We start from the raw sequence: 144,179 nt of genomic DNA, 5'->3' as shown, positions 1-144,179 counted from the left end.
CTGCTCATACAGCGCAGCCTTGGTGCTTGTGTTGTGCTGCACAGTCCATTGGCTTCGGGATAAAGCTCACAGGAACTGCACCCTGCGGCTCCCACCTGGTGCTAGTGATGGCTGTACCTGCCTCTATATAACAGAGCAGCAAGAAGGTCTCATGACAAATTCTTTCCTGTCTGATGGTATAAATGGAGAATAGAGAAAGCAAAATGGAGGAACCTTATTCCACAGATGAGATCAGCACAGCATGCCATGAGAAAATCCATCCAGGGTCCATCTATGCTGTGCAACCATGGGGCCCTCAGAATCTCAGGTGACATAAGATTTACTTGCTATCTATATTTCTCCTTTTATTCTTCCTTGTTAAAGCAGCTCTTTTATTAAGCCATTTTTTTGTCAGAGCTTTCTTTCTGAGACCAGAAAAAGCCACTCTCTTTCACCTCACTTCTTTCAGCTTATTTCTCACTCGTGCAGAACTGGCCAAAACTTGGGCTACAGTAGAGAAGGTCCCTTGGGTTAGGCTCAGTGTGATTAAATACTTGGATGGAACTGAAGGTATGAGAGAGATTTGTCTCTCTCTAGGGAATGGTAGGAATGGAGACGGAAAATCTGTCAAGTACCATGCTGAGGGGGCTTTGTGAACATGGACCAAGAGGCCATGCACAAGCAGACAGAAGAGCCATTGAAGAAGAGCAGCTGTCCAAAGGTTGCATTATGTAGACTAAGGATGTGGTTAGTGAAAGCCATGGTTACTCAGCCAGTGTTGGATATGGAGCTCAGATGTCAGCCCAGTCTGTTCAGTGCTATTATTTTTGCTAGCCTTTGTCAGAGGGATTGTGTGTGTCTATGTGTGTGTGAAATCCCAGCACTAGATGTTTTAACATTTTTCCAAAGAGAGAAAAAGAAATTAACCAAGATAAAGTGTTTACAACGTGCATTCTTGCATGTGGATTTCATTCAGCATTATCCCTTGCTCCTTTCTATTTATCTACTGAAAGACTTTTATTATGGAAAAACCATTTCTGGCAACCCTATGAAGACTACTAAAGAAAGGGTGAAAGGCAACAAGAAAAGTTCTGTTTAGCTGTCTGGAGGTGGTGTTGTCAGTCATCTGTGATCTTTCAGACATGCACACAAAAGTGTAGGAAGACAGCAAAGATAACTGCAGCTCTGCCTCTGGTGCCAATTTGAATTTGCAGCCTCATTGCTGGAGGTGAAGACCATTTCATGAGACCAGCCACTCTGCAGAGTAACACATTGGATTGAATTGCCTTCTCCTGAACCATTGCTTTTAACTTGCCTTCAGATCACAACCTTAAAACAGGGATGGAAAAGGTGAAATAACCCAGTCTAAATGGTAATAACCTTATGAATCAAAGGTAAAAGGAGAGAGAGAACATGCCATAAGCAGTGTAATAGCACTGGAAATCTAAGGAGCATAACCATGATAAGGAATGGAAAACATCATCTGATTTCTTCTTGATGGTGACCTGGAGGTGGGGAGAAGATCTGTGTACAAAGGAATGGAACCGGAGACAAGTTGCAGAACCATTTCCCACTCTTACATGAGTGTTTTGTCATCTGATGGTGACTTTGAAAGTATGTGAAGACCACAGACTCAGCTCTCTCTCTGTGTCTGCAGAAATCTCTGAGCACCGTTGAGCTGAAGCCAGAGTCTGGAAATGTCTTCCTAGATTTTGTGCTCCCAAAGATCAGGGGGAAGCTCTTTCACAGCCTCTTTTAAGTTGTGTATTTCCCCCAAAGGGCTAAATGACCTCTGAGTGAACAGCATTCAGGTGGCCTAGCGGGCTCTTCATGCATTTGTCAGCCCAAAACTCATTATATTCTCGCATCAGCTTCCTCTCTGAGCTGTTCTGTTCAGTTACCATTGCAATTTATGCCTTTATAACAGCATTCGCAAGAATGCTTTTAGTGCATTAAACCTAAGCAGCTCCAGCTTCAGCCCAGCTTTTGTTGATCCTTATAAAAAACTTACTAGAGCAGACTGATCTGTACTTTTTTTGCTATGGAAAATGTAAGCAGCCATGTCTTTGCACAGTAGGGACCAACTAAAGCTTTTGAGAGTAAAGTTCTGCACCAATCGTCTTTGCAACCGTTGACACGATTTGTTTCACAGAGGAAGTAGGAGTGGGTTTCTTCTCTAAGTTAGGAAGGAAATGAATATGCAGCAGCCTGTCTAATGGTGGGCCATACAATGAGTCGAGGATGGAAAATGTTTGGTTGAAAAATGAGGTTGAAATAATGAAAAATTAAGTAGCTGCGTGCAACCTCTTTTTGCATTAGAATGCAAGTTACCTCCCTCTGATTGCAGCTGAGAAACAGAAACATCTGTCACCTTCTTAAAGGTTGCCAGCCTGCCTAGCACAGGGATGTTGTGGCAGAGGAAAGGAGCTGCCATATTTGGGATTCTAAAAGTGATCACAGAGAATTTTGGTCCCTGGCTGTTTCAGGGAGGTAGCAGGGCCTATACCAGTAAAAATCAGAGTGCTGCATAACATGTGAAGAATGAAAGGCCCTCAAGAAACAACTTTCTTGTGCAGGTGGGTAAATCCATAAACAAGTTTTCTCTGTGACTCTTCTAGGAGTCAGACAACATTCTCCACTGTATGCAAAGAGTGCTGCAAGAAATTATTTTTGAAATCAGACAGCAATAATCCTATAGGAGGTGTTTCTCAGCCTGCTACTCATGTCAGTCAGGTCACTTTGTCTCACAGGGCCCCAGTCTCTTGCTCTGTAAACAGAATAAACTGTCAGGTTTCTTTGTGGGTGGTTTCAGCTTTACCTGTGTATAGCTTATAAAATAGTGATCCCTAATTTTCCTTTCTTAAGAAGTGGATTAGTGTGCTATCTCATTCATGTCAGTCCTGTTAATGAGGCAGAGGATTTATTTTATTACAGGCGATCATAACAGGCCGATTGGGAGGTAGTCTAGGGTAGAACTAGGAAGAGCTTCAGAGCCACTGACTCATTCTTGAAGAAGTCAGCTCACTGAGTGCTAGCCTATGAGAGGGGGACTGGCTGTGTATTCATTCACTCTTTCCATTTCCAGTTGTGTATTTCCATTTCCAGGGTTTGGTTAGATGGCTGTCATGATGGTGGAGGCTTATTCAGGTAGTCAGGATATGGCTTTGAAAAGCTGTAGGCTTAAAAGCATTCTCAGAGTGAAGCATGTTTTGAACATGGTGGGATTATTAGCAGGTATTGCTTATTTTTTTCCTTAATCATACTCTTGTAACAAACTTTTATTTTGTTATCAACCTATTTTTAGCTCTCTATATATGCATGCAGGCTCACAAACACCTTAAATGTCACATACAAATGGAAGTGTCATTTTTCCTATCATACTGACAGCACAGCTGGTGGCAATCATTCCAACTTCAAGCCAGCTAGGGTCAGCATAGTTAAAATTCTACCAAGAGTAGACCAATAATACCAAGAGTTTATTAAAGAAAGATTCATAGCAACAGCCAAAGGTTTGCAGAGACTACAGATCATTGGATCTCCTGTGAATTTTTGTTTATTGGAATGGAGCCTTCATGTCTATTAACTCTGATCATTATAACAGTTTCCTATCTATGCCATTTTCTCATACACTGTCCCCAAATTTTTCAATAATCCCAATATCCCTTTGCAAAGTTAGCTTGCTAACTCCACTAACTGGCAAACAGCAGGAATGTAGTTAGGAGAAGTTTAATAGCAGTATTCAATATTAATATTCATATGTGGATTTTTTTCTGGTTTTATCCCTCCTTATGAAATTCAATTTTTCGTAGCTCCTGAAGTTGTTCTGCAGCATGATACAGCACAATATAATAGGATTCACTAGATGTAATTAAAATCTCACAACTCTGAAGTCAAACCTCTTGCAGAGAGATTGCCTCCCATTTCTAGAGACCTATTAAACATCCACAACAGCAAGCAGACTGTTGGCTAGTACAGATTTCTGGGAAAGAGCTCTAATCCTAAACCTGTTACTGCCTCAGACCAAGGTTCATTGGCCTGCCAATGACTTAGCTGGCTTTGCTAACATGACACTCTCCCAGTTCACAAGCACACACACATTCATGGATGTGGCCCCACGGATGATCATGGTCCCTCTGCCTACCCAGCACCCCTTCCCCAGCCCTGGGCCCCCTAACTCGCCCCATGGGTCCTTGATTTGAAAACTTGATATTTTTTCCAGAGAGTTGAAAAATCCATTTCATAGAATCATAGAATCAGCTGGGTTGGAAGGGGCCTCTGAGATCATCAAGTCCAACTTTTGATCCAACACATTATGGTTGCCAGACCGTGGCACTAAGTGCCACAGTCAGTCTCAAAAAGCTCCAGGGATGGTGACTTCACCGCCTTCCTGGCCAGCCCATCCCAATGTTTGATTACTCTCTCTGTAAAGAATTTCTTCCTAATATCTGATTTAAACCTCCCCTGGCAGAACTTAAGACTATGTCCTCTTGTCCTACTGAGAGCTGCCTGGGAGAGGAAAACCCCCACCTGGCTACAACCTCCTGTCAGGGAGTTGTAGAGAGTGAGGAGGTCTCCCCTGAACCTTCTCTTCTCCAGGCTGAACAGCCCCAGCTCCCTCAGCCTCTCCTCACAGCACTTGTGCTTGAGTCCCTTCACCAGCCTCATTGCTCTTCTCTGGACCTGCTCCAGCCCCTCCATGTCCTTCCTGAACTGAGGGCCCAGAACTGGACACAGCACTCCAGGTGTGGCCTCACCAGCGCTGAGTACAGGGGAAGAATCACTTCCCTGGACCTGTTGGCCACACTGTTCCTGATCCAGGCCAGGATCCATTGGCCTTCTTGGCCCCCTGGGCACACTGCTGGCTCATGTTCAGCTTCCTGTCAATCCAGACTCCCAGGTCCCTTCCTGCCTGGCTGCTTTCCAGCCACTCTGTCCCAGCCTGTAGCACTTCAGGGGGTTGTTGTGGCCAAAGTGCAGGACCTGGCACTTGGCTTTGTTGAACCTCATCCTGTTGGAATCAGCCCAACTCTCCAACCTATCCAAGTCCCTCTGCAGAGCCCTCCTGCCTTCCAGCTGGTCAACGCTCCCTCCTCAACTTGGTGTCATCTGCAAATTTGCTGACGGTACACTCAATCCGCTCATCTAAATCATCAATAAAGGTTTGCTAGCCTTCTCTTGGTCTTGATCTCCTCAGATAATTGGAAAAGTGATAACCACAGTATGCAGAGCCAGATACTAAGGAATCAACTACCTTTTATTGTGTATGCATTGTTATCACAGACAAAAACTCACAGCCATCAGAAAACCCTAGACTTTTCTGTGTAACCTCACCGAAAATATGCAGATGAAAAATATTCAGGAAAATATCAATCAAGGAGAGGAAAGCTAGCTGTGCATTATCACATCTGGCAGATTAATGGCTAAAGGAGGAATTAGGATTCTAACTGAGCACCTAAATAAATTGAGCTGAATTAGATGAAAAATTCTTAATTGTTAAGCATCATGACACTTATAATGCAGTAAAATATTAAGCACAGAAAAATAACGATCCATTCTGTATTCCTCAGTTACCTGTCAGGGTAGTGATCAGAATCTAATTGTGAAAAATAGGAATGATCTTTTAAGCAGAAGAAATTGCCAGGGGGCTTCTACTACACATATTAGTCTTTCTGCTCACAGAAAGCTCCATATGACTTAAGTATACTATAAGCATACTATAGCAGCTCTGGGGCAAAGATACTTCTTTTCTGTGGGTGTCCCACAACTTTTATGGAATTTTGTTAATTAATGTACACTCAACACATATTTTTCCCTTCTGCAACTTCAGCATCCTTCTCGTAATGTGCAACTGCAGTGTTCATACAGTTTTTATAGGGGGACATCCATTGGACAGTTTCTGGCAGGTACAGCACTTCTAATTTGTGTATGACTCACTGTTTTTAAAGGAACTCTGATGGGCTCAAAGGACTCCCCATGCCTTTGACTACAAGCATCTATTGAACTAGAATAACAGGCATACCCAGGTGGAACGAAGATTTGAAAATTGTCCCTGTCTCCCAAGATTTCAAGGTGTCTTGGGACAATATTTAGAGGGTCTCACTCATGTGGCCCCTCTGCAAATCCCATGTCTGTGTACAGAGATAAGGTATAAAACCTGGATTCTCCTGTGAGCAAGGTTGAAGACGGAGTCATTCATTGAGCATAGTTGCCATGGTCCCACAGCATACAATGAGGACTCAAATGACAAGGCTTTAGTTTGGGAAACAGCAAGAGCTTTGTATCCAAACACATTGAATCAACCAAAGCCTGAGGGCAGAAGTCAGCTTCTAAGCATTCAGGCACTAGAGGAGTCAAACTGCTTCTTTCCAACCCTCACAGTTTAATAGGTATTTTGTGGAAAATACAGATTTTTAAAATAAGTGTTATCAGAGCCTTTTCTTCACACAAGGCATCTGTATTTTGAAAGATCCTTTTATCCTGATTTGTCTCCTTTAGGCACAGCTACAATGACCAATGCAATAGAAGTGTTGTCTCTTGGTCTCTGCATTCTCATTTGTCTCTCTCTGTTCATCCCAAACCACTGCAGACCGTCAGAATGGATCTGGACAGTATTTCATCAATTAAAAAATGGCTTCTCCCTTTCAGAAATATTTATTTTTCTCTCAGATTTTCTTTTTTGTTGTTGTTTGTTTGTTTGCTTCATTTTTCTTCTCTTTGGAGTAGATGAAAACTGTGGAAAACAGCAACAAAAGTCCTGAAAAGTAAAAATGCCACTGCTGTTCAAAGACCCAAATCAAAATCTTATTGACATTTCTGAAATACTCTGGAAAAAAAATTGTTTATATTTTCCATTGGACTTTCAGTCCAGAATGAGCACTGACAAGAAGCTGGGAATCTTTGTATCCATGTATCTGACCATCTGCACAGTTGGCACTCTTCAGGTGGTCCCCATTCTTGTTCTCTCTCTGTCCCTACCATTTACATCCAGCATCACTTTTATTCCTGTGGGGTTTTTTGTCTCAGTCATCTTCTGGACCATCCAAGTCTGTCTGCTTTTTTGCCTCCACTCATTGACCTAAGGAGCACTAATGTTGCACATGTAATCTCAGACATCTTATGATCATCATTATAAATGGAGCTTTTGAACTGATTTTATTAAAATGCAACTGATACAGAGAAATGCACTTCAGATTCCCAAACCATGAAGCCATGTGTGGTATCTGTTTGGTTGTGGTGTTTACAGAACAGTTTCTGTCAGTGTACCAAGAACACTCCTTCATGTTAGATTTCTGCCTTTTTTATGACATTTAGATTTGTCTTCAAAGCTGACACATTTTCTAGACATTTCAGTTGTTCTGCCTTACATTTTAATGGCTTAATGAAAATAATAGGACCTAGTGCCATTGTGCCCTCTCTTTATGAGCATTTAGATTGTCCTTAGGGATTTCCTTTATGTAAATTACAATCTTTTTTCATTTGGCTTTTACTGCTCAATTTCTCCCTAATGAGATGAAACATCCCCCCACACACACTGCTTTGGGATATTTTTTAGTATTTTTCTCTAAAGGCTTACAATTATGTGGCTGATTCAATGACATGGAGGAAAAATCCAGAGATTCCAATTGAACAAGAGTTTTATTTCCTAAATGAGAATGCAGATCCTTTTAACTTCATCCTGTCCTGTTCAGATTTATGATGTTTCATAAAAATTTGAATTATGCAAGCCTTTCTCTAAAGCACTATTTCAACTATTAGTTGAAAGTAGGTTAAAAATGCCATGTGTAAATAAAGGGTGTCTTTTTCTTGCACAGAAAACACCCTTATGCTTTACCTAGTTCTAGTTACATTCTGTCCTCTACCCATTTCTTGTATACTGTGGTATCTTTCTGCTGACACGTTCAGACTCACAAAATATTCATTGCTCATATGAAGGTGCTTTTCTTATGTCTACCCTGTGCAGTATGCTTTTCCCCTCAGTTTTTCGCATATTTGCAGTAGCCAGTGAGTTAGGGAACCATTCTTGGGCCATTCCAGCACAGTGAAATTGATGGAGAACACTGAGCTGCTTTCATGCACTCATCCTGAGTTAGAGAGGCTGAGAGACACAGTATTTCCCTTCCTACTTGTGGTGAAGTAGTTCTCTAGCCAGAGCTGGAGTTCCCTATAGAGGGAAGAAAGCATTGTGAGATGAGCTGGGTAATGCACAAGCCTCCCAATGTCTGAGGGAAGGAACAAAGCTGCTGGGGAAGCTCCAGTCAGTGATCACTTCTCAAGGAAGGATATATTTAGGAAAACACACTGAGCAAAGGATCTAAGGTGTCAATTCCTGGCAGGTGATGCTCAGGGCCCTCCACAGTATGTGGGCTGGGGTAGGCATTCAGGCCATCTTTGACTAGATTTCAGGAACAGGCGGTTGAGAAAATGGATATTCTGAAATGGCACAGAGAGCCAGTTTACATGGGAACATCAGTCTTCCATGCCTGATTAGACATCACCGGGTGGTTCTCACATTGCATGCTGGTAAAAAGGCTTGACATCATGCAACAGGGAAAATGTGTGAAACCATTGCAACCTTAAGCACACTGCCCGTGTAACTTCTACTGTCATGTGTTTGTGCATGTTTTGGTTTCCTGTGCTTCTTACACATCGAGTCTTTCCTGTTGAGAAGGACCAAAATTGTCCCTTAAGCTGTGACCTGGCTCAGTACTGATTTTATCAGTGGCTGCCCTTCCTAATATACAGGCAGTGATGTCTTCATCTTCTCCGTGTAGGTGTTTGTTGGATTCACATTTGTGAGGGCAGCGTGGAAACCATTCAGCCATGTCTGTTTGCCAAAAAAGTCAGCAATATTTAATTTCTACACAGATGGGTTCAATTAGAAGTGTCCTGAGATATGAATGGATCTTTAGGTTTGCCCTGGGATTCTGTTAATAATTATTTTTTTATATAGCTCATGCTGCAGGAATTTGTCTTTATTATTTTTAAATATTACATACAACCAATCAGCAATCAAAAATTTTTTCTTTCCTTGACCAGGTGGCACTAAAATCTTCTTTTTATCTGTTAGAACCAGAATCAGGTCAGTAAATAGTCTATAACCTTTTTCCTTTTTTAATGAGAGGTTTCTTTTTTTATGAATTACAGATTTTCTAACAATCTAACATTGTTTTAGAAATCTTACTGTAGACATTAACACTGGGAAATTGATTTTTTTTTCTGGTCACTGGAAAGGCAACCCAGAGAGTTAATATGATGTGGTGAAACAGAAAAGATAGAAAGGATGGATATTTAATAGGAATGCCTGGGGTTGAGGAGGCATGAGGAGAGAACTACAGAAATTCATGTCTAGGCAGAAAAAATTCTGAAAATTACAAAAAAAAAAAAAGCCTACTGTATCTAGGGTTGAGCAGTTCTGAATGGAAGTTAACAGCAAAGAATTATAATCCCAATGTCATTTTATTCCCATCAGTGCTAGACGTATCTCAAGAAGTTCTTTCTAACACTGGTGAATGTAATATCCCACAGAAGGCTGATCTGAATAAAAATGCTCCTTTCCATTCCTCCAGGATTGCTCTCATCAGGCATGGATATTCCTAGAAAACCAGGTGTTAGAGTGACTGTAGGGAGGGATGATTTACAAGTAGCAGTTGTCTCTCTTCCTTCCACTCCCACGATTCTCAGGAGAGCTGCTTGCCTGAATCCTTTGTAACTCAAGTCAGTCATGATAACATGGTTCTGTGGAAGAGGCAAAACCGAGTTCCTGGGTATGGTACCTCCTTCCTGGCAGATCCAGGTCTAGAAGAGGATACGTGTGTACAGCCTCACATGTGATGACACAGCCTGCTAACAGTCCTCATGGAACTGGCCTGTTTGATATAGCAAGAGGCTACTTCAGTCCAAGGTCCACCTGCAGTGACTCGGCTTGCAATTATTAATATGAATCCCTCAAGTCACAGGACAGTGAAGTGTCTGGAAAGAATGTCAGCAGGCAAACCACTTCCATCCTCCCATTAAAGGTATTCACCACTGTCTGGTGGCTGGGGAGTTCTTTTGCAATCACTGGAGAGCAGGTTCTCCTGTTCTTTGCAGGCAGTGATTACTACCGTGGTCCCACGGACCCTTCAATGAGATTCTTAAAGCCTTCCTTGCAGACTCAGTGCCCCTGAAGAGTTTGGTTCCAACACACCACCAGCACTGTGAATCTCCAAGGTATATTTGCTTGCCCACAGGTACCCACCTCTCTCAAACAGCTGTTTTAAGATTCTGTCTCTCTACAAAGGGAGCTTAAGTGGGTAATTTGTAGCAGATATCTGACTTTCAGACATCTGCATTTGAACCAGTAGAATCTTCACCTTAGGAGATCTGTAGCCAGCCGCTGTGCAAAGAGTATCAGGATCTTTCTCTGATTCATGGAACAGATTGAACACCAGCTTTCGTCTAGAATGACTATACTTTGTTGTGGTGTTGTTATAGAACAATGCAGCTTATATCCTCATTTCCTAGGGAATTGCTGAGTCAACTAAATAATTGCTTATGGATGTTTTCTACATCTACAAAGAAAAAAAACCAAACCAACCAAACAAACAAAAAAATCCCTCAAAATATGACAAAAGATCTTTGGGTCCATCTCTGAAATGTATTTGACTCCCTTCAGGCAAGTGAGAAAGGCATAATCTGTGGTCCCAAGCCGTTTGAAAGGGAGGACTGGCTTCTCTAGTTATCTTCAGAAGGAGCACACATTTTCTGAAGATGTCTCAGAGTTATGAAAGATTATTAAGAAGAGACATACCAGAGTGCATCACAATTCCATGTCAGCTGGAAATACAAATGAATTAAAAGAACTTGGGAACATCACTCCAATGCACAAGAGTTTGAAATACTGATTGTTGCCAATGGGGTGCTGAAGATCATTGCCTAAAATAGTTACCTCTAGCCGTGGACCTCATTTGTCCTGGGATTTGAGAGGCACATCTGTGTTTCGTGTTGATGGGTATGAAGGAGGGTGTATCTAACATATCTAACACTGTACAGAACTACCTCAAAGAAGCTGGAGCAGGAATCGGTAGGCACCATTGGCTCAGTGCAGCACCATGGGCCAGTTTGAGTTTCACAGTAAGTACTCATGTCAGTACCATTTTTCTCTAAGGATGGGTGGATGATCAAGCTTCTTGTAGAAGAGGCAATATTATTGATGGCAGCTCCTGAAGCTCCTTTGAAGCTCAGAGTACGTAAAACTTGCCACTGTGGCTTTTTTCCTTTCTTTGCACCAAAAAATTGTATTTTACTGCCTTTATTCAGATGTTATGCTTCAGTTTGAGCTGTATGCTGTAACACCAGTACCTAGGCTGTGACTTTCTGCAGCACATATCGCATAAGGACAAAACTAAGCCTCATATGCAAAGTGTTTATTATTACTCTTATTGAGACTTAGATAGAAATCATGATAGCAAGAAATTATTATTATACACACACATCTGAATTCCAGCCATTACTGGCCTATTTGCAAAGTCGTCCATATGCAAGTACAATGCATGGTTATGAATAGACGGGACAAACATTGTCTCTGACAGAAAAAAAAAATCCCTAGAACTAAAGCCTTCTGAGTAAGCAAAAGAGAAGGAAGGGGCGTGTGAAAATGTACAGTCTAATACTACTGTAGTATCTTCTGAGTAGGAAAGTGCCCCATTACCAGCAATTCATACAGTTCTGAAAAACTGAACTAAGACTTAGCTGCTTGGAGCCATTTCCCATGCTTGCCTTCAGCACTGGAGAAGACTACAGTTCAGTGGTTATGTTTTGCACTTGAGTGTGTCACTAGCATTTACTGTAGCTGCATATATTCCACATGATGTCGTTAAAGATTAATTAGATTTATGAAAATAAAGCACAGTAGGAAACAGGTGCACAGATATTGATCTCTACGCGAGGTGCAAAAAGACATCTTATTCTGGATACTCCAGCAAAACTTTGAAAGCTGTTCAGAATCCTCACAGTTCATGATGGGAATATAACATTTTTGCTTTCCATGATTGATCATAGGTTGGGGGAAGAATTAAGAAAACAAACAAAAAAACCCATACAAAACCCCCCAAACGAACAAGAAACAAACAATCAAAAAAAGGTAGACAATTTCTGAGTATCCAGCTCTTCTTCCCAGGGAAACTCTGTGAGCGTGCTCAACTCTGGGAAATAACAGCAAAACAAAATTATGATGTGTCATTAAAGGGAAAACTAACCTCAGAAAGATTGCCTAGCAAGGATAGAGGAAGTCAGTGTCCCTGACTAACAGGTGGAGTGGCTTTGAACTGCCCTTGAAGTTCTAGCTTCTAGAAAGAACATAATCCTATACTGGAAATGAAAGTGAAGCAGTGGAATCGGTTTTAAGAAAGGAAGTCACAAAAAGCATATGCGGATGGAAGAAGGGCTTAGCCACTTGAACTTGTTTGAAGAAAAATAAATATTTGTCTGAGGCAAACACAAAAGGCATATTGTTGATCATATGGCAAGCAAGGAACAGTCAGTCTTCTTTATAGGACAAGCAAATACTCTGAGGGAGAGGAAAGAAGGGAGGAAGGGAGAGAGGGATGCAGAATGTAGGCCTTCCATGCTTTGGAAAAATGTCTTGTTTACTGAAACTTGGAACCTAAAGGCATCCCTATATTAGCTGCAAGACTAAAATTATCAATTGTATTAAAAAGTTGTACAAAGAAGCTCAATCTAGGGGAGCAGAAGTCCTGTGTCTTGCTAAGTCTTATACCTCTGGACTGCTATATGACTTTGGCTAGAGGCAACCGGGGACCACTATGTCTTCTAATATCTCTTATGTCCTTTATAGACAGAAAACAATCCAGAGAATAATTCATTTTTCTCAAAGTATAGTGCTCCATGCTGGACACAGTACTGCAGCTGAAACCTTTTCCCTTCCCTTAGAGTGTCTACTAAATATTCCTATTAACATATCCCAAGAGAAGAGCACCAGAGTCCTGATGCTCTTTGTGAGCTAGTTTCAACCTCAAAACCCCTAACATTATACTAGCCATATGGTTGCCTTTTTTCGTATGTGACATTTGGTTTGTTTCCCTCAAAATATGTCACTTATCTCTGTGGCATTTCATCTTCTTGACCTCAGGCCATCTGTCCAATTTGTAAAGATCATTTTGAATTCTGATCCAGTCCTCCTGAGTGCCCCTTTCAGTCTGTGTCATCTGCAAGTTCTGTAAATGCACTTACTCTTCATCTTCCGGGTTATTAATGAAACAATTGAATAACACAAGGCATAGAACAGACCCCCACGGGAACCAATTTGCATCTCTCTCCACAAATTACAGTGACTCATCAATAACTCCTCTGACTGTCTTCTAAAAAACAAATAGACCACCCCCCAGCCAGGTGTCTGCTCCCTAGAAAGCTCACTAGAGCCGTTCACTGTGTGCTAACAAGGAAGTTATGTGCAGGTTTACTGAAACTGATGTGTATTACGTCCACTGAGTGTGCCCTTACAAGTGAGGCCAGCTACTTGATTCCTGGCAAATGCCTTTTACCTGTCTTTGTCTTCCTTTCCTCCACAGTGAGCTTCGTTTGGTTTCTGCAGCTGAAGTTAGCGATTACCTCAGAGCTCTCAAAGGTCAACTTTTCCCCTTTGCAAAAGTGGATATATGTTTGCCCTGTATGTTCGCAGGGCTTTGCATTTCCTCTACTACTTCTCAGAAACAGTAATCTTTATGATTATTTTGTCTGTTTCCTTCAGCACCCAAGGACAAGTTTCTTCAGACTTGCACAGTTTTCATAGTATTTTTATCCTGTTCTTTTCCTTACCCTAGTACTGTTTTTCGTGCCTTGTAATGTTGTTTGGTGACAGTTCTGTGAAGATGAGAGAGAGAGAAAAAAAAGTGCAATATTTGTTTGTATCACCCATCATTTGCTCTCTTTTCCCATGAAGTAACAGATCTGTACTTTGCTCTGAACTATTTTGTTCTTCTTGAAAAATGTTTCTCATTGCTTTCTCAGGTGTCTCATACATATTCCTCCCTGTTTATATCCTGATATTGTAGCTTTTGAGCCTCTAGGGTAACATTTGTAGTAAATGGTTACACTTTTCTCCACAGCTGTGAAGATTTCCATCAGTGGAAAGGAAATTCTCCTGAAGATAGGCTACCAATAAAAATGCAGATATGATGCTACAAAACACCAAAATGTGACAAACTGATAGGGCAAACGTTAAGTATAGTGCATAAGATCATAACTGTGTGTCTTGTAAAGTAGTATAACAGATCTCTGAGAGGTAAGACTAGAATATACCCTCACCATTTTGCATTCCCTTCATGTTTCTGTATTACTTACTTCCCCCTGATTAGCATGTGGGCTGGTATAATCAATAAGTAGATGGGAAAATAAGAGAACTTGGGAATTTGGACAAGACACTTATTTTTCTGATGTCGTTGCTCTTTCAGTATCATGTATCTAGGCTACAATCTCAGCTCCAGCCAATTCACTAGGAATAATCACACGCAGTTTCTCTGTAAAGACAGACAAATATCTTGAATGGCTCGATGGCATAAGCGCTTTATGTCTCTCTGAGTGTGATGTTTCAGGCTAATGCATATTGCAGGCTGTGGAATTTCAAGTATAAGTTGTTAATAAGAGTAACTGGGAGCATTTTAGGGCTGTGACATTGATGGAGAAGTAATATCTTCAGTTTTTCAGATTAATTTAAGCAAATTAAAGACCGATCTTGTTGTTGGCCCAATGTTAAAAAGTAAACACCCACAAAGTGAAAGCGCAGACGGCTTGTAAGTCTTATATGAGAGAATTGGCATAAAGTGCAAGGCTGAGCTGGAGAAACTGTTTAAGATGCCAAATCTTCAGCAGATTTTCTTTTTGCATGATTAGGTATTACTAATCATTACTAGTCATTCACATCAAACTTGATGTAAAATAGGTTTTGCACTAGCATGATACCTAATGGGCAGAGGGATGAGTGACACTACCTGACCACTACAAGGCACATTTCCTAGCTGTCAGCACCTCTGAAGATCCTACAGGTTCATGAAGCACCAGAAAAATAAACTTTTCTTACCGAAGGCTTCTTGTACCATGTGCTTCCCTGTTTAGGAATTCTGGCCTAATGGCCCTGATCAGCACATACTGGTGATCAGGAATGACTGTATGTGAGAAGACTTCTTCCCTCAAATCAGTTTCTACTCATGTGAATAAGAACACAGAGACAGTGTTGTCATATTCAGCAGGATCATGTCTGCTAGTCTACAGAGCTAGCAAACTGACATTTTTTTTCTGGGGAATAAGTATGGGGATTATTCCAGATGACTCCTTCGTGGATTTTTATTAAGATTCTGGTCATCGGACATCTCTATTGAGTAGGCAATAGCAGAAGATATGTGTATATACTTGGCTGACTTCTGTGGGGTGCCTTAGTTGGTTTAAGCAAGTTTGGAGATACGTGCTTTCATGTAAGAAACTACTCCTCTGTAGAATTAATTTCTTTGTAGACAAGACAAGAAACTAATCATAACTGACAATCCATTAATGTTCAGAAGTAAGGATAACTGATCTACATTATGACTGAGATCACTCTCCTACACTGCTCCTTTCAATGAAGCAGTATTATGCATGGGACATCTTTTGCTGCAATTGAAAATTGTTAGGAAAATACAGCATGTTTGCTAGGTAAAAATACTCTTAAGTCTGAATTAGAAGAGCTTTGTCCCCATTTGACAACACTGTTTTGAACATGAAGTCAACTGCTCCTTTTTTACTGGGATCTGAGTAGTGCCCACAGGAAGCAAGAAACAGGATACAAAGTGTTTGACGCTGTCCCATGTGATGGATGCCCTTGTCTTTAAATTGGAGAAACCTGGATTTGATTGATGGATAAAGAACTTTGTGGATAAAGTGGTGGATAAAGAACTGGCTGGTTGGTTGATGAAAAACTCAACACAACCCAGAGATGTGCACTGGCAGCCCAGAAAGCCGATGGAATCCTGGGCTGCACCAAAAGGAGAGTGACCAGCAGGCTGAGGGAGGGGATTTCCCCCTCTACTCTGCTCTCTGAGAACCTACCTGGAATGCATACAGTTCTGGTGCTTACAACATTAAGAAGGACCTGGCACTGTTGGAGCCAGTCCAGATGAGGGCCACAATGTTGATAAGAGGACTGGAGCACCTTCCCTATGAAGACAGGCTGAGAAAGTTGGGGCTGGTCAGCCTGGAGAAGAGATGATTATGTGGAGACCTCATGACAACCTTCTGGTACCTGAAGCGGCCTACAAGGGAAGCTGGAGAGGGACTCTTGGTCAGGAACTGTAGCGATAGGACAAGGAGTAATGGGTACAAACTGAAAGAAGGGAAATTTAGGTTAGATGTTAGGAAGATATTCTTTACTGTGTTGAGATACTGGAACAAGTTGCCCAGGGAAGTTGTGGATGGCCCAGCCCTGGGGATGTTCAAGGCTAGGCTGGGAAAAGCTGTGAGTAATCTGGTCTAGTGGAAGTTGTCCCTGCCCATGGTAAGAGGGTTGAGACTAGAAGATCTTTAAGGTCCTTTTCAACCCGTGTGATTCTATGATTCTGAGATGGGAAACCATTCGGCTTTGCCTCAGGTAGAAACAAAGGTACAGAGCTTCATGTCTTCTCTCCTGGAACTTCTCTTTATTGGAACAGGCTGTCTGCAGCCCTGGAGATCTCCTTAATTCCCTCCAGTATTTCTGACTACTGCTAGGCTGGTGTATCTGCTTTCAGAAAGTTCCAAACTATCTGGTTTTTGTCTGGAGACAAATGAAGAATGATAGCCTGTAACTTCTGGCTCTTCTGCTTAGTCTATAGGTACTTCATCTTCTCCCTTCTGTCAAAAAAATAAGCAACCTGAGTCTCTGGTCCTGATTTTGTCTTTAGGAAGTCATAATTTTTCTGCTGCTGTGCAGAGCAAGACAAAGGACTGAGTGAAGCAAGGCTAAGGAAAATGGTTTTTTTCATGATTGCTTCCAGTAGGACTCTCCTCTTCCTCTTGCCTACAGCCCTCAATGGTTCATGGTTTTCCTTTTTCCTTTTTTTTATTCTGTTTCTCCTTCTTTTTTCTTCTATCAAGCCCTTAGTTACTACCAAGAATTTATGCATTCAGCCCCATTCACTCCAAAGCAATTGGATAGGAAAGTGCTAAGATGGAAAAACAGTTCTTGATGACAATATCGTAACAGAAGCAAAAAGAAGTTATTCTGGAAATGTTCCCCTTTATCATATTTCTTCATAACATCTGTGAAGACAATCTTCTCTCGAGGTTCCCCAGGGACAAATTTACCAAGCATGCTTCAACAGGAAGGGAAGAAATTGAGAAGTGAACTTTGGAGTTATGGAGAGTCCTGCCTTGCAGATTAGGTCCATGGGGAACTATTAGACTATCTTCAGCATCAAACTAGATGTCAGGTGTTCTTTTTATTACTGGAGAAGAAAAAATCTTACTGTAAGAAAAGTGTAGTTTTCAAGGAAGAAAAACATCTTCATGCTTAATTGACAAATTCCATTGTTTAGAAAAGAAAAAAAAAATCAAGGGAAAGGGTATGTATAATATTTAAAACATTATTTTTAAGCTACGGGGTTTCTTCGAAGTTTGACTTTAATATCAAAAGACTGCAAAATCAAACAGAGTATTAAAGTCATTTATTTGTTTGTCAGGCTCCCCACACATCAAAATCCTAGATACCATTGGTCATAAAAGGTAGAAAAATTAAGGGGAAGCAGAACAGTCCTACAATTCTACACTATTTGCTTCTGCAACTGAATGAATACAATGTTCTACTATGAAGGGAGGCTTGCAATTCTCTGACTGAATGCATCACACCAACATGTGCAGATGTCCAGCACTCCCTGGCTGAGTATTCTTTACCTTTCACAACAGAAAGGTTGCCCCTTTTTACAGAGTTTGGGCCAGATCATACTGGGCTATTTATGTTTGCCATTAGGAAGGCACTTCAGAGCACTCATGTGGTAGGGAGTGCTAATAAAGCACAGTGAGCAGAGAATGCGATGCTGGAGGTGCTTTCTAAGAAAGAAGGTAAAATGGCAGGACTCTACAGACAACTTTGGACAGAGGTAAAGAAAGTCACAGGGATAAATGGCTGAGAAATGTCTTGAAACACCAAATTCTGAAGGAGAGGGGTCTAGAAGTATCAGTATTTCCTATAGACTGTGTTGACCTGGTTATGAAAACTTCATTAATTTTACAGCTGTTCATTTATTAGCACTAATGGAAGGCATCCATAAATATACAAAACTAAAAGGAAGTATAGGGTTATCCTTAGGAAGATATCAACAAGAAGGTAATTAAACCACCTTTAACTCAATACTGTGCTTAAGGTAACACATAGGAAAAAAAAAACAGATTCATAACTTTGCCATGAAATGGAAGAAGTGTCAGCATTTTTGAGATGGAAGAATTTGAAAACTTCAGACATTTTAGGAATTCAGTTTTGCAGCAGAAGTGGTTGTATTTCTTACCAAAAATTGCTTCTGAATGAAAAATAGGCTTCTTTTTATGGCAAACATTTTCTGTTGACAACTTCAGAAATTTTTCACGCCTTTGTTTGGGGAAGAAATACGCAATCAAAAAAATTCTGACCAGGACTAGCTTAAAAATAGTGAGATTTATTTCTTCTTCTCTTTCATACTATTAAATCAAAATGCTGTCCATGTAACTAAGCCTTTTGAACATCGTACTCCTCCTGCTAAAAGCGTAGATCACCAGGATTTCCATGTCTCTTGAAGGTACAGGACAGTGAAAATAGAGGTCAACCAGACAGTGTGTTAATTACCATCACATATAATACATAGCAAACAAAATTGTTTTCCAGCCAAGAGAACTGGTCCAAGAGAGAGAAGAGCTGACATACTTTTAATCGGGGAACGATGCCCAACGCAAGTTATATAAATAGCTTGGGATATACTGGCTAAGTAGCTGAGTCTTGCTACCTGATTGTGATAAAAATGGGTAACAATTGTGTCAATTAGACATCCATAAATCATCAGTTTTAAGCTAGATGCTGGTGGCAACAGTAGGAAACAACTGATCGGATCTCTGCAAGCAGTATCTTATTTTCTAGAAGGAGGTAAATGAAAATTAACTTGGAGCAGGCTAGCGAAGTGTGTCTGTGAAATGTGCTGTGGAACACTGTACCAGCTGAGGTACTGTGTATCAGAACAGCTTTGTAAAAAAATGACAGTTTTTTTCCTTTCTCTCATATCAGTACTGATGTCCTCTCTCACACGGGAGAAGGCAGGTTCCAGACTTCAGATCATGTGCCTTAGCAGATGTTGAGAGGGCCATTTCTGTATTGGTTTTGGTTCTTGTTCCTAACGTTCCCTGTTAATGGAGCTGCTTGGAAGAAAAAGACTATTTTCTTTTCAGCAGTAAAGAGTTAAATATTGTATTGTTTTTTTCAATAATGTCTTGATGTAATTAACATTTTATTTTCCTGTCAGTTTCCAGGGGGGGAATTTCATTTTGCTCCGGTTTATGGGAAAAAGAAACTTTTGACTGGCAATTTTCCTCACTAAAGAGGACAGAGTAAACCCTCAAATGGCATGAAATATTTACCAAAATAAAGCTGAAATATTTACCAAAAGAACAAGAACACTTTTGATGCTGCTGCTGAAAAACTGCAACAAGCACATTCCCTTTTCATGTTCTTTCATCCTATCAGAAAACTCAGAAGGGAATGAGAAGTATTGCAAAAGAATTTTTCCTGCCTTTGATAAGCTTCTTTCTACTAACTCTAAAATCCAGACAATTTTTTTCATTCTAAAGTGAACATTTTTAATGACTTCAGAGCATTCCAAAGATATTAATGTTTCTGGGGTAAATCTGCCAAAGTGAAAGGACCTGCCCTGAAGCTTACTTTGTTGAGCTAAACCAAACTACCTGCCGTGATAAACAATGCAATTATGTGTGCACTTAACAGTCTTGCATCTGATTTTTTTGAGAGAGTGCAGATCCCAGTTTATTTCAGCAGAATGACTTCTCAGGAGAATACCCATCTTTTGAAAAAAATGCCATGGGAGAGTTCAGGAAACAATCTCTGGGCACCTGCAGCTTCTCATGCAGTTCTTTGACTTGCTCCATCTTCCTAGAGGCCAGTTGAGGGAGACCTGAAAGGTGTTTGGATCAATATGCCTTTGGTACAAGGTGACTTTTCTTGTCCCCAAGTTCGAGCTTCACTTAGGAAGGCACATGTTGTTGTACAGTGGTTTCATATCTTGAGAAAAATCTGCAAGTCCTTCCTTCTTGTGCTCAGCATTGCACATAACACATGCCCTTACACTGGAGTCTAGGAGCTAGCCTATCCAAATGCCTTTGATATTTCAGATTTGCAAGTCCCAGGAGTATCCAACGCAGGAATCCAGGCATGATTGCCCATTGCATCTTCCTGCCTGCAAGAAAACAAATGCCTAGAGCAAAGTCATTCAACACGGACTCATCAAATCCATGTTCTTCCACTCTGAAACTGGAAAATGAAAATAGGCTGCCCAGGAATAAAGGAGGTTTTCTCCAAGCCACCTCTGCTTGCTCACAGATCCACTTTAAGCAGAAGCTGCTGCAAGCAGGAAGCGTGAACTGAAGCAGAGGGAAACGCGTCATAACCTTGAATTGGGGAGCAGACATCCCACTTGTCCTGCAGTGCCCCTGTTGAGCATAGCAGCATCCCTGAGATAATTTTTTTATCCAGTACAAGTGGGATTTACAAGGATAAATATCTGATGGAATCTTTTTGTGTGAGCTAATGTGATTAATTCATTTGGTTGCCTATAAAGCCTGCCACAGGTCTTCTGAGACCAACATCTTGGAGAACTCTTCCCTGTGAAATTCTGTGACGATAAGTCATTAGGGAACCAAGCAGGAACAGGTGGTAAACAGCAGTTTCTGCAGCTGGGGTTCCAGAACATTTGTGGTTAATATTATTTTGATGTAGCAGATTGTTTCTTTTTGTATATTAATTTTAAGAAATATATGGCAAACTCATCCTGGTGAGTACTTTCAAAACTCTCGTACTTGAGCAGTTCCAGTTCAGAAGCTGAAACTGAAGGAAGTACTTGGATTTGAAGAACAAGAAAAGCATTTAGATTGCTGTCACAATCTTAGTGGGTGGCAACACACTGACATACGTACATAACTTTGGAAGCAACATTATGGCAAGAAGGAAAATGTTACACTTCCCAAACTGACATGGAAATGATTGAAGCTCTGAAGCCTGTTAGAGCTTAATTTATCAGGGACTCCACCTTACTGTTTCCAGGGAAAAAGCAGTAGATGTTTGCTCAAGGAAGAGATCAGCATTCTGCTGCAAATCTACTTCCCTGTACTGAAAGATAAGAGCAAGCCACAACGATATTGATGTCAACAAGTTCTGAGAACTATGTAGATGTAATGTATTTTGGAGCACAACTATGAAGCCAGCTCTTATTGAGAGTTGTTTTGGCTTCTGTAAAGCTATCAGAAAAGGAGTGGGAAAGGCAGGATAGATAAGCCAATAGTGGGGAATTTGTCAAGCAGTGAGCAAAGCACGGATTTCCTATACTCAATTCTCTCTGTCTCACTTTCAAAGCGCAGAATATGGTTTCAGTTCAAATTTTTCCAACCACAGGATTTGTCCATAGCTGAGTGCAGGTTATAAACTTAAGGTAGAGCAGATCATGTTCACCTCTTCTAGGCATAGGCTCCTTGTCAGTGCTAATCAAAGCTTTCCCTATGTTTTTTCTAAAATAAAATAATAATACAAAATTACCTTTATCGGACGATGAAAATATCCTTCCCTTTAATAGTGTTAAGACACTTTAAGCTGTTTTTCAGCTTTAACCTTTGCTTCACTACAACTGAGTCAGAGGATTAGCATGGTGGACATTGCAGAAAACTAGATAGGTCTGCATCCCTTTTCTGGGAGAATGCTGTCCCTGCTGTGCCTTCCATAGCCTGCTTTCTCCCGGCAGGCTCATTCAGATGATTGATTGAAAATGCGTCATTCTAAAAATACATTGGTTTTTAAATCTTCTTGCAAATTCAAGATGATTTAATAGTGCAAATACATCACTGTGACAAATTTAATTAAGAAAGAAAAAAAAAAAAGGCAGATTAAACCGATGTCTTTCCTAAATGATATGAAGTTACTTTCAGCCAATTAAATGATGTCAGCTTTTGCTAACCATTTTCTGGAGAATATATACAATTATAAAAAAGGCCTCTCCAAAGATAGCTCAGGACCTGTAGAAAATGTTCTCGTCTGTGCTGAAACAACACCCTTTAAACTCTAATTTAAAGCTTTAGTCTTAAAGAGTACAGGAGGACTGGTGCTGCCTCTTTGCAGGACTGCCACTACCTAAAAGTTTTCACGTGCTAAGAGTTTAGTGATTCATTGTATCCTCAGAAAGTTGTCTCAGATAAGTGAGATTACTTTGGAAATTATGCTGATCAGAATGTAACAGCATGCTGTGTCGGTTTGCTTTACAAGACCTTCCTCTTCTTCCTTCTGTTGTGTGAGGAGAACTGATCACAGGTACTGCTCCAGACAGAATTGGCTCAGTCTCCACCACTTAGCCCAGCAGGAACCCAAAACCATGTTAAACCCTCAGGAAACTAGGACTGGAGGAGGGAAAGAACAGCACATGAGAGAAAGTGGATTTTTAGTAAGCCTCCAGGATTTACCCATGAGGAAGCAGGGCTGAAAAGGGATTCGGAAAGAACCCCCAGCAGATCTGAGAGCAGCAGGCAGCAGGGTGAGAGCTGCTGAGGCAGGAGCTCACAGCTGTGCAGCCAAGGTAAGGCATGTAAGATTAGTATCAATCCTCCAACCATTTTTTTTTTTTCAGAAAGGGAGCTCTGAAAAGCAATGAACAGTCAGAATTCTTAATTGATTAGAAGCTTACAGCAAGCACTTAATAGTAGCAGGGGCTAATAGTATTTTTAACCCCTGTAAACTTGTTCATGTTTTTAATTCAGTTAATGCATGAAGACATGTAAAAATACTCACCTGCTGAACTCCTCCATGAGTCTGTCAACACCATAAGCCAAGTTTAGAAAAGCTGTAAAAGGAAATTTATCCAGGGATTGCAAAGTTTGGAGATAGTTTCAGTTCTATATAATTTTACCTTAGTACCTTGTTTGCAAATTATGACACACACCCAAAATTAATATTTGACACAAAATTTAAATACAAATTAATTAGTAAGAGAAAAATTTCAGTAAGTTACTCCGCATTACTAGAGATGCAAGAGATTTTCTACTTCCCTCTTCCCGCCCCACACTCTATAGCATGTCAACTCAAGATTCTCTCTTTGCTCTGCTGCACTTAAGCTGTGTGATTCTATTCTGGTATTGTTATTTCTTAATGTGCTGTGCATTGTAATGCACAATAAGCATGCACTGCCCGAGTTTCAGCAAAAAAACTTTTTATTGACTATGAATCTCTCTTTTTAAAAAGTCTTATTGACTACAGACCTAAATTTCATGCTCATTCTTTTGTAAAAATCCTTTCTTCCAGCATGTAGCACAAAGATGAGAGAATATTTCTCTAGATGTGGAAGCATCCCCTTGAGCATTTTGATAGCTCTGAAAGTTTGATACCCTCACATATTTTGCATTTATAATTCCTGTAGATTTCATATGAAAGTCTGAAATCCATAAGCAGCCTCTTTCTGATAGTTCCTGCAGAAGAAAACTCCTTGAAGTTTCAGCTGGTTGTTTTTCCTTGCAAGAGGAATCTAATAATTAATCCATGCCATAGGATTTAAACACCCAGTTTCTATGGATTTTAATTTGTTTTATTTTGAAATCAAATTCAGCTCTGCTTTGGCAGTTTTCTTCTTCAATGTAAATAAACATTTATATCATGATTTATATTCTGGGAGCGTTTCATATTCCCAGGCACCTGAAACCACAGTGGCACCCAGCACCTAATCAAAACAATGTGAAATTTCTAGATTCAAGGTGAAAGTAAACAAAAAGAAGAGGCAGAGAAAAGCCACCTAAATCCTAGTCTGGTGACCTAGCTCCCAGCCCACTTGTTTTCCTCCAAGATAGGGACACTCCATCATTCTTCCTCTGGGATCCATTCCACCAGGACTAGAACGAGCCAGTTCTTCCCCAGGGCACGAACATTCCTCTTTCACTCCTGTACTCATTGCGTTTGTTTTGGTCTTAGCCACAGAGTGTTCTGAGAGCTGGATGAAACATCAAGTGCTGAATCTTTGCTTTATTCTAATCATACCTTTTGCCAGCCGGGTCTCAAAGCCAAGAAGATGTTCATGGAGCAATAAGCACTCATATCACATTTGTCACTGTGAAAGGAGACTTTTGCAAGCAAGAACACAGTGTTGTGACATAACTTTAAGGGGGTTTTTTTTGTGCTGGGATATTTTGTCTGGCATTTGTGTCTGTGTATCTATGTGTGTTTGACTGATTGCACATTCTATAGCAGCCTTTTCTTCCAGGAACTCCATAGGCCTTGTGGACTTGCTAGGCTATTTGAATAGGTCAAACTCACTCACAGCCAGCTCCGACAAGCGCTCTCATCTACAGCTTCCTATTAGCTCTGCAGTATTTATTCAGTCTTGTCCTTAGTATGAGAGGGAGGTTTTCAAGCTGCATTTGTTGCTGTGGGATTAGTTCCTCCACTGCTGCCATCAGTTATAATTGTTAGTTTCATGCAGTTCTTTGGCAGTGACAAATCCACAGTTGCCTACAGGTTTTCATCCTCAAAGATGTGATTGCAATTAAAATAAGACCTCATTTGTTGGTCTGATCGGCCGTTTTGGATTTTTTTTCCTTTTTCCTGAGCAGCTTTTGTCCAGACTCAGAAGTAACTTCAGTTCTTTTAAAGTACTGATGAGCTGTAATGCTACGTTTCAAAGCAATGCCTACTTCGAATGTTGTGGCCCCTCTGGACTTATTTCTGTGAAGATTGTTACTAAAATATCAGTGCTTCTGAGTGGCTTTTACATTTATGAGTTATTTTTACACAGAGTGGACATGTTACTGTGTATTAGCCAACACTATAAGCATTACCTTTTACTGTGTGCTTGGTATGTGACAGAGGTTAAAAAATAGTCTATTACTTCAATTCTTACAGTTTTATAGGTAACATTAGCAGAAAGCATCCTGTGCTTTATAGTTATGCCTGAACTTAAGAGAAAGTAGGTGAGTAATTGCCAAGTGGGTTGATAGATCTGATCTTTAGGGAAAAGGCAGGGGAAGCATTGCTAGCTGGGGCTTGCTCCTTCTCAGCTTTAGAGCATGAATTCACAGAAAACGTGAGGGACTTCAAGGTAGGAGTAACCTTGTTATTTTGAATAGCCTCATTCTGTGCTCCATCCCACCTCATATTCCTTTGCAACATGTGTGCTACTTCAAGATAATGATTTTATTTGCTCTATTTTCTCAAGTTCTTCTTGCCAGAGAAGACCCAAGCTGCGCCTACTGAGTCACAGAGATATAACAGTGTATTCCCTTCTTAAAAAAACGTTTCCACAGCAAACCCAACCACAAGAGGAAATTAAGAGCAGGGAACTATGGAAGGTACCCATACTCTGTGGAGTCAAGTCTCCATAGCTTACCATAGCTGTTCATCTTGTGCCTTAAGCTTTCACAAAAGCTCAAGACACAACTAGAGTTATGTTCACTGCCAACATGTCCTTGGAAGGCAATTTGTCCTTAGCACTTAGACTGCGAAAGCTAGTAGTTTCCCAGTGCTGTCTGGTCCTTCCTTTTCTTGTCTAGTCACACTGTCATTTGTACCACATTCTGCCCACACGGCTGCCTTAGGATGGCAAGTGTTCAGCCACTAGCCTTGGTGGGATTACAGCTTCTGTTTGGCACAAGAGTATGCTACGGTCACATGCCACCCATGGCCCTGCAGGAATGTGTTTCCCCATAAAAACAAGGAATCAGTGAAGGCTGGAAACTTTTGAGAATCAGGCTGATTCTCACACAGGTACTTATGTTCTGCTCATGAAGTCATCTGGCATGACAGCTACCACTTGCAGTGGAGCTGTTGTGTGTGCAGTTTGGCACCACGTTAAGCACCCAGCAGAGACTGTCAGTCACAGAGAAGATAGCGGGAGATTCTCCAGAACTGTCTTAAACCAAGCTATTTGTTAGGCAAAGATATGACATCTTACATTACACTGACATCTAATAGCATTGCTAGGTCTTAGTGGTGTCCCTGAGATGGTATCCCAGTTGCTCTAACAGTAACAAAAGTTACTCCTGCATAAATTGGTCAGCATAGCCTGAGAGCTGCCATTGCAAGGCATGACGAGATGGAGATTTTCTTCCATTGTCAGCATCACTCTGGCCTCCACTGAGACCATGGTAGGGAGGACCTTAAGGGCCCATGTGACATATTTTAGTTAGATCCTGATGAAGGAAGTCTCATCTGAGAGGGTGAGAGAGCAACACAGTCGTGTTGAGATGATGCCTTCTCACATGACCTCAGTGCCACTCAGAGGGGCTTTGAACTGAAAGACCTGGCTTTGGATGTAGTGCATTTTTTGTTTAGACAATTCAAAGTTCTAGGCATTGGAGGGTTTTGTCAGATCAGTATCTCTGATTCCACTGGGAAATGGTAGGGAGAGGCCACTGTTTGATGAATCAATTAAAATTAATTTCCCAACAGCAAAGCCAGTTTCGGGCTCATTAATATGGGTAAATTTCTTGTTGGTCTGTCATTTTTCATCACATTAATACCATCCTAAAAGCATGTAAAGCTTAGGTATAATTAATTCTCTTGAAGATGAGAGTTGTTCCTTTTTTTTCCCTCTGCAGAACATGGAGGTCTTCCTTGGAGAAGCATAAACAGTTTCTTCAGTGTCAAGTGCCAAAGCCTATTGGTAATAGCAAGGCAGTCTGTGAAAGATGTAAGCTTAAGTCTCCACCAATTAATGAACCAGAGCAGTGTTAGATGTCTGCAGAGACTTAGGGTAGACCAGAGCCAGACATTCTCTGCCAAACAGCAACACACTGGGGAAAAGTTGATGTGCATTGTCTCCAAAAAAACAAGCTTGCAGATGTTGGGGTTTTTTTTCTTACCTGAACACTCTGTGGTAACCTCACATAAAAGTACTGCATAAGCCCGGGTGAACCGCTCACTCTTTGGAAAGAACTGGAGCCACCCTGTGAGGGAAATATGTTTCTTAAGCCCACCACACAGGATAAAACAAGTCTTAGGCTCCTAGGCAAAATGGATGCGTTTTGCCCAACAGCATGGAAGCTCAGCAAGAGCTCAGATGTCCCATCTGAGAGAACGGATCTGTTTCAAATCTCCCTTCTCAGCTGGTTGATACCTAGAAGCTGGGAGAAGACCCCAGGTTCTCACCAAATGTGTTGATAACCAAAGAGTCAGGATTCCATTAGGCAGATCATTGAAAAGAGTGTGGAAGGGTAGTAAGGAAGGAGGTATGGAAGCAGAAAGCAAAGTGTGAAGGTACTGTATGCTGTCACTGACCCTCTTCTGTTCCAGTGACTCTTGGGGAACCTGCTGGCACAGTGTGCAGTTTCTGGAGTGATGTCTCAGAACGAATGCGGACATCAGCTTGCCAAGCTGCCCTTGAAAGCCAAGCTGAATCATCTGCTCTGCTGCCTGAAACTTGATCTTCACCAGCTTTTTTCTGCCTGGGAAAACTTCTAGCATGCCTGTGATGGCTGGCACAAGGGACAAGAGAAAAAAGATACTACTAAACTTACAAATTGGTAATGGTGAGGGCAGAGGTCCCAGCTCCAGGTCAACAGACAGGCACAGAAGGAATGAACCCTGCAAACAATGTGGCAATGGAGATATGAGACATTTAGTGCCAGGGTGGAGCTGGTAAAAAATGTTTTCACTCATTTCTGCTCTCTTGACCCACAGGAGACCTGCTGGGCAGCAGGCTCCTTCTGGCAGGCCCGTACCTCTACCTTGACAGCAGCTGGTACCATATCTGAGATCCTGGATGTAGCTCACCCTGCTTCCATGGGGAACTGTCTTCACTGGAGACTTCCAGTCTCCTGTCTGACAGTGACTACAAGTCACATGACTACGGGTCATCACTCACAATGAACTCTGCGTTTGTTCAGCCCTAAGCATTGCTTTCCATGCTGATTACAACCTCTCCTGGGCCCTCACTCAGAGCTACTCGTGGGTGAGAGAGGTAGGAAAGAGACTTGCAAAATTTTCCCTCTTCATTAATGTCTTACATTACTTATTAATATTAAAGTCTTAAGAGTTTTATTCTTCATCTGTTTTCATTTTTTTTAAAACAAACAAAAAAACCAAGAATTTTGTTTTCATTGTTTTTCATGGAACATCCTTGGTCTGGAGAGACTAGATAATCATAAATTTTAAACAATCCTTTTCTAACTCAAAATATGCTCAGCTGCTGTAGCTTGAGCTTGTCAAACACACTGCTGTATCTGACCCTCTCATATAAAAATAGGGTTTGTGAGAAAAGCAAATCTCAGATGAAAAACGTATTTCCATCCCAAGCCCTAGCAGAATTCAGCTTCTCTGTAAATACTGAAGGCTCAAGAAAGCATGAGTGTTTGACACCACACGCTCCAGCCATTTGCCTTTCTCAGATGTACTTTTACCACTTATCTCAAACAGTCCGTAAAATCCGAAGAGACAGGCTGTAACAGAGTTATCTTCAACAAGGAATATCCCAATGCAGTTACATCCTTAGTTGTTGGGGGTTTGCAGAGTTTTTCGTTTGTTGGTTTGGTTTTTTGGGGGAGGGTTTTGGTTTGGTTTTTTTTTTTGGAGGAGGGTTGGTTTTTTGGTTTGATTTGGTTTGTTTTTTTTTTAAAAGAGGAGGGATGGTTGGAGAGGGAGAATGAGAAATTTCAGTTGGGATTTTTTAACTGGGGATGTTGATAGTTGCCACAAACCTCCTGGGATACCAACATAAAGAATAGCATTGTGCCAGCACTGTTCAGTAGGCTTCACTCAAGTCCCATTTTCAAAGGGAACTTTATTGGGCCTACATTACCCATGGTACGTCAGGAAGAAAATTAAATCAAGCCATTAAAATAGACTTAATCAGAACAAACCATGATGAGTGTCTTTGCACACAGCTTTCCATTTGGAAGTTTAATTTCTACCTCAAGTATGTGAAGGCTGGGAGCTTCCAATAGGGCTAATCATTGCATCTCAGGATCAATGTCTGATAAATAGATCACTAATGCATCTCCATAACTGGAGTGATTTTTCACCAGAAGCACTCATGATGTGCCTGCTGATTTCTTGTCATGTTCTGCTCTGGAGAATATTTTATCTGACAAAGTGTACTTTAAAACGGTAAAAGGTAGATTGCACCATCTTAACCACTGAAATGTATCCTATATTTTTTTAAATAAGAAGGCAGAAGCTGGTTTGAAAGAATAATCTACCTCTGTTGCAAAATGAAACCTGTCAAAATCATCTGCTTCCCTTCTTTGGTACCTGAACCTTCTCCTCAACAACACTGGTCTGATATGATTATTCTGGTTCCCTGGAGCTGGCTGTTTCTTAGGGGAACCAGTGATAAATATTTTCTTGCCCTGTCATCTTCCTCAAACATAGACCTTTCATGGAACTTGGAGCAGATGGAGAGCCTGCCCTGGAACTCACAGCCTGCAGTAGCATTAGCACGTGTTAGTTTTGGCAGTGCTGGGCTCAAAGTCCGAGTGGGTGTTACATCATGTAACATATGAGTTGATTCTCTGTGACAGTCCTGTGGCTGCTTCTGTTAGCAAAAATACCCAACAACACTATATCACCATGCAGTGGTCCTAAGGAAGAGTTTTCCTAGGGGAAAGGGTATCAGCTTTTCCTATGAGATGTATGGTAATATCTTTTTCTAACATGATGCAACACTTTCATGCTGAATATAACAACCACTGATTTGTCCCCAAGCAAGTAAAATGAGGTTGAGCTGTGTGTAACTTGCTATCCAAAGAGTTTTATATATATATCACAAATTCTGGATCCCGAGATACATTTGGTGTCCTTGCAAATTAGTGTTTTACCTTTTTTGTCTTAAGATCCAAACATATTCTCATTAAACCTTAGTTAGATGTCTGTTTCTTTCAAAGGAGTGTTGTTTTTCTCCTCTAAGGAAAACTAACTCCTAATAGCAAAACTGATTTAAAATTTGATAATCACCTGCAGATGTCAAATCTCACCAGTGTTTTTGACACTGAAAAAATGAGCATATCTATTCAAATAGCATCCATATTTCTTCTCTAGTCTGTTAGCATTATATTTGTATACCAGCAACCATACTTTGATTTCAAAGTGTAGCCTTGTAGCAATTTCACAGGAAAGCATTGCAAACAATTTATGAAATCACTGGGGTTTTTTATTGGCTGTGATTCCATTTTAAAAGAACATCATACCATTTACCCATATCATGCAGGAAAAAGTACCAGAAAAATAACAAATTAAAATCACACTCACAAAGTTTCTACTTTAAATCATCTTCTAGTGCTGCATGCATCTGAAAGAAAGCTGGGGAGCAGTTTTGCTAGAAAATGCATGGCTAAGTTGAATTTTGCTGTGTGTGTGAGAGAAAGAGAGAAAACAGGCAATTTTTTAATGACAATACTGAAACATTTTACTAACTCAGTGCATGAAGAAACAGTTATCTTGATAACATATATTCAGAACAGATACAGACAACTTTCAGATACATAAGACTTTACATTTAGATCACAACAACTAATTTCTAACAATGCTTATTCTAGCACAGTAAGCTTGGCAAAAAGATGTATTCAGCAGCATTGGAATGGTCTTTTTTGATGAAGGAGAGGGGCTGGGAGGGATCTAAGTCAATGTATGATACTAGAAACATAGACAGAGGAACTCCAAAGTGATTTAGCATATGATCTTACATTTTGTTTTATTCATTTTAAACACAAGAGTAGCATTCATAATTAATATTGCAGTCTGATTTCATATGGCTTTCTCTAAATACAAATGTGATTTTACAAGGTCAATGGCAAACTAAATCATTTACCCTCCAAATGTGAAGGCCCTTTGACTATTTTTTAACTAACCAGTAAGGTCTTGGAGCTGTGAGGGAAAATGACTGCAGTGTCTAGCCACCAACCTTTCTGTGTAAATAAAAACCTGTTATAAAATTAAAATACCTCATATACCTGAGATTGAACAGACCAGTGATGCAAATAAAACAATGTCATGAAAAGACAAAGAGATATTCAGAATCCAAACAATGAACCATGCTTCTCTTTGGTCTTGTTTAAGTGCTTCATCACCTGCTTGAGTGCCGAGGGGAAAACTGTCTGAGAAAATTCTTCTCACTTCCATACATGAGCCAAAGGTGTCTGTGTACCTTGTTGCCAGTTCTGAGTGGGAAGGGAAATAGATGGGCAGGAGAGAGGGGAGAGTGCCTGCTCTCGAGTCTCTTCAGCATGGCTTAGGCACTTCAGGGACAGTGGAATGACTTGAGGAGAGGTCCACAACTCATGCAGCGTGCCAAGAGTCACGTGAGGCAAAACCAAGCAAAACCTACCCAGCACCTATGATAGATCTTCTGTCATGTTTCTAATTGAAAGTAAAGGAAAATGGGAACTACCAGCTCACACCTGGCTGAACCGTCTGCTGCCCATGGAGGAAGGTTTGCTGGAGATGTTGAGGCACAGAAGTGATGACATGGCTGAGCTGGGAAGCTCCCATAATGAAAAAGACTCAGTAGACACTATTTAATAAACCACCTTCCCTTTCCCTTCTGCTTTGTGAGTCTGGCATAAGGCCTACCAGACTCAGCAGAGAGTTCCTATGGACTTCTTAAGTGTTTCAATCCAGATGTTCACACAGCTCAGGAGCTCGGCTCACAAAAGGAGTATTTTTACTGTTCTGAGCCCAGGGATAGCAGTACCTGCTTAAGAAATTTGAGCACAGGCCACACAAGATCCTGACTTGTAGACCAGTCATTCAATGGCACAACTGCTGAGGCAGTTAGAAAAACTGTACCAAACACTCCTCCTTTATCTCTCCTCTCCCTTTCTTCTCTAATTTCCCAAGTGTCCACACATATGTGCACAAACATGCACATCAAGCTGCCAGAGAGACTGTGAAAATAATCAGGAGGATGCCAGGCAGAAAATTCTGATACTGTCTCAGGAACAGTATTTGGTGGATGAGGAAGGGAGTCAAGGATGGCATCAGGAAAAGGTCAACCAGCAAGTGGTAGGGAAAAACCAAAGCAAAATGGAGTAAGTTTATCCTCTTTGTTTGCAAGAGTTCTCCAGCACAAGGCCAGGGGACAATATGAAGGGACATGTTTCTTTTAGCAGAGGCAGATTTCTGGTTCCACTTATGTATTGGAGGATGCAGGCCACGAAGATTAATGAGGGCACTGCAAAAGTATTGATATCTGTATGTCAGTTTGATCTAACTTAGGAGATTTAACTACCAATGAGGGGCTGAAGCAAAGATCCAGACTCTGCCTTGCAGCTTTCAGGGGTGCTCTGTGGTAGAGCATCAAAAGGAGCTGCTGCCTTTGCGACAAAAGGAGGGTTTTCAATTCTTTGAGGTTTGCTTAAATAGGCTCAGATTACTAGTTGCTGAGTTTGCATGGGGTGAGTAGGGCACTCTCCCTCGAAAATGGTACACTGTTCAACACCGCTGTGCTATATCCAAGCACTTACTCACAGGGCGTTCTGGGTCATTAAAAGTCTTAAAAGGGAGACACTCATCTTGCTTTAAATGAAAGTTAGGGTAAAAAAAACCCCACTGACATTATCCAAACGAATAAAACCTGCTTTCTCTTTCCTCTGGATAGCCTTTGGCAGCCTGTACTTGAATGAGCATGTCCTGTTTGAAGATCCAGCCTGAAATAAGTTGCATCTTTATCAGCTTGTTCTGACTTGTAGATCAGTCAAACTTCCTCAGAGTCCACCTTGGATTCAGCAGAAACTTACAGTCAAAATTATTTGGGAAGAAGCAAGGACTATAATACATGAATAAGAACTGGGTGAGGAGGTAATGCTGTATTTCTTCTCCTATTTTTCCCCTATTATGAGAGATGCTACTGGAAGGCACAGAGCTCACAAGCTCACTGCCTTAACCATGGTGCAGATTTGGTCTGCTTACCTGAAAAGATGATAAATATCTTCTAAAATTTCTTATTCAGGAAAATATTGAGATGTTTGCCCAAACTCAGTTCCACTGAACCAGTGCAACTAAGAAGTTCCACTGAAGTAAAATGCTTAATTTAGGTACACGATGAAGTGTCTGAGATTGTTCTCCTTTCTATGGCCAGCTGAAAGTGTGTATCGGCTTTCAAATCTCTTCCATATATTTAGGAAATTTTTATTTTTTCCAGGACAGGGATAAGTAATGCTAGTTCCAACAGACAAATCCTGATTTCTTTTACAAGACCATAAGACTGAGATGGCATGATCCTCTCAGAGCATCAACTACAGAGACATAGCCAAATGCAAAATTTCAAGATTAGCTCTTGAGATGACCAGCCAGATACCTAATCGTGAGAATCTATGTTCAAAATAAGTCTGTCTATGTATTGAATCTATGCATGTACTACCAAGTCAACATCTCCCATAGAATTTTATTTATCTTTTGTAGTTACTTCATACCTACAGTGCTGTACTGAGAAGCCTTCTGTACCTGTATCTGCAAAAGGCAACAAAAAATGGTGAGAAAGAGACTTCCTCCCAACCTATTAGCATCAAGGGATACCACACTCTGCACTAATATTAATTAGCTCCTGCACAGTACTGGAGAAGCACCCTCACTTCATGCCTTTATAGCAAGCAGAGACCGAAACCTACATTTTGCCATTGGGGCAGAAAAATAAGTGACCTCCCCAAGGCAAGGCAGTAATTTAACACGATACATATCAGGCATATCTCGAATTTCTGGATCTCCAGGGCCATAACTAACACTCGAGCCACAACACACACCCACACACTGCAGGAAGAGGTGGGCATGACACAGCCACAACAATATGCTGGAAACCCAAATGCCCAGCCTGCAAACAGTGCTGGAAATGCAAGTGTTGAATACGGTATTGGGCAGAAAGAGGAGGGTTAAACAGAGCAGCAAAAGTACTTGGTCATTGGCTTCAGAGGGGCTGGGAAGGTCCTCTACCAGAGCACCATGCACTCTCCTGTGGTCTCAGCTCTCTGTATAGCAACTGTCTCACCAATATGCTCTTTCAAGTTAAGTGTATGGCTAATTCCCAAAGCAACATGACTCTTGCTTAGATTCTGAGGCATTTAACTTCTACAGCATCTGAGGGCAGATGACTCACATCTTCCACAGTTCTGCATGATGTCAGCTGTGTAAGTCATGCATGATTTACTTTACAAATGATCTTTTATTTATGTCAGCAATGGAATTAAAACTGAAAAGCTCTGCTTCCATGGGATAACAGATATCCCTGCCAAGAGCAGATGTGGTCAACAAAAAATGGCTAGTGTGACCTAATCAACAAGAACATTGTAATAATGACTAATTATTATCAAAAATAATAATTAAAAAAAGATAATTAAAAAAATTAAAGAGGCCACTGTTCATACTTAGTGAACACTCCTTCTTGCTCTGGATGGAAATGAGATTGTTCCTTTTCTATGCTTGATGTGCAGTTGCCTTATTTAACATACATAGTACTATGGCTTATAATAAAAGTTGTGTAGTCTGCAGCTTTTTAATCTTTACATCCATTCAGAGGCATCTACTGGATGTGAGACTATGTACAAAAAAGGAATGGATAAGTCTTGGGGTGGAGGAAAGGGAAAGAGGCTGTTAGAAAGGAATGGAAGCGAAGGGACTCCTAGTGAGCAGTAGAGGGCAGAGGTGGGGAGGGCTGCGTGATGGATGGCAAGATTGTAAATCCCCATTGGGCAAAAGAGAAATCCTTTGCAGTACTGTTTATGCCCATCTAACAGTCTGCAGCTATTACTTCTTGAACATGTCCTGCAGGGGCCCTGGTAGGTATTTGATGACTGTGTCTAGAATGCTCTCTTCTTCCTCCTCCTCCTCATCCCCACAGCCAGGAGGGATCGCCTTCTTTGGGCGTGTCAGACTCCCTTCAGCATTAGCTTCCAGTGCAGCCTGGGCCTCTGCTTCCTTTTCTTCCTTCTTCTTTATCCCATACTGCAGGAGAGAGATAACACATTGTCAGTCACCCACTGAACAGGATGGCTGACAAAGTCAGCCACTGCATATGGTGCCTCATATTCTCCAGTATGAACATCACTGTTAACATTCTCATTTTGCTCTTTTACCCAGACACCAAAACCCAACCTGTCCCTAAGAATAGCCCAATGGATGGACAGCTTTCACAAGACAAGATAGTCAGCTGCTCAGATCACTCAGAAACAAGCACGTGAGAGAAACTGGGACTATGCAGCTGTGGGCCTAGTAAAGAGAATATAAGCTCTGTGTTAAAGTTTTAGGGTGACATTCTACTGGTGTTGGTCCTCCTCTCTTCAGTTAACAGTCTGATGCTCAAATCCAAAGTCCAACATGATTCTGAAATTCCATCTGAAGCATTTTATTGTAAAGGTTTATGGATGTGGCAAAACTTCAGGGAAAAAATAATTATCAACAAAACCAAGCAAACAAGACAGGACAGACAGGACTGCAGTAAAAATGACAGCTTTAGATATTTTCATGTGGAACATATGCTATACCACTTCATCCATGTTTTCTTTGTATAAGTGAGACAGAAAGAACTCTTTGTGAAAATAAACCTTCATTAGAAACTCAGCTGGCCCATACTATTTGAAGAGAAACATCCTTAAGCCTGTGAGTAGAACAGATACCTGAAATTTGCTACTCCCACTGAGAATTAAAGGCACTCCACTAAGACATTACCCGAGTAACCAGAATCTCATTTTATGATTTTACATTCAAAATGCTATATTTAATAGAGAAGTAAAGATATGCATCTGTGAATCAGGCTAGGGAGAGAAATGCTGTAATATCTCAGTTCCCACAGTGACTAGGACATCCCTTCCAATTGCTAGTTTGAAGGCATGTCCAAGGAAAACAATTTCTGCACAACCAAACCAAAGTCAATAGTCTTCATACATTTCAGTATTCCTCAGGTTACACTGATATTTCCTTAAGTGTTTGCAATGTTTTGAATGTTATGGTGCTACAAAGTAAAAACAAAAAAATCAGCTCAAACTGTCACATGCAAATCTACAGGAACAAGTATACCTGCAAGCTACCCTCTATTACAGAATCGTAGAATGGTTTGGATTGAAAGGTGCTTTTAAAGGCCATTTTGTCCAACCACCCTGCACTAAGCAGGGACATCTTCAACTAGACTAGGTTGCTCAGAGACCTACTCTGTTTATTCAGACCAATTCAAATTTAACAGACTGTTTCCACTTTTTCTGATGATAAATGGAGGTTAAACTTTCTTGGTACTCTGATCGTGATGCAAAGTCAGGAAGTCTCCCATTTCTCAGTGCCCAGCTGTGTTGCAAAGAGGCCAGCTGCACATTTCGAGGATAATTCTGGTCCCCAGACCCACAGCTCACAGGCTGGCTGCAACATTCTTCTGCTCAGTCTTTTTACCTTTTAACCAGCTGCCTTCATGGCTGCTTTCATCTGTTCCTGCCCTATCAGCTCCTCAGCCACCAGTGATATCAAAAGCACCTGCACAATTGCTTACAATCCTTTCATTTCAGCTACATTAGGGAGGAATTTGACCTTTGTGAGGAAGAGGAAAGGCATTCGAGTTTGCTGTAGCAGCTATGAGTTTCAAAATTATTGCTTTGTAAAAGCCATTCCTTTACTTATGCCCAAATTTTAATTAAAGTACCAAATAGAATTAAGATTGTTCTTAGTACATCGGAGCTATAAAGTAACTAACTTAAACCCATGCAAAGGCCAGCAAAACATTTTGCACGAATAAGCTTGAAAAGAACATCAAAAAGAAAATTAGATATTATTTGAAAAACATTAAAGAACTATGCTGGTACCATGTACTCAATATTTTCAACTATCATTGGTATGGTACTACTGAATAGACATGAAGTAGATGCTATTTTCACTATTTTTTCTTTTCATTTTTCCAATTAAAAATAGTCCAAAATGTTTACCAGTAAAGCAAAAAGTGCACTCCTGCTGTCATGACTTTCTGATTTCAAAGGGCTGTTAGGTTTGACGAGAAACATTTCCTTCCAAGCATTTACGAGCAAAGGCAATATTTTTGCTTCCTTTCTCCATCATCGTTAATATTTAGGATGACAGCCTACAAGGTTGAAACCAGTAACTTCAAAAACGCTCTAAATCAATTCTCTCAAGCCAGAATGTTCATTAAGGCCATTTGTCTTATGATTTTTGCACCTACTGGTCAGACCAGATTTCATGAGAGAGATGTTAAATGATGTCTCCATTCATATCTGGGACAAAGAAAGCATTTGATCAACCCGTAGTTACAGGGCTGCACACCACAGAGGAGATTAAGCATAGGACCCGCTACCATGCAGGGGGAAAGGCGTGCAATGCTAGACTGTGGTCAGTCTGTATGGCTGATTGATACTCACTCTCCCTCTCAAGTCACAGGTAGATGTCTCTAGGTGATCCCCAGTGTAACTTGTCTACAGACTGTACCTTCCTATGCCAGCTAGACAAGAACAGCAGTGGAGACAACAAAAATCATAGTAACACACGGGTTACTGTGCTTTCAAATTCTCCATCTCGAAACAAGTTATCAGCTCAACATGTGTTGATCCTCCAGCTCATGAACTTGTTGAACAAACATCCAGGCCACGGGAAACTGTGGAGCAAAAGCAACCACTCAAGCGCTACTGTGTGCTAGGACAGAGGGAAGATCAAAGATTCCACAAAGAAATTAGCACTGTACTTGTCAGCCTGTCCTGACATGTTTCCTTAGGAAGCCCTCACTGATTGCCATCAGAGAATTGCACAGTCCTAGACAGACCTTAAATTTTACAACTTACGGGCAGTCTTACGGGGCAGTTGCGGAATCTGGTAATACATTGACTGGAAAGAGCTTGCTCACTGTAAAAGGGCATTAAGGACAAGTAGATTCTACTGTTCCAGCTTACTGACGCTAATGCCAAATACAGAAATTATTTTTTCTTCGTTCCTACCTGTAGTAATGCTACAACATGTAGAAAAAAGACATTTTCCCTAGCATATATATAGCATTCAAATACAAATTTATTTTGGACGTAGGTATTCTCCTTTTGGAGAAAGATGACATTACATCAAAAGCAATTTAAAGGACCAGTTATGAGAATTCATCTAAACCTGGCAGTATTTTTATTTTTGTAATAAAAAATGTAAGCTGTGAAGTTTCATAAAATGGCATACTTTAGGTTTGAAATTGTTTCAGAGGAAATAAAATTATACAAGGAAAATATTAATACGAGCAAAAATTTTAAAGTAGTGTCTTCACATGAAATCATTTAGGTGGAGTCAACAAAAAAATTTTAAAAATATGACTAAAAACAATCTTTCCAGTGTTCTGACTTTCCTGGGGACAGGAAATATTGCATTCAAAAAAATTTGCTTCCAACAAACTTGAAGGATGAGAACAGTTTCATTTTTATCCAAGGTTCAACCCCACAAAATTTGATGTTGTATTTGTATCATGATGTTGTATTTGTACCATTGCCTGCTTGGCCTTCATTCACGTATTCATGTCTTCTGCCATATGCAGAATCATGGACCTAACCCAGCAAGACACTGAAACATTTTCAGTATGTATAACACCTTGCTACTCCTAAAATCATTACTATACTGCCACATGCAGATTGTTTTCACTGTGTACTATGTTACAGAAATACTGGCAGGAAAAGACCAGACTTACCATGCTGCTATCAGCTTCCTCCCCATCTCTTTCTTTCACTATTCCTCCTGCTTTTCACAAGAAGCCAAAGTAGGTGCCTGAACTAGAAACATGCTGGAAATTTGATCAAACTCTAATGACATTAAGAGTGTCAAGGAGTAGAGGACTGTTGAGCCAAGGGAAGCTGCAGGTAAAATGTCAACCGACCACAAATATAGTTACAATTTCCTATAACAAGCTAACCATTGCTACTAAAATGAGCATATTTAGCCAGCAAATATCTAGGCCACTGAATGAATCAACACTAATAACACAGTTGAGATGCTTGCAGAAGTAACTGCCTATTTTTGGGTCAGGTATGGAACTGGCTGCAGGATGACAGCTGCAACCAAGGTGCAAGTGAGTGGTTTTCTTTGGATCAGATTTGAATCCGCCTCCTTTGATGCACCTGGAGAAGCTAGTGAAATACAGAAGGGGGGCGCAAAGAAAACTCAAAGACTGTATGGTGTGATCAACAGAAGATTACTAGTGCAGAGGATCCTGGAGTCTGAGAACAAACTGCTGCCCAGATGAACGGACATTTCCACTGACAAGACAGGCAGGATGCCTCTCCTCTGACTTCCATACACTCTATGGGGATTCAAAAGACCAACAGAGTGCTGACCTTAGCAGGCTGGGTTAACCACAACACAAAAACAATAACATTATGCTACTAATATTTACCATGATTGTATGCTCTAAGATTATTATACTTACTTGCTACGATTATTATAGTAACTCACATAATTGTATCACTATTGCCATGGTTGAACTATGATCTTTTACAGTCTCTATAAACCATTAAATATTATTATGTATATACTTTATATAGTCCCAGCTTCTTTCTTTATTGAATATTTTCACTGTACACTTTTCTTTGTTCCTAGTTATCTGTACAAAAAAGGGAATGAGAACTGGTGCTTTTGGAACTACACACATGTCCTGCAGTACAGATTTGCAGCATCAGCTGTTGGGAATGTAAAGAAGATAAACAACGGCACATATCAGTCATTTGGGCAGAGAAAGGAACTATGTTCCCTTGACTAACTTGACATATTCACAACTCTAACACACAGCTCAGCTAACTTAGGGTGTGCATGTGAAGCCTACGGCACGGAGTAGGATGCACGCCTCGCTAAGGCAAAGTCATGAAGGCAGAGAGAGCTGGGATTTTGTAATGGTACAGTATGTCCTAGGTGGGTCTGTCTGGCCAGTATGTTTCATGGCTGTCAATCAAGAGTCCTCCATTATGGCTGCATCTTGGTGATTGAAATCTGGAGATAAGCATAGAGGAACCAGGCAACACAGCTGTGCACCACCCACAGCACTACGGATTGTTCATGGACGGTTGTTTTCACTATGGCAACTGGCAACATTGCTCATTGTTTCCCTCAGGAAACAGCTCCTCCTCCCAAGGTGCTCTGAGAGCCTGAGATTGGCCTTCCATCTATACCTCAAGAAATAAAACCACATATCAGATAGCACTGAGTTTTAGTTTCTGGGAAAAGGTTGGCATTATGAACGATTCTGGTTACACATCTATTCAGGGAGTTTTTCTTCTCAGTGATTTTGTGTAGCTGCAGGTGGTATTAAATCTATGTCTGAACAGGTGTAGCAGATACAGGCATCTCTGGGATTACTATTTTATTTACTAGCTAAGGTTTGAAAAGCTAGTGAGAGATTTAAATGCTTACTCCTTATCTTGCCTAATATACTAACTATTGGAGACTTTGCCTATTCTTACACAGCCCTGTCTATTAAATTTCATTCCTATTCTAACCCCCAGTTCAAAAAAACCCAAATAAAACAAGAGAAAAACCAAACCCAATCAAATAAAAAAAACACACAGCAAAAAATTTTCAGCCAGACTTGAAAGCACATGGTTAGAAAAGAGACTAGGAGGGCAACACACACACACGATTTCACCTCAAAGGTTACCTTGACCTGAACAAATAGTTTTTCTTAGAGACTTCAGCTCATGAAGAACTCTCAGCTGCTCTGGAACTTAGCTACCCTTTGCAATTAAAACATTTCTCTTCATGTCTAAGCCGATTCTTTAATAAATACCTTAAACAAAGAAAAAATCTGGAAAACTGAAAAGACAGAGCTACTGCAAAAATATTTATCGTTCATGTGTCTTTTTGGGCTGTATTTATCAAGTCTGCGAAGTTCTTTTTTTCTCTTCTATTCCCAAAGAGAACATCAGCCCAATTTAGGTCTTCCCATCATTAAATCATGGTATTTTCTGCCAGGAATATATGTAGGACTGAAACAAGTTGGGAGCAATAGGTAAGGGTTAGTTCCACAAATGTGAGAGTGCAGGGTACAGAAAATTACTCCCCTTTTATTTGATTTATAAAAGCCTGAAGCCTTTCTACGTGATTTGTTTGGTCTCTCTGTGAGTGAACAGTTTGTCAAACACGCCTCTGGCTTTAAGTTTCAGGTAAAAGTGAGGCAGTTTTGAGTCAGAGGCTTAGGAAAGTATTTGCCCATTGTGATGGACTGTCATCTGTTTCCGAATTTTTTCCTGATGCTATGGTATTGGTTACAGATCTTTCTGCAGTGCTACTATGTGTTTGTGTGGCAATGGAAACAGCCTCTTTTTTCTCCCCTGCATCTATTCCCTACAAGCCCCTAAGCTGGGGATGTGGCGGAATGAGAGAAGGGTTTTCTACAGGAGGTGACAGTGCTGAAAGCCAGAGCACTGGGTACTTGGTTCTCATGACTATTTGAAGAACAGAGCCTACTTTGATGTAGATCTGGTCCAACAAAGTGCCCTGGCTTTTTTCCCACCTCAAATCTCTTGATTTCATTTTGTGTGAAAATTTGCTCTTTTTGTTTGGTTGTCCTGGTCTTCTTGTCTTTCCAAACAGGTCATTTATCCCTGGTTTGATGGACAGGATTAGTCCCCAGAAAACTTGTGGGGAAGCCTTTTAATACATACGAAAGGAGGATACTATATTTGTCTCTTAAATTTATCCATTCCACTGCAAGCTCTGCCATGCACTGTTATAATTACACAGATGGTTTCAACTCAGACATGCTGACCCTGGATAACCTCTGTGCTTCATAAGGAGTAATGAACAAAAAATCACAACCTGCCACATGGGCAACCATGCCATTTTCAAGCTGTGGTGGAGAATGAAAGGTATGAGAGAGAGTACTGGGTGTCTCAGTCCCTGCCGCACCATGGAGGTATGTGTAGGTGTGTGGGTGTGGTGTGAGTGTAGGTGTGGGTGTTTTCTTGTCTCCACAGGCCTCTGCATAGCTCTGCTGACCTTGTCAATGTGTTAGTGGAAGAGGGCTGATTAATAATGGAAAAGAACAAGGCAGAGTCTGGAAACTGCAGTCCTAAATTGCATTGTTCAATTGCGTGTGAGCCAAACAGGAGCATAACTCAGGAGAGAGGTGGCAGACAGAGAGAAAGGAAGACAATAAAACTAAGGATAGAGGACACCCAAGATGCACAGGCAGGGCTATGGATATATGAGCAGCTTCTGCTTCATGCCTCATCTCTCCTGGAAAAAGATGTTCCCGAACCATCTCTTCAGGGACTGTCAGTTTTTCAGCCAGCTTTCCAGTAGAGATTATTTGTAAAGCAGGCTTCTGTCCTTTGAGTCCTTTACCTCATCCAAGGTTCCATCTCCCCACAAGTTCCCTCTGGCTACACATGCCTTGCTACTCTGTGCTAGCTCAGGCTTTCAGCCCTCTCAAAATCACAGCAGCTCTTCATTCATGACCTATCTTGTTTCATGTCTTCCCATATTCTCTTCAGTCTTATCTCCCTTTTCCTCTCAGGCAGCTCCCTTGGCAGATACACAGAGGCCTGCAATTTTCCTCTTGCACCACAAGCACAGATCAGATGTAATGTGGACTTCAAATTACTCATCTTCATCTGCCTTCCATTAGCATCTATTTCTGGTGACACTGGGTGAATCTGGTTGTCTTCCTTCTGCCCCACAGCAACACTACTGTCTAAGAACCATGTATCTGGTTTTCATTCTAACTAGCTGCAGGATTGCAATGCGTTCCAATTGGAATACCCAGTGATCTATGCATCCAAGAGTAGTGGTGCTCTAAGCAATAGGTAGGAAATTTGCTTTTCTGAAGCTCCACAACAGACAGAGTGCAATATAAAGCACTGCTCTCTCTCAGAGATCTGATCAGTACTCAAGAAGCCTTGCTCCTTTACTTTCAATTGGAAACAACATGACATCTGTCCATTGCTTGCTGTTTAAGTGAAAAACAGAACTGCATCAGGTTCCTGGTTACAGAGGCCACTCTGAATTTCCTGCAAACTCACATCAAAGGGAATCTTTCCGTTGGTCTCAACGGAGATAGGACCAGACAAACACAGCTAAAAGAGGGAGATCATAAGAACACAGAATGTCTTGGGTTGGAAGGGACCTTAAAAATCACCTCATTCCAACCCCTCCACCATAGGCAGGGACCCCTTTCACTAGACCAGGGTGCTTAGAGTTCTATCCAACCTGGCATTGAAGACTTCCAGGGATGGGGCATGAACAACTCATCTGGGCAACCTGCGCTTTACCACCCTCACAGTAAAGAATTTCTTTCTAGTTTCCAGTCCAAACCTGTCCTCTTTCTATTTATGGCCATTCTCCCTTGTTCTATGCCACAGGAAAGAACAAGATGTGGCTGGAGAAGGGGCCATAACGGAGGTAGGGCAGCACTTTCCCAGGACAAACATCCTTGTTCTAGTTGCTGGAGATGAACACAACACAGTACCACACAAGCACAGGAATGAGGCCGAGAAGTGAGCATGGACTGTAAGGGGGATCAGGACCATCCAAGACCCCCAAAGCCCTCCAACTCATTTCCAAAAAGGTGTGGAAGAACACACTGCCAATGATAACTAATTTGCATAGAAAGCAAGAAGCCTCTTCAGGGCAGGGAAACCTTTCTATAAAAAGGTACCCCCACTAAGCCTGGGCAGTGTCCCAGAAGCCCAGACATCCCATCAGCTGGACTGATGCTGCAAGCAGGATTGGTGATTTCTTTCTTTCTTTTTTCTTCTTTTTTTCTTTCTTTTTTTTTCTTTCTTTCTTTCCTTTTTCTTTCTTTCTTTTTTCTTCTTTTTTTCTTTCTTTTTTTTTCTTTCTTTCTTTCCTTTTTCTTTCTTTTTTCTTTCTTCTTTCTTTCTTGCTTTTTCTCTCTTCTTTCTTTCTTTCTTCCTTTTTCTTTCTTTCTTCCTTTTTCTTTCTTTTTTCTTTCTTCTTTCTTTCTTGCTTTTTCTCTCTTCTTTCTTTCTTTCTTTCCTTCTTTCTTTCTTTCTTCCTTTCCTTCCTTCCTTCCTTCTGTTTTTACTTACATTCTTCCATTCTTTTCATTCTTTTTATTCTTTTTTTCCATTCTTTCTCTCTTTCTCGCTCACTCACTTGCTCTTTCTTTCTTGCTCTTTCTTTCTTGCTCTTGCTTGCTTGCTTGCTTGCTTGCAGATTCCTGAAGAGGTCAAACTCTGCTCTTCTGACATCCAGCTATAGGAGCCATGGCACCCCCTCCCTGTGTTGCCAATAAGATCACAGCCCTGAAGGCATGTGTGCATCTCTAACTCCTCTTGTTTCTTCCCCATGCTGCCTGTGTTTGCATAGAGGCAGATGGGAAACATGTTTTGGCTCAATCTACTACAGATGCTGACTCTGTTGAAGAAAACTGGCCATTCTGCTCACTGCTCAACTCCATGGTTTTCCCAGTCAAAAGCTTTTTTCTCATTACTACATTCAGGTGGTGTGAACAGCAGTCTGTGAACAAAGTTATTACTCTTTGGAAAACAAAGCTCTATAAGAAAGAACAGACACATGAATTTTTCAGAATACTTGGCAGAAAACATTTTTTAATTTTCTCTGTATTTGCAAATATGTTAACCTTCTTCCTTTTGTATATGCAGCATCCATATTAAAACAATGCCTTACAGCTATGCAGTCAGCCTCAGTGAGAGGAATGACGTTTTGAAAGTTTCGGTAATGGAGATAACCAAATTACTACTGACTAGCAAAGTTTCCATCTTGTAATCAGAGAAGAATCTCCAGAGTAAGCAGAGAATATCTGACTTTTGAAGAAGAGTATAGGATCAGATGCTCCACAATACTGATTTTAGGTAGCTGGAGGGTTGACTGAAATCAGTGCACTGACTCATGACCACAGGGCCCAAGATAAGTACAGTATATATTGTACTCCTAAGCCTCTTAGGTCCTGTGGAAAATCTCTCCCCCAGAACCCAACCTGCACCTTCAGCTAAGAAAATCTGGGTCAGTTCTATACTTCAAAGCAGCTAAAACAGGGTAAGAAGAAAGAAAAGTTACATATTCCACAGTAACAATTACAGTTGAATTGCTCGTAGGTTTCAGTGAAAATACAGTTTTGCTCCATGATCACCAGGATGGGGTCAAGCTGCAGAACGTTCCCATGAGGCCAGAGGCGTCTTCCAGTGATGCAGAGCACGTGTGCTCCTAGCCAAAGCAGGTTATGATTTCTACTGTTTCCAAAGTCTGCATTTAGTTTTCTACAGAAGCCAATGGCAGAGACCTGGAAATGCACACGTGCAGTTGCTTGTATAAGTTTAGAAGAATTTATGTTATGGCTATGTATCTGGCAGCATAAATAAATCCATAGAATATATCTCTGTTTATGTGCACACTTCACAAGATCAGAACATGGAGTATAAGGTGCTCGTCCTTCTTCCTGCCTCCTGCAGTTTTTTGCTTTGCCAGGTGAAAACCTTCCTTTTAGTACAAGGCTGGAAAAATTATTTCCTCAGAACACTACAGTAATTTAGATTAGACATAACATTTCTTTTCCATAGACTCTGTTTATCACATGTGAAAGCTCTTTTTTTGTTGTTGTTGTTGAATTTTTGTTTGCTTTAGGGTTTTGGAGTTTATTTTTATTTTTGCATTATTTAATCTTATTTTGAAAGCTCTAATCCAGTCAGTTTGTCTCTACAAGAACCTTATACAAGGGCTTCAGTGGATAGGGAGTGGTTTACTGCAGGATAAGAAGTCTCTTTTTTTTTTTTCTTACAGTGCAAAGCTTGCTGGAGATGCAGATAATTGCCAAAAGAAATATAATTTGACCTCTCCAGGGGAATAGGGAACTCATGGTTTGCTCATGAGGCTTAGAAATGATTATTATCCTGCTTTTCTAGGTTTATGCTTGGTAGGGTTCAGCACTTCATTGCCTTATTGATCACAAGCACTTTGGCAGACTTGAGCTTTAAGCCAGATGAAAATTCAGCCCTAAATTGCTGATACGTTTAAAGTTCAGCTCTTAGTAGACAAACTATGTGAGCTCTCTGCATCTTATCTCTGTAGATCCCTAGAAGCCACTAATGGCAGATAAAAAAAAACAAAACAAAAAACAAACAAACAAACAAACAAACAAACAAACAAACAAACAAACAAAAAAAAACAGTTTCTGAGTGCCAGTTTTGTTTCTATCATATTGCATTCATTTCTTTGTGCACATGTCAGCTCTTGGTATTATGAAAATTTAGGTTCTCCTTGGTATTTTGTAGTAGACTAAAAAGTGCCCTTGCACGTGTAGGAGTGTATTATCAGTAAAGAAAAGTGGCAGGTAACAGAGCTCATCACAGCAGATCGAGAAGGAACTTAGAAAGGATTTTGGAAGTGATACCCCTCTACATGATTGGAAGTATGCTCTGGCCACATTTATGTTCCCTGTAATTTACTGTAATTCAGCACTGTGAGGGACAGTCTCATTTAACTCTAGTCTCCTATTAGACAGTGGATTTGAGGGAAATGAAAAAGATTGAAGTCTACCTAAACAAAGTCAACAGATCATAAACATAGCTTAATTGCTACACAAGCAAAAAAAAAAAAAAATCAGAATAGAGCCAACCAACAGTCCCAGATATAAAAGCAGCATTCATATCGCTACTGCTGAGAATCCTGAAGACTAACCTGGAAGTTAGTCCTCTACACCAATATTTAGGTGTTCATCTGAAATTTTTCTCAGCTTTCTGTGAGACCAGTGTGGGAGACAACTAATTTTTATTTTATGAACAGAGAATTTAAATAAGATTTACCCTTCTAAAGGGGCTGCAGTGAGTCTGCTTTGAAACATAGTCATTGCTTACAATGATGCTGCACTGAAACAAAACAAGTTCCTTCCATGCCATTTTCTTGAGTTATACTGTCCTCAGTAATTCCTCTAGTTTGATAGGATGAATTTTATGGGACAATAAACTGCCTCAAACTTTTCAGTAGAATTCTTTTTCTTTCAGTAACCTACACCAAAGTTTTCAAAGCTGACTTTGTTTAAAGCACAAGATAATGTAATTCAGAAATAGTAAGAGCTCAGGAAAGATTAGTTAGGTGATTATCTTTAGTCCTTGCTTTGAGAGTATTTAATTGTTGTCATCAATTCCTTGAGGATTCTTCTCTGTGGAATAAATCTTGCCATGCCCCATTGCAGCAAGGATCTAATTAGCACACCCACCCTGCTAATACATCTGTGGAGACCAAGGTATTGTCACAAGCTCAGAGCCGAGACTCAGTAAAATCAAAGATAGTTAATCAATTAGTTCCAAACCTTTGACATATGCTTCCCTCCGAAGTACAAAAAGTACTTTTCAATCCCATTAACTGGCAACAGAGATGAGAACTGACATCAAAATGCTTTAAAAATAGGAAGGACACTTTTGATATCCAAAAAGAGCAAGTAGGAAATTATGAGTGTTTATTCATATGCTGTAGCTCTTTAGAGGGACATGAAAAAATGAAGGGCAAGTTACTTATTTTTCTCTAGCCCTTTTTGATCTGGCACACCAGCCTCTTCCTTATGTAATTCTAGACAGTTTTTTTGCTTCCCAAGAGACTGGGGAAATCATGTCTGTAGTGAATGGAAGTTGGCAAAGGAAAATACCTGGTTCATCTTAACAATCCAACCAAACAGCAGTAATGGTGTTACAGTGCTAGAAGGACCCACTCAGGCTATCTAGTGCTGCAAGGTTGGGCTGCTATTACAGATATGGAGAACTGCTTTCACATGTAAACAGCCACTGCATAAAAAAACTCAGATCATTGCAACAGCAAGCAACCAGTTTGGGCTGATGGTTGAAAACCCAAACTAGAGATGAGTTGTTGACCTTTTCTGGTCATTTCTCTTGGCTGGCCGTGGTCAGAGAACAAACGTTTAGCATTGTCAGTGACATGTGAGAAGGGGCAGATCCCATGAAACTCACAACCCACATCCAGCTAAGAGCTACACAGCAAAATGGAGAGATGAACCTTGTGTAGAAGAGCTTGCTGTCTCTATTGTACATTTCTCATAGGCATGCCTTTTTCTTTATAGAAACAAGACAAAGGCATTGCAGCTCACTCCTACCACCTTCAATTACTGAAGTAATGAAAGGAGCCTTTTCAAGGGGGAACAGTTGCTACAATAATTTTCATAGGTTCTTGAGGTCTTGGTTGGGACATGCAGTTTTTCTTGCCCTCTCCATATATGCAGGCCCTCATAGCAATTCAGATGGGAGGGTATGGAACAGCTGAAGGGTTAACCTCTTTCTGCTGGGAAGCATTCATCCTCCAGACAATGAGTCAAAACAAGAGTAACAAGCCCATTTTCTTTCCCTCTTCCTTGATCTAACTGGGTGCTTTTGATACAACAATGAATGGGATCTTTTGCAGTGGCAGGTTGGTTTTTTGTTGTGTCCACGTCAAAAAGCAGCAGCTCAAAGCACTTACTTATGGGCTAATTTATACCCAGCTGTGCTCATGTTATCCTCCTCAAACTGGGCAAATGTAGGCTGGCTCTCTACTTTAATATTATATTGTCTGAGCATTTTGACATCATTAATGAGACTTTCAGTAGCCATGTGGGAAGGGTGAGAGGCAGGGTATAAGGGCAGAGAGAGACCTTAAATCACATCTTGCATGACATCAAGTGGCAGGGAGTGTTGGAAGAAGACACATCAGTAACTGAGCCTGCTTGTAAGTGTGACCATGCACATCAACAACGTGCTCAGCTGCTCATGCTGTTTTGTGCCCTTACTGCTATTTAGGATCTTCCCATCATAAAATACCTGTGCATGCCCAACAAAGCCATGAACAAGTAGGAATCCTATTACTTCACAAATTTCCATCGCTTCAGGCCATTAATGAACAGTTATTCTTCAGATGCAAAAAAAGAGGAATTAAAAAGATCAATTAAGAATACACTTCACTGAGCTTTTTTTGGATCATGTGAGCTTTTTTGGATCAGCTGGTTGGGATTTTTGGCCAAAGTCTCAGCCTATCTTGGTAAAGGCCTTACTTACACAAATTGCTGCTACAATCTAGGTTGTTTTCATATAATAGCTTTGGCTGAGAAGCTGAGAGAAAAAAAAACCAAAACATTTCAAATCTCAGTGTTTGCTGCCACAAGAGAAGTCCCATGTTAGTGGAAGTGTATCTTTTACCAACAGTAGAGTACTTAAAAAATTCCTACCATGTACCATGCAAGTATACACAGAAGCAGCTAGAACAAATGCAGCGACACAACCAGAAACTTTGATACTGAGAGAAGAAATACTGTTGCCTTTTAGAAGTACCTGAAGGAAAGGGCTCTTTGTGTGCTGAACAGAGAAGCCACCAACAAACTCAGCCCAATCTAGAGCCAGGGCAGATCAAATAAATAGGAAAAACAGAAATGATGCTCTGTGTCTGAGCTGGCTCAGAAGTGAAAGGAGATGTTGTTTCATTCCCACTTAAGGACAACTCCTGGCACTATGTCAACAGGTCAAGCAAGTATATCACCCTGTGATTACCTTTCAGATCTTGCTTAGCAGATGCTGACATATGTGAATTCTGGCACTTCTCAATCTTGACCTAATGTGCTTTGAGAGTGGAAATCCATCATCTGCAGGATTTTTGTCAAAGGGATTTGTAGAGTGTGGGAGGATAGGAAGTTTGCACATTGGCAAAAAAACTGTGTGCAGATTTTTAAGCTGGGCACAAGCTTCTGATTATGGAGTACTTTCAAAGAGAGTGGGAAATATGGTGTGCATTTTTTTGCTGATAGAAAATTTCCCTCTTATTTATATATTCATACATTCTGGGCATCCTTACTGGTAACAGCTTGCCTGTCACTTTCCCAATGTGGCAGCTTACTCAGCCCCAGTTCCTGCTCGTTTGACTTTGTTCTCTCCATGGAAAGAAGCTAGCCCCTCCCACACATGTGCCAGGAGGAAAAAGCATGAGCCTTAGAGACATACGGTCTCTGATTGTATGAAGGCAAGAACAACCCACTGACAGCATTATAGTAGCTGGCTCTAAAAGCACCTGCTTTGCTCTCTAGATTACCCATCAATATTCCACCATACACCTGCTTCCCAGCACAGCCACTGCAAGCCTGAGGACACTGTGTTATTATTCAGTAATGTTGTGTGAAAATGTTATTTGCCTGGCTGTTCAGGCTTGTGTTTGGAAAATGACTTTTCTGGGGCACTAACTTCATCAGCCTTTAGCAGAGCAGGTGTGGGGCTCCCAAGAGAAGAAGGTGCCAGCTCATGCCAGAGGAGACAAGGCAACACTGCAGACAATGAAGGATGTAGGAAGCAGGAAGATGATTTGCTTCAATGAATTTAATTAGAAGACATTAACAATATTTTTTTCCACTTTGCTTAGTGGCTTTTCCTGCTGGGGTATCATCTGAGAAGTATATTCAAAACAAAAAAGAAAAACTCCAGACACAACTTCCCTTTGAACCATGCCTTAAAAGTGCAGGGCATTTCTACAGTACAAGAGACAAAGTCTGGGAAGCCACACAGTAATGGCTTTATGTGTCCAGGTGCTGATAGGTGGGGTCTAAGAGGTGTGGCCTCTATGATAAGAGTTCTGGGGCTGCCCTGTGCCCGACACAGCCACCTCCAGCTCTGGAGGGAGACGTGGACTGCAAACTGGTTTAAGGCTATGATTAAGAGTAACTAGCACAGTGATTCACATGATGTTCTCCTGTTTTGGGCACTCCTCTCCACAAAGGTTTTGCAATGAATGTGGTAATAGAAGAAGCTCCTCATGAGTGAGCACTTGCTCATAGTTTGATAGTTACAAGTTAAGCATCTGTTTTGAGCTCGTCTAGTCAGTGGACAGCAATACATCCCCTTCTAAGGCATGCACCTGGGATATCATCCTTTGAGGTCTGCATTTCTCCCTGTTGAGTGCCAAGGAACAACTGACCACCAGCTCAGGTGGAAGGCAATGAACAACTTGATAGCTAAAGCTTGATAAGGCAAACTCATTTATGAACCTAGCTATCCCTAAAATGATATCAGATATTCCCGAGGTTTCCTCCTCATCTGAGTTTATCTCTCTCTTGCTCTGAATTGTGTGGGTGCCCATTGTGAAGTTCTTTAATTTTTTTAAAAAGCAGAGACTTAACTACCCATTCTTATTCTGACTGATTCACTAAAATTAGAAAGCACCAAGGTTCTTCTTCGTTTTTCTCCAGCTCTCTCTCTCTCTCTCTCTCTCTCTCTCAACCTCCCTTCTCTTATGCATAATCAACTCCTTCTGCAGAAATGGAAACAACCTGGGAATAAATTTGGGTTCTGTTAATGAAAGCTGGTAATAGCTGCTAAATTTACTGTAACATATCCCAACTAGTTCCAATGTATGTTATGTCACACACTATCATTCCACAGCTAACATCTAGCACAAAGAAAAAGAGTCTTTAAAAACTGAGGCCAAACTACTTTAATTTAGTGCCGATTGAATATATTTCTTGGCTTTCTCAAATATGGATTCAGTTTAAATGTAGTTTCAGGACAGTCTTCCTGCAATTCTCATTTCCCTAAAGAAGAGTTTTTTGTTGCATACAAGACTAGCTCTTTTTCAAATGTGGAGCCTATGCCTTTGAGCAAACCTAAGATCAGTTTCACTAGTTCTTCTGACTAATATGAAAGACCTTCCACAGAGTTAATGGGTGCCTAGTCAGGATGATAATATTCCCTACCTTTACCTCAATTGCCCCAAAAGATAATTTCACCCCTTGCTGAATTTACATTTCCCTGAATGTACATCAGGAATAGATGAGCTCTTTTGATACCAAGGCTGATGGCCCGCCACACTAACTATCCCTCTTTCCCTGTGTCATCTACAGACCTTTTGCAATGGTGCTGCTAAGCTGGATAGTTCCTGCCAGGAAAAGGTCAAGGAACCAGCCTGACCTGTTTTTCTCTGCACATCCTGAGCCACAGTGCAGTAAGGGTCATCTCCCAGCAGCTCTCGTCTTTGGGTACTGGTCTGCCACCACTACTCTCCAACAGTGTGAGGCCCTTCCAGGCTGACCTCTTTATGGGAACTTAAGACCCATGTCTTAAGCTTTGAGTGGCTGCAGGGCATATAAATCTCATTGGCCAGTCAGAGTTTTAGAGAAAATTTTCTGCTTCTGGGGAGAATTAAAATTTTGCTACAAGAATGAAGTTGCATCAGGTATCACTTTATGACAGTCTGAAGAAATGCCAGCAGTCACGTGTTGGGACAATCTGTGAAATTGAACACTGTGTCTGTTTCTTGCAGCACAGACAGGGAAAGAACAAGTAGCAGGGCCCGACTGGAAGAGAAAGGAGCCTTTGGCAGAGTGTGTGGAGGTCCATATTTGTCAGAGTCAAGTGCAAGGATGAGAGAGCACAGTGCTGGATAAAAATATTATCCCCTCAGTATTCTTCCAGTATGTAGTATCTAGAAAACCACAGTGACTTTGTTTGTCTTTCAGACAATACATCAGAGTTTCCAAAGATCTATCCCAATGTCCCAAGTTCTTCCCAGTCCCACTACCCTAGCAACAGTTTCCTTCACTGCAGAAAATTAAAATCATAACATAGTCTTCCACCAAGCTTTGAGCAGAGCAGTTGTGTTGTGGTTTGAACGATGGATCTATTCAGGCTCTTTTTCTGCCTTACAGTGTGATATAAGGCCCAGATATATCACCTAGAGTAAGGATGAATCAGAATGAGGTTTAAGTAGAAAATATCGATTTGTAGTAAAGTGATTTCTATGCCCACCAAAAATGGAGAGGAGAGGAGAAGAGGGCAGGGGAGACACAGTCACCAGTGTTAACAGCTCAGACTTGCTCTCTTCTTCAGTAGTATAGATAAGTCACAGTCTGGACTTATAAGGAAAAGAAAGGAGAAAAAAGCCCACAGATCAAAATTTGTATCAGGAATGCAATGGCACAGAAGAACTGTAATGCTGTGTTAGATCAAGGGTCCAGTTGGATAGCCAGAAGTTGCTGCTCTGAGAAGGATTGTAAGAATTAGGGTAATATTAAACGATCCTGTCTCTGACAACTACTTTCAACCATCAGCAATGTAGGGACATTGTGAAACCAAGTTGGCATTTAGCTCTTCTCCATATGTAATGTTTCTTCTTTTCTAATCTTGTTATATTTTTCATTCCAAGTCTGTTGAAAGACTTCAGACATGATGCTTGAAAATGGATGCAGCCTGCACATAGACCACTGCAAGGCACCTGAAACTGTGACAAGGATTTCATAAGCCCTGCAAAATCTTACATCCCTTCTCTGTCCCTGGTGGACATCTCTTACTACGCACCTCTGTGAGAATTTGCTGAGACAGATGCATACATTAGTGTTACAGCATCCCACCTCAGGTTCTCTTTCAGTCACAGCTAGACACTGAACCACTGCATTAACATTAAATTCCAGACAGCATGAGAGTGAGTGTCATGGGTGGACGTGACCATTCTTTAGTCTGAAGGAGCACTTCTTCTCTAACAAAATTATTATTCAACCAAATGTAGAATAGTTAGATACCCAGCTAATACTTCATTGTATACATTCGAAGACATGCAAATACAGCTAACTCTACAGCCACGTGGAAATCTGAGTTCTACTTTTATTCAGATTCAGCAAAGAAGTCTGAGACCTGGAGGAAATGCATGCTAACTGGTTTCTCTTGTTCAGAGCTGTAGTGCAAAGCTGGGACAGCACATGCTTAGAGAAACATTTTGGTGCACAGACTACCCATTCTGTGTGTTTTCAACTTTTAAAGCTTTTTGAAAAATAAAGTGACTCTTCAGTATTTAGTGAAATCAGTTCTTTACAATCCCTCATTTGTCTTCTCTTCCTCTTCTTTGGGCAAAACTATGAACGTTTTTCCAGCGTGTGCATGTCATGACTACTGGTAATTTGCAATTGGTAAACCAACCAAAGAAACTCATCAGCCCTTTGTTACATTTTGGAAGTGTATATTTAGAGAATAAAAAAAGTTCTTGACACTTCATGAAATACATACCAGATAAACATAAAATATATCCTATATATTTACCATATTATTCTCTATGATTCAGTTAAGCATTGTCATAGCAGACTTTGCTGGTCTAAAAACACCATTCAGAACTGACTTGCTAATTTAGCAGATGTATTTATTTCTAGTTGCTATGCTTACTCCTTTCTGAGGTAATTTCATCAATGCCATTTCCCAATTTACATTTTATAAATATTAAAGGCACTGGGGCCATATTTTATTTATTACTTTGTGTCCTCTGATAGGAATACAAACTTTTATTTCTTAATATAAGATTGCATTTTCAACTGTGATTTCAAGCTAACTTAATGCTCCAAAAAAGATCAATCCACTCCAATTAACATTAATTAAAGTCTCTCAGTGATTTCTCTGAGCAGCGGATCAGGCTTGGGACTGTCTTATTTCTTCTTTTCATCTCTAATAAATTGAATAATTTTCACAAATATTACTCTGGTAATCTCCTCAGAGCATTTGCACAAGGCAGTCTGTTTTGCCTAGTCTGCCAAGGATCTAATGTACATGATTGTTTTGCTTTTCTCCACACCACATGAATAGTATCTCAATTGGATTTTTTCTCTTCTTACAGTATTGGAAATCAGTGGGATTACCTTCTCATGCTGAAAAGCCATACAGTTAAGCAGACACAGGGATTCAAGGAACATAAATTGTTTCCAGCTTTGCCACTAAATCGCTGTGTCATCCTGATGATGTCACTTAACTCATTTTGTCTCCATGTTCTTTGTCTTCTCTCAGCTATCCTGAGCTCTTTATGACCAACTTTTTTGATCTTCTTTTGCACCACAGAAGTCAAAAGTAGTAGTTTTGCTATTGGCTTTAACAAAAACTCAAAGGGCACAATGCTTTTGCTGTTTTGGAAGAAACTTTCAATGTCTGATTTTTTTCTTCCTCACTGAAATTCTTCCTTAGATAGGACTGCATCAATAGGCCACATACATTCAGTTGTTCTGTAGCTAGATCAAATCTCTTTCAAACTGATGTATTTTCTTCAAAGATCTTCACCATCAGTGTTTTCAGCAACATTTTCTTCTCTGACAGTGGGATGATGGGACTTTCAGAGCTACCCACAGCACAATTCTTTTGGCTGAACAGTGATTTTGCTTCAGGTCTATAATGCTTCTTTGGCCAGAACAGAGATACACTTCAGGCAGTCAGGCTAAATTTATCTAAAATTCATCCTCCACCTGTCTGTTCCTCTAGGAGAGGGAAGAATTTGGTCAGGGCGAGACTGCAAGCTTTTACTCCCTTTCCTCTTCTCATTCATACCAGGAAAGGGGAAAAGTAACCTGAAACCCACTCATATTTTGTAAAACTCAGTGATTCAATTCTGGTAGCATCAATGGCTTAGAGGTAGCTAAGTGAAGGGGAGTCATTAGCAAGTAGAGCTGTGCTCTTACCCTAACATCATCCAAAACAGAAGTAAGTGTTTCATTCTTTCCTTTAATTATCTAAAAGAATGCAAGGAAATTTCCAACAGTAGGAGACATTTTTATCATCAAATGCATTTTTCTCCTTTTCTTTCTTTTTAAAAGGATATATAATTTTAATGAGGTTCAACAATGGTTCTCAGTAAAGCTGCAATTTTTGAAAGAATTGGATCTGCCTTTACTTCCATCACAGGCTTGATGGCTGAAATGAAATCCACAGCAGTTATTGTCACATGATGATTCACATGGGTTTTTCATGGGATGTTATTACTTGCTCTTAACCTGTCCAGCAGAAAAGAAAATAGATTTTCTGCTCTTTCTTTACACAACTGTCTATCTCCTTAATAAAAACATTCATTAGGTCTCAGGCGAAGGACTAATCATTCACAAGACTGAAAAGCTACATATTTGACAAGGATTCTGTTGGCAAAACCTTTATCTCTTTAATATGTGTTTCAAGCTAAGAATTAAAAAGTGATAACATGCCAAGTCTGAGAATGTCCTGTTATATTATGAAACAAACTTCTAACCTTGTACAAGAACCAATTCTTTCAACTTCAGATTAAATGCAGGCTCACTGGTACTATCCATCTGTATTTCTTTTTCTGATGTATCCACCCAATTGGCCCAATACCTACTATCTACAGTGCTGTTATCTAGCACCATCTTTGGCTGAGAACAACTTTATAAAATTTTCACCTCAGATGCATTGTTTGTGTTTTCTGTACCTGGAAAAAAATTTCAGCACTAATAACAGTTGTGCAGAACTCATTTAATAGCTGATTAATATTATTAGAAGTATTGTTTCTTAGGCCATTTTTTTTTTAAACAAGCACCTTATTGCCTTTAATTCTTCCAGTTCTAAAGTTCTGCTTCTGCTCCTTTTCTTCCTTTACAAATTCTGGTATATTTTATGATCTTGAGCATATTGTTTCCTTTATTCCAGTGTATTTTCTATTTTTAATGCTTACTTTTTTTTCCTCCAAGACTATCAGGATTTTTTGTATAATGAGGGCGTTCATGTGATAAAATTTGTTCAACAGTTTCAAATTATTAATTATGTTTTTTCCTAGTTAAATATGATCATCTAGCTCATTTAGCCCAATATTGTTTTGAACTTTCTACAGCCATCCACCAGAAGTATCAAATAATTGTTCCTTGCTTATTTAAACTTAGCTTTGCAAACATGTTCAGGCCATGATCCCTTGCACCTGAGACTCATCCACCCTTAAGTATTGAGTTGGATTCCTACTTATTCATCAAGATGAGGTCTTAAGATAGAATTTCCTTGTGAAAGCAACACCTCTTGAGCTAGGAAAAATATTTCCAAGGATGTTTTTAGTCCTGCAGTAGCAGGTATGCAACATATTTCATTTTAGTTGAAGTCTCCCACAAAAAAGACTTTTTTTCCACACTTTCTGGGTAAGTATTTAAGATCCCTGAAGAGCTGAATATGCAGTTCTGTGCTGCAATATAGTTAACCAAAACAGACACAGCCCATCCTGTATGAGAAGCATGGGAGTACCAGTTCAGAAATATTTGGGATCACTTGCCTCAGAGCCGCCTTAGGAAACACAGGCAGCTTCACCATGTCAGAGGAACTGTGTGGAATTCAGCATATGGTGCCAGGGAAGACCTGACCAAAGTTTAACCTGACAGGCTTTCCACTCACTATTAAAGAATGTTTCTATTCCTAGGCAATTTGGGCAACAGGTACAGCAACCTGGTGGCACGTTGTCCAAGCTGCTTTCTTGCACAGGAGCAGTGTGGACATCAGTATGTAGGGAACCACAGGGAGGGACCAGGCGGGGTGGAAATTCTCTGGCCAACCAGGGACAGAGGTGTTTGGCAGAGCACTATTTTTACATTAGTTTGTAAGCACTATTACTGTTTCTATACAGAGCCCAAAGGAGAGCCAGGAACCGCTCACTACCAGCCAGGAGACTGCAAAAACATGGAACCAGCTCATCCTCCAAACTTTATACAAAGTAAAGGAGACCACGGTATCATGCCCACGGCCTGAAGTACAGCTATAGGATATTTATATCTCAGGATTGTAAGGCTGAGACACATAACTACAGCCTCTGTTGTGTTGAAGCTCTGCCGACAGCACTCCGTTTCTGCACCTGACAGAATCCAGCAGCTCCTGTCAGGCACAAGCCTGCTGTTCAGAAACCTGCTGAGGACTAGGAGTGACCACCAGCTGCATTAATGGCTTCGGGAACAAATGGTAGGGACCTACTGCCATTTGCACACCCATTGAAGCTTCTTGCATAAGTTAATGACATAAGCTGAGCGAAATTTGTCATGACTTAAATAGTCGAAGGACAAAGAAAATATTGTCAACACTATTTAATACATAGAAAACATCTCCAATCATGTAAGAAGATACTACATATGATATCAGGTTATGACATTTTATTATTAGTTGACACTTAGTGATACTGTCTCAGGAAAGACAAAAACACCTCCAGGCTACGTGAAAAGCAATCATGGAGCAGAAAGGCTGATACCTTGTGTCAGATTAACCAAAACCATCCCACAGTTAAACACAAACAGAAACAAAACAAGCTTAACTATGCACATAGAAATCATGCAAAGCTTCCTCCTTTGCAGTATGTGCCATATTCATGGCAAAACAACCCTGCACTTTTCCCCAGAGAATACTTCCACTGGTTCAGAACAAAGAATCAGAGCACATCAGCTATCACAGATTCAAAAGAAAGGAAAAAACAGGTTTTAAATAGAAAACACTAAAAATGTTGGGCTTAGCATAACAATACCATTGTTCCTGTATTATTCCGTAAATTTGCATTTAAACAAGTTAAATACCACAGGATATTTCTCTGCAGTTTCTAAATAAAATTATAAATAAATTTTTCAGTTATTTTGAATTGTAGATAATATTTTGATTTGGGGTTGGTTTTATTTAAGTGAAAAAATACCTATGCATGCTTTATCGTGTTTAAGATTATAATCACCAGCCTACTGTGACTTTGAATTAATCGGAATTTTTTTTATTTTTCTTTCTTTCTGCTCTGGGGGTGGTGTGGAATCCAAATTTGATAAGGGACACAAAAGAAACTTGTACCTGTTCCTGCTATGCTCTGTGATGGTCTTCACAGTGGTATGTCTCCTTAAATGAACAGTGTAGCATAAGTGATAGGAAGCATAACAAATTTAGGTCTGCTGCCATTATTAGGATAGCAATCTATACCAGAATGATTAACAACACTTCTCTGTTACACAGTATTCTTCTCTTAGCTGTGGTATCATCTTCCTTTCTGCCTCCCAGCTGCACTGGAGGTGAAATTATCCTTATTCTTATGTGTTACTTCACCTTTTACCCTGTCACAAAAGTACCACCATAATTTCTGTTTCAGAAAGTGTGAGGCTGCTTGCTGGGGTGGAACTTACTGCACCTCCCAGACAATAAAGCCACTGCAATTCCTGAATTTTCACAAGCACTACCCATAACTACAAATGAGGTTCTTGCCTTTGAGTTCTACTTTTGCAAACCAGGAACCATCAGAAGTTTTAGCCACTGTGATTAGGACTATACTGCATGCAAGACTGGAGATTTTGAAAGCTGCATTAAAAAGCTTAATTGCCAGAAAGTGCACAGATTACCCTATTTAATCAGACTTGTGAAAACAGGGTTGTGTTCTGTTATCAAAGTCATGATAAAGGAGTCCAACATAGCCCTTTGTTAGCTCTGCACCAACTTATAAATTAGTCTGTTTCACAGGCATCCTGTTGTGCAGCTTCCAGTTTGATTTTTCATTCATATTGTGAAGTTGTTCATTGTGCCCTTGAGAACAGTAAAGCCAGGGAGACCTGGCATTTCCTATCAAGGCCCACGTGCCTTAATAACTATTATTTCGCTTATCCAACACTTCAGAGCTTTCAGGTTTGATTTTAATTAGAGGAGCTGCGACATTTTTAGTATCTTTTAAACAACTTCCTTACTTCACAATCATCATGCCCTGATTACAGAAGGCTAGGAGAACAGGAACTGTGCAATGCTGTTTTAAGTTAGCTGCATTAGGAAGAGCCACAGTTTTGTCCTGTGGATTTTTTTTACAAACTACTTCAAAGCTGTGCTTACCAAGAGTTAAGCTTTGAATTTTTTATTTATTTTAGATTTCTTTGTCAGAATTATGTACAAATTCATATGTGCACAACAATGCAGCGTTTACCACATTACTTCTGAGTCATCACTGAGCAAATGTCAAGAAATCCTCCTAAAAAAACAGAGTTACATTTTCTGTTAAAAGCTTGCAGGGTGTATGTGTGAGATAACGGAATTGATTTAATGCCTTTTGGTGCTATCAGGACAGAAAAAGCACCTTTAATGGTCTCTCTGCACCTGAACCACCCCCACCCTCTGTAAATCAATAGTTGGTTCCTCAACTCTACAGCACATCAGATTTGGGAGAAATTAATGAATTTTTCCATTTAGGTTTTGAACTAAAAATTCAAATTTCTTTCTAAACTACTTCCCACTACTAGAGGCAAACACCCCATGACAGTCAAATAAATAATTTCACTAAGCTTGAGGTATACATTTTTCATTTCTGGGCACCCTTACTAAAAGCAGATGACAAATCACAGTCTTTCATAGAGCTATTGTGGTTATGCCAGTGCTCTTATTCATGCTGCCCTGTGGTTAAGACACTTGACAAGATATATGTCATAGAAATAGGCAGAGAGGAGCTTCAAATTATCATGTCCTGCCAGGATTTCAAATAGTGTTTTTTGTCTGCCTCAATAATACACACAAACAATACGGGAAAAATGCAAGGAGTGCCCAAGTCACTGGGATTGGAAACCAAGATGTCTCAAAACTGTCCAAGTGGTGAGACTTCTTAATAAATATAATGTCATAGAGCATAAAGCCTTTCACCAAAGAAGTTTTGTCAAGGGTATGGTTTCATAACCATCTCTAGCAGATTTAAATTATTTTAATGGGTTCAAAGTCTGTGCTGTTGGGTATTTGCTCATTACCTGTCATGTGGTACCTCTAACATACTCGGGTTCAAGTGGATCATTAAACTGAGTAGAAGAGACAAAGAGTATAGGCAGGTCAGTTCAGAGTTATGACACAGTGTGGTAGTACTGAATCGAAGGCAAAGCACCTTGACTTCTGTCCTTTGCCTGGGGCCTCTGTAAGTGCTCTCAGCACCCAGAAGTCCCACGTTTGCCCTTGAGACACAGCTATATTTTGCAGGGGAAAACTGCCTGTTGGAAACCCAGGACCAGTCAGTAGGAGGAAAGGAACACAATCTTGTTCGGTTTGAAATCTGATTTTGCATTTGTGAGCCAAGCAGAGATAAAAAGCAGTGCTGGGAACATGAATTGACCATTTTATGTGAAGAGCACAAGCGAAGAGCCAGAAGGCAGAAGAGAAAAATTAATACAAATGTTGGTCTGTTGAGTTCTCCCATAATCTGTGATTGCTTTTTTCCTATCACTGTGATGGCTTTTGCCAACCAAATTCACTCAAAGATTCTTAGAAAAATTATTGATAACCAGACCTGTGACTCCAGCCTCTGAAAGGGCCCAGAGGATACATAATGTCTTTTACACAGGCTCTAATGTGACATGTCAGAGTGAGAGGCAGATTATGAGTAGCGTGACAGGCCTTTCTCTTTGACACTCACTGAGCCTGTCAAATAAGGTTGAGTGCTAAGTCTCTGAGAAAATTGATGCTTAAACAAGAGACCACGCACACCTGCCTATGGAAAGAGCCTTCAGAGTAGTCCTGAGCCAGTTAGGTTCCTGTTCCTTCCCTAAAAGTGCCAGATGCCCTGCAGGAACAGAAGCATCTTTATCTCTGGGCATAGCTTGCCAGCTTCTTACTTGATATTCTACCACTACACGTTCAAAGTGAAGTCCTGAAGCATCCCCTACCTCTCTCTACTTCAAATCCACATCTAAAGCATATGGCAGGGCAGAATTACCCTAAACCACTTACCAAACACTCAGTCTGAATAACAGAAGAGTGGACAGAAGCAGAAGCAGACCAATGCTTTTCCATCTGTTTCTGTTTGCAGATCGCCCTTCCCTAGCAAATGTCATGAAGGAGGAAGAGTCACTTTAACCATGCATGGAAATTCAGCAACAGCACATTATTTTCCTTTGGAACAACCTTTAAGAAACATAACGTACACCCTTACCCCACCTCCCCACTGAAAATCATTTGGGGGGGGATGGGATGTCCACCTTTCAAACGCCTGTAGAGACGTGAGTACACAGCCTCAGTTCCTCCTCTGGAATCTGTCTTCTTTCTCAAGACAAGGGAGAAAGGCAAATGAAGAGCAGAAGCACACATCAGACCGAGAGACTGCTTCAAGAGAACATACAGGTTATTGCCTATTTTATTGAAAGTTAGGAGTGAAAGCTGGCTCTCTGTAATAGCACGGACAGATTTGCAAAGGCTGCAAGACCACACATAGGAGGCATTGTTGGTGTACTTCTTGACTTACAAAGCACCATCCATCTTTTAGGAGTTAACTAAAACAAGTATGCTTCTGTTACACAGCATCAGACTGACAGGGCACTGTGTTAAGCCAAGGAACTGTTCTCTCAGATTTCCAGAAGGCTCCGTGTCATGTTTAAGCCTTTGTGGAGATCCAAGCATGACTCAAAAACATGTTTCTCTGTTTCTGCTTTAAATCTTCTCATTCATCTCTTCTATCAGAGCTCACCAGAAGCAAAAACACAGCAGACAAGAGTTGCAGTAGTAGCAATGAGGTATGGATGGAGACTGTATTAGAAGAGTTGTTCTCCTAAAACTTACAGCCTCACTTCCAGATCAAAGTGTGCTAAATTTAAGCCACAGATTTCAATTCCTACCTTGAGCTAAAACCCCATGTTATATGAGAATAACTCAAAGTGGGCAGGGGCAGAAAAGTCTTCCTTCTCATTCAACAGGAGATTAACTGCAGAAAGTGGAGGTGCAGTCCTTACCCAGTTGAAGGTAGTTTACTAGCTTCTTCCCTTCTAAACAAACCTAATAGTCACTGCACATTATGGTGCACAGAAATCTGTGATTACAATACCAGAAGACAGGAGGTGAGAAAATATTCTAGCCCAATATGCAGCTGGACCAAGCACACAGACATTGAAGCTGATCCTCTGCTTCTCTGCAACACTGTTTTTCCACTTTTGCCTTTGCAGGCCAGGTTTACAGTTTAAATTGGTGTGTTCTGCCTATGGCATCTTAGCCACTCATTAAACAGGGGAAAGAAATCCTTTCAGCACCACCCACAAGTCAACAACCAATGATTCAACAGAAACCTCAGAATGTTGGAAAACAGTTGAGGAGTTTTCAAGAGAGGTACACTGGGATGCCTCTATCTCCAAAACAACTTGGCAGCAGCTGGAATAAACTTTCAATCAGGCATGCAAGTCCCGATTAAAAAACACCTAGAAGCCCCATTGTGCTTTCTGCACTATTCAAGGGGAAGTTTATCAGTTGCTTTTCCCACATCAGGCATTTACTTGGATTATCTTTGTGTTTTGACCTCTGGCTGAAGAATCCCTCCTCTAATTTAGAGTTCAACAAGGAGAATATATTTCCCTACAAATAAGCATGACAGAAATAATCCAGCCGCTGTGAAATTACTAGTGAGATCCTACAGAACTACATGGTGTCAGTTTCAAAAGTAAGATCAGCCCTTTTATGACCCTAAATTTCTAATGAGCTGCTGGGAGGCCTAGCTTGGGACCAAAAGCACAAAAGCACAGTGCTCAGTATAGGCTGATGGTATTGTGAAGATCATGTCAACAGTTCCAGGAAAGGATGGGGAATCTGAGTGTGGTGGCCTGGAGCTGAAAGGCTGCCTTCTTCCTCCCTTCATTTTAACCAAGGAAAAGAAATTCCTCTATGAAGTCTCCCACTCAAATAAATAACCTGAGCCTGTGCTCCCCAGCAGGAGTAGACACAGAGACAAGGTTGTGTTGAAAGTGAGAGAACCCTAAAAAACCATAGCCCATGGAAATGATGAAAGGGCGAATGTTTCCCTGCTTCTCTCCCAGCAGCAGCCAGTCTGTCTTCCCCAAACTCTCACATGGTCAAAGGAAGGCCACAACCTTCCTCCTGCATCAGCAAGAGGACCGTCCTGGTCTGGAGCCTCCAAGAGGGCACTTTGCACTGGTGTCTGCTAAGACTAAGTTAGCTCTACTCATGACTGCCTCAAAGCTGGCCAACAAGGAAGGAAAGAGAACTCCCAAGATCCTTAGGAAGGCCATATGAATTTCCAGTCACTAGAAATAGGGCATGCAAACCATCCTTTCTTTTCCCAGCTTAACCATAAGCAGTAAGCATCTAAGGGAAACGAAGACACACAGCAGGCAAAGGCTACAGAACTAGGACAAGCAAAGCATGCTTTAAACTTTACCACCTTGTCCCATGCATGAACTTAGATCTGGCCTTATGTGAGCCCTTCTTTCAGGCATGAGGTGACTAACTCTCTCTGACAATCTTAAATCCCAGGCTGATGAAACTGAAAGCAATGCCAGAACAGATGCAGAACTTCATGGTGAGGCCAGCACAAAGTCACAGCTTGCTCTAAGGAAGCAGCAGCATTTCAAAGGCTGAGCCTGCCTCTGATGACTTTCATAGGAAAAGAATGATACCTCCATTAGCTGAGTCACGAAGGCGTCAGGCTGCATTCTTAAGCAGGCATAATTCCACTGGTCTCATTAATTCCTGGTTAGTTATATGATCGTTCAAGACTCAGATAACAAACTGCCAATAGAAGAGACATAATGTAGCTATTCCCTGATTTTAAGCAGTAATGGGAGCTCTTTGGCTGCAGCAAAAATGGAATAGACCTTTAAATCCTGTTTGGTGACCTGCATAGTCCTTGAATCAGCTTGACTTAAAAAAGAATCAACAATGGTACAAGCCCTCCCCCTTGCATCTGATTTATAAGCAAGGAAAAAAAGTTCCATGAAAAAAAATGCTGTAGTTGTACTTATTAGAGACAACAGTATTAATAAAATTACTCTCACAAAATTGTCTCCATTTTGAGGCTGACACAAGTAGCATGATCCAGAAAGATTCAAAGGACAGAGCCATCTACTTTTAAAGATAAGATGAACCAAAAGATTTGGAGTGGCTGTGTTGGAAGAAATCTCAGAGCCCCTCCAGCCACTTAGCCAAAGTTTATACCATCCTGACTAAGTTTTTTTTCCATCAAGGAAAAAATATTTTATTCCCCAAAGCAGCAGAGCTGCTCTGCTTCTTGATGTTATCCCTTGTTGTGATTTAGCCAAAAAATGATTCCATGTGGCCTTAGCTCTAGTGGCTAAAGAAATTCCAAGTGGGCAGGTGTGGGCACGGCAACCACTTCTAGAGAGCAGTGACAATGGGATCATGGGTCATAAAGACTCTGGGATGGCCTCCATTTCTAAGTCCTTAACTTCTGTCTGGCATGATCTGCTTGTCTGTGGAGGTGTCCAGGTTTTCAGGAAGAGAAAAAACCCCATTTATAAAAGGGGTAGACTATATCCCTAAGCCTCCAGCTCAGGAAATTGATTCCCTACTCAAACACTGCATGATTTTGGGTAAGCCACTCAATTTCTCCACCTGTAAATCACGCACAGTAATGTTAAGTAAAAATTAATAATAACCACATTATTAATTAAATTATATAATTAATATAGTATTTACTATATTGTACATGATAGAATCTATCTAATTAATGTGTAAAATATCTAATATAAATAATTAAACTAAATACTAGTCATTAAAAATTACATTTTGGAGATCTCTCGAGAAAAAGCCTTTCCCCCTGTGTAGCTTGGTCGTGCCAGCTGATCTGAACAAGATCATCATTCAGTCACACTTACAATCACAAAGAGGCATCAAAAAGGCAGAAACAATGCTAAATGGTATTTCAGAGGTAAATGCACAGTTGCAGTAGTACTGGAAATAAACTTGTAAAAGTTGAGATCCATATTTTGTGTCTCTTCAAGTACATGAGCCAAATGTGTGGAGTTCCAATGAGTCACATCAAGGACGGCTTGAGACACTATTCAGATACCTTCCCTAGTTAAATTGCAGCACTAATAACTGTATGTCATCTGCTTGGGTTTATTTTGCACCCAATCCTGAGTGGGAGGACCCTCTCAGCAACGCGCGTAGGTTTTGCCAGTTAGGTCAGTAAAACAAAATTTAAGTGAGGATTTCATCTGAAAGACTGTCCAGGACACCCTAGTCAGTGAAAAACGGCTGTATTTCAAGAGACATTTCAGTAACTTCAGAAGCATCACCCAGTGGGATCTCGTTAGCAAGTATCCAAAGTGACATCTACTGGTATAGAGTTGGACTAGCGTGAAACACAGAAACCAAGTTAGAGCAAGGCAGAGCTACACAAAGAAGCAGACTAACGAGCCCCAAAGGAACTAGTGGGAGAATCAGCACCTTCTGGGTTCTGCTAAATAATGGAACCTCTAACTATTATGGAAGCACATTGCCAGTTTACTTCCAAGCTCCAATGGTTTGCTGAAGGTGCCTTCCTTTTATGAATCAAAAAAAAAAAAAAAGGCCTAAAGTTACAGCTCAGGAAGGAATGCACACAGCTTTTCTCATTAGGGAAGTTCTGTTAGTTTAATGCCAAGAGATAAGGCCTGGCTCACAGTTCCATTCAGACCACCCAGAGAATTGTGTAGATATAGGTGGTTGGATTCACATAGACCAAGACATGTTGCATATATTGGGACTTCTAAGGGAATATAAAGACAAAACTACTAAATTATGTAGGAACAGAGTCTCTACAATCACTCTGAAGATGACCACCTTTAATAACGGCCTTGGAGGTCCTTACCAGGAACACCAATCCCTGTTCTGTGCTAAAAAGCACATCTGGGAAGGCATCATTCTCTCTCAACTTGTAAGAGAGACTGCTGAACTTAGACATACCCAGATAACTTTATTAACCTTTCACTTTCTGGCTGTGCTTCCTCTTACTGAAGGAGACCAGTTTGTTCACCCTTTCACGAAAGATAGTAACTGCCTTCCACACAAGGGGACTTTGGAGATACAAAGCAGAAAATTAAATCTTGTCTGGAATTTACAAAGGTTGAAAGTGGTAGGGAAGTGGGTGACTTAGTAAAATTGCAAAGGGCTGTAGTTTGGGAAGAAGGTTGATGCTAAGGATCTATACTCTAAGCTATGGAGAAAACTGATAACAGAAACTCAAGAATCTGGTTGAGAGGCAACACAGGCCAGTCAGGACATCCTTACATACAACTGGTAGGGGGACAAGTTCTGGCAGAAGGTCAAAAGTCTAGTCCAGGTCAAATCACTTTATCCCCTTGGAACCCTCTAAATACCAATATGAAATGGGGTTACAATGTCCTTCAATCACCCTGCAGATGTGTTTCTTTCTTTTGAATCTGCCTGGGCTTCCTGCAGCTTCTACCATCTTCAATAACCAATGAATCAAATGTGGCCAGAACATCACAGGATGCTGCCCTTGCAAACTTCCTCACCCAGAACAGCCCACAATTTAATTGCTGCAAAGAGTGCAATTCTTTTCAATTTTCATCATTGGTGCCATTACGACTCTTCCCACTCATCCCACTCATCCATTCCACTTCATGGAAGGCACAATGTAATCCCTGTCTTGCAAATCATCACACTGGTCGTGTCATAGCCAAGCCTTTTTCTTTCTCATAGCTAGAGGGCCTGTGACCCAGTTGTAAACATTTCTGTCTATACTGCAAATAGAATCTGCACTGAACTAAACTAAGCAGACAATTTTTTCTTTGTTTTTTTATCTTGAATTATAAAAATCTACTGTAGAAGCAGAAGAGTCCAGTTAATGATACCTCTCCATCTGTGCAGTATATATAGATTTCTGAAAATCTATTTTAAGGTTCCCACACTGAACAGTAGCCACATCTTCGTTAGATCACAAGTGCTGGACAAAAACTCACATCACTGGTTTAATATCAATTATTTAAATTGGAAGAGATCAGACAGAATCTTTGTGTTCATTGAGACATGAATTTTATCTTTTGAATTAGAGAACATGATTCATTGCTGAGGAAAACATTTTCTTTGAGATCTTTCACATTGTGGCATGCAAATAATACAATTTCAGTACTTTTTTTTCAGCTGTCGATAGTCTCCAATGAAAAATGTACTGTATATTTCTTCCTCATGAGGAAAAACTGCACCATCAAAATTGCATTTTAAGGCAGTGAAATTTCAATCCATTGTACAGGGATTTTTAAAGCCCTTGGCAATATCTGCATCTGAAGGTATACAAGAATGAAACAAGAATGTTTAGCTAACAGTGGGAAGCTATTCTATAGCAACAAAGTTTTACCAAACCTAAGCTTGCGCTCCTGAGCTTGGAATTTAATTTCAAAGGTCTGATATTGCTGAGGAACAGAGCCAATTCACATTTTGCTATCTCTCCTGCCCTACGACAGGATTTTAACAGCTGTGCACCAGTTACATAAGGAAATATGCAAATGAAATATTAAAATTAAATAATTATATTATGTTGCATGCTGATTATCTCACATAAGAATCTAGGGCTGCAACTATAAATCCTGACTGCATTTTGGTCTGAGCGATTTAGTTCTAAAAGTAAGTTCAGCAATCAGATTTTAAAAAAAAGGCTCATTATGAGAACATTTTCCCACTGGAGAAGATAAAGACATTAGCTTAGGACTGCTCCCGTTGCCAGCAACCCAAATGTTCTTACTTTCTTAGAAGCAAATTCCAACACCATCCACCTTAAGGCATGGAAGACCAGAAAATTACAAGTCTTAAATACCCACAAAGAACTGAATATTTTTCATGGTTTTCTGGGACACAGTGTACTGTGTTCAGCTCTGGGGACTCCAACATGAGGACATTGACCTGTTGGAGCGAGTCCAGAGGAGGGTCACAAGGATGAAATGAGTGCTGAAGCACCTCTCCTACAAAAACAGGCTGAGAGGTTTGGGGTTCTTCAGCCTGGAGAAGAGAAGGCTCCAGGGAGACTTAGAGCAGCCTTCCTGTACCTAAAGGGGCTACAAAATATTTATAAGGGCCTAGACTGACAGGACAACTGGGAATGTCTTTAAATGGAAAGAGAGCAGGTTTAGATTAGATATAAGGTAGAAATTCTTTACTGTGAGGGTGTTGAGGCACTGAAGCAGGCTGCCCATAGAAGGTGTGGATGCCACATCCTTGGCAGTATTCAGGTCCAGATTGGATGGGGCTTTGAGCAATCTGATCTAGCAGAAAGTGTCCCTGTCCGTGGCAGAGGCAGTTGGAACTGGATGATCTTTAAGGCCCCTTCCAATCCAAACCATTCTATGATTCTATGGACAATTCCAAATACTGCAGAGAATCTTACTGCCTAATCACTGAGAGCACTTAATGGCACAATAAGAAAAATAGGAAGAATTAGTGGCTCACATCCAGAGACAGAAGGACATACACTTAAACAGAACAAGGACTGCACATTCTCCTGCTGTGTGATATGCTGCCTGCAGGAACAAACACTAAACCCAGATTTCACCATTCCCTATTGCATGCAAAAGGACAAGAAGTCCTGAGCATTTCTTACTGTGTCACTGAGGATCACTGATGCAATAAGTTGCTAACATTCTCCTGCCATCAAAGCTTTATTCACATAATGACCCTTCTGCTTTTATACCTTGGAAACACAAAACACTAAACAAAACTCTATCCTCCACCCTGATAAATGTCAGAGGAATCCATGCTTGGGATAAACTCAATAGAATATAGAATCATAGAATCATAGAATCGATTGGGTTGGAAAAGACCTCCGAGATCATCGAGTCCAACCCTTGGTCCAAATCCAGTCCATTTACTAGATCATGGCACTCAGTGCCACGTCCAATCTGCGTTTAAAAATCTCCAGGGATGGTGAATCCACCACCTCTCTGGGCAGCCCATTCCAATGCCTGATTACTCTCTCTGTAAAGAATTTTCTCCTGATATCCAACTTAAATTTCCCCTGGCGGAGCTTAAGCCCGTGCCCCCTTGTCCTATTGCTGAGTGCCTGAGAGAAGAGACCAACCCCCACCTGGCTAGAACTTCCCTTCAGGTAGTTATAGACGGTGATGAGGTCACCTCTGAGCCTCCTCTTCTCCAGGCTAAACAACCCCAGCTCCCTCAGCCTCTCCCCATAGGACTTATGCTCCAGTCCCTTCACCAGCCTTGTTGCTCTTCTCTGGACCCGCTCCAGCACCTCAATATCCTTTCTGAACTGAGGGGCCCAGAACTGAACACAATACTCAAGGTGTGGCCTCACCAACGCAGAGTACAGGGGAAGGATCACTTCCCTGCTCCTGCTGGCCACGCTATTTTTGATACAGGACAAGATCCCATTGGCCTTCTTGGCCACCTGGGCACACTGTTGGCTCATGTTGAGCTTCCTGTCAATTAGTACCCCCAGGTCCCTTTCTGCCTGGCTGCTTTCCAGCCACTCTGTGCCCAGCCTGTAGCGCTGCAGGGGGTTGTTGTGGCCAAAGTGCAGGACCCGGCACTTGGCTTTATTGAACTTCATCCCATTGGAATCAGCCCATCTCTCAAGTCTATCCAGATCCCTCTGCAGAGCCCTCCTGCCTTCCAGCAGGTCGACACTCCCTCCCAATTTGGTGTCATCAGCAAATTTGCTGATGATGGACTCAATCCCCTCATCTAAATCATCAATAAAGATGTTAAACAGGACTGGACCCAACACAGACCCCTGGGGAACACCACTGGTGACAGGCTGCCAGCTGGATGCAGCTCCATTCACCAGCACTCTCTGGGCCCGACCCTCCAGCCAGCTCCTAATCCAGGAGAGGGTACACTTGTCCAAGCCATGGGCTACCAGCTTTTCCAGGAGTATATTATGGGAGTATATGCATAAAAATAATAGCAACTGAGAATTAAACTCCCAAATGAGGAAATTCATTGTATTGCCCTCAGAATTTCAACACTAATAGTATATGAGCTTGAAAACACACGCTGTAAGGCATGACAGAGATGAAATACTAAGCATCTGCTTATTAAGAAAACAGTTGACTTTGTCTTCTGCAATGGAGAGCTGAGGTTCCCAGAAGCATAAACATATAATCATGCACTGTGCCACAATCTTTACACAGCACCCAACAAAGTCAATTACAACTGTAGAGGCAACCTTAATTCTTCCAGCATTAGAATTTTCCATTTGACACCTTTCCATACTTTTCATGCAGATTTCATGCTTCAGTTGAAGGATGGGAATTTCTGTCAATATAACTAAACTTCTGCTTTATATAGAACATGAATCCTTAATAATACAAGCACAAAAATCCTTATTAATATAACTAATTTTCTGCTTTGTAGCACATAAACCAAAACCATGTGCTGCATAGCACATGACCAGCACATAAGGCTGGACAAAGACATGATGGGCCAGAGATATTTCCCCATTTTACTCTGAGAACTGAACCACTGAAGAAGCTCATGCTCCATCTCAAGCATGGACTAAATTCAAACCTAAATTCTGTCTTGAAGTCAAGACATTTGGACAGAGGACCAAGCTTACATCATTTTGGTTTAAACACATCATTGTGAGGATAGCCCAGACCTTTTGCTACTTTTCAGCATGGGTTCAGCAATGCTGACTGCCTAAACATGTGTGAGGTTTTCAGGAAGCCAGCCTACGGACACTGTCTCATTAACAGCCAAGACAGGTAGAGTGTTAATAACAAAACATGGACTAGGGCTTCCTCGGGACTAGGTTCTGCAACAGTGGTGGAAATAATTAATTATGTAAATAACTAAGTACAGATTATTACATGAAGAAAATAATTAGCTGAGGTACGCAGGTGTGCACAGACACAAACAAGCTCATCTGTTTATGGAAGGCCATATTCCACCCAAGAGCCGTGGAAACAAGAGCTGCTGCAGCATGGCAAGCTGATAGTACTTGGTATTAGCAAGGTAAAGGGGATATTAGCTATCCAGAGCATCACCTACCAGACACAGGGGCACTGAAGGCCTCTTGGCACTCTTGCCTGTGTTGGTCAAGTGTGGCATCTCTTCCCAGAGACAGCTATAATAGGGCCCAGAAGATCTGTGAGGCATTAATGTTAAGACCAAGAACAGATCAGATCAGAAGGCAAGCTGCATACACATCTCTTGGGGTAGGAGGAAGCTGGAGTGTACCCCAGTTACATTCTTTACATTCTTTCAGTCCATTTTCACTATCAGGTGCCGGACTACACTGGGTAGAAGCTTAGACAACTGTTAGTCCAGTTATTTCTAAATGTCATGTCCAAATATCAGTCTTAAAAATTTATTTCCAAATGAGAGTGCAGCATATTTTTTACTGAAAAAATATCTGATTTCTGCATAATTTATACTATTCTTTCCTTAAGTCATTTCTGTGCCCAGCTGCCATGCTGGGCTAAGGGCATATGCGTCTCAATTTAACAGACTGGATTTAAAACCAGAAGTTAACACAAGCTTAATGTAACACAAGCAAATGGCATTTGTCATTATTCCTTTCAAGCTTGCCATAGCTCCCACATTTCCTGAAGCCCTAAACAAGAGAGTGCATTCATCACATTTGTTGGAAAGCCAAGGCAAAAAGTCAAAAACAGCAAACATCATCAGTCTGTTCCTTCTGTCAGCCTCACCTAGAACGTTATTAACTAATTGATGAAAATGCGATTTCATGGCTTGTTTCCCCAACATCCTGCAGCTGCACTAAAGGACTAACTTTGTGACTGTGGGTTCATGACCTAGGACATGCACTTTCAAACCTGTATTCTGTGTAAATAATCTGTTCCTACTCATTCACTCAACTTAATTGCTCATTTCTCACTCTTTCTTGTGAGAAATGAGGAAATATCATCATGGAGCTGTCTAAAACTTCAAGTGCCCTGGATTTAATCCATACCTGTTAAAAACAACTTGTGTATGTATACATACTAGACAAAACTTCTGTTTCAGTTTTCTCCTTTTATACATTTTTGCTTTCACTGGAGTTGGCAAAGAAATTAAGGTAATTTCTAAATAATCAAGTAATGGAGGAAATAATCCAACTATTTGATTCTTTCAACATTTGTTTTGTATTTCCAGCCACCAATCGACAGTACTTGAAGACAGAGCCTTGGATATAATCAAATCCATCTCTTTGTCAGGATGAAGTAATGTCTCTTTCATGAATTCTCAAACATAAAAAAAAAAAAAAAAAAAAAAAAAAAAAAAAAAAAAAGAAAAAGAAAAAGAAAAATACAGCTCCTTTCTACAGCCTTATTCATCTTTTCTGATTCTGCAGAAAACACCTTCATTTTTCAAATACATGCTACCTGGATCACTCACAGGAGAAAGAAAACCATAGGAAACCAAGCCCCTCTGTTTTCACGATCCTGGTGTCCTGCCCAAAGCAGGACCTTCTGATGCTAATCTCAAAGGTAGCCCACCACACCATTAGAAAAGCTGCAGTCCAGAGCCTTCACTGAGGCCAGATAATGTTCCTCCAAGTATTCTTGGTCTCTCTCTCTGCAGACCCAACTCCTTCCCATATTGCTCAAGGATTCAATGCATTTCCAAGAGACTTTGCCACCCAGTACTCAGCCAATTTGGCAAAGTCTAGATAGTTGCCAGTATCACAGGGAAATACCCACTGGCTGGATGCTTGACTGAAGCTCAGGCTACATCCTACTCATGAATGTGACCACCTTGAAATTATAACAGAGGGCATCTCAGACTTTTTAAATGCTTTTACAGTAGTTTGCCCAGCAGCAAGAAAAATGCAACCCCCATCTACCTCTGGGAACACTTCAATGGTCTGGCAGAAGAGATAGTGACCAGTGGAAAAACAGGGCATTAGCTCATTTGCCTGCAACTCAGAAATTCATTACTTTTTCTTTCACCCTCATGAATTGCTTGGATATAATCAAATCCATCTCTTTGTCAGGATGAAGTAATGTCTCTAATTGCTTAGAAACAGTTCCACCTATAACATATATTAAACATATTATGCACACATTTATATGCTTATATTAGTATACTAAACTTTCTAGATATATATTGATTAAATACATTATTCCTGGGGTTTTTCAGCCTGGAGAAGAGAAGGCTCTGGGGAGACCTCATTGCAAACTTCGGTACCTTAAGGGGACTTATAAAAAGAGAGGACAGGAAATTTTTATACAGGCAAGTAGTGACAGGACAAGGGTAATGGTTTTAAACTCAAAGAGAATGGGTTTAGACTAGCTATTAGGAAGAAGCTCTTTCCTCAGAGGTCAGCGAGGTACTGGAACAGGTTGCTCAGGGAAGCTGCAGATGCCCCATCTCTGGAAATGTTCAAGGTCAGGTCAGATGGTGTCCTAAGCAACCTGATCTAGTGAATGGCATCCCTGCCAATGGCAGAGGTCTTGGAACTAGATAATCTTTAAAATTCCTTCCAACCCAAACCATTCTATGGTTCTCTGATTATAAAACAACAAATTTTGACCAGGTAGAGCTTCTGCATCTGGCTGTCTTGTAACTAGCACCCTCCTTTAAATAATCATATGAATACCTTTCTCTGGCAGAGTCACAGGTAGACAATTACCTCCAAGTCCTTTCTTTTCTTAGAAGCATAATCCCAAATTCCTTATGTGCAGAACTATTCTCAGTAACTCTTTCCAAAATTCACTATGCCACCAGAGAAATTCATCCCTACTCGGGTTTCCATCCTTAATCATGAGGATTGGGTTGGAAGTTTGGCCCAGTGCAGGCATAAGGAATAATGCACATGATTAGAAAGTTCGGTGTGGCAAAGTAATTACCTGGCTCTATTCAGGTGTTCAGGAAACTAGTCACAAATCATCTGAAAACAGCTGTTCTCCACTGGGCATTGATTTGACCAGCGTGTGCTGAAAGTCAGACACCTACCTTGTCTCGAATCCCTTGTCTCATAACTTCTCTTTCAGCCTCCATCTTGGCATATTTGGCTTTCCTCTCTTCCTCTTGTTGCCTGAGGGCTTCCTGTCGTTCCTCTTCTTTCTTGGCAGCATCTGGGTCTTTCTCCTCATCTCCACCCAGCATCTTTCCCATGTCTTTGGTAGCCCCTGGAGAAAGCACAAAAGAAAATAAGCCTTGTTAGAATGCAGTGAAAACCACCATGATGCCAGCTTTCTCCTTCCCCACACTCAGGACCATCTTTCACTCGCTCTGCATCTGGAAAGGTTTCACCTTTCACTGAGGAGGCAGCACACTCCCCCCCGGAGGCAGGAGGTGGGCAAAGCACTCAGCCTGACCAGATGAGTTACCCAGCACTGGCATGAGAAGCACCGCAGCAAAAGGAAGAGACTACATCTGTAGACTTGCATGATGGCAGCATAGTTGGTTTGCAGTCCTGAAGGGGACAAGCTGCCTACACAATGTTTTCACTTCATCAGTTCAGTCAAGTGGCTGAAGATTGATTTTGAAGGGTCTTTAATTTAATAGGTAGGTAATACCTCCAGAATGAAATGACACCAGGGCTAGGAAAGGAATTTGAAATCTTGATTGCAGGGATGAGTAATCACAGCCTTAATGGTTGTCAGAAATTACACACCCCATGGTAAATAGGACCACACAGCACTAACAAACATTCAGAGTTGTTGACGAATTCTAGGCTCTTACTGTGGATCAGAAAGAAGCAGCATCTCTGCTTGTCTCTTATCTGCCCTTGGACACCATCACCTCTAATGCTTAGTATGTAAGTAAGATCCTGGCTCTGCCTTGTCCTTTTTCTAGCCCTGAATACACATTGGTCCCAAATTTTCAAACCCTGTGTGTTCCTGAGACAGCTTTTTGCTGTTATACAAAGCCCTTGCACAGCCATTCAGAGGTGACTTCCTGCATGCCCTCCTGTCCCTACAGGGCTGCATAAACCCATTCACCCTGTATTTCAGAGACACTTCTATTAGCAAATCACTGTCAATCATTCAGCTGGGCAGGAAAGCAGATGCTGGGGAAAGGGGAAAGCATGTATTGTGATACTGCATCATCAGAGCACCAGAGGGTTGCAGCAGGATCAAGCCTGGTTACATGGATGAAGTAAAGACACATGTCCTTTGGAAGCTGCCTTGTACCTTGCCTGGAGCAGGAAAACACTCTGCATCATTTACTAAAATAGTTTCCTTCACCCTGGAAAAACGCTGGAGGTGGCTGGTTAGTTGCTGTCCTTATTTGCTGAGTCAGGACACCTCCAGATTGGCTCACTGCTGGCTGAGACTTAACTGAATTAATCTCAGACAGCTTTGTTGTAGCGCACAGTCACAGGCACATACGTGTATCCATATTTATCATCTCTCGTCTTACAAAGGCTTAGGCTGGAAGGAGACACCATCAAAGTCCTTCCAAATAATTGTTTGTTTGCATTATCACAGGTTTTCACAACCCCTTATGTCTCCCCTATAAATTACCTCTTTGGTATGTCAACTCTGTTTGGAGGACTGTGTTTGTTTTTGCTTTCCACATCAGTTCTCGGGATAATGATGCCAAACCCTTGGTCCTTAAAGGCAGAAACATCTGCAACCTGTCAGAATGATTCCTCCTGAATTGCCCCAGTAATCACAGAATCACAGAAATATTCTGAGTTGGAAGGGACCCACAAGGTGATCATCATTCAGTCCAGCTCTTAAGTCAGTGGCCCATACAGGGATTGAACCCGTAACTTTAATGTTATTAGCACCAGGCTCTAAACAACTGAGTTATGGCAGTTATCAGATTAACTATTGCCTCTAATAAACACCAAAGAACTTTTTAAGAGGTAAGCAATTCCTTTTTCTCTCCACATTTCTTTTCCAGGTCAGATGTTTTCCCAGAGTTCTAAACTGAAAGCAAACCCTGAATCAAAAACAACCCTCAAACCCCCCAAAATGTGACAGAGAAATGTCCCCTTTACATCTCCCACAGAGAAGCATGGGGAAACTAAGCCTCACAAGATCAGGCCATTATACACAGGGTTTTTTTTGTCAGGTGAGAAATAACAACAGCAAACATGACTGTCTCCATTCAGCTAGCTGAACCACAAAGCCTGTTGACACTTCCACTGTTGGGAAATCCGTCACTAAAAACAGAAGGACACCCAGGGACCCCAAACAAACCCCACCTGGAATACTCACGGTCCCTATCTACCGTCAGTCTTCCTCTACTAAAATTTTGCATCCTTCTTTGCAAGGTCAGAGTAGTACAGGAACTCTTGCATAGGGAGGGCAAATTTACTCAGACCATCTGGTGATTTCTTTCCTGTAACGCAAGGAAGGCTAACTGAAATTGCAAGACAAGAAAGACAAAATTTCATAGCAAATGCAAAGGAAATGCAGCCTAGTTGGGTCACACATTCCTACTGCAGGAATCTCTCTAAGCAGCCTTACTGTGTATACATCATTGATCACCAGTGCCACTAACACTGTTAATTTCTGGACCCCCTTGAACAGATTTTTTCCACTGATGATCAGTGGAACTGATTTGGGTTCAATAATCGATCAAGTTTATCTCTTTTAACTTCTCTCCACCTAGAGCTTCTCAGACAGTATAATACACTAGTTACTTAGGAAACAGAATTCAGCAGCAGAAAGAGACTATTTTTTCCCTCTAAGCACTAATTCTAGGCTATCATTAAGTTATAATGTCAGCTCAGCTCATCATGTAAGAAACAAAATTGCATAACTTTCTTTTATCTCTTAGGCAAGAAGAAGATTTTAAATACTTTAGCATTGATTTTGCAGTTATTCAGCACACAGGACACTGAGAACAACAAGAATGCAGTTTCAGGGTCCTCACAGGCTCTCTTAATTCACCTCTGATTTCAAAGTCACTTTGTAAATTTGCAAAATGCCTCACTGTGGTATCACTGTTATCTGATTGTAAAGAAATGTACTATGAGAACAAAACTGTTACACTACACTTCAACTAAGGTCCCTTTTGTTACTTCTGGTGAAGAAAAGCTTTTTTTCCATCTCATTTGTTCTTCATCCTAAACTTCAGACCTTGTTGTAAACATTGTCTGAATAATAGCTTCTGTTCTTAGCAGCTCAGCACTGAATGCTCGAGAGAATTGATCTACATTCAACTGAGGTGCTGCTGTTACAGGCACAAGCAGAAGGAAAGAGAAGTTGTTCTGTCCTCAAGCCTACTTTTGAAGCTTTCAGGGAAACAGAGGGGAAGGACACACACACTGAATCTGTTCATATGATAAGCCTAGGTCTTTTTGTCTTCTTTCACAACCCAGCCATGACATCTACCTTGACATAAAGAGAAAATAGAGACTGCCACAGTAACCACTAGTCAGTGAGGAGTTTCAATCAACATTATTTTTAACATCTCTAGACAAGGCTACAGGAAGAAACCAGAAATGGTTAAAGCTCCAGGACAACACGTGCTGTCACCGTTCTGGCCACAATAAACAGCCCTGTCCGCAAAGGATAAAAAAACTTCCATAAGGGAAAGTATCCCAGAGGTGGCGTGTTTAGAAGACAAGTGGCATGGCAGTTATTTCAAAGTAATAGTCCTGTCCTTGACCTATATGGGCTAAATAGCTAGACAATCAGGTGTTAAACCAAATACTGTGAGGGCACTCAGATATGATGGGCTGGTTTGGCTGAGGTAGAGTTAATTTTCTTCACAGTGACTAGTAACAGGCTGTGTTTTGGATATGTGCTGAACACAGTGCTGAAAAAATAATTTTTATTACTGCTGAGCAGTGCCTATACAGAGCCAAGGCCTTTTCTGCTTTTCATAGAGACACACTGGCAAGGAGGTTGGGAGTGAACTGGAAACTGGGAGGAGACACAGCTGGGACAGCTGACCCCAGATGACCAAAGGGATATTCCAGACCATATGACATCATGCTCAGTATATAAAGTGGGGGGAAGAAGGAGGAAGGTGGGGTAGGATGTTTGGAGTGATGGTCTTTCCAAGTAACCATGGGGCCCTGCTCTCCTGGAGCTGGCTGAACACCTGCTGGCCCACGGGAAGTAGTGAATTAATTCCTTGTTTTGCTTTGCTTGAATGTATGGCTTTTGCTTTCCCTATTAAACTGCCTTTATCTCAACCCACACATTTTCTAGCTGCTGGGGGAGTGAGCAAGCAGCTGCGTGGTTGCTGGCTAGGTGTTACAACATACAGTTTCATGTGAGTTTTGCCGGTTTAAGTTGTCACCAGCCATCTGAAAAACAGTAATACAGTTTTTCAGGTACATATGGGAGACGTTTCCCAGTGAAATAGCTGAAAAGCAGGTCACCTGTCTGGAAAGCAGTTTTACAGTAAAGGCCTTGGTGTCCTGGTGGACAACAAGCTGACCATGAGCCCACGATGCGTCCTTGCAACAGAGAGGGTCAACGGCCTTCTGGGCTGCAGTAGGAGCACTGTTGTCAGAAGGTTGAAGGATTCTTCCCATCTACTCAGCCTTGGTAAGACCAAATTTGGAGTGATGTGCCCAGTTCTGGACTTCAAGATACGAGAGAGATGGACTATTGGAGTGAGACAGCAAAGAAGTGAGGCAGCCCTGAAGAGGAGACTCAAGGATCTTGGGTATAAGGAGAGGCTGAGAGAGCTGGGACTGCTTAAGCTGGAGAAGAGATGGTTCAGTGGAGGTCTCAGCAGTATGCACAAACACCCAACGAAAGGGAATGAATAAAGAGGGAGTCAGACTCTTCTCACTGGTGCCCAGTGACAGAAAGGATCATAAGTGCAAACTGAAACACAAGGAATACAACTAAAAAATAAGAAAAAGCAAATTGAGTTGAAGAAAGTGTCTGTGGAGTCTCCATCTGTAGAAATATTTAAAACTTCATAGGTCACAGCCCTGAGCAACCTGAGTAACTGAGTTACCTGAGTAACTCTGCTTGAGAATGAGATTGGACTAGATAACCCCTGTAGATGACTGCCAACCTCATATATCGTGTGACCCTGTGAGACCTCTCAAGTAACTGGTTTAAATGGTATCTGAAAGAGACTGAAGTGAATTTTGCAAGGAAAATGGTGAAGAGCACATACTTAAACAGGTCCTGCATCTAAACTGAAAAAAAGTAAATTCTTAAACTGCCTGACCTCTGTTGCAGGAGTACCACCAGCTACAACCTAACCCTTCAATAGCTGACTGACATCAATCCAGCTTTCACAGAGAAAACATAAACTCACAGAATTAACTTGCAGGAACAGTGTTGACTTTGCTACTTGTTAAAAAAACCAAATCTCCTAAATAGGGCAGGCAAAGTTGCAAAAGTTACAGTATTAGAATTTCTAAGGATGACTTACAGAGAAAAAGATATGAACAATTTAGGCATTCTTAATTAAGCAAGGGATGATGGAAATTTGCACACACTGTTGCTTCGGGTAAGGTAATCAAGTGAAATCAAAAGAATTTCCTTTGCACAAATCTCATTGTAAAAACATAGCACCCCATACCTGTCTTTCAAAATGTCTGTGTATGGGTACGCACAGATCTCAGAGGATGTTGCAGAAGCTCCCACTCTCAATTACAGGTTTCAGAGGAAGCAGTGAGAGGTTTACCCAAACCAGCCATGCACTGAGGAGATCTCAATTTCCATTTCATGACAAACTAGAAACCACCACTGGGCTAATATTGAGAATGACCCTATAGGTGTTTTTTTCAGGTTGAAGCAGGTACCGCATTTTATAATCAATTTCTGAAAGATGTCAAACACTCTTGATGGCCGGTCAGTTCTATCTCATTTATATGCATCAGAGTCAGTGTTCTTATCTCTTACTGCGCCACGCACATTTTATTTAGTACAGTTAATATCTCTGAGCTGTGAAATGTTCAATTCATTCATTAGCTTGCAAGCCTTCTCTGCTGTTAAAAAAAAAAAAAGGCACACTTCCTAGCTGAAATCATTAACATTCCCTGATGGACCTTCATTCATTCTCTTTCTGCTCTGTGACCTTTCATGAAGCCTAGAAGGAGTATGAACAATTATATTCTGATACGTAGGTGTACTTTGTGCTAAATAGCTATTAATATCATAAGATGACATCTTTTCATGTTGAGAACTACAAGATGGTGGTACATGATGAGACGACTGAGACAAATGTATAATACAAATGTGCAAAGACAGAAGCTGGGGGAAGGTTATAAGACTCTCTCTGACCTGAGGTGGGTAAGGTTTTGCGGCAGAGAGAAACCTAGTTTCAGTTCCACACTTAAACACAACTCACATTCTGTATGAGGTCAGTTTCCCCATCATTCTACAACACTCAAAAATCAGTGAAGCCCTTCTGTCACTGTGTGAAGACACACAGGTCCTTAAGATAAGCTATTACTTCAGTCACTCATAAAAGCAATAATCCCATTGACTGAAAATAGATTGTCCAGAAGTGTAGTGAGTTCACCTGAGCAGGTCTTACTGAAGATGAAACCAGAAAACTGGCTAAATAACAGAATTTTTCTGCAGTATTTCAAACATAATTTATATTACAGCGTTGTTACACAAAGCTTTACTTCAGTGTGCATATGTAATTAAGTAGCACACCTGCAACTACAAACATCTGATGATGTAAAGGTCATGTAAGCAGGGCCAGTGTGTCCGGATCAGCCTGCCCCAAAAACGTGCCTTGAGCTGGGGTCACACCATCAGACAAACCCAGCTCATCACCCTGCTGGCCCAGATCCCTCCAAAGGCAGAAGTTATGTTTTCCCTCACACAGGCATAAAGTATAAACAGGCATAAACAGGTACCTTGAAGGAGCATTCTCCCTTCTCCATCCCACTCTGATGCCTGTGTCCACTGCAGAAGAGTACCAGGTCATGAGTCCTCAAGATCCTGTAGCTGTGTAAGGAGGGGCCTGGAGGAGGTATCTTTGCCCCTGAGACCAACACACACAACAGGCAGGTTCCCGAGTTTCCTTTCACCTAACTCCTGCCAGTTAAATCCTGCTACAAGGCAGCAGGAGGGAAAAGCAAAAAGCTGGAAGCAAAAGCAATCACCAGTCTTCAGCACCCAGCACTAAGGGAATATTCCAACAGTTGTGCCCCCACTGGTTACAGGCAGCTTGTACAGGAAGAGAAATCAAAATGATGCAGACGTGGTGGGGAGTGATTCTGGTGTATCAGATTGAGCTGCAGGATGAAGAGTGTAAAACTGACTACTCTTTTGGAGAAGTCATTATTACTCCAAGATACCTGGAAGGCCGCCAAGTCTTCTACTTGTGCTGCAAAGTGTGTGCAATCTTTGTTATGAAAACACCCTGCCTTGCCTTCGGACATATTGTATTAGTATGTATCAGATGGACTACACAAAAATAGCTAATCATTCAGTGTGAACTGCTCTTTGAACTGTTATACAAATCTTTTCCCTAAAAAACAAGATGATGCTTTTTATGACTCAGTAACGGATTAAGAGACAGGTCAAGATTAACAGGATTAACAGTGATTCAGATAACAGAAGGTTCTGCTGCTGCCTCTGCTCCAGAGCTGCTGTATACACCTTTAGAGCGTACTCCCATTCCTCCTTCTCAGTAACTCTGTTGACCTTCACTTTCTGCATTATAAAGCAGGCACTTTTTAGCCAGATCTACACTGGAAGAGTGCAGTCCCATTTTCAGGGGAACACTCCAAGCAACCCCACAAGCAGGAACAACTTCCTGTGTAAAGTGAATGCAGTTCCTGTTCTGATAAAGACTGACTGGCAAATGCTTGTCTTGTCCTCCTGACCCCTATGACCCAGCAAGGATGCAGCTATATATAACCTCTGCAGAAGTTCCCTTCCTAGTCCATGGAGATCTACTCCAGCTACTCACAGAGCTTGGGATAGGATTCTTCAGGCCAAGTTGAAGCACCTAATTTAAGAGGAGAATTTTCCTCTGGACTTGCTGGCCTGATTATATCAGGTATCTACTGATGTAGAAGAAAACCTAGGTCCTTGTTCACGTGAGCCCAACTGCACTGCAGCATCCTGGCACTAGTCACATGCAGCTTGTAGTTCCAATAGAAGAAAAGAACATGAAAGCATATCTGCTTGCCACAGTATTTATTTGCCTGGAATTTATGATTGTTCCAGTCCCACTTCCCTGCTTCACAGAAATTACTCACTTCGGCACAGAGAGAACAGCTGAATAATAAATTGCTAACTGTTTGAATTTCTGCTGCTCTAACAGATTTCCTAAATTAATCCTGGTGACACATTCCAGACCTTCTCTGTTGCCTTGGAACATGACGGTCTTCCCCATGGTTTATGGTGACAAGGATGACAAGTCTACCCAGAAAGCCCAGAAACATCAACCTGTCAGACAATCCTGCTGGCTGGAATCTCCCTGTTGTTTTAAAGAAAAGCTAACAGAGACTGGAGCAAGACACTACAACAGTAACTTTGGTGACGTGTTTATGATTGTTTCTCAATTGGCAGCAGGCTCAAACCTATCTAAAGACAGCTGTGAGAGCAAAGAAGTCAGGAGAACATGACTTCTACCTTTGGTGGGAAGCAAGTCACCTGTATCTGCTGCCATGGAGGGGCATTAAATGCTGCTCCCTATATGAACTTCTGCCTCAAATTTCTCATCTTATATCTGGGCTGGGGGTGGACTAGATGACCTTTCAAAGGCCTCTTCCAACAAACTATTCTGTGATTCCTTATCAGATATCTTCAAAACATTATGCTAGCACCAAAACCAGATTAATTTGTTAAATAGTACTAAAAGCAAGAAAACTTTTTTTTTTTAATTAAAAAAACAAACAAACAAACAAACAAAAAAAAACCTAATACCAAACAAAAACCAGAAGCCTAGACATTTTAGCAAGATGTTATGGCTGCCTCAGTTGCTTCCTCAGTGGCTGGGTGGGAGATTGCAAACTGTTCCCCTGGCCCTAGCAGATTTCCTGGAAGGCACGTCTCCTTGAAGGAGTCTAGTTTATTGGCAGGAAGAAATGACGCTGCATGAGGGCACTGGGCCTGGTCATAAGCTAGACCATCTCTCAAAAAACAACATCCTCATACAGGAAAGTTAAATCTTCAACAATCTTCATGACTCTTTCCCATCCAGTTCAGTTCTTCTGGTGATGTGAACTCTTCATAGCATCAAGAGAAGTTTAAACAGCTGCGATAAAGCTTAACTGGTAAAATTACTTGCCTATCAGAAAAAGGCAGGAACTCCTTAGAAATAATTAGTTCACTTCCACTTATTTTCTTACTGTACTTCAAGAAATGTGGATGCTTGGTAACAGCAGCATAGTAATAACACCTGTGCTGGAGTGCTTCTTGGTAGCTAAAGTGATTTCAGTGGGATGGTCAGAGAAAAATGCTCATTGGAATGTACTTTTACTCAAATCAGGTGCTTGTAAACCTCATCTTACTGAAGACAATCTGAAGTTGTATGTGAAGAAATGTAGGAAAGTTAACATATTTTCTGTCAGTGGCTTGTCATGTTTTCTCAAGCCTGAGGGTCAGTAGGCAGGTTGTGAGTAGAGGAGACAGAGTTTCCATGAGAAGCTATGGAACTTCCATAGTCAAGAAATACCAGTGATTACAGATACACCACACCCAGGAAAAACTCTAAATTTGCTTTGCTCTCAGCAGTTTCTTCATACACCCACAGACAGAAACATAACATATACACTCTCACACACACACAAACATTGTATCTGCTAGCCAGACTAGCTCGCTCTCTTCTCTCTGCAGCTTGGATTATTTCAATTCCATGTGGGAGTTCCATCTAGGATGCAGCACTGGTGGAACAGATAAATCTATCTGGAAGAAAAAATTCAGACAGTAAAAGGCAAAGTCTGCCTCCAGGACGTGTGGAACAGAAGATATCAAAAGCCATTACCTTCCCTTAATTTAAAAAAAAAAAATAAATAAAAAAAAATACAACCACTTCTGAGATGACTGCTTCTGAAATCATCCATGTCATAACCTCCACAGGCTTATTAAGAGGTTTGACATCATATGACATCATTTGAGGATTCTTTGTCAATGCCTGTACAGGCATTGTCTGCACTGCACAGGTGCAGTGTAATTTGCAATGCCTTTGGAATGGAGGTGCAAATGAAGACTCCAAGGCTGCAAGGGTGAAGCAGTGGCAGAGGAGTGTGGTTCTGGCTTACATGAGAGGTGCCTCAAAGCCCTGTACTGGGTGAATTCTCACCCAGGAGTCTCTGTGTCACGTGTTGCAGAGTCTCGGGCCATTCCCTCCCCTGAAGGCACTTGACGAGGCAGTCCTGCCTGCATCCCTCCCGAAGCTATGACTTGGCTGACCATGCCCTGCCATTCATTCCTGGGCTTGCCCACGACTGTGGCTCTCAAGGGTGCTACTATGAGGCTGTGCTCTACTGGCAAAGAAGCCCTGCAGCTGCTCCCAGACAATTCTTATCTCCTGCGTCCCCCAGGCTTTGATTCACACACAAGTTAAACAGCACAGTCTCCCTTCTCTCCCACCACATCCACACACATCCACGTAGACTTTACAGCCTTTCCACTGGAGCAACAGTGAAATTTTAGGACAAGGCTTTCCTGAAACGAGTTGACAAAATGCTTGCTACCAGCAGGCAAGCTTAAGAATGCAGCACTGAGTATCCAAATCTGCTGAAACAGACCTGCAATGGATAGACGTGCTTTTCTGTCTCTAATTTAGAGTTAATAGCAACTGTAGAAAGAATCAGATCATGGAAGAACTAGCACATTCTGCCCAGTGCTTTCTCAGTGCTGTTGCCTGTCCAGTGGCCTCAGGTCTGGTTGCTAGTATGGAACTCAGCAAAATGGTTGCGTGGCTTTTTCAATTATTCCACTGAAAATTAGTAGTCCACTAAGTGAATTATTTTTAGAAAGCTGCAAAAATGAAAAAAGTATCCAATAGTTGAAGAAGAAGCAGTGCTAGAGCAGTTGGTCCCTTGTAAGTCCAAAGCTTTCAAGAGATCTGAGATGTCAAAATTCTGCTATGAGAAGCAAATGACTGAAGTCACCTTCAGTTCAAGACACATGCATTTATTTGTAAAAAAGTAATAAGAAAAATCACAATGGCAAAGTAGTCATTATTGTATTACATTGTTTTGTATTCTAGGAGACTGGAAATGCAAACGGAAAGCTGAAAATATATTTTAAAAATAGAGAAAAAATAAAACAAGAGACAATTCTTTTAATGTCTAACTTATCAGAAAGGTTTGAACTGTTGTTCATTCTTCAAGTCTGATAATTAGGTAAGATGTGTGAGATTATTTTCAAAACCATCATAGTTTGGTTATTCTGTGATGATTGTCTCTCACCTAGAAACCTTATAATCCTTATCCTGGCAAGAAGCAGATTCAGTATGAAATGTTTGACCTGCAAGTCCTTTGAAGCCTGTATCCATAAACTTCCAGTTTGTGAAGTTGCCTGCACAAGCACGTAGAATCTGTGTGTCAGAATGGAATCTGAGTGTCAGAATGGAATCCGAGTGTCAGAATCTGAATCCATAAGCCCCCTTACTCAGTAAACACAACTCCCATATTTGCCCATTGGCTATTGTCTCTTTTCAGACACACCACACTGGTTTAGCCTTTAGTGTTGATTAACACAACTGTCAACTCCACATCATTATCTTTCCTTCTTCCAAAGTGACTTCACACTTTTTCCACTGTCTGGAAATGCTTTTCAAGAATTTCATTACACAGTTTGCAACTCAGACCTTTGAGCACCTCAACAAAAAAACTACCTCATAGACTGTGAGCAGTAAATCTCATCTGACATCCAGAAAAACCATCTCTCAGGACTAAGAAAGTCCATTTCCTTCAAATACCTGAAAAAAAAAACAAGAAGTATCTTCTATTCTCAAATCAATGCATGTATCATTTCTGTTGCACTTGTTCCTACCCTGGAGGTAAGCCTTCCCTTTCACCCCAACATTTGTGATTCTGGGTCCTGCAAGACCTCTGTGGGTAACAATCTCAAAACAAAAGCTGCTCTTTCTTATTACAGGGACAAAACCAGATTTGTGACACAGTTCCTAACATAGGCTTTATCACTTTTTGACAAATCTGAGATCACTGTAGCTATCTGATATTACTGAAGTTTGTACTTCAGCTTTACTCTAAGAGTCTCTTTCATATCCTGGTGTCTTGTTCAGTTTCCATAACTGAGAGATGTGTGAGAGATGCACAATCCCATTTGAATATGCAGATCTCAGTACAAATGTTCTTAAAGAAAGGAAAGTAAATTTTCTTGCAGAATTTTTTGGTAATTTACTTCAGGAGACAAAAGCCCCACTGTGCTGTTGAACACTCAGGGAGCAAAGACCTTTTGCAAGTCACCTTGTAGCTTTGATTGAACAAGATGTGCTTATTCTATTTTCAGTCTTCCATCAGTAGCTCTTTCTCTCGCCCTTTTTAATATATAGGCCATGCCTTCTATTGATCCATGCACTTTTCAGCATGGTATGGAGTTACTTCAGTGTATAGAATTACTCAGAAAAGCTCAAGGGATCAGGAGATAATTGAGCAAGAAAAATAACTGATGTAATTTCTGTACTTTTTACTTTTTATTTTAGGAGAGTCAAAAGAAAATTGAAGGGCATGAAACACTCTTGAACCAGAAGAAAATGTTTTTTGAAAACTTTTCTATGAAAGAATTTAAAATGCTGCCTCATTTGAGACTTTACATCCTCATTTAGGGATGAAAGATGAGGAAAACAGATTTTTAATGGCTTGCAACTATATTAACCTCAACTCACAGAAATATCACACAAAGGAAAGAGACAAAAATGCAGTCCTAAAGCAAAAAAATATTTTTACAAATGCCTATCTAGTGAAAAAGACAAGGAAACTGTTACATAAGACTGTTGCTCTGACTCCTTGAATTCATCTTGATTTACATGTGAAAAGTTTACTATGTAAGCAACACAGCCTCATTCACCCTGCATTCATTACTTGCATGAACATGGCCTTGTCTTGTGCTCTAGTGGAAGTATTGCAAATTATGGTCAGCATTGCTCAGACACCAACTATAGCTCAAGTAAACATTTTTTTTTCCCTTTTGGGAACTGCTGTCTATTGTTGTAAGTCTACTAAGCCTGTTCTCCAGACACACTTTGTCCCTCTTGCTGTCCTGCATAACGGAAGGTACAGCAGCAGGGCACAAATCAGTCCTCCACAAGCCTTTACATGCCATAGCCACATCTGTTGCCTTATCTGAGCAACAGAAATGTCAGGGTTTGAAATAGGGGACAGCCATGACTCTGAGGGGACAGCCATACCCAAAAACTTGACACTACACTATGGTATAGTTTTGCCCTGGGCAGGGAGTATAGCATATGGTTCTAAATACTCTAGGATCAAATCCAGCACTATCAACAGGGATTACATCCTGCTCTTCTTTAAGCATTTTAAGGTAGGGGCAGGGGGATGCCTCATAGTCATGAAGAAAGGACCACCATATTCACTTGGTGTATAAAAAGAGTACTTCATAATTTGAGATGCCAATATCATGTGAAAAAGCTGCATTTTTTTCTTCATGTGGTAGATAGATATTCTATGCATGCACAATCTTTTCATTGGACCCTTGTACTCACAGATTCACACCTGAATCATTATCAAACAAATTGTTTCACAAGTGTGCAATAGTTCAGTGCTTTGTAAGTACCTTAATCCTGCCATGGAAGCATCACAAGGAGGTCTATTACCTAGAGGAAAGATGACTATCAAATTCTCCTATTCAATTTTTTTTCACAGTCCATTCCCTAGGGACCATGCTGAATATAAATACGACTTAATATGTCATTACTGCCAAAATGCAACCAGAAAAAGTGTAAAGCAGACTTAAGAACGGACTAACTGGAAGATAACATGAGACTTTGGCAATAGCAGACTCTGAATGGAAAATTCCACAGCTCTGAGCTTGGTCCTGTTTGGTCTTTCTGTCACCTGTCCTCTAGACTCAGGGAGAATCCACACGCAGTACATTAGCTACACTGACCTCTCCTTGCTTGAGCCCAAGCACTGCAGTATTTTCAGTAGGTAAGAGGAGACAATACTTTGTCAAATGTCAGGACAGTATTTTTGGTGGCCACTCCTGTATCTGCCCTAGATGTGTGCTCATAATAGTAGGTGATGCGTTTAAATGAATCTAGGAGGTATTCAAGGTAGGGCCTCTAACACACTCTTTTCCAGTCTCTTGGTCATGTTAGCAGTGCTGCTGAACCAAGGCACTCCCAGCCAGCTGGGAGCCCACTGGCCACCCAAGACTTCCAGGAGAGACCAGAGTAATTCCTGAGCATCTCAATACAACAGTGGCTATCTACAAAAAGTCAGCAGCATCCAGAGTCAGAGTGTTTATTGTACACTTCTAGTGCTGTCTCTCCCTACCCCAGGCCAAGAGAGAAAATAACAGGCTTTTTAATACCTACTTTCTACAATACAATGTGAAATCACTGTCTCCTAAAAACCTGCCATCCATGGTGCTATAACATCACTGCTATTTCCCATGCCCACAAGCCCTGAGACTCAAGGGAGCTCAATGACCAAATATAAAGCTTTCATCATGAAAGAAGAAAAGCTGAGACCCCAGGGCCTTCAAGCTTCTTGGATGAGCTAACACTTCAAAAAGAGACTGGCGCTAACTCCACTGTCACCAATGCAGTAAAGCCACATTTCCACAGTGAAACTCAGCTGACAAGCACAATACATCATTTGCTATGAGGAAACTAGTTCACGGTAATTTTTTCATACCCTTAGTACTAGCTCTGGAATCAAAGGTCACTGGAGCAAGGTTGACATGACAGCATGATTGGAATCCCTTCAAGACTGCAGCTTGCTTGCTGTTTAAAACATAACCCAGTGTGTTGCCTGCTGTACTTCCTGACATGTAATGCTGTAGTCATACACACAGACATATGCAAAGGAAAGGAGGGAAAAGCTTTACACAGAGAAACAAATACTGGTCCCTCCAACAGCCATATAAATACATTTAGGATCCTCATTTACAACCCAGAACTGCAGGCCTAAGGAGGGATATCAAAAGGACAGGTTTTCAGCGCTGAGATGTTCAACAAATGCTCTCCAGAAGAATCAGGAGGAGGGATTGTTATTTTCAATTCATCTGCAAGGACACCGGCAACTGGATTCAATCTCATTTTTGCAGACAGATGGGCTGCAACTCCGAGACACTGCCCATTTTTTTTCTGTGAAAAGCTGAGAGCTCACCATTCACACTATGATTGGGAAAAATTATTTTAAAAAATATTTAAAGATAATATATTCTCAGGTATAGGAAGTAAACATCTTTTAAATTAAGTCAAAAGAAACACTCTAATCAAAGTTTAGAAAGATCTTCTAGCCATGGAACAAAGTTTATCATTGTTCACTAACAACAATAGCCTGAAGTGGTAACCTAAGAGAAGCACAGCATTTTTTTGTGTGTGTTTATGCAGCCAGCATCTGTCATGAATAGGTGTACGTTCACACAAATGTGTAATTTAGACTCCTTTTGCACTACGGGAAAGGTCTCTGCAGCTTGTCAAGGTAAGTGAGATGACACAAAAGTAAGTTATCAAGAATGACAGGTATGGGACAGCCTGGCTGTGAAAACTTTTCACTTGGAGTGAAACTTTTCATTTAGTGAAAAAGACACTTTGCTGGAGCTCTTCAGAATTGGAAATGACTGAGAGAAGGAATGACTCTTCACAGTCTTTTTAAATAAAGGAGATAAGTAGGACCTAAGGAGGAAGCAAATTTCAAACAGTTAGTCTGAGGAAAACTCTGAAGAAACAGAAGAATGTGGTTGTTCTTAAAGCAAATAACTAACCTGTGAAAGTCCTTGCCTATGAATTTTCATGGCATGGAGGGAAGAATAGAGAAGCTCAAGAAGAAAAAAGAGGGCTGCTAAATATAAAAAAACTACTTTCTGTTCAAGAAGTTCCTGAACCAGCATGGTTGGAAGCTGGGAGAATATTTTGGGAAGCAGCATTCTAAACTTCCTCTATACTTATAGCCTTCACTCTGCGCAGCAGGATGGGGAACTCAAGTGACCTGTGCTTTGATCCTGTCGCACTACTGTTCCAGCCTAGATTAGGATTAAGGCAAAATTGGAATTTACATCTACAGGTTATTTGGTTTCAGGCTAGGGGCAGGGGGATGAATGGAAATTGTGGCCTCTGTGATAGAGTCCTTAAAAAAAGAAAGAAAAAAGGAAAAAAAAATTAGAAAAAAAAAATAAGATGTTAGAAATTCTATTACAATTTCTGGAAGCTGAGGCATATCATCTTCTCCCATGTCACATCAAAACATGATTTATTTTGTTGCCCTTTATTCCCCAAAGTGAAAGCAGTCTGTGGGTGTTTATGTGAGTATTTTTACAATGTTACTACATGACATGGATAATTTCTTTGGTGTTTGGAAGTTTTAAAAGGGCTGTTACCATTAGAACACTTAGACATTCCAAGTCTGTTTTACAAGCAAGATCCTTTAGTAAGTAAAATGAGATTTCACTAAATATAACATACTTGATTCTGTTTATTTCATAGATGGGAAAAAAATTCCTTCACGCCACAGGAATGGGCTCTGTCAAGGGAAGGATGCCTCAGCTCATGCTGACATGACCTTCACAGATGAACTGAGTACTGAGACAAAAGTTTCTTGCTAAAAATTGAACTAGCCCTTCTTGTCCCTCAAATACACCCAATTCTATTGGGATGATTTTGTGCTTCCTGTTCAGGAAGCAACTGCAACCAACAGTAAGGATGCAAACTGTGAGGAAGATGTATTGACATAGCTGAGATGGACCCCATCTTTTCAGTATGATGAGAATAACCTTCCAGCTTCCCTTTTTTCTACTTCACATAAATGAACAACATGTATGGATGAGAAATGAGCCTAAACTATGTAATAGTCACATAACTATCAGTGAAGGAGAAAAACAGAGCTAGACTGAAAATATTATTATCCTTTAATGGATATATCCTTTATATCCTTTAATGGTGGAAAATGCCTGTGTATTGGTTTTTGAGTTTAAGAAGATAAGCATACTGCTCAAAGTCATCAGCTCTTTGGTTACAGATATTCAAATTAAACATTTGGTTATTTATTTCCCCTAGTAATTCAAGTGTACAAGCAACACAGGCACTCAGGAGAGGCATCTGGGAGATAATATCCCCCATACCAAATAGAGCCATTTTACAAGTTCACGTAATTTTGTTTTGCCTTGGGAGTTAACACATTGACTTTCTCTGCTATATGACAAATGTGCTTCTACCAGACAAAAAGCTTTGAAATAACTAGATCAACAAGATGTCCAAGATTGCTTCAGGCTTTTGGAATTCAACCCACAGACTAGCACTGTTCTTCAGTGTAAAACTGAAGGTCACAATAGAAATTAAGTAGAAATTAAGTATGCCATCAAAATTTGTAGCAGACAAGGAGATCATTCCAAGCCAGTCACCACTCTCTTTGTTTATCCATAAAAAGAGACTTATACTTGAACAGAAAAAAGGTAAGTTGCATTACAATTCCATTCTTTTGCGGGACCATAAATGTATTGTCTTTAATCCCATGAAGTCCAGAAGTTTGAAAACAGTTCCATTAAAAAAAAAAATCTCATCATGTAAGCCTACCATTTCAATGGACTACATTTTACTTCACCAGTATTTTTCCATTAGCAGTTGTCAAACTTCAGCTGTGAGGGTTCATTTGTGATGTACAGTGTGCTGTCTATATGAAATGCAGCAAGCAATAATCCTTTATCTCCCCATCTGCTCAGTGACAGAATTACAGGGCGCCCCACTGGTCATGCTTTGTCAAACACTGACACAAGTACTTCTGATTTGAATTGCAAATTTTGTGGAGCTATTTATCTAATACAAACTCTCTTCAAAGAGGTATTTGTGGTTAGTAGTCTCTTCCTTGAAGAGGGAAGAAGGGAAATGTGCATACTCAGGAATTTTCTATTTTCTATTTTATTTAGGCATTCTCTTGTGTCCCTGTGCATGAGAGTGACATTTGACTGCTGATCATACTTTTGTACTGAATGCTGCACTGCAGTGTAGCTGAGATATATGGATGCAGAAGCACTTGCCATGACAGAGTCTGATGCCCAAAACCTTCATTTTTGAAGGGGGGGCAGGGGGGAACAGGTAAAGAATCTCCTGCCAGACTAAAAATTTCTTTGTTATTCATCAAATTACACACACTAATTGAGATTTTGCCTTCAGTCACAGAGTTGGATTAAGCATTTCTATCCTCCCAATTCACTCCTCTTACTCCATTTTTACACTGTAATCCCAAATGTCCCAGTTCAAATCTTTGCAGCTCTTCCCTGAAAATGGGAGGCTACCATAGGCTGCCTGATCAGGGGCAGCCTGTTGACAAAGCCTGCTTGCTTCAGATACAGGGAGCAACATGCTCGCAAGCTCTTATCCTGATGGGAGATTTCAACCACCCAGTCATCTGCTGGGAAAGCTGGCTGTGAACAATCCAGAAGACTCCTGGGGTGTGTAGAGGACAACTTGCTGGTCCAGGCATTAGACAAGCCAACCAGAGGTGAGATGTTACTGGACCTGGTGCTCACCAAAGCTCATTAAAGGGGTTAAGGTTGGAAACAGACTGGGCTGCAGCGACCACACCCTGCTTGAGTTCAGGATCTCAAGGAATGTGAGCCTGGCAAAGAGCTAAGTCAGGACTCTCAACTTTGGAAAATGTTTAAAGAGCTAGTGGATGAGATCCCCTGGGAAACTCTCTAAGAACAGAGGAGCTGACTAGAGCTGGCAACTCTTTAAAGCCACTTTTCCTAGAGCACAAGAGCTCTCCATCCTGATGCACAGGAACTCGATCAGGCAGGGCCAGCTGGAAACACACATGACTGAGCAAGAATTTACTTCTCAGACTGAGAAATAAGAAGGAAATGTATAGCCAGTGGAAGCAGGAACATGGGGGGAGTATAGGGATACAGCTGAAATGTGCAGGGATGGAGTTAAGAAAGCCAAGGTATTACTGGAACAGGATTTGGCAATGGACATGAAGAATAACAAGAAGGGATTCTATAAGTGTATATGTCAGAAAAGAAAGACAAAGGAGAATGTACCCCCACTGATAAGCAAGAAAGGTGAACTGGTGTCCACTGATCTGAAGAAGACTGAGGTAGTCAGTGAGTTCTTTCCCACAGTCTTCACTGGCAGTCAGGTTTCCCACTTCTCTCAAGCCCTTGATCCTCTGAGTGGGTGTTGGGGGAATGAAGTTCCTCCCACTGTAAGTGAAGAGCAGATTCAGGATCACGTGATAAAGCTGAACAGCTACAAGTCTAGAGAATCTGCTGACATGTATGAGGGAACTGGCTGCTGTTGCCAAGCCACACTACACTGTATTTGACAAGTCATGGTGGTCAGGCAAAGTCTCTAGTGACTGGAAAAAGAGAAACATCTTCCATTTTTAAAAAGGGGAGACAAGAAAATCCGGGGAACTACAGACCACTCAGCCTCACCTATGTGCCAGGGAAGATCATGGAGCAGATCCTCCTTGAAGATATGCTAAGGCATATAAAAGACAAGAAAGTGATCCTGACAGCCAGCATAGCTTTACTATGAGAAAATCATGCCTGACCAATCTGATTGCCTTCTATGATGGAATTATAGCAAAAACTGGCAAGGAAAGAACCTACTCAGACTTCTGTAAGGCCTTGACATGGTCCCACGTAACATCCATACCTCTAATTTAGAGAGATATGGATTTGATTTCTTATCCGCTACTCAGTGGATAAGATACTGACTGGAAGGATGCAGCCAGAGAGTTGTGGTCAATGGCTCTTTATTCAGGTGGAAGCTGGTGACAAGTTGTGTCCCTCAGGGCTCTGTCTTGGGACTGGTGCTCTTCAGTGTCTTCATCAATGGCACAGACAGTGGGACCCGAGTGCATGTGTGCAGGTGACACAAAGCTGAGCAGTGCAGCTGACACAACAGAAGGAAGGGATGCCATCCAGAGGGACTGTACAAACTTGGAAAGCGGGCCCACAAGAATTTCATGAAGTTCAACAAGCCCAAGCGCCAGGTGCAGCACTTGGGTCAGGGAAATACCAGACATGAGCACAGACTGGGAGAAGAAGTCATTGAAAGCAGCCCTGAGGAGAAGGATTGGTGGGTTCTCATTGATGAAAAGCTGGACATGAGCCAACAATGTGCGCTCTGTAGTCCAGAAGGACAACCACACCCTGGCTGCATCAAAAGCAGCGTGGACAGCAGGTCGAGGGAGGTAACTCTGCCCCTCTACTTTGCCCTTGTGAGGCCCCACCTGGAGCACTGCATCCAGGTCTGGGGTCCTCAGCACAAGAAATATGTGGTCCTGTTGGAGTGGGTCCAGAGAAGAGTCACAAAGATAATCAGAGGGATGGAGCGCCTCTCCTATGAAGACAAGCTGAGAGCCAGAGTTGCTCAGCCTGAAGAGAAGGCTTCAAGGAGATCTCATTTCAGCCTTCCAGTACCTTCAGGGGCTTATAAAAAATGAGAGAGAGGGACTTCCTCTCCAGGCAGATAGTGACAGGACAAGAGGCAATTAAACTGAAAGATGGCAGGTTTAGATGTTAGAAATTCTTTACTGCAAGGGTGGTGAGGCACTGGTACAGATTGCCAGTGAGAAGCTGTGGATGACCCATCCCTGGCAGCATTCCAGGTTGGGTTGGATGGGGCACTGAGCAACCTGATTTAGTGAATGGCATCCCTGCCCATGACAGGGGGTTGGAACTAGATGATCTTTAAGGTCCCTTCCAAACCTAACCATTCTAAGATTCTATTGATGGGAACCTACAACAAAAGAAATTGCTGTATTGAGGACTGCTGCCATCTACCATTCATGGAACCACAGATTGTGTTATTTGCTTCACAACATGTGAGACTGAACACAGAATTAGATAATCTTTTCAAAAGCCTCAACAACCCATAGCCAATTAAGCTCTTGGTTTCTCTTTAAAAAGCAATCCTCTTTACTGTGTACAGACCACACACATATTGCTAGGACTTACTGCACTCAGACATTAATTCCTGTCCCTTCTTTTCCCTATCAGAAGTTATCTTCCTAAACTCTCCAATGCCAGCCATGTGACTGCAATGCAAGGTGAAACTAAACCGGGCAATTTGATTGGTTTGTAAGGCCTCAAATGTCAATGAAGCAGCCCAAATGACACCTTTCTGAGCCTTCAGTATATTCAGCTGTACAAGGAATTTAACCATGGAACAGGCAGTAGTATAAATGTCTTTCCAATCCACTGTTACTCGATCCCAGGCCAGCAAAAGACCAGGTTAAAAGAGTATAAGGCACTTTCATACAGAGGCTGATTGCGTCTTTGAATGCAGTCATAATGCCAGCATAATTATGGAAACATAACATTCAGCAATTATACTGGTATCCTTTCATATTCCTCATGCAATCTGTATTTAACACCACACTGCCAAGAGTACTAGGACTATACAAAATACAGCTGCCTAATAATAGACTTGATTTACCTTTATTGTATAGTCCAGGCTACAATAATAAGAGACCCCTGGTTAGTACTAAGTGATTATTCTCAAGAATAGTTACTGTTGCTAGATATAGTGACTTCCTGCTGACCCAGGCACCAAAATCACCATTAACATCCACAAAAGGATGCCAAATTATTCCATAAGACTGCTCCATAAGGAAGCATCCAGTCTTGGTACCAGTAGCATCACAGACCATTCCTGGCACTATGTTCTTCCCAGTTTCACCTAGATCATAAAGGACTATCAAGCTACAATTTTTCACAACTAGCTGTGGCTTTATCCTTGCCAGACTAATCAAGGGGAAAACATGGAATCTTCTCCAAAATGGAAATATTAACAGCAGAATGTCTGTACAATGGTAGGGTTTGTAGAGAGTGTGTCTCACAGAAGACCTTTGTTAAAGTAAGGTCAGAACAGAGAGAAGGGCCAGGATTTTTGTGATGTACTGGGGCAATCTTCAGAAGAAGCAATGCAGCTTCTTAACCTATGCAGGTCAGAGTGGAAATTCAGGCTAGTGAAACTCTGACTCATGCTGAAGCAAAAGTTGTAACAAAAACAGTAAAGAGACGTTCACTGATTCAGTGCATGGTGGAGCAGATTCCATCTGTGAGCACTACTAAAACGACAGACTTCCTAATCACAGGAAGCCTACTGTGTATGATGCCTTATCAGCTGAATGGAATTCCCAGAGGAAACAAAAGTGCAGCCACACACACATACACACAAATGGTGACTGCAGTCTGAAGTGCCACATTTTGATACCTTTGCTTCATTTAGATCACAGTACTTTCATTTGCTAACTTCTCCTGACGCAATTTTTGGGTTAGACTACATCATTTTTCCAGTGCAGAAGCTGTCACTATTGAATTTTCCTCCAAACCTTTGGAGATAATGCCTCTTGCCTTGGGAACACTGTCCCTTCACAGGTTCCCCAGACCTCAAATTGCTCACCAGAGAGAACAATAACCTTCAAACTAACATGTAACATAGACCTTTACTTACAGAAAAGAGTTTCTTCAAACTAGTTTCTAGGTTACCACAGCATACATGCTTTGTACTGTTCTATCTTTTGCTTTTTATAGAATTACAGAATACCAGGCTAGAAGTAACATCAAACATCACTTGGTTCAACACTTGCCTGACAAAAGCAAGATGGACCAGCATCCCATCCAGCTGAATCTTAAAAGTCTCCAATGATAGGGAGCCCATCGCTATCCTGGGGAAATTATTGAATTGCTGATTGTTCCCATTGTGGAAAATTAGAATCTCACCAGGAGTAACTCGTTTCCTTCCCCTTCTTTTCCATGTGACTCCTTATAAAAAGGGAGTCTCAATCTTCTTTCTAGTCACACTTTAAATACTGGAACATGGTGACAAGGTCTCTCCTAAGCTTTCTTTTCTCAAAACTGAACAAAGACAACTCTTTCAGCCTTTCCTCATATAGCAGGTTCCTCCGTTCTTTGATCAGCTTCGTGGTCCTTCTCTGGAAAATCTCCAGTCCTTCCATATATATTTTTCATAGAATCATAGAATCATCTAGGTTGGAAAAGATCTTTAAGATCATTGGGTCCAACCACTAACCCAGCGCTGCCAAGTCCACCACTAAAGCATGTCCCTAAGTGACACATTCACATGTCTTTTAAATACCTCCAGGGATGATGACTCCACCACTTCACTGTTCCAGTCTGTTCCAATATTTGAAAACCGTTTTGGTGACCAAATTTTTCCTAACATCCAATCTAAACCTCCACTGGCACAACTTTAGGATGTTTCTCCTTGTCCTGTCCCTTGTCACCCGGGAGAAGAGACTTAGGTCCACCTGACTACAACCTCCTTTCAGGCAGCTGTAAAGAGCAATAAGGTTTCCCCTGAGCCTTCTCTTCTTCAGACTAAACAACCTCAGCTCTGTCAGCCGCTCCTCACCAGACTTGTGCTCCAGACCCTTCACCAGCTCCACTGCCCTTCTCTGGACTTGGTCCAGCACCTCAATGTCTTTCTTGTAGTGAGGGGTCCGGAACTGGACACAAAACTCGAGTTCTCACCAGTGCCATGTCCTGCTGGCCACACTATTGCTGATACAGGCCAGGATGCCACTGACCTTCTTGGCCACCTGGGCACACTGCTGGCTCATGTTCAGATGGCTGTTGACCAGCACCCCCACGTCCTCCTCCACTGGGCCATTTCCAGCTACTCTTTCCCCAGCCTGTAGCGCTGTGTGAGGTTACTGTGGCCCAAGTTTGGGACACTCATACAACTGGACTCAGCCCTGGCCGGAACCCTCTGCAGGGCCTTCCTACCCTCAAGCAGATCAACACTCTTCTTCAGTTCCATCTCATTTGCTGCTGGCAAAACACACAAAGCCTTGAACATCTTCTGGGCTTGACATACTGGCTCTTTTTGTCATTCACTGACACATCTCAAAATGTATTTTTTCTTAACAAATTCATGAAAAATCACAACATTCCTTCTTGCCCAAACTGTTAAATGAAGGGATTGCCCCTGATTTGTCTGAGATTTTTTTTACTAGATAAACATCGGTGCTGGTTCATTTAATTTAGCTGGCAAGCTCCATCAGACTTTCTGCTGATCTCCTCCATTGTCAGTTTGCTTTTTCTCTCTCTGTCATTTTTCTTGTCCATAATATAAAACAGAGCAAGGTCTAAGAGAGACTTCACAAGAGCTTTATTTACAGTGTAGGTAAGGTAAGATTTGCATGCAGCCAGCAGAGAAATCTACTCTGATTATTAATTTGATGTTGCCAAAAACTAATTTATTGGTACAGCAGCTTACATATCAAGATCAAAAATCCATGCAATGAACTTGTCAACATTTATAACTCTAAACTAACTGTCATAATAGCTCTAAACATCATCCTCTTTCAGAGTTTTAAGCTGCATCCAAGGCATCAGTCAACAAACTGCAGTAGCCTAGTGCTGCCTGATCTGCCACTAGCTGGGCTGTAGTTCACAATATGCAAAGCACAACTTCTTTTCAGAGCCTCTAGATTCCACCAAAATTTCCAACCTTTCTTGTGAAAGATGCCTTTCTTCAGGTACCTTGAAAAAATATCTGGTCTGAGTCTAAGGGTTCTTGCAACGTAGTATCCAGGATAGGCAAGGAAAGGAGATCCTTTCTTACACACTTGCATGGACTCTCCCATGCTAGCCCAAAGGATGGAAAGCTGCTAACATTTACTGTCATACTGTTCAGAACACGTTTTGATTCTAACGCTGCACAGAGGTGAGTAAGGAGATAAGAGCAGATGAGGAATGCTTATCTGCTGTCCTGTTCTGAGCACGCTGGAAGTGCAGTCTCATTTTAAAAGAGGCTTGTGAGTCCATGGCTTTAATTTGAATACAGAATTCAATTGTTTACACCACAAAGCACAGGAAGGCCCTTGGCTACAGTTCTACCCTTGGGAAGAATGCTAGGCCTGTGTAAGCTGTGATTTTCAAGTCCATAGTTATAGTACATCCTGGTCCATCACTAAAGAGTGATCATTTTGCTGCCCCTCCCAAACATCCAAGGAGAAACTGGGAGGTAGAGTACAGGTCCTCCATCTTTCCTAGGCTGGGCAATCAATCCGCTCCACCAACAGCAAGATGAACATGTGAATATGGGCACAGAATCAGAGCCTTCTGTTAAGGACTTTACCATGCAACTGCTCCCAGATTCTGTGTCTTTGTACTTGCAACATCCTAGCAAAGCTGCAAAACCTTTCCTTGCTAATTCATGCATTGAAAAGACCAGCTAAAAAGCAACTGGGCATCATGCACTTGGAAAGAAGATTGCAGATAATATGGGCAGTCTTGGTGAATGTGTGTGCAAGCAGCCTTATTTCCCTCTGAAAGCTGCTACCTAGTACCCAGCATCAGTGTGCCACCACAATAAAGCAGATTTTTTGTGGTCTCTATGGTACCTTTCAGGGTCATGGGCCCAGCTGGAAAACCAGCAGCATGGTGATTTGCATCTACTTTTTTGTCAGTTCAGCACAGGCTCACCAGCTCTTGCCCTGTCAGTCACCTAACAGTGCACATTGTAAATCCATGGCTTCTGTTTAAAAGCCCATTCTGAGTTTGACCTAGGACTCAGTTTTGATGCTGTTCTTTGATATTCTAATCTATTCAAAGACAGCATGCAGTGTCTACCTTCACATCTTTCAAAAACCAAGGTATTGTATCAGCAATACTGCAACTCTGTCTTGCATGTGATATCATTTCCAGATGGATTTGGCTTAGTATGACATGATGCACTTTTAAGAAAATGTATGCTGACTGGCACTGATTAAATCACACAAACTGAAGTAAGCACTTACCTTCCTTGTGTCAGGCATTTTCTTGATTTCTTCAGAGACAGATGAAATTGGGTCATCCTCCTTCCTTTCAACAATTAACTGTGGAAGTAACATCAGTTTTCTTCTGGACTTCCCATAGAATTCAAAAACTTGCCAGGAAAACACCATCTTACTTTTTCAGATATTTCCCAGCAATTTTGAAATTTTGCCAAAGCTCTCATCTTCTTGGGATAGAAAGACTTCACCAGTTTTTTTGCTGTGACTGTACCATTTGTTTCAGTAAAAATACCTACTGAACGCATTCTTTCTTGTGCAGAACACTCAGCAGCTCAGCTATCATTGAAGAAACCAGGTCTAAATCTTCATGCCTCCCTTGGCATATGAGTTGATTTGCCCTTTCTATGCTAGGTTGTTCCATTTTGCTCATACATCACAAAATTCACTCTAATTTATTGCCAGAAAAACTTCATTGGAAGTTTTTGCTCAAGGATACTTAAAGCACACACATACAATTTTCAAAAGTAAGGTTGAATGGTGATCAGGCTAGAAACGTGAAGCTGACATTAAGAGAAGTATTTGTTTTCCAAGACAAAATATTTGATGAACTGTTTTGAATTACTGTTTTTAACAGTTTTATTAATATGCAGATAGTTGTTTGCACAGGCATCCCTTTAAAATGCACACATATTATCTCATTTCCATCACTAAGAAGGACTAGTTATATTAAAACAAAACAAAACACACAAAAAATCAAAAACAGACAGTCACAAAATCTATTATCTTCATTTTTTCAGCAACTAATTCTGATGACAGTCAGGGATGGTTCTTCCTCTAACCTCTGGTAAGAACTCTATGCTAGTGAGGTTAACAGTCTTAAAAAATGCAACTTGCTGATTTCACCCAAACCTTCCTGAGAAATGGAAAGTGTCAAGCACAAAAACTTTGAAAGGGAATTAAGCTATCCTGGATTCCAGCTGATTCTGGAACAAGCATGTCTACACACACAAATATTCCCTGATGACCTGTTCTTGAAAAAGAAACATGCAGATACATCTTAAGAGAAGATGTATTTGATTGTGTTTCTTTTTAATAATGTGCAGAGTTTGCTTTCAGATAGTCATCTGAATGCTAAGACAGGTTGAAAATATGAGTAGATCTGCAAAACCCAGGTCTAAATGTCCAGAAGAGAAAATGCAACAATTCCAAACTATGTCAGGGGCTGGAAGAAAAAAGACTTGTAGGTCTCCAGTCTTATGAATGCACAATTAAGATCACCTGAAAACACAATGCTATGCCAAATCTATCCTACAGAAATGCTTCATCACAAACTGATTTCATATGTCCACCTGAACATTTGAATTAAAAATGAAGCTTGCCCCCAAAAGAGTAAAGATGAGGACCTTTCCAGTCCCTGCTCCTATTGCAAAATCCTTCACAATAAACCAACAGAAAGTCTTCTGTGTGATCTTTTAGCAGTAGACAAGGGCTGTCACATTACACTGACCAATAGAAGAAGAAGACATGGCACTGGACAAAGAGGGATTGCAAGGAGAGATGGAAATGAAGCCTGCAGAACTGATGTAAAATGTGTTGGTTTCAGCTAAGGACAGGATTAATGTTTTGCAGTAGCTGTGATGTGGGGGAGCCTGCAGCAGCGTGGATGTGGCCAAGACCTTAATGTTTTTCAATACCATCTTATGTCATTGCCAGGGCCAGGGGAGGGTGGGTGAAAGGGACTCTCTCTCTTCTGAGAAGGGGGGCAAGTGTGGCTTAGGGGACCCATCCACCATTATTTCACTGTCTTGTCTTGCTGAGCATTTTGCATGTAAGTCACCCTCTCTTTGTACATTTTCGTTATTAATATTGTTGCTGTTACTCTTCATTTTCTTATCTCATTGCTGTTTCCAGTAAATTGTTCTTATCTCAACCTGTGATCTTTCCCTTTTGTGCCTCTAACTCTCCTCTCCTTCCAGCAGAAGAGAGGGAAGAGGAAGCAAGTTGAGCAGCATGTGCTTTTGGAGTCTTCAGGGGAAGAGAGGCGCAAAATCAGAGAATACCATTCCTAAACCACAACAAATGTCTATTGAAACAGTGCCAGACCTTGCTGTTTGAAGATGGTTTGGCCTATCAGCTTTCATCTTACTTCTTTTTCTCTCCTTCCTTTGCCTCTAGCGATAGACAAGGAAGAAGAGGGCAGCAGGCTACGGGAAAACCTCTGGCACTAAAGTAGGATTTTGGTGACAAGGGTTTTGGTAGGATTTCCAGGGCCAGCTCTCCCATGCACACTGTCTGCTCAAGACTAACTTCTCATCTGTCCTACCATAGGATTTGCACAGGGTGGGCTGATAAAACTGAGGTCTGGATCACTAGCTGAAAGTATTAGGCCTGAAGCACTTCAAGCATTAGTCTAGCATCTTTTGGCTGTTACGCTGAACATTTGGGATCTCTAGAGAGGATTATGCTGTATGCATGGCCAGAGTCACAATGGCTGCAAAGAAGTCTTGATGAGCTCCCCAACTTGCTTTTAATTGCACTATTTCTCATCTATATCCCAGCTCAACCATTTTACTTCATACATCTCAAGGACGGAGGCTGAGATTTCACACTCTGTACAGAAGACATTGGCAGAAAATCTCATCATGTCCCAGAACATTTTAATAACATTGGGGCTTTTGGAAATCTCAGTTAATGATTGATACCCCCTGTTTCTAATGCCAAGCACAGATCAGATCATCAAGATTTTTCAGTTAGCTACTGATAAACCTCTGCATCACTTGACTTTCTGCTGCCTTTTGAGAAATGAATCTTTCCGAAAACATAAACCCAAATCCACATTCTTTTTCTCTGCCTGCCTTACCTGCTAACATCATTTTTCCACCAAGGATGATGGTACAGTTTATACAGTGAACTGCACTGCACCTTGTCTCTTTTTTCTGTGCTAAGTATTTCAGTTCAGTGGTGATATGAGAAAAGCTGCCTTTGAGTATTCCCCTACTGTACTTCGGGAGTTTCACAACCGCTGCCGTCTCACTGATTCATTCCTTTTTTTAAATTGAGAATAACATTCATGGGGAAAACCAGGGCTTTCAAAGTATGTCATCTAGTAAAAGACACAGCAAAAAGTCCAGAATACCTTCCTATGATTTGACCAACTCCTCTTCACTGGCTAAATCACAGAACATTTCAAGATGGACGGGATCTCTAGGGGTGTTTAGCAAAAGCCTAGCCTAAGCAAGATGAGCTGCAAAGTTAAATTAGGCTGCCTAGATCCTTGGCTACTCACATTTTGGAATGTGATCAAAGTCCCTGATCAAAGTATAGAATCATAGCAAGATCCCCAATAATGCTTTGAGATACTTAAATCTGCCCACTCTGTACCATGTCCCCCTGGAACCTTGCACATTTTTGACTCCCTTTGGAGCAGTGCTGTGAAGCTCTGTTTGGAAATTATGACAGACTGGCTGACTCTTCATCGTGGTTTATTTCTGAAGGTCTTCACCCTTCTGTGGGGACCTGTGTCACTCCTGTCCCCCATAATTTAGTGACATTACTTGCTTTTATCCTATACAGCTGTCTGTCATACTTAAGAAACTGCTATTATTCAGTGTGCCTCCCAACTCTGCCTCTGTCCTTCTTTTCTCTTCACGCTTTGTAGATAAATTAAGGACTTCAAAGAGAAGATCTAGGAAAGGGATGCGAGTCTCTCTTTTCAATTTTCCCTCCTATTGCTCTCAGACCTGGTGTGATGCTGACATGCATTCTGCCATCCCTGAAACATAACAAACAGCAGGACATAACCAGCAGCACCACGTTTCTCACAGAGTCAGTTACCTACTCAACTGCTTAGTGCCTCAGAGGTAACACTTGTTTGGGAACTGAAAAGATGGTTCAGCCCTGCAAGAGAACTTCCCATTTGTTCTCCAGGATCCTGTCTTCTTTGCAGCCTTTTCCTTTCATCTTTGCTAGTCCAAAAACATAAAGTCTACCTGATTTCAATTTTATGTTCAAATATTAACAGACTCAATGTACCCTGGAAAGATAAAGTAAGATTATTTTACTTGATTCTGTTTAAAGAAACAGGAGAAATCCTCAGCAATTTACGAGATTGCTTGGGGTTGTTGTTTTTTCCTTCTGTTATAGCACACAACCCTTAGGCATGAGCTCTTAAACTAAATATCATACCAGACATTGAAGAACTAACCCTTAAACACCCAGAAAACCATTAGACGAGTCTCTGCATGAAATCTGCTGGAGTTCTACTTAGTGAAAATCTGTCCGTGCTTCACTGGACTTCCAAAAGCTCTCATTATTTCATGGTCCGTACAACAGTGATTCTGCGTACTACCAAAGGCTCATTCCCTGGGACTTTCCAAGGAAATACAACATTTCCTTGTGTAATTTCTTATAAAGAACGTCTGAAAAAGAAGTTAAGTACATATTGCATCACAGATCATGAAGAGAGAGCTCTTACAAGCTCATTTCAGGTCTTCCATTACGTTGATGCTACTTCTTCCACAGCTTCAGTGGAATTCTAAGAAAGGACTAAGCTTTTAAAGTGCTAGGGAGATAGTAGCAGGCAGAATTCCTGCCTTCCACCCCTCAGATGTGTCTTCTTTCTGCTGCAAAGCAGGCCTTGCTAATGTAGAGGTCAGCAAACCATTTTCAACACAGCTAGAGTCAAACTTCTAAAATGTATAAGGGTTTCTGCTCTGTATGAGAAGCCATCCAGAAATCTTGCAGGTGTGGGAAGGGTTCATCAGGTCAACCACATCTCCCTTCCTTATAGCATTCAATCTTCTGCAAAGACTGCTCTGCAGCCAGGTAAAACCCATACAAAGCTTCATCTCAGATCTGTCAGTTCAGAAGATCTACTGATAAGGGGAATGGCAGTGCAACACTCTCTGGCCTCCTGAATTTGGCCACCAGCAATAAAGCATCAAAAGGAATTCCTGAAGCTGTCAGGGTTTACAGAGTGGAGAGTGTCCTGCCTAAGCAGAAGAGTTTTCATCTCAAGTCATTCATGTCCACTTATTTTCCTTCTGCTACTCTCACTTCTTTATTTTGCACCATCCAGGGGTATGGCAGAAGGCTATGCAGACTTTGCTACATAAATAATGACAGAACAGCCTCCAGCAGTGGTGAATGGAGAAGGGGGCATCATGTTACTTTTGGTGTTGAATAATGCTGAAGCCAATTTGGCCCACCAATCCCAAAGTTAAACATCCTGATAGTGAGATGAAGATGTGGCAGATCTGATAAAGGACCTAGTAAAGGAACAAACAAGTGATACTATTGATGACTTATCTAAAGATGCTGAGCTGACATAGCTGGCCTGGAGACAAATGACTGGCAGTCAGTTTATACTATAAAAGCTCAGCCCCACTTTAACGGCAGGTTCTTCTAACATAATCCTTCTGGAGTGTGTGCTGAGATTCCTTCCTTGAGCAGGAACACCCCTCAAGGTTACTCCTCAAGGCTGAGCAAAAGAGATTACCCATGGTCATTAGTATGGGTGAGTGACATCAATCTCTACTTAATAATTGGGTTTGCTAATTTTAATATAATTGGTTAAATATAATTGCTTTATTATAATTGCTTCAATACTGCTTCAAAAATAGTGCGCTATACTTTACCAGTAGTTACAGCTACCTATACTGTGTAGTAATTCCAATTAAGGTCTCTTGGTTCAATCATTATCAAAATAAATCATTTATATTTATATAAATATATCTGGTTCGCCATCCTTAATCCTGCAGGACAAAGTTGTATAAAGATTCAATTGCACCTATGTAATCCTTTAGACTCAAACCATTGACAAAGTCTGGGGCTAAGGCTGGATCCAGCAGCACCTAGACTCCTCCCTGAGAAGGAGTTTAGAAAGCAAGAGGGTCCTTTCTGCACCTTGTAACTAAATAGGAGTTATTCTCTAATCAACTTTGTCTGCCGCTCCCATTCTGCCCGTGACAAGCAGGGAGAAAATGCAAAGACAAAGGTGAGAGTATCTGAAGTCCAAGCTTTCAGTTTGCCAATTGGGACTGTGTCAATGTCTCATACACTTATGCACCAAGTAAGTTGAGTGGATCACACAAGCCTGTACAAGGCTTAAGGTGTCAGTACAGTGGCCTTATCCATACTCGCACCACTTAGTCTTCTAAATACATGGGATTTACGTCCTGGCTTTGAAATCCTAGATAGACACAAGGCCAAAGTGAGAACAAGCTGCACATTTATCAATAGCAGATCTCACAGGATGTTTGATCCAGATAAAAAAGCCTTTTCAGAAAATGCTTGCCTTTGGAGTGTCCCGTGCTGATCAAAAAGATGGCAAGAGATGAGCATCGCACTAGCATTTTGCAGCAAGGAGCTATGTATTCCCTTAGTTGCCAAGCAAACAGATCCATAACAGCTCTGTTCTCATTCAGCACACCTCCCTTCAAAATCAGAAAGAAGATCCTCTGTATTTTTCAAAAGGGTAGAAAATGGTGGGAAGGTAGGACTCATTTGAGTGCTCAGCATTGGCAGAGGTCACCTGGACTCTCGAGTGCAGCACAAGGGGGTGAGCAGAGAAATGCCTATACTAGAGTCAGCATAAATGAATGTAGATATGCTTCTACCTCACAGAAAAGTCCAGGCCGCTAATTATTTCTAGTTCAATACAGGATAAAGTGACCCAGGCATGACATTAACTTTGTCTGTAGGCTCTTATGGCTCGTCGCAAAAACCAGCCAGTGCTGTCACTGGAGGTTGCAACCAGCACTTTCTGCAACATTTCCACGCACAGGAGGCTGATAGGGGCTTGGAAAGTAAATAGGAATTTACTACAGCAATCTCCCTACATATAAAGAAGCACACACACAAGCAGAATGCAGGTAACTAATTTTGTAGGAACTCATTTGCTCATTAGTGCAGACAAGGAGTGAGTTCAGTGCTGTTTTGATGTGCAAGTGGATGCCAGTGCTGCTCTCTGGCTTATTAGCTGGGCGACATACCTGACACTTTTTCTGCCTCCACATAACAGAAGTCACACATGTCTCTCAAATGAGGCATTTATTCTCCCCACCTCCTACACCTCGAGCAAAACAGTGTTCTCAAGCAGCTGTTCTTCTAATAGCTTGTGTTAATCTCCAAGAGCAAACAAGTACATCAGAGTCGGATCTTCCCTTTCCCACCAACAGACAGGTTCAGCCCAGGTCTTCAGAGGATTTGGGAACAAAACCTATTTTGTAGCAGTGGAAGAACTTATCCACCAAAGTGAAATTCTGTGCCTCTGAAAGTGACTGGTAAGACAGGAGCACAGCATCATGCACAATAAAAAATCCAGTCTTGTCTTCGGAGCCAGTCAGTTTTCTGGCAAAAGAAACAAACTATGGAGAAGATGAACTCTGCAAGTTTTATGACTGGTAAAAATTATTCTTTATTTCCCTGATCATGCAAGCAGGTTGGGAACCTGGGCCTTAGATGAAATGTAGTTTCTCTTTGAACTTTGGAAAAAAAAAGAAGTGATAGTCTGGCAGTTCTTAAATTTCTCCATGGCATGAAGGCTGTGAGTCAGTGAACCTACCAACCAAGATTGAAGATTTGAGCGAGATCAGTTGATTCCCTGGTTAGGCTGTGAGGCCTCGAGGTGCTTTCCTCATTATCTCCCTACTTTAATTTCAATCTCTCCCACTATGGAAATCAGATCTGAGCAGGCCAAGAAAAAAACCTAACTTAATTCAAACTAGCAGAGACAATTTGCTTTTCTCCACTTTAAATGAGAGAGAGAGCAAGCAGTAAGACTAATAAAGAAAGCTTTGCAATCTAATAATAAAATATTTCTGTATATCCAGATGTTGAAAGAACTGTGGCAAGGTCCTGGTTACCAAAATACAGTAACACAAATAAAAAGCAAAAATAATAATATTTCAATCAGCATTCCTTAATAAGATATTCATAAACCAGATGGTTTATATATCTGGAGGCTTTCTCCATATTCAAGTGATTACTTGCTACAAAACCATTACTTTTCAGGGGAAGTCTCAGAAGCAGTCAAAATCTTGTTCATGCTCAGTGAAAATCTCTGGAATAGTTGAAGCATTGTCTTTCTCAGAAAGACATCCCTTGGCAGGGCGCACAGGTCATCTTCAACTCCTCAGAAAAAAATATCAACTGTACTACCCTCCGCATCTTTTGTTTTGGCATTTTGTTTTGTTTGATTCTTCCCTGACTTTTAAGACAGCTTCCTTGGGAGATTATTAATACGACACCACCCTGTGTTATAAATCTTTGCCACACCAACCCTCCTTCTGCTCTCCCAGTAACAGGGGGGGGACATGCACAGTTTCAGCCCTGTTTTCCAGTTGCAAACAGATTAGATGGAGCAGGCCATCAGGACCACTAGCTTTCTAACAGTAACCCAGCTACTTTTCATATCCTCTTTGTTCCCACTCCACCATTTTCTTTGTTCTTTCCTATACTGCCCATCTGTATGGTCAGCGTTGGCAGATAAAGAAAGGCTGACTGATCTTCTGATCATTGCCTCTTGGGACAGCAAAGGCCATCATCTCTGTCCTTGTCGGTGCTCTTTCCTTATCTTCTACTTTTTATGTAACAAGTATCTTCTAAACTTAACATGGCACTATTGAGAAGTATTACTATAATACATGGAGGTCTTGTTTTGAACAATTTTAATTTCATCAGCAAATTCTTCCTAAGAGCATCAAGGAATTATTGGCTAGGTATTACCTTCCTGTCTAGGAATAAGACACTGTGAAATCCACACAGCAATGGAGCAAGGAAATACTTCCACTCTCCTTGTAATCAGCTAGCAATGTGCCTGGTGCTGACTTCACTCACTGCCACAGAAACAGCTGTGGCAGGAGCCAAGCTGGACTCCTGATTTCACACCATGATGACTTACCAGACTTCACTGAATAACCCTGGCAATGCATCTGGGCTCTCAAAAGACTTGGAGATGACATGCCAAATCAAATTAGAGAACATTGCAACCATTCCATCTACCAAGGAAAAAAACTAAACCCCACCACCACCCCTCCCCCAAAGCCCTGAAATACTTCATAAACACATTTCAAGATAACAAAAACATGCAACACCAGGTGCACTGTATGGCAGAACTCAGGTAGAACTCTACAATCAGAGCAAGAGTTCCCTCTCACAAGGGCTCTTAGAGTGACATTTGGAAGTCATGCCTCATTTTAACAGTCAGCTCGTCATAGATCCATCATCATAGCTGCATACTCTTCCTTGTACCCATGACCCATCTTATCAGAAACAAAAGGGTCAAGGGAAAAAATTGAGTGTAACCTGTACCAGGTGAAAATGTGAAAGTGTACACTGAGAAAAGCAAACATATCTGAAAGGGAAAAAAAAATCAATGGCAAACAAACAACTGGAAAAAATAAGTTCTACAATTCCCAAAGAACAAGTTAATTATTACTAATGAAGTAATTAACATCTTTTTAAAACCTCTGAAAAAGTGAAATTGGCTATGCAAGTCCTAATTAATACTGTAATAATTTATCACAACCTAAAATGAGAAATCTTTGCTCCTCATTAAAGCAATAATTCAGTAGAATTTTGTCAGGGAAAAACAACCATGGGAAATAGGGCTGGAAAAATCCCAAAGAAATCAAACACTCCATTCTCCCACCACGGCGAGAAAGCTGTTTCTGCATCACGTTATCTGATGGATTGTTTTTTCATCTGTTCTTAATTCTTCGGAGGAAGAAATTCTACCAGAACCCACCTCCACCCCACCAGTCATCTGAACCCTGTCTGCTTTCCCCCTCCCACTCCCTAACTCAGCATGGGGAACACTTTATCTCTTCCTTCAGTAGTAAATACTGAGATGTTTCAAGCCTGACTGCAAAGTCATGGGTACTTCAACTTGACCCTCCTTAAGCAGGAGAGTTGAAGATCTCAAGAGGTCCCTTCAATTTCTTCTATCCTGTGCTTCTGAAAGTACTTCTGTTAAGAACAGGAATTAAGATTCAAACCAGCCGGCACTATCCTTCAGGTAAAGGTTTGGTCCAAGGCACAGCACCGTGCTTTTCTGAAATGGAAAGAAGCTACTGAAGACTTCATTACTTCTCATTCTCTAACAGTTATGACAAATTCTGTCAGATAGATCTTTCTGTCCCTATATTCATAGAGACAGCTCTTCCAGGAAACTGCGTCAGTACAAGATATTGTGATGGTATGTGAGCAAAAACGGAGCTCTAAAAGGCAACTGTCATCTCCATGTCCACTTCTACAGCAAGGGACTGTGCTGTCACTGCTGTGACACCCCACCTCACAAAATGAACATAGCACGTGACCCAGAGGACAACTGTGTTCAGAGCTGAAAAGGAAAGAGCCATGAAGGACAAAGAAAGAACCACAAAGCCTTTTCCTGAGTGCTAAAGAAATTTTGGACTGTTATTTGTCTCATAAATAACAGTTTGATGTGTGCCTGTAATAACAACTAAAGCTTCCAAGGCATTCATTCTTCAAGTTGTTTTCCAAGTTTCAGGTGCACTTCAGTGCGGATTAGTTACCATGGAAAACCAAAAAAAAACCACAACAAAACCAATATTTCTCTTTTCTATTACTATTTTATCCCTTGCCTTCCTGTATATATTCTTCTCTTACCACAGTGAATTATGAGCACACTGAGTGTCTAAATATCAGAAAGGGATTTTAATTTACTGCGTATGCAGAATTTTCCTAGGGATGACACATAAAAAGCTGTAGGTCAGGATAATTTGTGTACTAGGAAGCCATAAAAAGCTGGATACTTATGTTTCCTCAAATCTCTTATCCTCTTTATGATCCCACTCACTCTTCCTGAACATCAAATCTAAATCATGTTTTCTTTTCCTTGCACCCTGGTAATTGAACTGTAAACTGACACTTTTTATTCTATCAAAGCATCCTATCACACGTAATATAGCATCATTTTACGAAAGCCAAACTCAGAGTTCTCCCCCAAAACTACTCAGATAAGGGCAACAGGTAAAAGACTACCACCAGTAATTTCAACTGCCAGAACTCATATGCACAGACATAATATTAAGGCAAAAGCTGGAACCTCTGTGCTTCAAAAGAACCAGAAGCCAGAGAAATTAATTTTTTGCTGTGACACAGGACACTACGACCTGCAGAACAATATGTCACTGATGGGATTTTCTTTGGAGGAGAATACCAAATTGGAAAGCACAGCCAACACAGTTTCCCTGAGACTCTCCAACAGTTTCAAGGACAACTGTAGACTACAGGCTGCAGCTGTTTTATAGGTAAAAACCATCAGTGCCTACACCACAGAAGCACGCTAGCATCTCCAATGAACAAAATTTTGCCGTACAGCGTCTTCATGGAACATGTGGAAATGGCAAATTTAACTCTATGGAATCATCTTGCAAGTTTAAGACCATGAAATTAGTTTACAAATGAAATATTTCTGTTTCCAATAGAAGGATGACTACCATCCCGGGAAACCCTTTCTAATATACCTTATTATACCTTGGCTACAGGTATAAGGCAAAATTGTTGCAAGGCAAAATTACCTTGGCTAGAGGAAGGCAAGAGAAGCAAGTCCTATAACCTGCACAAAATAAAGACTTACTGGAAATAAACAAAAACAAAACAAAACAAAACAAAACAAAACAAAAAAAAAAAAAAAAAAAAAAAAAAAAAAAAAAAAAAACAAGCAAACAAAAAAGCACTTGTGCATTACATACTTAGAGACAGATTTTTTTCATTTTTAATGTCAAAAGCACTCTTACTGTCAGCTCAGGCCAAAAAAAAAATCACCAAGACTTGACAGGGCCCAGGGCCCATCCTTATTCTGAACTTTTTACATATATCTTGTACTAAAATTGTTATACTGAGTTGAGTGATAGAAGAAGTCTGAATTCTCAGTTCATGAAAGTGTCCAATGGCTTAAGTCATGATTTAGCCGACTGAAGAGTGTCTTGGAAGTTTGTTAGCTCTCATGGCCACCAACATGATATTTGTACATAGTCATGAGTCCGGTTTTACCATCTGAGAGAGGGAGTTACAAACAAATTCATGCTGGAAAAGGTGGGGGGGTTGTGTTGCACCATCCTTTTTTTCTGAGAGCTGAGGTCCAGATATTCCACAGCCACTGCCTTTAGCACTGCAGTCATTTAGGGTCAAAACTATGAATGGCCCAGAATTTCAGCTCTTAGGCAAGTTAACACACAGTTTCTCTGCACTGGGGTATATGGTAGGAAAGCAAAAGGAATTTCAGTTAGCCCATGCTACCCCTACAGAGCCAAGCACGTCTCCATGCAGAAGATATTTGCTCCAAAGAGGTGGCTCTCACAAAAACCACCTAAGAGGAAAGCTGCACCTGCCCATTTTTTTGCTCTTATGTAAACACTTTCACTCCTCAGGCTCAACTACTTGAATTATCTTTCTGCTGTCAGCACAAGAGCAGATCATTTTTCTCCACTGTTTTTCATTGATGCTAATTTTCCAGACTAACTTAAAAACTGTAAATAACAACAGCAACAATAAAAATAACAACAGCAATAATAGTTCAAAATGACCAAGAAGGAACTGTCCCTTTCATCCAAGAGATAGCTAATCTGTTCTTTGTTGTTTTTCTTCAAGCACCTTCTTTCCAACCAAACAGGTGGGGTTGTGACCTGGATTCCTATCTCACGTCAGACTTAGACTTCTATAAAATCAATTTGTCCTACCTGAGTAACTCAGGGAAAGAACAAACAAGTGAGCCCTAAACTGATTATTCCCAATACATTCTTATTTGGCTGCAAAATTAGCAGCATCACTCAATCTTCTTTCCAATATCCGGGGGTGCTGCTATTAATTCTTCACTTTGCCAGCAGATCATGGACAGATGATTGGCAAGTGATGAAGTTTTCAGAACTCATGCTGGTGCTTCTTTCTTACGTCAGAAAAATAATTATTTGCTTAGGTCCCTGAGCATTTTCTATTGCTCCTTAACTGACCTACTGAATATTTAGAGACACCTTTGCAGTAATGGAAAGGTTTCGGGCAAGTAAACAAATAAATTCCATTCATTTATGAAGGCTGAGCAAGCCTTGTATAGCAAGAAAATTGTTCAGAATCTGTGTTCTTGGTTGATCAGACTCAATTACTGCTCAGGATCAGAACTAGAGTTTTCAAGAGTCCCTTTTCCTACAAGAGTCTTTCAAGACTCTTTGCAAGTCTGGTCCAATGGCACAGCAATGTACCCTATTTCTTTCAGAAGTACTCTCAGACTGCTAGAAGATAGTGTGAATTCTGTCTGTGAGGATGCAGTTTCCACTTTTGATTATGCAATCCACTTTTGATTATGATTATGTCTTCAATAACAGGTTCTTGAATGCTTGAGATGTGCACAGGGAATCATGCATCTCAGAAGAATTCCTTTAGGTGTGGGGTCATGGGACAACAGACCTCCTTGCTGCAGAAAAACGTATTTCCCCATTCTGACTTTAATTCCTGAAAATCAGCTGAAAGATCAAGAGCAGGTATGAGGAGGAAGATCCAAAACCCTCAGAAAGAAATGGATCTTCAGGCAACATCCAGCACGCTGGTGGAACACCTGCATGAAGTGCTGTGTAAACTAGAAGGTTCCACAGGTTCAAGGATAGGTTGGGCTCATTCCTCTGAGGATCATTAAATACAGAAAACCCAGGAAGCCACTGGACTAAAAACAGAGAATGAGAGAGACAAGAAAATATTAGGGAAAGTTACTGTTTTGCCTTATACTTAGGCTTCCATAAAATATATACCTCTGGCCAGTACTGGAGACAGGATGCTGAGAGATACAGACCATTGGTTTGATACAGTGTAGACCTGCTCTCCTACACACCTTCCTGGTGTATTGCATCCTGGAACAGTAAAAAGGCCCTACTGCGAGCGGATGATGTGAGACTCTGGTGAAACAAACAGTGTGAGCTGCCCACACCACACATAGGATCAGAAGGGTCTATGTTTCTCTCCTCTGCCTTTTCAGAACTTAAAAAAACCTACACATTAATTTCAGTGGTGGAAGATGTAGGCAGAAATTTGCCTACCTCTTTGCAGAAAAGGACAGCCAAAGCTAGCATCTAAATGACAGTAGGCAACAGCTTTTTGGTAAGATTTTCTAAATATTATATATCCTAATTATACAAATGGACAGCCAATGAGTTGCAAATTTCACAGTAAAGCCTGCCTAGCACAAGATCTTTTAATGCTACCTTTGAAGTGAGTGATTTACAGGAAATGGGCTAGAGATTTCAGTGCTGACTGCAATCAACACCCTTATCTTTACAATGAGCACGATTTATAGCAATTTTATGCTAATAGCTCTCACCCATCATTATCACAAGAGAAAATATATGTCAAAATTCTTTATTCACCCCAAATCACAGAGCACCCAGGTTTTCCATCCAGTGTCTTTGAGTTTCTGATTGGGACATACAGAAGCAAGAGGCACAGCATGCTGCACAGAATTACTTTCACAGCCTTTTAACCTCTCCTCTTACTTTGGACAGCTTATAAAATGGCAGAGCTTTATTTGTTTAAAACGACAAATGCAATTCAGTACAAAACGCAAGTTTGGGGGTGGACATCTAGTTTTACAAAACTGATGAATATCAAACTTTTGTCCCTATTCAGATCCCATATCAAATTAATTTTTTACATAAATCCTCCCTTGTACCCCCAAAAAAGAACCCTCATGTTTATTAAATATATATGGATTTGAAAGCCACAGCTAGTGCAGGCTGGACAGTTTCTGGGGTAGATCCCCACCACACTTACCCAGTTGTTGCCTTCCCAACCCATCCATTGTTGGAGGCAACACTGGGTTAGAAAGTCCTTTCATTTATCTGCTAGAGTCCTGCCATTTAATAAGCTTTTGAATTGACTCTAAACAGTGAAACATATTACACATATTTCTAGTGCACTTACTGTTCAAAAGGAAGGATTAAACTTCAGCACGAGGGAGTACAATAGAAGTTGAATCTTGAGGGAATTTCAGTGATGGTAGGTGCAAAGCAGCTGCTAGGAACTAACATGAGCTAGGGCACAGAAACAGAATTTGCTGCATTAGGATTTGTCTGGCCAGTGCTTACTCCAAATGGATTTGTAGTGAGGATTTTCAGCTTACATGATTGGAACTGTGTTGGTTTCAATGAACGAGGACAATCCCGCTGCACACTGAGCAGTGCTGAGTGCCACAAGGTGGTATCTTTCTTGCTCAGCACTTTTTCACTTCCTATCAGGATCCCCTCTGTGTTCATCCTAAGTCTATTTATAACAAATGCTTTCCTATAGGCCTGCTATGCCAAATACCAAAAACTGCTCCCACTCACAGCAAGGCAGAAATTCTATTCCTGTGTAATTTATTCTGTCTTTACATTTCTAACCTAGAGTACAGTGCAGATTCAAACCATTTGCAACCTTTCATCATTTTCAGATATAATGTGTGTACTGCAGTCATCTTCTCCCACATAGATTAGTCAGCTTGCATCACCAGTAAGTGAATGTGTGTAAGGGGGACACAGAAGGTGCTGTTTGTGAGAGATGAAGGTAAAAGCTGAGTTCTTGCGTTATGCGAACTAGCCCGCAACTCTGTGAAGTCGATATCAATGGAGAATATGCCCTGGTGATTAGAGACCTGCAATCTATTTTGGTACATGTCAGACGAAGTGCAGGATGGGTAACCTACATGCACAGTGAAAGTCAAAACTGCAGCTCATCCCCCAGAAAAGAAACCTGTCTTCAGACATGTATCCTTGTTCCATAAAACTTTGGACTAGTTCTGGCTATTAACATAATCAGTTTTTGATCAAGGTTCCATGTATATCCCTCCTCTTTTAATACCCTCGGTTTTTCCTTTTTTTTTTTTTTATCATTTCCAACTAGATTTTGGATCTATATAAATTTTCTTCTTCAGTACTCTAAGTTTCTGCATGCGAGTTGGTCCCTCTCTCAAATCCATAGCAAGCTGCTGTAGGAGTCCTGGCCATGGTTTGCCTGAGATGAGGTTCTGGTGCATCTCACATGAAAATAAATTACAACAGTAAGACAATGCAGCTCACACATTTTGATCAATATGACAATTACAGGATCCTCTGAAGGCTACAGAACTCAGTGTAGTGTTACACCATATAATTGTACTTGTCCCAGGAAGGTTTCTGTAGCAAGGTCTTGGTAACAAATACTGACAGATTCAAGGTGCTTTTGATTATGGAAATCATGGAATATTTCCAATGTGGCATTGTTAAGCATTAAAAGACATGTTCAAAAAAAAAAAAATCTGAGCCCTAGATCACAGGTACCTTGGTGTAATCCTCATCTGCATGAACGACAGGACAGCACAGAGAAGTCAGGTCATTAAAATGCAAATTAAATCGAATTTATGATAGAGCTAAAGTTTCCCTCAAAAGAGCTGAAAAAAGAGCTGTTAATGGTAACACAAGACTAGGATGTCTGCATTGTGCAATTGGTGACAGTAAAGCTGAGAAAACAAACAGGTCCAAGCCCTCCAGGTGGAAAGTAAGAGTCTGGCAGGCAGCCACAACACCCAGAGATTATATGTCCTGCTTTACCCTGGCTAATGATTTTTAGGTGATCGATGCATTTGCAATAGTGACAGTGAGAGTCCTCATGGCCTCAGGCTTGCCTAGCCTTCCTCATTTGGAGTGGTTTGACCCTTTTGTAGTTACAATTATGTTTGGTTTAACTTTAATAGCAGTTTTTCTAATGATCAGGTGGCTATAGCTAATTTTGCTTACTCTTGCTTATCTGTCTAGAGTAAAATCATAATTTATAAAAAGGTGGTAGGAGCAGGCAGTTATTTTGTGAATTTATAACTTTAGCATAATTTAGCATATTTTATGAGAAAACAGATAAAGGGGGCTTTGAGAAGTGGAAACACAGGATGCTGTACTGAAGAGCTGATGTGAGCAGCCATAAAGGTGACCAGACAAAGACAGGTACCTACTTAGCCAGGGGCTCTCCACCCCAATCTCCCTGACAAGCTCAACACTGTGCTGAACTCATCAGGAGTTCAAGATACTCCCATTGACTTCAATGAGAGCCCACAGTATTCCTTATAAGCCCTTCAGAAGCTGAGACATACTTGATGAGGTACTGCTGGCAGAACAAAGAAACTGCAATGATGAAAATAAGGTCCTATACTCACTTGTGTGTCTACACCAAAGCCATACCAAAATTAACAGGCTAACCCAAGATGAGTTTCTCTGTGGGAACTTCTCTACACGACATGTCCCAGACTGGACCCTCACTGGGGATGCCTGGATGACTCCAAACTCCATGATGTGGATCACCTATGAAGAGACCCTTTCCCATCACTAGTTAGCCTGGGAACAGTTTAGTGAGTGCTGTACAGGCAAGACCTCTGTAAATATATATATAGTTGAGCATAAAGGTAATGCTCATAAGTATTTACTTCCGTCTGGTAACTTTGCAATACCAACAGGTTGCCCAGAGAAGGTGAGGATGCTCTATCATTAGAAGTACTCAAAGTCAGCTTGGATGGGGCTTGAAGCAACCTGATCTAGAAGGCAGAGGCATTGAGAACAGATGATGTTTGAAAGTCCCTTCAAATGTAAAACCTTCTGTGATTCTAAGAACTTGGTGAAGGATTCCCAATACTGATGATTCAACCATTCCTCTCAACCAGATCCTCAGGACCTCAAGGAGCAGTGAAACAGCAAGCACCACTGTAGCACTATACCTGATGAGAAACTTGTTTAAACATGTCTTAAAATGGCTCTTTGTGGTCCCTTTGCAAACACGTGTTTCTTCTTCCCAATACCCCCCACAGCAACTGTTATCTCCCATGCAGCAATGTCCTGGGAAAGGTGTCCTGAGGCGTCCCATTGGTCCTTTGGCGTCCCCTTCCTATTGGCTGTTGACCCCTTACCTGATGGTTTCTTTTGTGTGACCCTGAACTTGTGATTGGTTCCCCTTTGACCCTCCTAAAAGCCTTATAAACCCCTTCCCAACAATAAACTCTCTCTTGCCTCCTCTCCACACCGGTGTGCTGTCTCTGTGCCTGCCATGGAGCCACGTGGGTGGTGGGGGGAGGGGAGGGCACCTCTCCCCTCCAGGCTCGGGGCCTGAAAAACCCTGTCGCTGGAGTCCCCCTTCCCCGTCCAACAAGACGTCGGAAATGGTTCTTCAGACGGAGAAGGAACTAGAGCTGGGCTCCCCCACGTCGAGGATGGGGAAAGGGAAACCCAGACACCACTAAATGGGGTAGGAAAATAGATACTAGAATGTGTGTATGAATAAAGTCCCTCAAGCTCTGCCTAAACGTAAAGAAATAGTATAAAAATGAGTTAAAAATGGGTAGATGTTGAGCGGAAGACTCCATCATAATTTCTGGTATCTGTCAACAAGCTGAACCTGTTCCCTCCACCCCAAGGGACACCTATTTGGTAAGAACCTATATGTGCACTGATTGATTATCTCAAGGTAGCTTTTACTGGGGATTAGAGCCTGTTAGCACATTGCTTAGAATTAGTATATTGCTTTAAATATATTTTTGCAGTCAGATGCTATCACCAGCAATTCTCGAACCTTAAACTTTCACAATTTTATTCGTAAATAGTGTTATTCTGTAGACCGTTGATGTGAGTCCTTCAAGGGTGCTGGCAGTTGCCAGCAGTGGGTAAAGGTGTGGAGACCCAGGAGGGGGCCCCTCTGTTTGGTGTGTGACCCTGGACAAGCCAGTTGAACCGCCCTCTGATCTAGTGAACTGCCCGGTGAAGGGTCCCCACCATGGGCTGCTGACAGGCTGGTTGGGCACAAGGGTCTCAGCTTTCCCGGGACACTGGCAGACTAATCGAACATTAAGGGTTTGAGAAAATCTCTCCTCTTCGTGTGACACCTGTGTCAACCCTCTGTCACTGCACCCACTCAACAGGACAGATGAGCACTGGGGATACAGCTGGTCCTCGGGATGGCAAATTCACCCAGTTCACAGCCCAGTGACTGGGCTTTTCCTTGAGCTTTAACTCACTCTTCTGTGAAAAACAGTAAAGACCTTTCCATCCTTTAGAAAATACCTTAGAGTCTAGCAGTTCTAAGGAAGCAGAACCCATTGCTAATACCGAAGAGATGTTCCAGTGCACGCAGGAGGGATGAGGAGGGTACCTCCTACCTACCTCATCCACCTACCTCATCCACCTCTATGGCTGACAGCAGTGTAAGAAATCTAGCTGCTTTATAAACAAATGGTTAATTTTGCTGCTACTTATCAAATGAACTGAAAAACAGTGGCTACTCAGCCCCAGGAGGATGGAGAGCCTTCAGACATTGTAATTACAGGGTATCATATACTCCCCTAAAATGCAAATGAAAATATAAGTGTCTCTGCGAGCTAATGAGACCCTAAGCCTCAATTCCAACTACAAGCTGCTTATCACAATTTTAAATCTGCCATGCAAAAGAACCCAAAAGCGCAGCTGCATCTGAAGCAATATTGGAGACAGAGGACTAATGCAAAGGAAGATGGGACATGACCTAGAAGCATGGCTGCAAAAATGCGTGACTGCCCACTCTTCAAATGGGCCAAACACCAAATGTTTAAAATGAGGGGTGTACAGGGCTTCCTGTTGCCAAGAATAAATGCCAGTGGTTGCACAAAACAGGGCCTAAAGACTCTTATAAAGGGAGGTAGCAACTGATGACTGTAGTCAGGATCTCCTTACAGGTCTCAGCACATCATGGTTCTCACTGTTGTTCTTGCCAGCTCTCAGCAGCTGTGCACTCATGTTCAGCTTTCTGTCATGCACAGATCTCATTCTAAGCCAAGACAACAAAGAAGGAGCAACTATAAAGACTTGGTAAATTCTAGTTTCCTCATTGTGCGTAGAAAATTATAGAGCCCCAACCTAGAAAAGAGGCTACACATATGCTTAATTTTAGCCTATGCTTTTTACCTTACTGACCATAATTTATTGCATTTCCAGATTAAAGCTACAAATCATTACCTGGTATCACAGCAACTCCATTAATCTCCATCTTCTTATGCTAAACATTCCAACTTTTCAGCTGTAGAAAAAGTCATGCCTTAACATTGAGTAAAATATTACACTGTTGAGGCAAGAACCAATGCAACTGTTAAAAGCTCATGGGGTTTTTTCACTCCTTTAGGTCTGTAGCAAAGTTGACAGACAGTGACTTAGTGACAGACAGTGACAGATGGAGAGAATGGGGAGAGTTGGGGAACAGGTAGCAGCACCAAAATAGCTCTTTAAAGCATTGTTTTTGCTTAGAGGCTAAAAAAAAGTCCAAGCTTCAAACACGATGAAAAAGAGAGAAGACCACTAATAGAGAAAAATTTGAGTGCTCTTGAGGTAAACCTTTTTGTTGATTGTCATATCTCAACTATGACTACCACTGCAAACGGGGCAATCTGATAAATCCTTAAGTCACTTTCATTCTGTTTCTTCCTTTCGCAAACACCGTCAAGAAATTTCCAGCTGCACAACAGAACAGGTTAACTCATTTTGTGAATTCAGTGCATTGTTCTCCAGTACAGAAAGAATTCTTCCCACCACTATGCAGTCAACTTACACACAAGGCGCCACTATGCTGGCCACAACTACTGGGGTATCACACCTCCTCCTAAGAGCCAGCACGAAAAAAGAAGAAATGCCAATGCTGCTAGAAGAAAGCTCAAACATAGTCCCAAATTAGCACACCTGAAGATTACCATGGGTTTAGATACTTTTTTTTTTGATAGAACGGAAGATAGAATTAAGAAGATCTGTCTGCCTCTGTAGGCAGGAAAGAGGAAGTGTTGTTAGACTGGTGAGTATATTCAAAATGCATGTGTCACTCATAAATTTATGCCAGTCACTCCTGTTCAAGAGAAGTACAACTGTCTTGGATAGTCAGAAAGAGAGGCAGCATATCTTCTTCACAGCAGTTCCAGGCAGTTGTTCAAGGGACCTACTCTCAGTACTAGACACTGCACTCCTTTTTCAGCTCCTGTAAACCATGCTTCTCTTCTTGTGAACATGGCAATCTCGGGTATTTTCCCCCATATCCTCACCTCTCGTTTTCATTATATCACCCCTGTTTGAGATCAGCCTCTCGTTGATTCTGACAAGGGAGCCACAGCACGTAGAAATGGCTCATGCTGGTTATGCCTTCCTTTCCATCAAAGGCAAAGCAATGTCCCCAGAATACTTATGTATTATGCATACTGCCTGTTGCATATCGATTTAAGGCTCAGATGCCTCCTACTCTAATATGAGCCCAGTACTCCTTTAAGAGGACTGTCATACTGATGGAAGGTTTTAGTTTGCTCCAAAAGAGACCAACATCCATCAAACCAGACTGCAGAGCACATAGAGAGAGGTAATAGCACAGTGCTAATGAGCAACAACCTCTTCCTTGCACCTATAAAGAATGCAATACTTTGGAAGACATAACACAGATAACAACTTGGTTTGTTGGTTGCAGAGGAACACCAATCACAAACCTTACAGATGCTTTGCCAGCATTATTATCTAAATTCTAGATCAGGGGCATGTCTCAGTTTCAGGATACCCACAGCTCTAAGGGAACTAATAATATAAGACCTGTCAGACACCACATTCTGCTGATAGGATACCCCCTCATTCCACTCAAAACCTTCCCTAGTCTCACAGTCCCTTTCTTTGTTCCATTTGCCTACCAAACTTTCACAGAAGCAAGCAAAGGAATAAAAGAGTAAACCAGTGAAATGAAGCAATTAAGCTGACTGCTGGTTAGCAGATTTGAAAGCAAGTACAGACAGTCTTTTCTTTTTGCAAACATTCTGAGTCAACTTAAATTGGGTCTGTAGTTGTGACCTTCTCCCAGGAAGAAAATCCTAATGCGAGCCATTTTAGCTAATATGGGCATCCAGTATGGATGGGAAAGGTTTCTGTGGTTAAGGAACACTGCCTGTGTTCTCTCCAATCACCTGAAGGGAAGCCACTGCCTCTAGGAAGTCCCTTGGAAGGTCAGTTACTACTGCCTCTTTGAGGGAGCCTCAAAATCTGCCAGTTAGCTGTGTTGGTTGTATCCATCAGTATGTTTGCAAAACCTGCCACAAAAAGGCTTCTGGAAACCCCTTGTATTGCTTTGTCAAGTCTGGAAGCTGATGTACAATCGATTTGCTGTCAGGTTGGAAGGATGTGCAGCAGGTAGCATGTTCTGCAAGGTCTACCCTTCATTTTAATTAATTGCTTGAATGACAACATGGACATTTATCCCACTGTTGCACCAGAGTAAAATGCAACCTGGGTGATGTAAGAAAGTAACAGTGGCTTATTAAGAGACAGAATAATTTGCATTCCCAGGGAAAAAAAAGAGCAGCTTTCAAGCAAACAAGCCTTTCTGCAGTTCTGTATCTAGATGATGGCAAGCAAAAAGGGGCTGCCCCACAGGGCAAAATTAGTATTACAAATCCTCTCAAATAATGGAATGAAACAGACAAGGTGCAAAAGGAAAGTTGTCTACTAAAAGAGGAATATTCAAGTGCACAAGTATATGCATACTTCCTGCAAGGGACTCACTGGCAGTTCTGCTGAAAAGGAGATGACAGATATCTAAATTACTGTCACAGCTAAGGCATGGAATACATGAGATTACATTTGTCTTGCCTCTACAATTATAACAAGATCACAATGAGGTGAAAATCAATGCAATGTGCCAGGAAATATCTTATATTGCAGATTAAAGATAAGAGCCACTAAATACAGCTCTCCCTCATCCTGACACAGGGTGTTTCAGGCAGAAAATCTTCCCAATGTTCTGAGTGATTCTGTTCTGCTGAAAATGTTTAGATGACCTTTACCTTGTTTTTTTTATTAGTGGCCAGAATATATGCCAATGCTGTATTTCATTCTCCTCTAGCAAAGAACCACCACAGATCCTGTTAAAGACTTCATTATCACCTTTTGGGTCAGAGAAGGAACACATGCTTACTCATAAGAAGTTGTAAATGTTCCCCAGAGGTGCTGAGATCTGCTTGAGAAAGATATGGTTTTCAAATGTTAAATAATGAAACAGTCCCTAGTTAAAACGATTTGTGTTACTTTCCATTGTCAAACTGGTCTATCCATTTGAGCTCTGTAATGAGCTTGGTCAGGAACTTCGGCTGGAATGTTACACAGACGAATTTGTCAGAAGTTAATTAAGCTGAAGCTGAGATAACGATGAACAGCTTTTCACGACAAATACATCCTTCCACTAAAACCAGTTCAAATGTCTGCATCCTTTGGTGTTGCGTGGCTAACTGGTCTGTAGCACACAGCCATGTATCTGTGCTTATGCTTACCTGTCTTGCATAGACCATGCAGCAGTGAAACCATAACACCTTTTTTTTCGGATAGACTATCACAGCTGACGTCCAACCTACTTGTGCCATGACACTGCACTGGAACACCAAAGACATTGCCCCAAAAAGCAGTAACAGCATCATTGCCTGTCCAACTCTCACACATTTCCTCTCACACATTTGTCGCTATAGGCACAATCTCAGAAGCAAGTCATGTTGGGTTCAGGCGTTCATTCTGCCCTCTTCAAATAACTAAACATAGCCATACTAGTACACATAAAGGCCAGTGTAGGTATCAACCAGACTGAGCTTCTCAAAACCCAGAGGTCTGATGACAGTTCATGGACAGTGTTGAGAAAATCTCTAATGACTGACTGCCATTCAGAATCAGAAGTCAATGCTGTGTCTGGAACGAGAGAGAAAGAATTAGCTCTGCTTCTGACAGTGAACTAAGGTGATGGTGGATGGAGAGAAGAAAGCTCTTGGCTCACAGCTTCTGTTCCCCAATATCCTTCAGGGGCCCAGAATATGCCCATGTCCAGACAGGACTTTCCATATCTCCCATGAAAAATTATGTAATCCTATGCAATCCAGAGAGGAAGAAAAATCCATGGATAGACAATTCTGTCTCATTTACCACATTGGCACAGGCTCATGACCGCAGAGTCAGCCGAAAGTAAGCCAGGTGTCCGAGTAGCTGACTACATGTGTTTTGCTCTCTATCCTTGAGCAACTGAGGCTGCAAGGTTAGGCCAGCTTCTCCAAGGAGCTGGGGAGAAATCATACCAGTGTTCTTCTCTCCTCTCGCTGTCCCAGGGTGCACTTCTTGCTTTCGTTTTGAGAGCATGGAAGTGGATTCAAAGGAGAAGAAAAAATCCCAAAAAACCCTGCCCTGCCCAACACAAATAATTTATTATTTTTTAAAGGGTAGTTACTGCTAGTTTTAATACATATCTTAATGAAGACTGATTCATGAGTTGATTCCCTTATAAAGGCTTTGCAGATAAAGAGACTGGGAATAGGAACCTTGCTAAAATAAAGCTCTACTGAGCATTTTGCATTTCAAGACAGTTACCTCTTATGACTTTCTCTATCTGGTTCTCTAGTTAAAAGGTTAGCAAACATGAACAGTGAGAATTTGACAGAACATAAGGATCCTCAGGTCTCTCTGCTTAAGCCCTGAGCTGAATTTAACTACTCAGAGACCGTCAGTGATATAATTATGGCAAGTCTCCTTGATTGCCTGGTACACATTGCACATGGAAAGGACATTGTGGGGAATGGGGAAAAACAGGGATTATTCTCCTACCTCTGAGTCTGCTGTTCTTATATAATCAATACAGTCAAGGAAGGGCTTCTTCTTGCTCATATTCAATGTCCTATACAACACTGGTATTCTGCAGTTAGTGTGTGCACACTAGTGGGAGGCACAGACAGGTCATCTTTTCAGCAAGGCAGCTTAGCAAAGCCAGCTCAGTAGGTTTTCTGTGTTGTTAGAACGCATCTCACAGATGGAGAGGAAGTGTACTCTTCAACACAGAATGGCTCTTCAAAGGGTGCCATGGGCATTCTGGGAGGAGAGATATGCTGGAATTGAGGTTCTGAGCAGACTCCACCAGCTGTGGTCCATGGTGCAGAACAGCCAGCAGCAGCACAGGGTAACTTGCCACCATGGGAACAAAGTCCTGCAATTACTGTTGGAAGCTCTGAAGCAAGCCCCATGCATAAAGGAGGTAATTCTCTCCCCATCACAGTCAGGATGTCCATTTTTGCCAAAGACCATTCTTTCTCATTAAAGCCAAGGCCACGACTTTCTCAGGAAAAGCTGCACAAACATTGCCCCAGCATAAACTGCTATGATTCTACCATGACTCCAGTTCACCACAAAATCACCAGGTCCTCGTAAGCACAGCCAGAACCAAATCTCACTGGATGAAGGTTTCTGATAGCATTAACCCCTACACATATGCTCCACTGGCAGTTGCACCAGCTCTTTCAGCAGCACATGTGAATATTAGACCTCTAATTCAGACTGCTGAGCTGTATAAATTCACGGCTATCATTTATTTGTCTTTGTCCTCCCTGCTGGGCCCAACAAGCAGCTGGCTGTAAATAGTGGCAAGCACCAGAATCTACGCACATGGTTGCAGGGAAGAAATTGCAGCAGTCCAAAGAAGGGTAACAGTTTTGCTGGTGGATATCTCAACAGCTGAGCCCTTGAACAAGAATTATTGTTTCATTTCCCTCCTTCCATCATTGTGATGGTCCTGGTAGATCCCCAGGAAGAACAGACTCCAGCATTTCTATGAAGCACAGAAAGGGGTTCTGATCATACCAAACAGCACTAGTAAAATGTCAGTACATCCATGCTGTTACCTCCCCATCAGCTGCACCATTAAAAAATGTCTGTTCCTAAGGAGTACATGAGAAAGGGATGCCCAGCAGTGCTACACAGATAGACAAGGGTGATTTACCACTCTGTGCATGGCGATAACATGAGCATTAATCACCAGGTGCCTTCAGAGGGCAGCTTGACCAGAGCTTTTGTGACAAGGAAGACAGGTAACAAAGCATTATCCGGGCTAAGACCTGCCTGTCTTTCTTTTATGAAATATGTAAAGGATTCCCGATCCTGAGGGTGACTAAATAAACAGATCCTCTCTGTGCCTCCTCAGGACACTGCAGCAATCCTGACATAGCTGAGACAAGTGATGCCAATGATATCCTTCTGCTAGGGGCTGCATTTTAGATGAGAAATACCACACACGTAGTCTGATCCTGGTGGAAACATCTCAAGAGACTGTTCCTAAGCTCTCCTGCAAAGTGGTTGTACTGCTATCTTAGCACAAAAGTAAAACGAATAGAGATAACATTCTGACAGAGAGTTCATGGAATGAGGAAAAAAAGAAGACTGAAAGACAAGCCAATGTCCATGTCAGCGCATGTTAGCTATTGAGAGGAAAGAAAATTAACCAATAAAGTCACTACAAAAGCACAAATAGAGGAGGTGCAGAAAAGAATCTGAAATCATGTGTGTGTCTCAGATGCTTTCAAATTTCAAATAACAGAGAGACCATTTGAAATTAAGTGTGGCCTTCCACGTGATGTCAGTCACCTTTAAGTCAAGGCTTTCTAGGGACTTCAAGGTCCTCAAATGACATGACTATTATCTTCTGTGGTATCTCTGATTAATCCCTCCCAATAGAGGAAAATTTCCCTACAAAGATGAATAGCCCTTCATTCTTAAAAACTTTTGAAGACAGTGCTGTCCTTCTCTTTTGCTCTAAGTGAGCTGCACTTGGAGCAGACCTGGCCCTTGTCATGACTCATGAACTCAGCCATAGCTTCATACACTGTCTCCCAGAATATCCACATACTGCTTCCTCACCAATCCATTCCTTCCTAATAGGGAAGTTCAGCACAAACACAGGAAGGACAATTTTCACAGGCCCATCTCCCTGAGCTCTTCTCTAATCCCTGAGGAAGTTCTTCAAGCCCCAAAATATCAAAGGCAAATTGATACAGATGGATACTTCTCTCATGTGTTGCTGAAGCCAAACGATAGTCTGGGAAGGTAAGGAAAGCATCCACCTTACACCATATAGAACAGATTTTGCAGCTCTGAGACCACTTCCGAAAACTGAAGCAGTAAGTGAACAGCAAGACAGCACACTGCCACTGAAACTGGGTAACGGGACTTTTCAGACGAGGGATGGGTGGGCTTCCTCTGTCCCGCCATCAAGAAACATATTAGCAGAATCAGCTTCCCACACTGTCAGAGCCTGTGCTGAATTCCAGTTGCTTTGTCCTCTGGCAAAGTTGTCTTGCTTGACTGTGAAGGTGGTAGCAGTGTGAAGGCACATTGCTTGGGTGCAGGTGATGCACTAACCCAGTAAGAAGCCATGCTAAGCATCCAGCCCAAGGAAACAGAAGGTACTGCTCCCAGTACTTGGAGTCCACGCATAAATCTGATGCTGGGTTCCAACCACAGCCTCATCCCTGATCTCCCCAGAGATATCTGCCTAGGAATGTAATTGATGGGATCATGAGTTCTTGTTGGATACTTTTCCTCCCTGAACTTCACAGGAAGAGGAATTTTACTTTCCAGGTTGTCCTGCACAGAAAAGATTTGCTTTTGTTCTGTTCCCTGAGCATTAAGTGAGAGGAGACAACAGATGAGGAGACAAATACGACACTAAGCCAAAGTCAGCTTCCATTAAATACAGTATTTTTTAGCATGGACCACATGCTACCTGACTGTCATGTCCTTAACCTAAAGGATAATTCTGTTACCAAAGACTGTAGGATGGGAGTTAGGTCACCTCCTTGGTAAACTCTGCCTAGATGACTTATTTACCTTCCTAATGCCTCTGATGATTTATTAGAGAATTTGCAGGCACATAAAAGTTAGAAATAATGCACAAGATTTAATGTGTTTTATGCGTTCACTTCAAACAAAATACGAACCATGCTGTCCCTGCATTTGCTGACTTTGGGCTTATTTGGGATTTAAAGCCTATTTCAGATCTTTTATAAACTAGACCATTACCTTTTTTTTTTTTTTTTACCATGAAATATACAACTTTTCATTAAATCACTTTTGCATTCCCTGCTGCCAGGCAAAGCTATTGCAAGATGTCTGTCACTCAAAAAGCTTTTGTCACTTAATCCTAATCATAATTTCCAGTTAACAAATAAGGCAAAAAATAAATTACTTTATCAGCTTCAGTTCCCTTACATTTGCTTTATTCCCAGCTGTAACACAACCAGCTATAATTGAGTTGCAGTTTAATCAACTAAGTGGGCCACCCCGTGAGGAAAAAGGGAGGGGAAAAAAAAAAAGGAAAAAAGAGAAAAAGAAAAAAAAAAGAAGAGAGAATCTAGGTCACTCTGTTCTTAGGACAGCAAAATAGATAATTGCTTCACTCTACAGCATCCATGCTGTACTTGAGGTATGTTTGAGATCTTATGTAACTAATGCCATCCCTAGGTTAGCCAGGCCCTCCCTAATAATGTGCCATAAAAGCCTCTTCTATGCACATCCAGCAGTGAAGGTGGCAGATCTGACTTATCCTTTTCAGACTGTGTGAAAACAAGGAATATTGCAGCCCACGAGATTCTGAGAGGATTTTTGTGACTTTTTAAAGAGAAGAGTAAAAAAAAAAAAAAAAAAACCCTGTGATTATTTTACTTGCATCTGCAAGAAATTACTAGAAATGCTGGTTTTCAGCTGCTGTAGATTGATGCACCTCTGTTAAAAAAGACATGTTTAGGACAGCTGAAATTTGTAAAATACATTATGCTGTGTCAAAGCAGCACATATGAGGGCTCAGGACCTCATTGTGCATAATCAAGCATTGAGTTTCACTTGTCATCCAAAGCTTGTCTGTGTTAGGCTAGATTATCTCAATTGCTGTCTTTTATTTAGAACTAATTTTTCAGCACACCGAAAGGACCAAGTACAGAACATTCTACAGTACAAAGCAAAATACACATTAAAGTGAGTCCTAAATAAATGTCAGACAAATAACCACATAAGAACCAGCAATAAGGCAGCATGCCTACAACAGAGAGAAAAAAAATAATTGGTGTTTTTAACTCACGGGAGCCAATTCACTACAGTTGACTGGAGCAAAAACAACAATGAAACTAACATACTCTACATTTCAGCCAGGAAGAGGACTCAACATGTGAAGCAAAGTTAAAACTGCAGCAACTTGGACTTCACCTTGGCCTGCGTGGAAGCAGAACACTCTTGTCTGTGCTGGTGGTTGAGAGGACGTGTTTCACCCACCTATTTTAAGCAGCTGTTAGTGCAGCTGCCAGCATAGCAGGAGCACATGTATACTACCTTGGAGGAGAGGCACTGAGTTCCAGGCAGAAGGAGTACCACCTGAACAGTTCTACCAGATGACATTTGAAAAGCAAAACCAGAAGTCCCAATCAAGCACCTTAGCCAGAAGGCAAGTCATTGTCTCCATGACAGTAGAACTCGGGACACATGACCAAAAAGGTGTTAAAGAACAGCTTAACATGGTGTTCAGAGAGATGTAAATTGCAGTGGCAGAGTGCTCACAGGCAGCACAACAAGATGCACAGTCAGCAGAAAGGGATGGCACATTCCACTTTTCTTCCAGAAGCCAACATCCCACTGCAGCAGTGATCTGGTGTCCTACCATTTGCCTCTGTGCCCTTGCTGAAGGTTTCCTTTGGACAGGCACCCCTGAAGTCATCAGGCAGTTTTAAGGTGACCTGGGTGAAAAGTTATCATCCATGGTAAAGAACCCTCACAGTGAGAGACATTTGAGCCCAAGAGATATGCATATAAAACATGTATCTTCTCCTGAGTGCTAGGCCAGCACAAGTCACCCTCCAAAATCGTAGGTAAGAGATCTAAGTAATACTGTAATTTGAGCCTGAGACCATGATACTGAGATGACAGACAGCAGAAGCATAAAGTGAGGAGCACAAACTGAGTCTAACAATCTGCCAGCACAAGTGGAATAACAAATATCGGTACCGAGGAAGACAAAATAGCTCATTCTCAGACAACAGTTCAAAACTGGGAAGAGGTTCCAGAGAAACACCTAGTGCTTAAATTATTTATTTCTTAACTGTAGCATAAAACAAAAAAATTACCAAACATATTGAAAAGAGCTGCTTCCACGTAGATTGCAGGTAGATACCATGGTGGGAATTTCAAGCTACGCTTCTTATATGCAACTCAAAATCCTTGCCTGGGCTGAAACACTACAGCTGGAAAAATACCCAGTGTACCCAGCTACTCCAGAAATTACTTTGTAAATCCACTAAGACCTTTCAAATAAGATGACTTTCAATCTGAATCCAATAGTTGATTTCAGATCTTCCTCAGAGCACTGAGATCCAATAGCTGGCAGACCTCTTCTCCTGTTATACAAACACAAAATGGCTAAAATGTTTTCAGAAAAGGCAAAATTAATCACTGTTCTGTAACAAACTCACCCAGACGAGCACAATGCTGCTTCCCACTAAGCTAAGTTTGACTTCTGGACCTCATTGTAAATTATCACATTGTATTGGAACAAAATCAAAATTTAGTGTAAAATCTAAACCGGTTTTAAGGACAATTTTGTTATTATGGACAATCTTACAAGTGAAGACTCAAAGATGTCAGCTTTCTGTAGAGGTACTCAGGACCAAAAATCATTTCATTCCTTACTGGTCCTGTCCCTCTGGGCATGTACAGTTATTTGAAACCCACCCAAGACCCAGATTCCATTTCTCCCTGCTTGTCCAGCAGCAGACTCCCCCAGAGAGAGCATCTCTCTCCTCTCCCCTAGTCAGACACTCTAATTACTGACTCAAGGATGCTCATGGCCAATCTATTCACGTTATTCTTTTACTAATATTGTCCTTCAATTTAAGTAGGTCTTCCTTCACTGCAATGTTCACCTCTCTCATGTATTTAGAGAGAGTAGTGGTGTCCCTCCTTAATCTTTTTCCTCAGCATTTTAATGTATCTCCATGTAATTATAAATTTCCTTTCTCATGCTCCTTTTAATCTATCATTTTTGCAGATTGGCTGACATGGAACAGAAACTTCTGATATTTAAAGAAAAACACAGAGGAGAAAGTTTCAATAGGCACAAGAAAAGTGTTTTAGATATACAGAATTAATAAAAAAAACCCCGAACAAACAAAACAAAACAAAACAAAACAAAACAAAAAAAAAAAAAAAAAAAACCACCACCCAAAATTTAAAAAGACTCATCTGTTTCTAATGGACTCCGGATTTTTTCTAAACACTCTCCCACGCACTTTTATTCCCAGCTGGAATTGTGCACAGCAGCAACGATACAGATGTGCTGGCAAAATACTTTCTCCTTCAGTTTTTTTTTTTGTTTGTTTGCTTGTATTCCGTTCAGGTTTTTAAAATAAAGTTTCTTTTTTTTTAATGAAAAAGTAAATCTAAAGGAAACGGCAAAGAGAAATTGAGTCATTCACAAAGAACAAAACATTTCACTTAGGTTCAGGGAAGACTAGCATGCATACACTTAACTCCAGCATAAAATAAATTACTGTCAGAGATTAAAAATACATTGTTTTAGACACGATGTCTTAGTTTCATGCAGTCTTTCAGGTTCGTGATGCACCTTCTTTTCTTAATTACTGAGAAAAAAAACCTGTGTGTTTAAAAGCTTTTAATTAAAAAACATGTCTTAGCAAAACCTTTCCAAAGTCCTTTTACAAATTAAGATTTTGATTAATATATATCATATAATATATTAATATATACTATTTTCAAATAATTCAATTGACACACACACTTAAGACAGTTATTGGAACAGAGATCAGGCAGTCCCCACGCAGTTCTGCCCCTTCAGGGGGGCATGTAGAAAGTCTCACACTACATGCAATAACATGGTGGCAGGGAGGCAGAACGGGCAAGAAGGTTTCTCTGCCAATACCAAGGCAAGAACAGACCTTCAAGTCCAGCTCTGGACTTGAAGTTCAGCTCTGCCCAGCACCAAAAAGCAGAAGACGTGTCAGGAAGAAAAAAGAGTGCTATTTACTTCCCATGAAGGGAAGGGCAGTGTTCAGTGGCCCATGAGTCTAGTCGACTCTGTCCTGTTCTTGGGATAAGGGATCTCATACTGCTTTCCAGGCGAGGGGACTGGGAGAGGCACCATCTAACCTAGAGATCAAGTGACTTTCCCAAGCATACCCAAGGTTCTCCCACAGACAAGGCCAGCAGTTGAGACAGCCATAATACATTCAGTTACCTTTAATAGAAGGTTCAGACTTCTTTTCTGTTGGTCAACTTTGCCTGAGCTCACCAGCAAAAAAAAAGAAGAGACAGATGCAGGGACATAGAGATACGGCAGCTCAGCTATTTTCCTAGGCATTGACACACATTTCTTTCCCTTTCTTTTTCCTTTAATTGTTGTCTGCCTTCCCCTTCATTTCTCCAATTCTCTCTGGAGACTGGAGTCATCAAAATAGCTCCCCCATTCCAGAGTTGGGTTTAGGTTTGTTTTTTTTTCTTCACTTATTTTCCACAGAAGGTAATTCACAGCCATTTGAATCCCAAATTTCTGTTGATGATGTTGTATGTTTGACATTCCTTCAAGGTCAGTATCACTGCAAATAAGCCACAAGACTCAAATCATGCTGCAAAAATGTAGGTAGCTGCTAAGCAGCTTCATTCTTAGAGGTAATAACAAATTCAAATTGCAAAAAATATGCACAAAGTCAGTAGATTAAATTTGTTGTTTGTGTTAATGCACTTCTGCAGTGACAGCATCCACCCCACTTGCAAGCAGTTCATTTAAAAATACAGGAGAGAAAAAAAAAATCAATCCTCGAACTACACAGGGTGATCATTGATTTACACCTAGGAGAGAGACACAAACTGTTTGGAGTATTTTGTTTCTAATATGCACTGTGACTTGTACCAGTGATAGATCACTACTAACCTTTGCCATGTCCATAATTGCAGCTGTTACCCTTTGGCAAACTACATGATCATCTGCTCAGTAAGCTGTGGAAACTTTCAGCCTTCTTGGCAATGTTCTACATCGAGAGACATGTTCTCCAGCCACACAAAAAAAACTAACCTGAAGGAAACATAACTGACTTTATCCAAGCTCTCAAAATCAAACTGTAGGTGAGGAAGTATGGCGGCAACCAGCATAGTGCTTAAAGCAATAAGTTAGCAAATGTTTAAGGTTCTGTGTTGCCTTGATCAAGCACTTGATTTCAGCACATGGAATGAGTATACAGAAGCTATGCAGAGGTCCAATCTTATAAAGAGGCACATCCAAGGCTAAGGCAGAGTGCTTTCTGCCCCGCTATTGAAAGAGGAGAATCAGTAAACTTGGAAGAGCCCTTAGCTCTGTTGGAAGTGAGAGTAGAAACTGCACCTTTGAGGGATTAATGTCCCAGTTACTACTTTATGAGCCGTATCCCCTCTCTCAGGGCCTGAAAAACTATGAATTCTCACCATAGATAACACCAGACCCTGTATTTGTCTCTGGGTCTCAGCACTAGCCTCTATTCTCTCTCTTTCTTCTCTGAACACTATCACATAATGTTCAGAGAGTGTACCTTGACCATCAAACAGAAGAGCAAGCATTTGCATGTAACCCTCTGACATGAGCAAGCCACTGACAACACATTAGAGATCCATCCTTTTCTTTCTGCCAGTCTTTCCTGCTTATTGTCATTTGTATTCCAGGCCTCCTCAACAATTTGGTGGACTTCAAAAACTGCTGGAGAAGTTCTTATCTCCATGCAACTGCCACATGCAATTTCCCATGCAACCATCTTGCTGCTAGTACGGATTTTTGTGCTGGTGGCCTTGGGGTGTGCCCCAGAATGAAAGAGACATTCCTGTCTGCTGTGAAGGCAGGATGTCTGTCTTCCCTTAATGTAGAGCCTTTGCAGCAGTTACTTTTGGAGTCCTGTACTTTACTGCAGTGCTAACAAATAGAGGCCATACACTCTTGACTAAACTCAGCAAGATTTCTAAATCCAGATAGCCCTGATGGATTTGATTTTACAGCTTTATGAATCCAAACCTTTCATTTCTAGCCAGGGAACAAGGCTCTCCCAGTACATCACCATTCATATACATCAATCTCTCCTAATGTCTGTCCTTTTGCCAGCATATGAGCAAGCAAATAGATCTCCCCAACTAATAGTTGAACTACATTCTGAACTTCTGTCTCTTTAAGAACCAATACAAAGGCAAACCAGTATCTTATATTTTCAGCATCCCATTTCACCAGGAAGGTCTGAATTAATTGTAATGCATCATTCACTAGACTCCTTTCTGGCTCCAAATCCACTGCACCAGAGAGCGTTTCCTATGCAACACAAGCCAAAATTTCAGCACTGACGAACTCTATTTGCGCCAAAACCATGCACCTGGCAAGAAAATACCACTTTTCTCTGCTTCAATGATGAAAAGTAAAAAAAGGAAGTCAGAAAGATTCAGATGTAGAGCAATACATATTAAAATCAAAAGTAAGCAGAACTGCCTTCGAAGTGGATAGAAAACCAAGGAGAAGCATCTTTTTCTCTGCCATGAATAAATCCTAGACAAACTACTTAATATAGGTGGAATTTCTTTATTTCTCCCTCTCTGAGACAAGAAACTTCCTGCTCATCCATGTCACTCTAGTCCAAGCAGGCTTTCAGCAAGCAGAGCTTCAGTAGGAGAAATCTCAGTTAAGCTCTTTGTGGGACACCTCTACAATCAGCTGAAGGTTACACATTTCCTCCAAGGATACTAAATAAGCAACTCTGCTCTCAGTGCCTGCTTGCAAGTAAGACAAACATAAGTAAGATCCCTGCAGACACAGTTGAGAGCATTTGTATGATTCTAATAGCAACAGACCCAACAGAGGCAGGCAAATATAGAAGGAAGGTTTCTCAAAAAAGGCACAGGAAAAAAGGACCTGGTCGTTTTTTCACCTCCTGGTTTGGATGGTGGATGGAATAAGTCATCTGACCATCACAGCAGTTGTTTCATTGGTATCATCTGAATAGCAACAATTTACCTCCTTGGAAGATATCTTGCTCCTTGGTGTTAATGGGAATTCCTGAAGAACAAATTAAGCCCTACAGGTGCCATTGTAGGACCTGGCATCAAATAAATTAAAAAAGAAGATTCAAGGCTGGTATAGATTTGTCAGCCTTGAACAGCATGTCTGTTTTGTTTTTGTGGAAGCACTGAGACACCTACACGTCATTTTCCTTTCTATCTTTGTCTTGGCAACAGACATCATGATTACACTCAATCAAATTTCTTGAAGAAAATCTCTTTGCCAGCAGTATACATTAAAAAAAAAAAAAAAGCCTATAACATAATTCCTTGTGAAAAATATATCCATCAGATAGGCCACCTATCCCAGGTTCCTGCATCCTGTCACTGGATCCCAGGAAGAAGAGATCAGAACCTCCTTCACCACTTCCCCTCCTCAAGAATCTGTAGAGAACAATGAGGTGACCCCTCTGTCTCCTTTTCTCCAAAGAAAAAAGAAAAACACAAAAAAACAGGTCCTTAACCACTCCTCAGAGGACATTCCTTCCAGTTATCTCCCCAGCTTTGTTGCCCTCCTCCGGACACATTCAACTACCTTAAAAACCTTGTTAATTTATGGGAACTGCAGACAGTACAGGCAGAATTTAGATGAGAACAAAGGCAGGTGCCCCCCCAACATCTATCACATGCTACAGTGGCCTTGACACCTCCTGTCTCTTGTCATATTCTTCAGTCTTCATGATTTGGATGCCCCTGACAGCAAAATGAAAGACCTCACGTGCTAAAGCTTTCAAGGATCAGACAAAACAGATCCCAGAGGTAAATATCAGCACTATTTGTTGGCACCATGACTTGGAGTTCTGCATTAGAGTTTCTGTCCTGCTACAGAACTTCATATATTAACAAAACAGTGGAGCACAGCCTCGTTGATGTATGAGGTGCCAGAGCAGGATGGAAGCTCTGCAGAGAACCAGAAATGTGAGAAACGAAAGAGTGCATTGGACAAGCAGAAGACAGAAACCACCGTGTTTATTTCACAGTCTGTTCACCCCTGGACAGGTCTGTATTGCCTCTAACTGCACTCAATCTAGCTGACTTCTCCAGGAAAAAGTAAGGACTTAATCCCCACACCACAAGCTACTAAAATGAGGTAAATGCATCAGCAGAATATACAGAAGGTCACTGCTAAGATGTATGGTTTTCATTCAGGCTTATCTGGCATTCACACATAGATCTTCAGTAATGCACACTTAGCACAGGGGCTGCTTTTTCTGAGTTTATGGACAGTGACTTAAATCCCATTACCTCCAAGAGTGTTTAAATCTCTGTCTACCTTTAAGCAAGGGGACTTCCTCTGGACTATGTTTTGTTCTATACATAGCTGGATCAAAGTTGCTGGTAAAGGACATGAAGCAGGCAGTGCCTCCCTGCTGACATATTCCAAATGGCAATCTGGTTGCATTTGACTTCTGCCTAGAGTATTTTAAGAGTCTTTATGAACTAAAACCACTGTCCGCCAATTCTTGACAGCTAAAGCAATGCATGTGAAGTAGCAGTCCTCACTCTACACTGCTGCCAATAAAACAGAAAATCATGCCCATAATATCTATCACAGTGATTATCTGTACAGAAATGCAGATGTTCCCTTCCTTCTATTGGGGCTTGCACTGTACAATGAATACAAGGGGTGCTGGAAGCAGGAAGAAGAAATATAGACAGTGCCACTCACACAAATCCTTATATGTGAAAGGAGTTACGTGATTTATGCACAATCTGACATTAGGAAAAGTCAATATTTAAGGCAGGCATCCCAAACTTATCCCATCTAGTTCTTGCCATTTCTCCTATTCAATGCAATAAAAGTAGCACATTAAAAGGGATCTGCACAACATATAATACAGAGTTGGAGCTACTGTGTGTTCTGTTCATCTTCACAGCACTCTAGTCTGCAAAATGCCGGTTTCTACAGCAAGAAATCTCTCTCTCTTCAAACACAGCATGATTCAAATTCTGACAAGTCCTCCTCTTTTCCATAGGCTTTCCTCTTCTCTTTTTCATCTGAAAATGCCTCAAACCCTTGGCCCTCAAGTCACCCAGTAATAGAATGACACCCAGCAGAGCTTCATGAAGTTCACTGTCTCCTATTTCAATCCGGGTTCCCTATCTGTTTGAAGAGGAAGTGATATGCTGCAGTACAACATGGGAGTCAGATGTTCCTTCACCCTTTGGTTTCACACACAAACTTAAGAATAAATAAACAACGCCCACTGAAAAGATTATAGCTAAACTCCCCCGGGGCCCATTTCAGGTCCTTCACTTCCAGCTTCTTCCTGGGAAGTCAAACACATTGGTCATGATAACAGTAGTCCAGAGCTCTGATCCGGCTTGGTAAAGAGCATTTCTAGCGTAAAATACAGTCATGAAATCACTCTGATTGTCTTCATTTGGTGAACTGTTACACAGTTCCTGTGAACACGAGCAGCAAAATGACCAATCAGCCTGGCTACACACCCGTGTCAATGTCTGCTGATGCAGCAGGGTCAGAGGTACAAAATATCCCCTTGCTGTAACTTCTGTGGAAGAAGCAGCAGCTTTAAGCCCTTAGGTTTCTTCTTGCTATTTTCTTCTTGTCTTACACAGCTAATCAGCATCATGACCTCTCTATGGGTTCTGTCACTGTCAGACAACAAATGGAGTGACTGTCATACAGAGTGTTGAAAGGTCTGAGAAGTACCAAAAAAAAAAAAAGGCCACAGTAGCAAATTGGCCAAATAAGCTAATATTTTCCTGGACCACAGTCTCCACTGCTAATGAAAGGGTCAAGGATTTTTCCATTAAGGGGCCAGGGATTTGGAAAGACACATTTCAAGCTGGTCAAACTCCAGGCATAAAATGCTGCCAACACCAACAGTAAAATCCCGGTGCTGGCAGTACAGCAGAGGATGACCTTCCATTGCACAGAAATAGCAGGTTTTTGCAGACCCCCTTTAACAACAAGTCAGGGAAAGGACACATTCTACTTCAGCAATACAATAACATGTCAAACTGATTCCACAAAACTTAGATCTCCTAACCACACCGACTTCAAAACAAAGCAACTCTACCTCACATAACTGCCTTTTCTTGCTTGTTAACTTAGCTCACCTAGCCTTCAAAACACCTTGCTCCCTTCTTCCCCTCTGACTGGCAAAACTCCAAGGAAAAGCAAATCCTATCATCCTATGCCATTAGAGACAAGGGTAACATCTTCAAAGTTTGCTTCAAAGGCGATGGGAAAACTCACACAGAAAGCGTCCTCCTAAGGCTACGGTTACTGCTAATTAGCAGAGTGAGACCTCCTCTTCCTCAATAAGGTGAGTGAGGAGGCAGGAGAACCATGATGCTTCTCTTTCAGTACCTCCTCTGATCAATCCAGTAGGACACAACCTGGTCCCAAAGTCCTCACATGCTTCAGAGTCCTACATAGTCCTATCCAGCAGAGAAAGGTCAAAAGCACCCCACCTGCAAACCATTCTCAAATCCAGGCTCTTAGCTATCATAAGCTCTGGCCTAAGCCCCACTTTGGTGCTGGACACTGGGAAGAGAAAATTACATACCCATTATGCTCAGTCGAGGACACCCAGTTGGCCCTCAGCCTCTGTGAGTTGTCACCAGCTGAGATAGTTGAAGGGTTAAACTATCATAGCTGTAGGTGGTCTGCAAGCAGTATCTATAGCAAGTCTGATTCTCTGTAAATTAAGGGGGACCTTACTGAGAAAATTGCAGTACTTTTTTTTCTTTCTTCCAGGAGTGCCAGAAGAGATTTTGAAAACGGGAGAAAAACTATTCAAAAAATCTTATCAGACAGCCAAATGAATTCAGAGATGTTCCAGGAAAAGCCGCATCAAACTGAAATCAAAGAGCCATGAAATCCACACAAAGGTCTCCCTGAAAGTGAGGATAATAAAAAGGTCACTAGCAGATCACACCATGTATCCTAGGCAAAGCACGCTTGTCAATCACTAGAGGTTTGGTGCTTTGCTCAGTTTGAGCATCTCCCTTTGGATGTCAGAACTGGCATACAAAAAGAGCTCTGGCCCCATAATTAAGGAAACAAACTATAACTTCTAGCCCTTGACTTGCTGTACCAGTGTGGCCAGCTTACATGGTTTACATCAGCTTGGGCTTTAACTCTTGTGAGAAACAAGTGTCCAAAACGACCTTTACTTTCCATATTACATTTGCACAGGGAGATCCTGTTTTTCTTCATTGAAACTATTTCTAATTTAAAACTAGGACTCTGCTTAATGAATTAGCATTTCCTGGATTTTACCACTCTGCAGAGACTTCTCCTTTATTGAGTAAGTGGGCAAGTTCCAGACACATTAAGTCATCTGGCAGAAGAGCTGGTGCCCCGGGCAGCATCTTGAAAGGCATCAGGAACTCAGACTTCACAAAAAGATGCTTTTTGAATTTGCATTCTCAGCAAGTCCTATTATCATACAATATCAATCCTGACTGTGGCATGCAACACTATATTAGATTGAATGTCTGCCCAGAGTGAATGCTGTTAAGCACGGGCACACACTGCTTCCAACACAAGGTTAAGTCACTAAGCTGCAAAAGAAGACACGCATCTCAGCTGATACTCCTTTGCTGCAGCCCTCCTCCCCCTGCCTTTAACTGCAGTCTCTGAGCAGTTATTTCCCTTTAGTGGATTCATGGATCTTCAGCTGCAGTGGCTGTATCTCCAGTTTGCAGGTACACTTGTTCATTTCTGTGCAAGCAACCTTATTAATACTATAGTGAATAGTGCAAAACCTGCATGTCTCAGAACTATTTCTCCTTCAAAACACGCACCATAGAGTAATGAAACATAACACTGCTACCACACAAACCGTTATCTTCTCATGTAGAGATCTTCATATATTTCTATTTCATGCAACCAAATTAGTCCCTTTTTCTCCAGTTTTATCTTCCTATTCAAAACACACCAGTTAAAACTTGGGTTGCTTGCTCTGTTCTCAACTGTGAGAGTTTTGATCCCCTGGTGAAAAACACCCACCACTTGCAAAGATGAAAACACTTTTTCCATGCCAGAGAGTCCTGCAGTACATGCTGAAGTTGTATATGACATCAATATCACCACACATTAAACATTCACACAGTTCCACAACTCTACAGTTTATTCAAAGGAAAAACAATGGAAAATGCACACATGAAAAACAGTACAAGAGAGAATGACTTCCTCTGAGGCCAACTATTCCAGTTCCCAGTGGCAGCCAGCATTGCCCCAGTGACAACATCGCCTAGACCCAATGTTCAGGTCAAGCAGCCTAGAAAGGCAGTAAAACTGGCAGAATGAAGAAATCTTATTCCTAAATGCTTATGTGTTATTTTCAATTTCCCACACAGACCTTTTCTGTTTTCCACTATTAGGTTAAAACAATCCATCATACATGGAAGCTAAGATACTGAAACACATAGAAGTTTGGCCTCAAACCCAGGTAAGGTGTGTGGGGGCACTTTACTACTATTTCCCTCCTTATTGTGCCAACATTCTTATTAAAAGTAACTTTCAAAATACCAGGTGCAAAAATTTCTACTCTGGGCATTTTTTGTTCAAGATTTGGCCAGTGTTTGGGGCAAAGATGAAAAGAGGGCTTACACACACACAGACAAAATGCCACTCTTTCTTTGGGTTTACTCTGCTGAAACCAGTCTGCAGCCTTTATAATGCCAGTCTCAGTGGCATGGCATGAAGAAAAGCAAGACCTGCACACTGTACAGCAGGATATGCAGTCTGTTGGTAGGGTGCCAGATGAGGCATGACCCAGGGCCTGCACACCTTGTGTGGGAGGCCTCTTCTCTGACACGGGGCTTTGGTCTCTGCTTGTTGCTGCCCTCTCCTGCTCACACTCTTCAAACACTTTGCTCTGGGATCATGAATCAGTGACAAGCATGCTCTTCCAAGTCCTCGAAGAGCTATTCCAGCTGCAGACCCCACCACTGTAGACCATGCCCTCTCTTGCCAAATGCAAAGGGGAGGGGTGGGAGGGATTCAAGGCTCCTCATATGCCAACCACACTTACCTCCTAGAGCTTGTTTCATAACAAAATCCATGATGAGGGCTTTGGGGTGCTCCCACCTTCACACCTCACATGCACAGAGACCAGGAATCCTTGGAGGGCAGCCTGCAAAAAGGCACAATCAAAAGAGGACTAGTGTCTCTAGGAAAAGAAAAGGTTGATACCCAGTCTTTCTCAGCTCTCTCTCCACAGCCTTCCCACCCCCCCCCCCCCCCGCGTCTGAGAGCAGACAACTTTTCAATTCTCCATCCCTTCAGGCCCTGTTTTGAACGACAAGGCACCTGAGGAGCAGAGCTGCATGCTGGTGAGCGGTCACCGGGTGGGAGGAGGCAGGGGAATGCAGTGGTTCCTCCAGACAGGGCAAGTGGCCGGGAGCAAGCAGTGCGGTGCCCCTCCAGGCTTGTCTCATGCAGACGGGCAGGAAGGGGTTAAACCTTTGAACTTTCTTGTTTCCCCGCCTGCCTCTCGCCCTCTCGGCTTTCGGAGGGCTTGCTCCGGAGTGTCAGCTCCGCCGGGAACCGCCGAGGGGGCATTTGAAGGTGAAGCGCCCTGCGAGTGCCTGGGAGGACAAGCGGAGGATGTCGGGGGGATCTGGGCGCGGACGCAGCCCGGGTGGCGGGATGGAAAGCTCAAATGCGGGGCAGGGCCCCCCCCGCCCGAACCCCTCGGAAAGCCCCCCAGCCCAATGCCAGCGAGGGCTGCAACCTCCGCAGGATGAGCCGGGAGGGCTCGAGGCTGAGACCGGCCGGCCGCAGGTGCAGCTCAGCAGCCCCGCCGCGCACGATGCTGCCTCCAGCTGCTGGCCCCGGCCGCAGCCACCCCCGCCCGGGTCACAGCCGTGCCAGCACCCGGGGGGACCAGGGCTGTCCCCGTCCCCGTGTGCCCGCACCCCGCCTCTCCTCTCTGCCCCTCCCGGCGCGGCCCCGCGCCGGTACCTCGCTCGGCGGCGGGCGCGGTGCTGAGACGGGCCGGGCCGGCGGCGAGTGGCTGCGGCTCCTCTGCTCCCCGGGAGGCTCCGGCCGGCGCCCGTGAGCCTGAGGGCTGCCGGGGAAGTTGCGGGTGCAGTGTGGAGGAGAGGGAATGACTCCAGACCTTCTCCCTACTTTTCCCCCGCGCCCCTCTTTTTATCACAGCATTTCCGGACCATCCCACCGACACGGTCCCTCCTTCCTCCTCCCCTCGTTGCGGGAGCTGGACTGTCTCCCTCCCCCTGCCTCCGGCTCCCCCGCCCCTTCCCTGCACCTCCCTGGCCCCTCGGTGCTCGCCGTGGAGGAGGCCCCCAGAGCTCCCCTAGCCCCTCGGAGGGGTGCGTGTGTTTGCATGTCCCCCACCCCATCTCCGACTGTCTGCAGCAGCCAGGTGTCCTTGCGCTTTGCCGTGGGGGAGGGAGGGGAGGTGTCAGCTCGTTGTTGCATTTTGCAATCGCTTCCTTGCATCTCCTCGGGAGTCAGTGTGTGTGCCAGGGGAAATCTCTGCAAACACGGCTTCCTGCAAAAGGGAGAGGGTGTGGGAAAGCGTTCTGCGTCCTCTGTTCTGAGTCCTTCACGGGGATCCCCTCTCATTCCCTAGGTCCTGAGAGGAGTTGGAGAGGCAAGGAAGAAGACAGGGAAGGAGCAGACCCTTCTCCTCCTCCCTCCCGCTTCGACTCGGATATACTGTGGCCGGAGAAGAGTCGCCGGCTGCACGTCTCTGTGCTTTCGCTAACCAGGCTGGGGGGAGGGAGGGGAGGTGAAGTGGGGCGGGAGGGGGAAAGAGGAAAGTCGCCTCCCTGCGATTGCCGGTTGAAGGACGCGAGTGCAGCGATCCATTGTCCAGCCCGGATTCGGGACAGCATCTGAAGGTGAGGAGGAAGGAGCTGCGAAGGCTACTTGATAGAGTAGAGCAATGCCCTCTCACTGCACCGGCACCCACCTTTAGGGATGCCTACCGCCGGCTTGGACCAGGGCGCGGAGCGGACGAGTTCTGCTGCTGATCCACCCTCCTGTCGCCAGGAGGAGAGGTGGGACAACAACCCCCAAAGTAACCTATATGGGTCTGAAAGGAGGGAGGGGGCTAGGGCGGAATGGTGCTGGTAGTAGTGTGAGCCCGGGGATGGGGGAGCAGCGGCGCCTGCATTCTGGGGAGGCGCTGGCACGGCCCGTGGGCGACCTCCTCTGAAGGTCAGGGAGGACGCCGGAGCTGCACCTGGCACCGCTGGGAAAGGCGTGTAGATCCAGCAGGCACGACAGAAATCTTTCCTGGGGCAGCGATGCCGGCCACTGTGGCTCCGCAATCTGCAAAGCTCTTGAGTGCCAGCTGCAGATGCGGGATGCAGTCCATGCTTTTAATCTCAGGACAGTGCCTACCCACCCGGGTCTGCCTCGGTGCCCCATGCCTTTCAGTGTTTAAGAGGCACTCGGACAATGCCCCTTACGAAATGCTTTGATTTTCAATCATCTTCAAGTGGTCAGGCAGTTGGACTAGATTATCATTTTAGGTCCCTTCCACTGAACTGTTCTGCTATTCAATTCTACGAGCTCCCAAAAAACCACTTTTGCAACAGACACTGTTGTCAGTCTAGGAAACTCAGCTGGGTAGGCATGTGCTACACTTTTACTAAAAAATTTCAGAAAGAAAAAATTAATACTAAGAAGGAGTGGAGAACCCTCTTCTTTTAAGCCTTAACTCCCCCTGAGGGTTTGCAATTCAAAGGACATAATGCCATATTTTTTATGCTCTCTTTTCCACACATACCATAGGAGTGTCTCAGCAAAAATTACTGTGCTCAAGAAATTAATCTAGGAGACTGCTGGAGCTGTGTACCTAGGTTCCCGTGCAATTAACACAGTATTTGCAAATCTGTGTTGCCTCACCAAGTGCCTATATAACTTTAAGGAGGTCTTATAGTTTGATTCTGTCACAAAACACCTCACATTCCTCCTTCATCATATGATTGCTGTTGAAGAGAAGGGCAGTGTCCCCACCCCACACTATTAAACCTCCACA

The 144,179-nt window shown here is 41.6% G+C and overlaps 1 protein-coding gene across 1 annotated transcript; it reads right to left on the bottom strand.

Moving 5' to 3' along the window:
• Positions 1–30,322: 30,322 nt before the first annotated feature.
• Positions 30,323–142,296, bottom strand: CPLX1 (complexin 1). Its single transcript, XM_027745194.2, has 4 exons — positions 142,130–142,296; positions 141,198–141,299; positions 74,479–74,654; positions 30,323–35,125 (listed from the first exon to the last, which is right to left on the bottom strand). The coding sequence occupies exons 2-4, from the start codon at positions 141,226–141,228 to the stop codon at positions 34,928–34,930; spliced, it is 405 nt and encodes a 134-aa protein (XP_027600995.1). The 5' UTR covers positions 141,229–141,299; positions 142,130–142,296; the 3' UTR covers positions 30,323–34,927.
• Between the last annotated feature and the right edge of the window lie 1,883 nt (positions 142,297–144,179).

The sequence above is a fragment of the Pipra filicauda genome, unplaced genomic scaffold, assembly GCF_003945595.2.
Source record: "Pipra filicauda isolate LSUMZ 115617 unplaced genomic scaffold, ASM394559v2 scaffold208_size1342795_pilon, whole genome shotgun sequence".
Classification (NCBI taxonomy): domain Eukaryota; kingdom Metazoa; phylum Chordata; class Aves; order Passeriformes; family Pipridae; genus Pipra; species Pipra filicauda.
The sequence above is the reverse complement of the archived record's forward strand: the minus strand, read 5'-3'. Positions and strand labels throughout refer to the sequence as shown.

Coding starts and splice junctions, on each gene's coding strand:
- CPLX1 (XM_027745194.2), bottom strand. CDS start 141,228: ATGGATTTTGTTATGAAACAAGCTCTAGGAG. Junction 74,655..141,197: donor TATGAAACAAGCTCTAGGAG/GTAAGTGTGGTT, acceptor TGCTTTCTCCAG/GGGCTACCAAAGACATGGGA. Junction 35,126..74,478: donor GACAAGGGATTCGAGACAAG/GTAGGTGTCTGA, acceptor TCTCTCCTGCAG/TATGGGATAAAGAAGAAGGA.